Source organism: Archocentrus centrarchus, chromosome 3 (assembly GCF_007364275.1).
Source record: "Archocentrus centrarchus isolate MPI-CPG fArcCen1 chromosome 3, fArcCen1, whole genome shotgun sequence".
Taxonomy (NCBI): domain Eukaryota; kingdom Metazoa; phylum Chordata; class Actinopteri; order Cichliformes; family Cichlidae; genus Archocentrus; species Archocentrus centrarchus.
The window spans coordinates 22,795,806-22,932,055 of record NC_044348.1 but is presented as its reverse complement, the minus strand read 5'-3'; the positions used below and the strand labels follow the sequence as shown (position 1 = coordinate 22,932,055).

At 40.8% G+C, this 136,250-nt stretch overlaps 1 protein-coding gene across 1 annotated transcript; it reads right to left on the bottom strand.

Moving 5' to 3' along the window:
- Window positions 1–23,809: 23,809 nt before the first annotated feature.
- Window positions 23,810–77,335, bottom strand: spata17 (spermatogenesis associated 17). The gene is given in 10 exon segments (XM_030726325.1): window positions 23,810–24,096; window positions 52,075–52,223; window positions 59,227–59,327; window positions 59,330–59,465; window positions 63,267–63,390; window positions 70,938–71,041; window positions 73,426–73,476; window positions 74,878–74,959; window positions 76,132–76,221; window positions 77,239–77,335. Coding segments are annotated over 10 exon segments (984 nt in total). The 5' UTR covers window positions 77,307–77,335; the 3' UTR covers window positions 23,810–24,017.
- Between the last annotated feature and the right edge of the window lie 58,915 nt (window positions 77,336–136,250).

The following is a 136,250-nucleotide window of genomic DNA, read 5'->3' as shown; positions in this document are numbered from 1 at the left end:
CCAAATTGGCTCCAGATCATCTACACAAGTAGCCCATCAAATATTGGGAAATCTTTAAAAATATTAAACGGCCTTGTAACAAAGGCCATTAAATTTGGCCTTTGTTTTTCTCCCTCACCACCAAAATTGTTTGTGCACTTGTTCGCACATGCTTTGTCTGATCAGGCTGAAAATTTAATCACTCATGTACACACCCAGGCTGAATCCATAACTACAGATTCAAGACTGTAGGCGCAATAGCGCCCCCTACAGAAGCAAATGAAAATTTGTATGACCGTCCACAGAATTAGTTTTGCTCTGAAATACATGAAATATCTTTCACCATCCTTACAAAATCCTCATCTATTTGATAAGCCTCCTGCCCTGAACACATTGATATGCATAAGTCCATAAACGTTAGAGCGCCCCCTACTGGCAGCTTTAAATATCATAATATACCATGTTTTTAGCTAGCCCCTGAGTTACATTTTATCTACAGCTCTGAAATTTTGCACACTCATGTAACATCCTAAGACATACAAAAAAGTCTCTTGGAGCCATACTCCAACCCTACAGGAAGTCCAGCATCTTCAATTGAAGGTGTCAATTTTTGCGATTTTCAGGCCTGCTATTTGAATGAACTCCTCCTAGGGCATTTCACCCAGTGAGACCAATTGGCTCCACATCATCTAGACAAACAGCCCATCAAAAAAGTCAATCAGACCCATGCCCTATTTTGCATGCTGGAGCCGTGACCACACCCCCAAATATTCCATTGCGTCTATGCCGAGAGCAAAGATACCTTTTTCTTAAAGAATTCAACTTTCTAGAGACCCATCACGATCACAAAACCTCCGAGTGCGGCACGGGTCGACGAGGCGCCACAGGTCGACGCGCGCGGAGTGCGAGGGCCCGATATCACCGCTTGCGGTTTTAATTAGGGCCCGAGCACGACTGTGCGAAGGCCCTATTGTGTAATTGCTTCGTTATTATTATTATTTTTTTTTTTATTATTCAGGCAATGAATTGGCTTTTTGGGGGCTTTATCATATTCAAAAACTCATGAAACTTTACACATGCGTCACACCTGGTGAAAATTTAAGTATTTTAATGGGCTCGGGCAAGGGCGCAGGCCCAAATGGCTCGCTATCGCCCCTAAACTGGAGCCCCACCGCTGTGTTTCACGTACATGAATGAAACTTCATACACATGTATATCATGTCCAGGCCGCACAAAAAATCCTCTGGGGCCATGCCCTAAACCCAACAGGAAGTCCGCCATTTTGAATTAATTATGCAAATTTGGCGATTTGCAGCCCTCACACTTTTTCTAATAACTCAGAGGTTTTAGACGTTATCATCTTCATATTTGGTTGTCTAACCTACACCCCCAGGGGAATCTAAATCTCGAAAATGGTGAGTTTTTGCCAAGGGGGAGGGGTCCTTATGCCCCTTTGAACTTTGATCATTCGCCATGACATTTTGATTGCCTCTCATTCATACCTACATGATCCAATGTGCATCAAACTTCTCCAGTAGGATGAGGGTGCCCCCCTGAACACATACATATGACAACATTTAATATCAGTCGCAGCGCCACCTAGTGGGAACAGGAAATGTCATATTTTACACTTGGAGGTCCAGCTCCAAGGTGGTTTAGCAGAACCATCTCAAATTTCACCTGGACAGCCTTAAGAAGTTGGACTTACTGTGTTTTCAAAACTGTGACTTTTGACAAAAGGGCGTGACCCTTATGGGACGGCAAAGTTCGATGATTCGCCATGAACACAAAAATGGCTGTAACTCAAAGCCATCTTGCCCAATCTGGCTCAAACTTCAGTGGTGTGATAAGCACCCTGTCCTGAACACACTCATATGCATAAAGTCCATAAACGTTAGAGCGCCGCCTAGTGGCAGCTCGGAATATCTTAAAATAGCAAGTTTTTTGAGTAGCCCCGGAGCTACGTTTTATCTACATGTATGAAAATGTACATGCTCATGTAACATACTAACACGTACAAAAAAGTCTCTTGGACCCATACCCCAAACCCTACAGGAAGTCAGCCATCTTCAATTGAAGGTGTCAATTTTTGCGATTTCCATGCCTGCTATTTGAACGAACTTGTCCTAGGGCATTTCACCCACTGACACCAAATTGGCTCCAGATCATCTACACAAGTAGCCCATCAAAAGTTATTCATGGTATTGTAGAATATTGAACGGTGTTTCCATGGCAACCCTCTGAATTTGGACTTTTTTCAATTTCAAATTCACAGAGATTCTAAACATCAGCCCCTGGGCTGTGCTTTCTCTGTGTATCTGAAAATGTGCCTGCTGATGTAAGATGCTAACATCTACAAAAAAGTCTCTTGGACCGATAGCCGAAACCCAACAGGAAGTCAGCCACGTTCACTTTAAAGTGTCATTTTTGCAGCATTTTTCGCCTTTTTCAGGCCTTTTTGCCTCAACTCCTCCTAGGGCATTTGACCCAGTGAGACCAAATGGCTCCAGATCATCCACACAAGTAGCCCTCAAAAGGATATTCATTGTTTTGTAGAAAATTGGAACGGTGTTGCCGTAGCAACCCTCTGATTTGGACGTTTTTCCATTTCAGAGCCAGATAGGTTCTAAACATCAGCCCAGGCAGTGCTTGGTCTGTGTACCTGAAATCGTGCATGCTGAAGTAACATCCTAAGACGTACAAAAAGTCTCTTGGACCGATAGCCGAAATCCAACAGGAAGCCTGACATGTTCTAATTAAGGTGTCATTTTTGCAGCATTTTTCACATTTTTCAGGCCTGCTATTTGAATCATCTTCTACTACAGCTTTTCAATCCAGTCACACCAAAATGGCTCCAGATCATCACACAAGTAGCCATCAAAAGATATTCATGGTTTTGTAGAATATTGAACGGTGTTGCCGTAGCAACCCTCTAAATGTGGGGATTTACTCATATACCACAGTGCACCAAATTGTTACATCTCTGACATACATGTCCGATCTCCTCAAACTTCACAGGCTTAATGGGAGGGTAAGGGAGACCGGACACAACCCCTCTATCAGCTTTGTTTCACACTCATAACGCCACCTAGTGGCAACAGGAAATCAGTAGGACACTGATACTCATCATCCTATGGTCATTACAGTTTCATTGATGGCTGCAGGCATTACATAGAGCATTGTGACATATTAATTAGTGGGCACTCACCGACGCCACCTAGTGGAAGCGGGAGACGATCGACGCGAAGTACGGCTAGCCTGCTGAGCCGTCAGCAGCCGGGTGAGCCAGCTACTCTCTCGTCTGCGAGAACCTCCGAGCGCGGTTCGGCTGGAGCGTGCCACGGGTCGACGCGCGGCTTGGCTGGAGCGCGCCAGGGGTCGACGCGCGCCGGGTGCGAGGGCCCGCTCATCGCCGCTTGCGGCTTTAATTATTATTATTATTATTATTCAGGCAAATGAATTGGCTTTTTGGGGGCTTTATCATATTCAAAAACTCATGAAACTTTGCACATGCGTCACACCTGGTGAAAATTTAAGTATTTTAATGGGCTCGGGCAAGGGCGCGCCCAAATGGCTCGCTAGCGCCCCCTAAACTGGAGCCCCACCGCTGTGTTTCACGTACATGAATGAAACTTCATACACATGTATATCATGTCCAGGCGCACAAAAATCCTCTTGGAGCCATGCCCTAAACCCAACAGGAAGTCCGCCATTTTGAATTAATTATGCAAATTTGGCGATTTGCAGCCCTCACACTTTTTCTAATAACTCAGAGGTTTTAGACGTTATCATCTTCATATTGGTTTGTCTAACCTACACCCCAGGGGAATCTAAATCTCGAAAATGGTGAGTTTTTGCCAAGGGGGAGGGGTCCTTATGCCCCTTTGAACTTTGATCATTCGCCATGAAATTTTGATTGCCTCTCATTCATACCTACATGATCCAATGTGAATCAAACTTCTCCAGTAGGATGAGGGTGCCCCCCTGAACACATACATATGACAATATTTAATATCAGTCGCAGCGCCACCTAGTGGGAACAGGAAATGTCATATTTTACACTTGGAGGTCCAGCTCCAAGGTGGTTTAGCAGAACCATCTCAAATTTCACCTGGAAAGCCTTAAGAAGTTGGACTTACTGTGTTTTCAAAACTGTGAGTTTTTGACAAAAGGGCGTGACCCTTATGGGACGGCAAAGTTCGATGATTCGCCATGAACACAAAAATGGCTGTAACTCAAAGCCAACTTGCCCAATCTGGCTCAAACTTCAGTGGTGTGATAAGCATGCTGCCCTGAACACACTCATATGCATAAAGTCCATAAACGTTAGAGCGCCGCCTAGTGGCAGCTCGGAATATCTTAAAATAGCAAGTTTTTTGAGTAGCCCCGGAGCTACGTTTTATCTACATGTATGAAAATGTACATGCTCATGTAACATACTAAGACGTACAAAAAAGTCTCTTGGACCCATACCCCAAACCCTACAGGAAGTCGGCCATCTTCAATTGAAGGTGTCAATTTTTGCGATTTCCACGCCTGCTATTTGAACGAACTTGTCCTAGGGCATTTCACCCAGTGACACCAAATTGGCTCCAGATCATCTACACAAGTAGCCCATCAAAAGTTATTCAGGGTTTTGTAGAATATTGAACGGTGTTGCCATGGCAACCCTCTGAATTTGGACTTTTTTCAATTTCAAATTCACAGAGATTCTAAACATCAGCCCCTGGGCTGTGCTTTCTCTATGTACCTGAAAATGTGCCTGCTGATGTAAGATGCTAACATCTACAAAAAACTCTCTTGGACCGATAGCCAAACCCAACAGGAAGTCAGCCACGTTTACTTTAAAGTGTCATTTTTGCAGCATTTTTCGCCTTTTTCAGGCCTTTTTGCCTCAACTCCTCCTAGGGCATTTGACCCAGTGAGACCAAAATGGCTCCAGATCATCCACACAAGTAGCCCATCAAAAGATATTCATGGTTTTGTAGAATATTGAACGGTGTTGCCGTAGCAACCCTCTGAATTTGGACTTTTTTTCCATTTCAGGCCCAGATAGGTTCTAAACATCAGCCCCAGGGCAGTGCTTGGTCTGTGTACCTGAAATCGTGCATGCTGAAGTACATCCTAACACGTACAAAAAAGTCTCTTGGACCGATAGCCGAAATCCAACAGGAAGCCTGACATGTTCTAATTAAGGTGTCATTTTTGCAGCATTTTCACATTTTTCAGGCCTGCTATTTGAATCATCTTCTACTACAGCTTTTCATCCAGTCACACCAAAATGGCTCCAGATCATCTACACAAGTAGCCCATCAAAAGATATTCATGGTTTTGTAGAATATTGAACGGTGTTGCCGTAGCAACCCTCTAAATGTGGGATTTTACTCATATACCACAGTGCACCAAATTGTTACATCTCTGACATACATTGTCCGATCTGCCTCAAACTTCACAGGCTTAATGGGAGGGTAAGGGAGACCGGACACACCCCTCTATCAGCTTTGTTTCACACTCATAACGCCACCTAGTGGCAACAGGAAATCAGTAGGACACTGATACTCATCATCCTATGGTCATTACAGTTTCATTGATGGCTGCAGGCATTACATAGAGCATTGTGACATATTAATTAGTGGGCACTCACCGACGCCACCTAGTGGAAGCGGGAGACGATCGACGCGAAGTACGGCTAGCCTGCTGAGCTGTCAGCAGCCGGGTGAGCCAGCTACTCTCTCGTCTGCGAGAACCTCCGAGCGCGGTTCGGCTGGAGCGTGCCACGGGTCGACGCGCGGCTTGGCTGGAGCGCGCCAGGGGTCGACGCGCGCCGGGTGCGAGGGCCCGCTCATCGCCGCTTGCGGCTTTAATTATTTTATTATTATTCAGGCAAATGAATTGGCTTTTTGGGGGCTTTATCATATTCAAAAACTCATGAAACTTTGCACATGCGTCACACCTGGTGAAAATTTAAGTATTTTAATGGGCTCGGGCAAGGGCGCGCCCAAATGGCTCGCTAGCGCCCCCTAAACTGGAGCCCCACCGCTGTGTTTCACGTACATGAATGAAACTTCATACACATGTATATCATGTCCAGGCGCACAAAAAATCCTCTTGGAGCCATGCCCTAAACCCAACAGGAAGTCCGCCATTTTGAATTAATTATGCAAATTTGGCGATTTGCAGCCCTCACACTTTTTCTAATAACTCAGAGGTTTTAGACGTTATCATCTTCATATTTGGTTTGTCTAACCTACACCCCCAGGGGAATCTAAATCTCGAAAATGGTGAGTTTTTGCCAAGGGGGAGGGGTCCTTATGCCCCTTTGAACTTTGATCATTCGCCATGAAATTTTGATTGCCTCTCATTCATACCTACATGATCCAATGTGCATCAAACTTCTCCAGTAGGATGAGGGTGCCCCCCTGAACACATACATATGACAATATTTAATATCAGTCGCAGCGCCACCTAGTGGGAACAGGAAATGTCATATTTTACACTTGGAGGTCCAGCTCCAAGGTGGTTTAGCAGAACCATCTCAAATTTCACCTGGAAAGCCTTAAGAAGTTGGACTTACTGTGTTTTCAAAACTGTGAGTTTTTGACAAAAGGGCGTGACCCTTATGGGACGGCAAAGTTCGATGATTCGCCATGAACACAAAAATGGCTGTAACTCAAAGCCAACTTGCCCAATCTGGCTCAAACTTCAGTGGTGTGATAAGCATGCTGCCCTGAACACACTCATATGCATAAAGTCCATAAACGTTAGAGCGCCGCCTAGTGGCAGCTCGGAATATCTTAAAATAGCAAGTTTTTGAGTAGCCCCGGAGCTACGTTTTATCTACATGTATGAAAATGTACATGCTCATGTAACATACTAAGACGTACAAAAAAGTCTCTTGGACCCATACCCTAAACCCTACAGGAAGTCGGCCATCTTCAATTGAAGGTGTCAATTTTTGCGATTTCCACGCCTGCTATTTGAACGAACTTGTCCTAGGGCATTTCACCCACGTGACACCAAATTGGCTCCAGATCATCTACACAAGTAGCCATCAAAAGTTATTCAGGGTTTTGTAGAATATTGAACGGTGTTGCCATGGCAACCCTCTGAATTTGGACTTTTTTCAATTTCAAATTCACAGAGATTCTAAACATCAGCCCCTGGGCTGTGCTTTCTCTATGTACCTGAAAATGTGCCTGCTGATGTAAGATGCTAACATCTACAAAAAACTCTCTTGGACCGATAGCCGAAACCCAACAGGAAGTCAGCCACGTTCACTTTAAAGTGTCATTTTTGCAGCATTTTTCGCCTTTTTCAGGCCTTTTTGCCTCAACTCCTCCTAGGGCATTTGACCCAGTGAGACCAAAATGGCTCCAGATCATCCACACAAGTAGCCCATCAAAAGATATTCATGGTTTTGTAGAATATTGAACGGTGTTGCCGTAGCAACCCTCTGAATTTGGACTTTTTTTCCATTTCAGGCCCAGATAGGTTCTAAACATCAGCCCCAGGGCAGTGCTTGGTCTGTGTACCTGAAATCGTGCATGCTGAAGTAACATCCTAAGACGTACAAAAAAGTCTCTTGGACCGATAGCCGAAATCCAACAGGAAGCCTGACATGTTCTAATTAAGGTGTCATTTTTGCAGCATTTTTCACATTTTTCAGGCCTGCTATTTGAATCATCTTCTACTACAGCTTTTCATCCAGTCACACCAAAATGGCTCCAGATCATCTACACAAGTAGCCCATCAAAAGATATTCATGGTTTTGTAGAATATTGAACGGTGTTGCCGTAGCAACCCTCTAAATGTGGGATTTTACTCATATACCACAGTGCACCAAATTGTTACATCTCTGACATACATTGTCCGATGTGCCTCAAACTTCACAGGCTTAATGGGAGGGTAAGGGAGACCGGACACACCCCTCTATCAGCTTTGTTTCACACTCATAACGCCACCTAGTGGCAACAGGAAATCAGTAGGACACTGATACTCATCATCCTATGGTCATTACAGTTTCATTGATGGCTGCAGGCATTACATAGAGCATTGTGACATATTAATTAGTGGGCACTCACCGACGCCACCTAGTGGAAGCGGGAGACGATCGACGCGAAGTACGGCTAGCCTGCTGAGCCGTCAGCAGCCGGGTGAGCCAGCTACTCTCTCGTCTGCGAGAACCTCCGAGCGCGGTTCGGCTGGAGCGTGCCACGGGTCGACGCGCGGCTTGGCTGGAGCGCGCCAGGGGTCGACGCGCGCCGGGTGCGAGGGCCCGCTCATCGCCGCTTGCGGCTTTAATTATTATTATTATTATTCAGGCAAATGAATTGGCTTTTTGGGGGCTTTATCATATTCAAAAACTCATGAAACTTTGCACATGAGTCACACCTGGTGAAAATTTAAGTATTTTAATGGGCTCGGGCAAGGGCGCGCCCAAATGGCTCGCTAGCGCCCCCTAAACTGGAGCCCCACCGCTGTGTTTCACGTACATGAATGAAACTTCATACACATGTATATCATGTCCAGGCGCACAAAAAATCCTCTTGGAGCCATGCCCTAAACCCAACAGGAAGTCCGCCATTTTGAATTAATTATGCAAATTTGGCGATTTGCAGCCCTCACACTTTCTCTAATAACTCAGAGGTTTTAGACGTTATCATCTTCATATTTGGTTTGTCTAACCTACACACCCAGGGGAATCTAAATCTCGAAAATGGTGAGTTTTTGCCAAGGGGGAGGGGTCCTTATGCCCCTTTGACCTTTGATCATTCGCCATGAAAATTTGATTGCCTCTCATTCATACCTACATGATCCAATGTGCATCAAACTTCTCCAGTAGGATGAGGGTGCCCCCCTGAACACATACATATGACAATATTTAATATCAGTCGCAGCGCCACCTAGTGGGAACAGGAAATGTCATATTTTACACTTGGAGGTCCAGCTCCAAGGTCGGTTTCAGCAGAACCATCTCAAATTTCACCTGGAAAGCCTTAAGAAGTTGGACTTACTGTGTTTTCAAAACTGTGAGTTTTTGACAAAAGGCCGTGACCCTTATGGGACGGCAAAGTTTGATGATTCGCCATGAACACAAAAATGGCTGTAACTCAAAGCCAACTTGCCCAATCTGGCTCAAACTTCAGTGGTGTGATAAGCATGCTGCCCTGAACACACTCATATGCATAAAGTCCATAAACGGTTAGAGCGCCGCCTAGTGGCAGCTCGGAATATCTTAAAATAGCAAGTTTTTTGAGTAGCCCCGGAGCTACGTTTATCTACATGTATGAAAATGTACAGGCTCGTGTAGCATACTAACACGTACAAAAAAGTCTCTTGGACCCATACCCCAAACCCTACAGGAAGTCGGCCATCTTCAATTGAAGGTGTCAATTTTTGCCATTTCCACGCCTGCTATTTGAACGAACTTGTCCTAGGGCATTTCACCCACTGACACCAAATTGCCTCCAGATCATCTACACAAGTAGCCCATCAAAAGTTATTCAGGGTTTTGTAGAATATTGAACAGTGTTGCCATGGCAACCCTCTGAATTTGGACTTTTTTCAATTTCAATTCACAGACATTCTAAACATCAGCCCCTGGGCTGTGCTTTCTCTATGTACCTGAAAATGTGCCTGCTGATGTAAAATGCTAACATCTACAAAAAAGTCTCTTGGACCGATAGCCGAAAACCAACAGGAAGTCAGCCACGTTCACTTTAAAGTGTCATTTTTGCAGCATTTTTCGCCTTTTCCAGGCCTTTTGCCTCAACCTCCTCCTAGGGCATTTGACCCGTGAGACCAAAATGGCTCCAGATCATCCACACAAGTAGCCCATCAAAGATATTCATGGTTTTGTAGAATATTGAACGGTGTTGCCGTAGCAACCCTCTGAATTTGGACTTTTTTTCCATTTCAGGCCCAGATAGGTTCTAAACATCAGCCCCAGGGCAGTGCTTGGTCTGTGTACCTGAAATCGTGCATGCTGAAGTAACATCCTAAGACGTACAAAAAAGTCTCTTGGACCGATAGCCGAAATCCAACAGGAAGCCTGACATGTTCTAATTAAGGTGTCATTTTTGCAGCATTTTTCACATTTTTCAGGCCTGCTATTTGAATCATCTTCTACTACAGCTTTTCATCCAGTCCCACCAAAATGGCTCCAGATCATCTACACAAGTAGCCCATCAAAAGATATTCATGGTGTTGTAGAATATTGAACGCTGTTGCCGTAGCAACCCTCTAAATGTGGGATTTTACTCATATACCACAGTGCACCAAATTGTTACATCTCTGACATACATTGTCCGATCTGCCTCAAACTTCACAGGCTTAATGGAGGGTACGGGAGGACCGGACACACCCCTCTATCAGCTTTGTTTCACACTCATAACGCCCACCTAGTGGCAACAGGAAATCAGTAGGACACTGATACTCATCATCCTATGGTCATTACAGTTTCATTGATGGCTGCAGGCATTACATAGAGCATTGTGACATATTAATTAGTGGGCACTCACCGACGCCACTAGTGGAAGCGGGAGACGATCGACGCGAAGTACGGCAAAGCCTGCTGAGCCGTCAGCAGCCGGGTGAGCCAGCTACTCTCTCGTCTGCGAGAACCTCCGAGCGCGGTTCGGCTGGAGCGTGCCACGGGTCGACGCGCGGCTTGGCTGGAGCGCGCCAGGGGTCGACGCGCGCCGGGTGCGAGGGCCCGCTCATCGCCGCTTGCGGCTTTAATTTTTAATAAATTTATTAATCAACTCTGACTAACAAGTGACCCAGTCAGCCATTAACAATCACTAAGCCAGTCAGGCAGTAGATGACTTGGGCTGTCACCTCACCTGTCCCTGTACTCAACTGAGGAATCAGTTAAAACATTCAATTTTTTGCTGAGTTCTCCTCATCACCAAAAGGCCTCTGATTCAAGCTGGTAAACCAGTCAGCCAACTGTCTTGCCGCAACTCAGTCAATCGACCGCCAAACAGTCAACAAGTCAGTCACTCAGTGAAGCAGCCAACCAAGCATCCAGTCAGTCAAGCAGCCACCCAGCCAGTGAGCCCCCCACCTGTCCCTGCTAATTTGGTGAGGAATCAATTAAGGCTGTGTTTGCTGAGTTCTCCTTGCCTTCAGCTCATCTGCTCCTCTCTAATGCAATTGTCCTGTGTGCTGCGTGCAAGAGCGGCATAATAAAGTGATAAGGCTAATCAGGTTGGCTGCTCCTCTCCTCTCCCCATACGCACACTACACTTATTCTATTAGATGTGTAATGAGATTCTGCACTCCATCAACACGATGCCGCTATTGTGTGTGCATGTGAAAAAGCGTGTGTCTTTAGGAGTGCGTGTGTGTGTGTGTGTGTGTGGGAAAGTATGAAGGTGTGTGTGGTTGTGTGTCTGAGCGAGAGAGCTTCTGTTCTTGCAGAGGAAATTTGCTCCATTTACATTCTATCATTAGCTTGAAACAAATGTGCCCTTGAGCTTAGCGCCCCTGTCTCTCTCAGCTGCAAACACTTTACTTGGCTGTGATCAAAGCAACTACACATGCAGACACCACCAGCACACTCTCGAGTAAGAGACTCAGGTATGCATACACGCACAAACACACACTAAATGAAACTCCCAGCAAAAAAGTATTAGTGAAACGAGTGTGTAACACTGCATGTGTGGTTGAAATCATTAGCTTAGGACTCATCTAACTTTTCATTATGCATAATAACCCTATAAGCAAATACACACACACACACACACACACACACATACACACAACACACAGATTTCTACTTACAATCCTTCACTCATCCTTCATATATCCACCCATCCAGCATCACATCTTACTACTCATATACACACAAACCTTCAACCAACCACCAACTGACACACGCAAGCACAAATGTATTACACCCCCACCCAGACAAGAGAGTGATGGTCGAATAGATGTAGAGGACACGGGGCTCTATGATGTGTAGAACAGTTCTGGTCAATGGGCCAGATAATGAGTTGCCATAAACAGCAGCAGTCTTCCACTGTCCAGCTCAGCTCATTACCATAGCTAGCATATGTAATCAGTGTGTTGCTGGGGCGTGTCTTAATGTACTCTACTCTGCTGTTTCTCAAAGACAGGGCTGGGCCCACAGGGTGGGTCACGAGAAGGTAAGAATGGATCAGTGCATCATCCTCAGGAAACATTGGTGATTAGTATTCAAAGCCGTAAAGGCCACATTATGACACCGAAGTCTTCTCAGTTTCAATTTATGATAAATAAGCAATTACAGGGATGATCATGTGGTACAAAATATTGTTATCTATATATCAGTATACTTATCAAATGAAAATCAACACTATTTGAAGCATGGTGGCAATTTAATTTTAACACTATACAAAGCAGTGAATTTCCTCTTCTGTGATTGACTTCATTAACATAAATCAGTGGGAAAACAAAACAACAGAGGGTATACAGTATATGGATACTTTGGAGGCCAGAAAGCTGTCACTGAGACGTAATTAGAAAACACGCACACACTCTCACACACATACAAACACAATATCAAGCTGTGCACATCCTCATTAACTCCATGAGTATGATAAAACACGATTCTCTCTCATCCCACCCAAGATTCCATAAAGAGGAGATAGTAATTCAAGCTGCAGACACCAAATCTCTAATTATAACTTTATTTGAAGAAAACAAGGGAGCACTTAATAAGCAAATGAGAGTGATAATAACTTGGAATATGGATTGGACCTAACAGGCTAGATTATAGGGGTGAACCCCTGCCGAGAGAGAGGGGGAAAGAGAGCAAGAGAGAAAGAGAGAATTGTAAATAATGTGACAGAACGAGTAAATTATGAGGCTAAAGACTCAAAGCTGTAATTATGTCTTTCTTTGAATGGAGAGAGATGAGTGGGTGTGAGGATGATCGGATTGAAAGAAAGTTAACTGTGGTCCTGATTTTTCTCTCTTCTTCTCTCATTTGCTCACATGCACTAACAACACAGACACTCATTCTGCTTTTTACTCTTTGGGTCTTAGTTTTCCATTGTCAAGTGCATTGACTATTTGGATGGGAAATGTTTCTGGTTTATTTAAACCCATAAAAGGATACCTGTAATGATTTCACACATTTATTCAATTCACTAATCAAGATAAAGTGCTACTTGGACTATAGAAATGGTTGCACTATCTGCTTTGTGGCTTTGGAGGGGCTTTAAAGTCAGAAGAAACTAGCCCAAGTGACATCATCACGGGTGATTTTTGGTTGAAAGTTGAGAAGTTTCTCTTTTTTTTTCAGATTTCTGAAAACATGGACTTGATGCAAGACTAAGATATAATCCTATAAAATTGTGTAACAAAAAGTTGGATCCCTTGTTTTTAGAGCTTGATAGATATAAATGTCTAGAAAATCAATTTCAAGACAACTCACACAACTTGCAGATGTGTGCGTAAGTACACATAAAATCTCTGACCATTTTAGAAAGCCAAGACTCTCCACAGTAAAAAAAGACAATAGAGGGGAAGCATGTTTGCTTTCCATGGTGCCAGCAAAGACTATGAATCCATTACATGACACCACAAGTTAAAATATTTTAGTCTACAGGAGGTGTCTTAACTCACTGAGCTGTCTGCAAGAACAGTTCTACCAAATCTGCTGAACACATCATGCTCATTGTACTTATGAGTTACCGGTTATAATTTTTCAACCCCAATTTAACCCAATGATCCCAGCTCTCACCAAGGTCTTCTCTCCCTCTTTTCTTCACTTTCTCTCTGTAACCCATTTTATTCCCCTCCATCTTCTGTCTATTTCTACACCAATTTCAAATCTCTTTAGGTTTGTCTTGAGCTACAGGATATGAAATTGTCTTGTAAAGAGGAGACAAGTATTCACAGAGGATTTTGCTATTCAAGGTTGATTTCATTTTATTGCTATCAGGGCTGTCTGTCTGCTTGCATGTTAAGATACGAGCTGATCGTCGTGTGTATGTGCTACTCCACGATTTGTGTCTGCCATTCAGCAAGCTGTACATATGTCACGCAATCTCACTTTCTATACATGGTTATATTTGACATATGCTTAACAGGGGCCAGGGGGATCGCTTGCAGCACTGCACACTTAGGTAGACATGTGTGTGTGTCCCTGAGCAGCAGTCTGGGCTCCTGTACCAATCCAGTGAAGTTGTCTGAGAATGACAGCTTCATTATCTTGTATGAAAGTGGGACAAATTGAGGCTTGTCTCTCTATCACTCTGAGTGTAAGTATGAAAAGCTGAGAAAATAAAACATTAACACACATTCCCACATTGACACACACACACACACACACACACACACACACACGCTTGTTTCTCTTTTCTTTTTTTTTTTTTTATCACCAACTTGTCTGCAGCTCTACAATTCAATCTCTCTCTAACAGCCCATAATTCTAACACTTTTCTCCAGAGGAGTGTGTGTGTTGTGTGTGTATGTGTGTCTGGCAGCTGGGACCAGTAAGTGATGACCTGTATCTAAATGTTGATCACTGGGAAATGCTCTGTTGTTCTGAAATGAGGTGGTGGGGATATATGCATGCATGCATGTTTGGGAGTTTTCTGGCAGATGTCAAACAGTTGAGGCTTCACACAGACGTGCTGACAACTCTCTTAGTAAGTGGGCACCTTAGGGGCAAGACAGGTGTGTGTGTTTGTGAGTGTATGCACTTGTGTGAGAGAAAAAGGGAACAGACGTGACCTACCCCCCCTCTATTTCATCCCATCTGCATCCTGACATCTGACAGGGACATCACACCAGGCCAATCCACCACTGTGTGGCGTGTGTGTGTGTGTGTGTGTGTGTGTGTGTGTGTGTGTGTGTGTGTGTGTGTGTGTGTGTGTGTGTGTGTGTGTGTGTGTGTGATGCCTCATATCCAGTAGAAAGGTAATGGTATGTAAATGACCCCACATATGTCATCCATGAGAAGACGGGGATGGACACCCACCCACGCACAGGTACACACACACACACACACACACACACACACACACACACACACACACACACACACACACACACACACACACAGACTTTAATTCCCTCAAGGTTGCGGGTCTCGGCCTCTGTCTGATGTCTTTGGGTCAGTTTCTCACACTTCTGACAGGGTCACAGACCTCTCCTCTCATTATTAACCTGCAGTAAATGCCACATAGCCATAACACTCAGAGTGCATATATAGGTGTGTGTGAAAGATTAAGTCACAGGGAGAGTGTACGCGAAAGGAAAAGCTAGAAAGCTGTTTGTGTGTGGGAAGGAAATGAGAGACAGAGAGGTAAAGAAATTCAGGTGTATGTAGGAGTGTTTAGAGAGACTGATAGAAAGGGAGTCTCTTTCTTGTTTGTGTGTATGTCCTTGGGGTATTACCTATCATATTAACAATATGACAGACTGCCCAGCCTTCTTTCCCATTTCCTGTCAATCAAGCACATTCAGCCAACAATATCTTATATTAAACAGTGAAACCACACCGCTAGAGTTTATACATGCTGCCCCTGTTTGGAACAGTTTAATGTATATCTATGAACATTCATTTAGTAGTCTCTACCCTCATGGCTCCCATCTGCAGCCATTTCCCCACAGACATTTCCAGCTGCACATTGGTGGTGTTCACTTAAATTTGATTACATTATGCAAAACTGCCACAAGGGAGTAAAAAATTCATAAAAAGTTTATTTATTTTGGGGTTTTTTTTAATTTTGTTTTTTGAAAACTAATGGATGCAGTGAATATATGAGTTGTCAATTTGTGAGCTGAGCTGAAAAGATAAATATACTCCAACAGCAGAATAAAAGGTAAAAAAGTGAGATGTAAAAAATACACTGCACAAAAAGATAGAGAAGTGTGTGCGCTTACACACACACACATATTCTGGACCTTACTTTTGCTCCCATGATTCACAGTATGCTGGTAGAATTATAAAAATTAAATCCTCTCTAAATTCCATCACAGTTACTGACAGGATTATACTCTGTCAGTCTGTGTGTGTGTGTGTGTGTGTGTGGTGTGTGTGTGTGTGTGTGTGTGTGTGGTGTGTGTGTGGTGTGTGTGTGTGTGTGTGTGTGTGTGGACAGGTGATGAGAGTCACACACTGTGGTCACTGCTACACAATAGGATTAAGACCAACACATACCTGCGTGTATGTATGTGTGTTAGCAGAGCAATGACCATTGGGGAGAGTCTCCTGAATGATAAACAGTGAGTTCTTCTGCCTTGCCTTTGTTCCCTCTTTCTTTGTCTTTATCTACCTCTATATCTATCTCTCCAACCATCTGGACCCTCAGTCTACCCCCCACCCCCTACCCATTAGCCCCCAGCAACAATACATACTAATATACAAACACACATGTAGAGAACTTCACATGTGTACATGATGTATTATGAATACGTTGTGTGTAAGTAACACAGACTTCAAGCAAGCATTTTTTTAAAGCCTAAAAAGTCTGATATTGTAGAAATATTATATGGAAATGCCTGATTTGCAGAGCATGCATTTCTTATTTTCATTATGTGTAAATGATTTTGTACTATATTTAATCAGGCCTCCTCTTTGTATTTTTGATCTAAATAGCTGCTGCATGTCATGGACATGAGTAAGGACAGCTGCTCCTGGGTTGTTGGAGGTCTTTCTACTATTAACCCAACCATTTCTTTTTTTGTCATGTCTGTTAAACTTAGTGTTACTTTTGTTCCACACAGTAGCTTTTATTGTGGTGGACTACACTTCAATGGCACTCCAACCCGCAGGCTGGAAAAGCCAGGGAACAATTAAAGGACCACACAGTCAAAATCAGTCTTCTTTGGTGCTGTTTTCATTGACAAGTCTAATAATTTGTGATGCAAAGGGCTTTTTTTTTTTTTATGTGCAAGCAATTCTTTTCAGCAATTTTTTATCCATACAAAAGCAATGCATATGCACATTTCTGCCTTTGTGCATGCAGTTTTAGTTGCAAATATATATATATATATATATATATATATATATATATATATATATATATATATATATATATATATATATATATATATATATATATATATATTTTACATAACAGGGTTTTACTCTGACAGACTGTGTTGGGGAAGAAATTATAAAGCAGAAGCATGAGTGCACATAGCAAGTTGAAGAAAATACAGCTGTAAATTGTTCACATATAGACATCATCCCTTCTACTGCTACAATCTCCTTCATACTGTCTACTATATTATATTTTCGACTGTAAAATAAAGACAAATATGTCACAACCCCTCTAAAAGAACCCATGATGACTCTGTGGAACCGTGAATGCATGGCCTTCAAGACTAACAATTTGGCGCATTTCCAAGGCATACACATAAAATAAGTTCAATTGGGGCTTATATTTTTAAGAAAAGACAGCTGTATATAGGTGAAGTGTAGTGATGTGCATGTGAGTTTATAAGTGTGTGTGTGTCTGTGCTTCTCCCCTCCCTCCCGGCTCACTCCATCAAGCTCCCTTCACTAACAGATGTCTCCCCTCATTTACATGCTCTCTCCACCCACTAATGGAATTAGCCACAAGTTTCCTGAGGTGAGGCAACACACACAGACGCAAAGACATATAGACACAAGTGTGTGCACTGTATTTGTATCTGTATACAAGATGTTTTTGCTTGTTATATGTTTGAGTATGCTGGAGATGAACTGCAAAGGTCAAACAGAAGACACAAAAGACTCAGCTCAATTTTTCAGAACTTTCTTCCTCATCAAAGAGGAAGAAAGTTCCTCTATGGCCTTTCCTCATCAAAGACTAGCTACCAGAGAGTTAATCAGCAAACAGAAAGCCAGCAAATGAGCCAGAACTGCCTAAGTTACCACACCTGTTGTTTAATTTAGTAGCTCACACTCACATTACTGTCAATTTCATTACAATACATTTGGTGCCTGCTGCAGCTCAAATCTGAGGCAATGGTATTTAGGACCATTAGTATGTATTTCCTTCCTATCGTCAGCTTATACTCAAACATTGTGCTCTTCTTACACTGACCAAGTAGCTGCTCCATTAATCACAGGACCATCTCATTTTCATTCATTCTGTGTCTTTGCCCCATCATGGTGGAAAGAATTTGCCATTAAATTCACAACAACAATCACTTCTCATCCCATTATACAGCAAATTAAAAGAACTACTTGCCAGACGTTGTGGTTATTAGTAGTGCTACTGGTGCTTGGGTACTATGCACCTTATAACTGCAAGGAACACAGCTTAAAGTTACCAAAATGATCCTTCTGGAGGTTATTAACGGTTTACTAGCTGATTTTAAAAAAAATGTTTTACTTGAGCAGTTGTGTTTGTGTGATGGCTGAGTTAATTAATTTGCTGGTTGCAGCAAAAAGGATCTTGATCCCAATGAGAATTGACTGTTTCACTGTTGGACTGCTAAAGAAAATGATGTCTCATGATAGAGCTAAAGGTGAACTGAAGCAGACCCAGGCTTGAAACTTTCCCTCCTACCCTTACCATGACCTTCAGAAAGTTTCAAAGCTCTTGCAAACGTAGACCTTTTTCCCCTTTCTTTTAACTGTCTCCTCTGGCCCTCTCGCCAATGGAGCTCTGTTTCCTATTGTTTCGTCCTTCATCTCTCTGTCAGCAGATCCCGTCCATCAATAGAGAACTGTCACTCACTAGAGTGACAATTGGCAGCTGTCGATAGTGTAGAGGGTCGCCAGTATGTATACAGGCTTCAGCTCCTAAAATGCTATCAGCTGCCAATACAAACTCACACATGCACATGCACAGTTTGACATGCACAAGAGTGCAAAGACACGCACACATATACACACGCCTTTTTCTCTTTGCATCCTCATCTCACTTGATCATCGCTGACATAGGAAAATTTGGTTTGGTAGTAACGAGATCAGATCAGATGAGGAAACAAAGAGCCACCTTCTGACTATTCAGTGTTTAGCAGCACGCACACCGCACGCACACATACATACACACATTACTGCACTGATAAAGGTCTTTGACACAGACTAGAGTCACTGACACATGGCTCCCCCTTCTGGAGACCTATAAGACCCTTGGCAATGACATTCCAATCCCCGGTTACACTGTAGCACATTAACATTCATTAATTGATTCCATCATCCATCTATTCATTTAATCACTCCTCCCTCTCTCTGCCATCCCTTTCCCCTCACTTTATTATATTCTTCCTTCTTTCAGTTCCCCAGTACTTTTTCCACGTAGTTGCTAAGCTTGTATCCTTCCACCTCTCCTTTTCTATCTTTACTTTTCTGTTCCATGCTCCACCTTAGGTGCAAAGTGCATTTTTATTCTCCTTGTCAGGCATGTGAGTACTGCACTAAACACATTAAATTTTAATATACACCCTCAGAGTATAGTTCCAGATGATTACTGGTTGGTTCATTGGTTTGGCTTCATTTTGATCTATTATGATAATGTACTCATTCAATGCTGATATTTGGTGGGACAGTCAAAATATTACAACAAAGTTACATATGGCAGGAGGCACAAAAATTCAGATAATAAGACGTGTTGCAGTCTACAGTTATTTAGCCAGATTAATCCAAAACGTTCATGGAAGGTAAAGTGAGCACATCATGTAGTAACTCGTAGTAGTAGTATGTAGTACCACCTTGTAATAGAGCACTTCACTCTCAGGCTGCAGGCTTACTTGAGGTTCCTAGAGTTTCCAAAAGTAGAATGGGAGGCCGGCAGCACGGTGGCTGGGTGGTTAGCACTGCTGCCTCACAGCAAGAAGGTCCTAGGAGAAAATGGATGGATGGATGGATGATGGGAGGCCTTCAGCTATGAGGCCCCTCTATGGAATCAGATCCCAGTTTGGATTCTGGAGAAAGACAACTTCTCTACCTTTAAGACTAGACTCAAAACTTTCCTTTTTAATAAAGCTTACAGTTAGGACTCAATCAGGTTACCCTGAAACGTCCCCAAGTTATGCTGCTCTTAGCTCAGGCTGCTGGGGGAATTCCTGTGATACACTGGGCATTTTTTTTCTCCACTCACCTCTTTTCACTCCCCAGGTGTTTATATACCATTATTGCATGTAATAAAATTTTGTCTGTCCTGTAGTTTGTGTTCGTCTTCATCTCTCTATGCTCTCCTTTTTCTTTTATCCTTCTCCACACAACCAAACAGTGGCAGGAGGTCGTGGAGGCTTCTTCCTATTAAAAGAGAGTTTTTCCTTTACTTTCCTATGCTTGCTCACAGGTGACGCTCTGATTGTTGGGGGTTTCTCTCTAATGTTATAGGGTCTTTACCTTACAGTATAAAGTGCCTTGAGGCTACTCTTGTTGAGATTTGGTGCTACATAAATAAACCTGAATTGAAGTATGTGGGTAATAACCAGAGACTTGCTATAAAAAATGAAATCGCAACCATGATGTCACCCATTGCAAAGCAGGACAGTGTTTTCACCTTCGCCATTTTGGTGCTTTCAAACCGAACAGGATAAGCAAAGGGCAGACCAGACTGAAAAATGGAAGGACACCGTACGCTAATAGGTTAGAGACTCAATGACACAGTAAAGAAAACCCTTTTTAATCCTCCTTTTGGTGTTGAATGGGGATCATAATTTACAGCATGAGCTGTTATAGTCAATTAGATCTGAAATGAATGACTGAAACCAGAAACTCTTCAGGAAAGTGTTTACTGAGGTCACACCAGCAGAGTTGAAGGGCCATTTTCCCACAGACCTCTTGACAGTCTCAATTTTTTGCAACCACACTAGCTGCCCCCTTCTATCCATTAGAAAGAATGTGATTTTAGTCAATTCCACATTACTTTTCAGACTTGGAAGCTAAGTGCATCTTGTACAATTTATGGTATAACCTCTCACGAGGCTATGGCATATATCAACAAACTCACCTGTATTATGATTCCATTATCAACTTTTAGATTTCTTGGACTCTGCTTATTTCCCAACCGATGACAGACTAAATCTCACAGTAAAGAAAGTCAACTATACACAAGCAAAGTTTACAAAAAAAAAAAATTCACAATCAGGTCAAAGTTAAACCAGGTAAGCTGCACCATAAGCTGTGATAGATGTTTTTGACAGTTTGTAAAACAACAACATGAACTGATTGTTTTATCTTCTAAAACAAGCGGGCATCTGTTTAAAATCTGTATGCTGCTTGGATTTCCATTGCTTTCTGCTACCTCCTGCTTCTTTTAAAAAATGTTAAAGCTGTGTTTTTTTTTTTTAAACAAAGAACCAAAACAGATCAGATGAAAAGCACAGTGACAGTAACAGGGACGAGATGTGCCTGTCTGCTGTTCTTTACACACATGGCGTCCATCCGTATGAGAAATGTGATTACAAATGAGAGCGTGAGTGAGAAAGCGGAGTGCCACAGCTGGCACGGCATCTGGCTTGGCATATCGTTGCCCGGCCTCACCCACTGCCTGTGCGTTCTAATATGGCTGTCGACAAGCCCATTAAGAAGCTATTACTAAATGCTCTGTCTCTGCTCCTCTTCCACGCCTTACAGCACAGGCCCGGGGGAATGCCAGCAACATGAAGGAGAGGAAAAGAGAAAGAGAGACAGAAAGAAAGGGGAAAAAACAGGTGAAGGAAAACAACAGTGCCACACCAATAAGGACAATGGGAAGTTTCTGTTAAGAGGCTTAATAACTACATTTAATGATAAAATTGGTGTCAGATTGTCAAGCTATAACATGTCATTACAGAAAGTGAGGGCTCTGAACTAATGTTATTAGAATTTAGTCACAGAAAAGAGTGTTTTAAAGTCTGGTCTAAATTATTTAAACTCTGAATAAACTACAATCGATCGGAAAAAAATGACTCCAGCTTATCCAATGCTTTTTTTCCCCCATCTTCTGTAATATTAAACTAAATATATGTAGAAATGTGCCATCACAGGTTCAGTGAATAAGCCCTAAGTGTTTCAGTGTTTGGTATAATGTATATGAAATCAATGCTGGTCCTATCATTATCTGCTGACATGCATGCTGGTGGTGTCAGCATGTGTGTATGTGTCCAGATGGGCATTTTTTTTCACAAAAGGCATCTCCCCACTTAATGTAGGATTAAATTGAAACCGGTATGGTGGCTTGCTTGCAAACTTTCTAATATATGACAAAACAATCCAGCAAAATGTGTCAGTCTGTTTTGTTTCAAAGTTTTTCACAAGTTTCCAGTGGCATCAAATCATGCTGGTAACCCTGCATGGATCCTGTGGACAGGTACCATTAAATAGGTGACTAGATTAGACTTTTTTTTCCCAAACTTAGTGACTTAATTTACTGGAGAAAAATAAAAAAGTCACATGAGGTGAGCCCCAACTTGAACTTTCATACTCAAAGGAAGAAATGCACATAAAGCACACATGAAGACATCAAACACCATAATAACCACAGTGCAACTAATGCAATTAAAAATGTTTCTTTATTTGTACTTCTATTCATTTTCTCTGGGCAGGAGGAGGTGTAAACTAATGCTGCCGGCCTCAGAGTACAGACAAGGTAGGAAACAGGTAGGTAGGAAACAGAGAGGAAAAGCATGAAAGAAACAACAGGAAAAAACAGAGAAATTAATAAACATTTTTGCAAGTTATCAAAATTTAAAGGTCCCAGTCTGTTTTGTTTTTTTTTTAATTAACATATTTCAGTTTTGTTTGTTTTTTGCTGTGGCTTTGTATCGAATCGTGCCAGAAATCTAACAGGTTGATTTCAACTAGACCTGACAGCTGAAATGCGTAATGGTGATTTTAAACTTCATATAGTTTTGAAGGCACATCCTCACAAAAAATAAAACAAACCAAAAAAAAAAAACTAGTATCTTATTTATATGGCTGATGAATGTTAGGATGTTATTCCCATTTCCTGGCTGTTACAAATGTGGAAAGGGTGTATACACATTAATTAAGATTCCAACACACTCAGAAAGACTGTGTGCAATTTCCTGCTGCATGCCTCTGTGTGTGTGTGTGTGTGTGTGTGTGTGTGTGTGTGTGTGTGTGTGTGTGTGTGTGTGTGAAACAGAGAGCAAGTGTGTTTGGAGCGATGAATAGCTCTTTTCATGAGTGACTGTGACAGGTTTCTCATCAGGCCCTGAAGCCTCCTCGCAGTTAAGAGACCATGTACAGCTCAGTCCCCAAACAACAAACACACACATGAACACATGCTGAACTGGGTGATGGTGTAAAAGAGTTTTCATTAAAAAAACAGCACATCGTAGCAGTAGTTGGTACCACACGTGTGCGTGTTTGTGCATCTGAGCCGACTGCTGGAACTAAGCGGGGCTCTTAATCACGGCTGTAACGGGCAACATTACCAGCAGCGGCAGCAGGCTAATGATGAATGCCCGAGACTCTGTGCAAACCCTGACCTCCTTTTCTGCTGTGATGCACAAAAAGCTCTAGTTCCCTCATCAAAAAAAAATCACACATACACTCACATCCATGTGCACCCACACAGGTATTCGATTACACCAAAACATATATCTTAACAAAAAACACTGCCAAGGCAAACAAACATTGATTAAAAAAAATGCTAGTTTGCACACACAAACACAACTTACTGCCCCATAGGTAATGCTTAAGGATAGCCAGGTTGCTTGGGAAATGTGTGTTTGCAGGCATAAAATAATTTAACTTCCATTGCTAAGATAATCTAAAAGTTGCATTAAGTCCAGATATATTAAATCTGGAACTGGAACAGCAAGAGAACGATTGAGAGGTAAATGCGAGACAGACAGAGGAGACAAAAGAAAGATAGGTGGTGGTAACATGAAATGTAAATGAGAGAAAAGAGAAACAGAAATAAGAGAGGGGGAAAAAAAGATCAGCACATGAGAGAGACAGATGGTAAAAAAGATGTAAACAAGAAAGATTTTGCAACACAGAGAGTGAGTAGTTACAAACGAATGTAAAGTTTTGATGAAGGACAAACTAATGTCAGGGAGTTGGGCGGTTTGGGCTTCCTGCTCCCCGGCTAGCACATGTGATCCCGCCTGTCACTCACACTCCATCGCCATGACAATCATCATAATGCCAACGCCTGGAGGCGGGGACAAGCCTGTCCTTGTAACAAACAGAAGCCCTCCGCAATCTGACGCCGACAACTGTTGAGAACACACACACACACACATGAGCATGACAACTGTCATGCATTGATGCCACATAAACAGACAAAAATAAAGCAAACTCCACTGTAGATTTATAATGAAAGGTTTATTTTTCAGTAACTATGATGTGATTTGAAATGTTACTGTCACCCTTTCCAGGGAATGCTGCACACGTTGTCAAATTCATTAATTGCATAATATGCAGCATGTGGTCATCTGTGCATTTGGACAGGTGTACGTGTCGCATGTGTGCTTGTACATTTATTTAGCCTAAGCATTCAAACAACACATGTGAGTGTGTGATTAGTGTGTTCACATATGATATGTGTGTGTGACAGACAAGTGAGACAGAGACAGAGAGACAGTGCGTATGTGTGTGCGCGTTGGCCACAGGGTAGGGAACAGGGACTTGTCAAACTGAGGAAGAGATGGCAAACTGGATGGTGATGCCAGCTCAGTGTGACAGCTTCTTCACATACACACACACTTGCACATACACACGTACACACATGCTCTAGCCCCCCAAACCTGCCCTTGCCCATAATATGGAGCTGTGAAAGCTGGGACGCAGAAAGAAAACGAGACTGGTGGAACCTCCCTTTAACTGGAGGCTGATTAGTGCGTGCGTGTGTGTGTGTGTGTGTGTGTGTGTGTGCGTGTGTGTGTGTGTGTGTTTGTGGTGGGTTGGGGTTCAAAGTGTCACATCAATTTGTGGCTGTGCTGTTTCTGAAAGAGGCTAACCCCACTGCCACTTAAGCTTAGCACATCAATGAACAGCATACCGGCAGACAGGACACATACATGCGTCAGTTACATATACTTGGAATTATCCTAACCCTACACTTACAGACCTACTCAGAACTGCAAGCATACACAGTTATATGGGGCTATACAGGACCTGACAGTCAAATTCTAAATGTTTCTGAAGCTGTATCTGGAACCTGTCTTGAATTGCAGTTGCAAAACTATTCTTTTGAAAAATAATGTTCAAATGCTCATTTAATCAGCATCTCATGCAATAATACCAGATAAATCCACCATGTGAATAATGATAATAACAATTATAATATTATACTGATGAATTTGAAAACGTGCACCAGCATCTCCACACACCTGCACATTCACATAGATGTGTGGGCAGCAGTCTTTTGGTAGGACACTCCACTGTACCTCTAAAACCAGAGTGGAAACAGTCAACAGCAGAGGTAAAGTTGCTGGTTAGAAACCCCCAAGGGTGACCTGGCCAGGGCCCCAGACCACTTTAACCACTTGTCTCCATTAACAGGCTCGCAAATATTATTATGCTCCCAGGGGACCAGGCGTGCTCTAACCAGCCATTTACCCTCTCCCTCTCTCCTCTCTCATGTCTCCTTCTCTTTGCTGTGATGTTGCACTATGAAAGAAGACAGCAGAGAGAAAAATATGAGATTGATTTATTTGCTTCAGTGTTCTTTGGGATGGAGTCCTCTCCCACACTTTCTCTCCCATTTTGCTCTCTCTTTCTCTGGAAACTGAAACCAATTAGCGGGCAGAGCACTTGTAGCGGGGAATGTAGGGCAAGCGAGGAGTAATAAAAAAGTATTGACTTTTCTGTGACTGTATGCGGCGTGAAAGGGGTGCCGCGGCCTTGTCCGACATGAAAGGAGCTCCATTAATTTCACTTATTTCTCCCAGGCCCCTGTCAGGAGGCCCTAATGCGTCCCAGGCGCACTTCTCACATGCAGGCACTCAGACAGCACGACACAGCTTCAGCCTGGTTACTAAATGAGTTTACATTATATATCAGTGAGGGAGAGAGAGAGAAGTCCAAGAGAAAAGAGTCATTTCTAATTCTGTGGTTGAGACACAAAGCAAGGCCTTTCATACATGGTTTATTTGCCCCAGCTTCACCTCTCCACCCTTTTGCCATCTTGCTATTTTTCACTTGTTCTGCATCATGTAAACCCGACAGTCCCAGAAAAGAATGACCTAAAGTATCCAAACAGGACCACAGCAAATAGACATGACAATTTTGATTTATCTAATCATGTTGAAAGCATAGGGCAGCACAGTGTTAGCACAGCAAGAAGGTCCTGGATATGAATCCACCACTGGGACCTTTCTGTGTGGAGTTGTGTGTTTTCCCCACGTTTGCTTTGGTTTTCTTCGGGTATTCTGGTTTCATCCCACAGTCCAAAGACACGCACTTAGTGGGGTTAGGTTAATTGGTGATTCTAAATTGGCCATAGGTGTGAATGTGAGTGTGTCTTTCTGTGTTAGCCCTGCGACAGGCTTGACCTGTCCAGGTTGTACCCTGCCTCTTGCCCTATGGAAGCTGGGATAGGCTCCAGCCTCTGCGCGATCCTGAAAAGGATAAGCGTCAGAAAATGTTAAAAGTATGCGTCTCCTATGGGATATCCTAAGATACAACACAAAGGTCTTTGTATTGTGGATTTATACATTTGCAGGATTTCTTACACACTCGGGTCACAATATAAAGAGAAAAAAAGGATGTGCAATTTTACTGCATGCAAGCGCAAATTAAAAGAGTAGGTACTTCAAAACCCATTAGTTGGTAGCCACATGTATGGTGGTATAATAAAACTTTTGTGAAATTCAAGTCTACCTTAAACAGTTTAAAGAGGTGTTTGGTGCATTTTCTATGGCTTTATCACATTTATTGCAAAGATTATTCCAGCTCCTGATTAATACAAAAACAGCAAAGACAGGCTTAGAGAACTTTTCTCATCTTGCACTTAGTGATGGCCTAATGCCACCAGGTAAATTGCATTTTTCTGGAATTCCAGCAGCATTGAGTATGTGCATGTAACCTTGTGTCTGCATGCTTGCATACACTCTATGTGTATGCTTGAGGTGTACACAGCCCATCTGTATGCGTGTGTGTGTGTGTGTGTGTGTGTGTGTGTGTGCGTGTGCGTGTGCGTGTGTGTGTGTGTGTGTGTGTGAGAAAGAGCGAAGAGTGAGAGGCTATCTGCAGACAGAAACTAATCAGTGTGTGTGAGATAAGAAAGCAGCCTTTATGGTGTATGGTAATCAGCCCCCCTCGGCCTGCCACCGCCATGCATAATCACCACGACTTATTCACATGATTGATGAAATATGCGTCTGTGAAATCTGAGCCGCTTTTGTTATCATCCTGTTTTTCCCTGCTCTCCTCTCTCTTTCCTTTTCTCTCAATCTTTTTTTGTCTGATTCAACCTCTCTGTCCCTCTCTATATCTCTCCCTTGCTCTGCAGTAGCCAAAGATGTTTGGAACAATGTACAAACAAGAAATTACACCCACAGTATGGGGTCCCTCTTACAAACACAAACACACATACCCACACACACTCGACACACACTTTCTTCTCATACGGTAGTTACATGATGCATAGTAGATGCATACAAAAATACTGTATTAAGAGGAATATGGAGGAAAAAGGGGAAAGGAAATGAGCAAAGAATAAGACGGTGACTAAATGAGAAGACATATTAATAGTTCAGTCTTGCAAAGAGTGTGAACAAGTAGGCTGGATTAGAAGGGGATGAGAGTAGAGAGAGAGAGATGAAGTGATAGATGAAATTAGATACATGCTTCAGAGAACTCGTCATTGACATTCAATCACATTAATCTGGGAACAAATGCAGACCTCAAAACTAATGCATCAAGAAGAAACAAACAAAAAAAAACATTTAAACAAAGGCAGCAGCAACAACTCCTTATCAAAATGCAGCTACCAGAATGAGTGCCTATAGTTGTCAAGTGTCTGGCCATGGTGACAAAAATATTAATAACAATGAGGGTAATAATCCTATACAAAAAGGGTTACCATAAAAAATACAGCTATAATGGGAATTAATTAGCATAACTTAACATCTTTATTGACCTCACCTTTTCCATGCCACCATGGTTCAAATACGACAAGCTTCATGCAATCCATTATTCTCTATCATCATATTGCTACTGGTTATTTCATGATTCTAACAACACATAAATAGCAGTTATAAATCCTGTGTATGAGTATTACAAACGCACATTGATTTGGTATCTAGCAAGCCTCCCAACTCACTAATCAGCTTTGACTGGACTTGCTGGTTTACATTTCATTCCACACATTTAGGAGAAGGCTGAAGCAGACTCCTCAGATTTTCAAAGGGTAAAGAGGTCCAGCACTTGGAAGAAATCATAGCTTATGCTAGGCTGCTTTTCTTTTCTGAAGAAGGAAATAACTAAATATGTAGTCCTAGTTTTCTATTAGCTGTTGTAAATGCCCTATGGGGCAAAACAGCAGAATTCTGGTCATCTCCCAAAGACATTCACAGTGCAAAAGTTGATAAAAATAAAAAGTATCAGGTTTTTGCCAATTTTCCAGGTCAATTCTAATGTCAGAAGAGGGTTACAGACACTGTTTGACCATCTGACAAGTATACTAGCACCCTAAGGCTTAGAATAGGAAAGAACTAGGAGAGACAACGCCTAGGAGGAGGGCTGCAACTAGGACTTTGATTTGGGTTGAAAGTAGGCATTGGGGGAAGGTGGGGGCTGAGACTGAGGGTAAGATTAAGACTTGGGCTGGGGCTGGTGAATTAAGGGCCCCAGCCTCAGGGTGCTATTACACATCTATAATGAGAAACGGAGAAGAGGGAGGCTTGTCTTTGGACCTCGGCACACCTTAGATTAAATATGCACAATTCCCATGCAAAATGGGCCACGAACAGCCGGGACCAGCATTGCTGTCTAATCCCCTGTGCTGGAGTTGTTTCAACCAGGGTTAACAGGCTCATCAGTCAACACGGGCTGCTTTGCACAGGACATCAAGGCCATTTGCTGGTTTAAGTGTTTGTGATTGCTTCCCTTTCCAGGTCCCATCACCACCCTCAACCCCCAACACATATTCCCACACTGGCTAAGGAACATATGAGCCTTTAATAACACACACACATACGTGTGCAGGACACATAGGCACATACGGTAAACTTACTATTAATAAAAGGGTGGCTTTCAAACAGACATTAATCTGCTTAGAAAGATACAAAAGCAAATACACAAAAAAACAACATACCCTGAAAAAAATTGGACTCACACACAGGGCAAAATATACACACCTTGTAACTCAAATAGATACAAAATGGGCAACCTCCAGGCCCAGAAAAATTAAGCCAATGTGGAAGTGCCAAAAATGGTAGCGCACTTGAGGGAGGCTCTAGCCTTGTGACCTCTAATAATCCTAGTCACACAACTGGACCTCTTTACAGTGTATAAATAGTCTTGGTGCGTTTTGGAATATATGACAAATAATATTGCCTGCAGCGTGTTTAAGTGTAGATCGTCCATCCAAGTCCATCCAGTATATCTGTGCTCACTGTTTGCAAGTTTTGGTCAAATTCTTGTTCGTTTGTCTTTTCTGTTTTTTTGTTTTGTAGATTACTTACACTAATTAGCAGGTATTGTATGTGTGTGATGCACTGACAATGGATGGTGCTTGTTAAGCAACTTTGCTAGCGTGAGCTGATAACTCAGCATTCTACCCTTTCATTTAAATATGATCACTTCTGACTCCAAAAACTAAAATAGTGACACCAAAAATGATAATGCTTCACAGATCAATGGGTGACCTGTCACAGCAGATGGATACCCCTCCCTGAGTGTGGTTCTGCTGGAGGTTTCTTCCTATTAAAAGGGAGTTCTTCTTTCCCACTGTTGCAAAGTGCTTGTTCATAGGGCATCATTTGATCCTTGGGGTTTTCTCTCTAATCCTGTAGGGTCTTTACCTTACAGTATACAGTGCCTTGAGGTGACTGTTGTTGTGATTTGACATTATACAAATAAACCTGAACTGAACTAAATGATGCCATGGTGGATAAGTTCATCTGTATATGCAGTCTTTGACCTTTGATCTACATTGTAGCTCCATTACAAGTTTATATTTCACAACTGGGGTTGACTTCTCTCTCCAACACACTACTGTATAAGAGGGATGTTATGTTCCTTACGTATATGTACGGCACCAGTCAAAAGTTTGGTGTGTCCAAACTTTTGACTGGTACTGTATGTGTGTGTACTGTGCACTCAGATACCTTTTGCCAAAAGGGGGAAAGGGGTGTAGAAAAAAGTTGCTGGTAGGTAGGGCAGATGAAGAAGTCAGAAAAAGAGAACATATGCAAATAAAGGAGATAGCAAAGAAGGAGTGATGGAAGAAGAAAGACATCGACAGTGATTATACTACACTATATACAGCATGGTTCAGTGGAGCATATCCGTACAGGGACAGGCAGTCCATTAAAGTACAGACATCCCTATCCAGCTTGTCTGCCTCCTTCCTCTGACATCTATGTACACATGGAGAGGAAAACATCTACATAGACTTAAAAACTCTTCCATCTTGATTTCAGAATAAGTATGATGACATAGCATTTTATTTTCATGTTAATACTGCCATTCTGTTAGTGGTTGTGTTGTTTCGTTGGGTGCGTTAAGGCAACTACAGTGTTAAAAAAAAACAACTTTTTTTTTAAATAAATGATTTTGTAGGAATAGACTTTTAACCCGTTTATATGTGTAATTACAAGTTTGCATTTTGAACTAAAAACCATGCTAAGCTAAGCCTACTACTACAACTAAATCAAAAAAGGTTGGAAAAAAGATTTCCAGCCTTTCTCTTCGTTCTGTGCCAGAGAGTCGATTTAAAATTCAGTTATTAAACAATGACTGATTTCAATATCATGATTCTGATAGAAAAATCAAACTATTTTGGGAACATGCCAATATTATTTTTTGAACTATTGTTGTCATACTGGTCACAATTCAAATATATTGTTACCATTTCTAATATTAGCTGCTGCAACTGCTGCTATGAAAGATATTATTAAGAATTAAGAAACCACTACTGAACTAAAGAAAATTTGGGTAACCTTCTTTTCAGTTGTTTGTTTACTTGAAAGATGCACTGCCAGAACAAATCTGGCTCAGTCGTCGGCTGATCCAAAGCTATAACTAACACAATCTTTGGGCTTGTCTTCACTTTGTTATTACTTACTGTTACTAAAAGAAGTGTATTTGCTATTATTAGTCCTTTATATATACATTTATTTTTATTTCTTTTATGGATGAAATTAGCACATACCATTTGTTGTCTCAGTTGCTGTTCTGGTTGTTTGTTGTTGTATGATGTGTTGCTGTGTGTCCACAGCATGCATACATATATATATATATATGTATGCATGCTATATATATATATATATATATATATATATATATATATATATATATATATATATATATATATATATATATATATATATATATATATATATATATATATATATATATACTTGTTATTGTTTTCATTCATTTATGCCATTTCCTTTTCCATCTCTAAGGATTAACTTCTGTTCCAAAAGTAAAGTTTCCTTCCATGCCTGGAGATGATGTCTGGCATTATTTCAATAAACAATTTAGCCCCCAAAAAACAAGATCTGGACCTAGGGAAGAATGCTTGTGTTTTGGTTTGTATCAGTGTGTTTGTTCTGATCAGATGCTAGCTCCTGAAAGTTATGATGGTTGTCAGTCTAATGAAAAGAGATGGAAAGGCTTGGAGCACAGGCCGACACAGACGTGACCACTCACTGTAGTGTACTTTATTAGCACGTAGCCTCCTAATTAGCTATCTTCTATGGTTACAGGCAGAACCGCTGGTGACATGGCTAATAACAACCACAAAATTAGCATGAACAGAGAGGGCTTTCCCATATATGCATTTGAAATTAGTCTGGTGCAGAATATTTTATAGCATTTTATCTTATAGTACTTACAGGCAACTAAACAGTACCAAATTGAAACATATTTCTCTCTGACATGTTTTGCTCAACCATGACCTAAGTCGCTCTCTTTTTATCACTATTTCTCCATAAATAATTAGACAAACGCCAGATGAACTATAGTGTGGCAATGGCATTTCATCCTAAAAAGATAACCATCATTGTCATGTTGGTATGACAGGGATACCAGTAACATAGGCAGTGAGGGTAAGGACACATATGAGCAAGAAAAGGGGCAACCTTTACATGGCACCCTTTGGCCTGAGACAGGGCACGTAGCTCTTTGAGGTAGGGACTGGCATCTATGTGATTGTGTGTGGATGTGTGCGTGTGTGCTGACAGACTTTCATACTGTGACCCAGATGGCTAAGGTAAATAAAGGTCCAGGAGTCACAGGCTATTTCTAGGGCTTGGTTTGGACTGGGGATGCTTTGTACATACTGCCAAGAGCTGTGATGGTCATGCCAAAGAAAACAGGAAAAAAAATCTGGGGTATGTTAATGATGAGGCTTCAGGCTGCATGGAGAAGCTAAAGCAATGCTTAAGGTGATGATTACAAGCAAGGCTAGGTAATGTGGCAGAGACTGGGTGAGAGGGCTGTGGCTAGGGTTTGAAAATAATTAGGAGCATGGCTGGATAACACAGCTAAATAATATGGCTGGGGGGAGGCTGGCTAGGCACGGTATGAAGATGATGAGTACCAGGGTTGAGCTGTCCACTCCACTGGCCCTGTGAGATGTGACAAGAAGCTCCGCTGGCTGCTTCTGTAGCTCAGGGTGATGCCAATGATAGGACTAATGCACTAATTATCACAGAGTGAGAGGAGAGCGAGAGTAAACAGAGGTAGAGAGATACAAAGAGACGGAACCTCAGAGAGAAAGACGCAAGGTTTGATGAGCTCTGAGTGACAGCATTATGACAGGACTGGGCTGAGGACAGGGAGCTACTGTCTTTATCATCTTCCTCAACAACATCCTACATGGCAATGTTATATTATACTGAGAATAAGTTTAGCAAGCATGAGAAATATGAGAGACAATAAAATTGTAAAAATAGCTACTGTATTTGCCAGCAAACACACACACACTCATTTAATAAATGAGTGACCTTATTGAATGAACACTGCCTCATCCCACCCGATCACTTACCATCTATCATACTAATTCATACTACTTTAGACCTATACTTTCCTACATCTTTATTATGATAATCAGTGGGTATGCCTGCCACCACACAGATAAAACTGTCATGAAGCTCTGTTGTGAACCTGTATCAGTGGAACAGCATAATTGGCACATATGTCTCCTGTTTTGGCTATTGATAAGCTCTTTTCACCCAGAAAGGGGCAAGGGAAATAAGCAAAGTCAAAATATTACCACAAGTGCAGATCTACAACCTTCCTAAAAATGTATTTTACAAACATGATACAGTGAAAAATGGATCATACTCCCCCAACTTCTCTTGTCAGTTGGAGGAGACCCGGTTCACCCGCTCACTCTCTCCTCATACTTATTTATCTCCACTTCCTGGGGCCGTGTTAGTTCATTCCCCTGTCGCTGCTCTCTCCTTTTTCCCTTGCTCCTCTCTCTCTCTTGTTTCACTCCTTGTTTCCGGGCAATTGGGTCTGGTTGCTGGTGGGGAGTAAGGGGTTGGGGTGGAGCTGCTGGGAACTTTGTGTGTGTGTGTGTGTGTGTGTGTGTGTGTGTGTGTGTGTGTGTGTGTGTGTGTGTGTGTGTGTGTGTGTGTGTGTGTGTGTGTGCACATATGCGAGTGTGTGTGCTGGGAAGTGAGCTAATAAAGGACGGTGATCCATGAAAGGCCTTGAGCAAAGACACAGTCAATTACCTAATGCCTGGACCAGACCGCAGGGCCCACACTCACATTCTCTCACTAACATACTCTCACACACACACACACACACACACACACACATGCACACACCTCATTTACGTATACATGGAGAAGGGGCAGTGGAGGGCATAGCTGGGAATTGCGTGTATGTGTGTGGGTGGGTGTAGATATGCGTGTGATGGAGAGTGGCGATTTATTAAATTGCTGTCACTTTTGACAAATTTGTGCATCACAAGTTGAAAGGTTTAGGCTGTGCTGCTCTGTTTTTCATCTCTTTTTTTAGAGGAAGAATTATACCTTTAGGATCAAACTAAAGCAACCCCATAAACCCATTACCACAGCTTTTGGCCCATGCAGAGTAAATGGCCTGCATGGGATAATTAATTAAATAATTAAATAAGCAAATAAATAAATAATGTTTATATCTCTTTAGTTTTCATCCTACCTCCTCTCAAAGCCAGTGTATATTATATCATCTGAAGCTCTTGCTGGTATGGGCTGGATGAGCAAATGAATTGCTGCCATGGCTCAGATGGTGGAGCATACTTCCAGTCCCTCTGGTTTTCAAACAGCAAGAAACAGCAAAGTTCTCTGTCACACAGGTTTTTCAGTTAGTTTTATTAAAACAGCTGTTGGCTAGGCACGTCTTTTGCCTTCATAGGGCCAGACTGACTAAAGGCCTTCAATGGTGCTAAACCCTTTTTGGGCATAAAACTACTGTCAGGATTAACTCAGGGTCCAGGGTTAGTTGTGCAACTGATTTACTTGGGTTTGCATGAAGCAATTTACTGCAAATAGTGCCAGATTTAACTATGAAATAAAAGCATGTCTTATTTTGCACCAGAGTAGCTGTAATAGCTGCGGCTGGAAGCTTTGTTATATTTGAAATGCCAGGAAGCAACTTTATCAGAATTAGTGCATAACTGGCGCAGATGGACCACACAAAGCTGTGAGATTGGTGCCAAACTTTGTTTTTTGTCCTGTACGGCTTTGCTGAACCTTGACCCCAAATGTAGAGCTCCACATATTTCATATTTGATGAAACACAACAAAACTGAATTGAACTTAAGGTAGAGCATCAAAGAGGAGGAGAAAACCAATACAAGACAAAGGAGACAAAAGAAATTAAAGCCGCAAGCGGCGATGAGCGGGCCCTCGCACCCGGCGCGCGTCGACCCCTGGCGCGCTCCAGCCAAGCCGCGCGTCGACCCGTGGCACGCTCCAGCCGAACCGCGCTCGGAGGTTCTCGCAGACGAGAGAGTAGCTGGCTCACCCGGCTGCTGACGGCTCAGCAGGCTAGCCGTACTTCGCGTCGATCGTCTCCCACTTCCAGTAGGTGGCGTCGGTGAGTGCCCACTAATTAATATGTCACAATGCTCTATGTAATGCCTGCAGCCATCAATGAAACTGTAATGACCATAGGATGATGAGTATCAGTGTCCTACTGATTTCCTGTTGCCACTAGGTGGCGTTATGAGTGTGAAACAAAGCTGATAGAGGGGTGTGTCCAGTCTCCCTTACCCTCCCATTAAGCCTGTGAAGTTTGAGGCAGATCGGACAATGTATGTCAGAGATGTAACAATTTGGTGCACTGTGGTATATGAGTAAAATCCCACATTTAGAGGGTTGCTACGGCAACAGCGTTCAATATTCTACAAAACCATGAATATCTTTTGATGGGCTACTTGTGTAGATGATCTGGAGCCATTTTGGTGTGACTGGATGAAAAGCTGTAGTAGAAGATGATTCAAATAGCAGGCCTGAAAAATGTGAGAAATGCTGCAAAAATGACACCTTAATTAGAACATGTCAGGCTTCCTGTTGGATTTCGGCTATCGGTCCAAGAGACTTTTTTGTACGTCTTAGGATGTTACTTCAGCATGCACGATTTCAGGTACACAGACCAAGCACTGCCCTGGGGCTGATGTTTAGAACCTATCTGGGCCTGAAATGGAAAAAAAGTCCAAATTCAGAGGGTTGCTACGGCAACACCGTTCAATATTCTACAAAACCATGAATATCTTTTGATGGGCTACTTGTGTGGATGATCTGGAGCCATTTTGGTCTCACTGGGTCAAATGCCCTAGGAGGAGTTGAGGCAAAAAGGCCTGGAAAAGGCGAAAAATGCTGCAAAAATGACACTTTAAAGTGAACGTGGCTGACTTCCTGTTGTGTTTCGGCTATCGGTCCAAGAGACTTTTTTGTAGATGTTAGCATTTTACATCAGCAGGCACATTTTCAGGTACATAGAGAAAGCACAGCCCAGGGGCTGATGTTTAGAATCTCTGTGAATTTGAAATTGAAAAAAGTCCAAATTCAGAGGGTTGCCATGGCAACACCGTTCAATATTCTACAAAACCCTGAATAACTTTTGATGGGCTACTTGTGTAGATGATCTGGAGCCAATTTGGTGTCAGTGGGTGAAATGCCCTAGGACAAGTTCGTTCAAATAGCAGGCGTGGAAATCGCAAAAATTGACACCTTCAATTGAAGATGGCCGACTTCCTGTAGGGTTTAGGGTATGGGTCCAAGAGACTTTTTTGTACGTCTTAGTATGTTACATGAGCATGTACATTTTCATACATGTAGATAAAACGTAGCTCCGGGGCTACTCAAAAAACCTGCTATTTTAAGATATTCCGAGCTGCCACTAGGCGGCGCTCTAACGTTTATGGACTTTATGCATATGAATGTGTTCAGGGCAGCATGCTTATCACACCACTGAAGTTTGAGCCAGATTGGGCAAGTTGGCTTTGAGTTACAGCCATTTTTGTGTTCATGGCGAATCATCGAACTTTGCCGTCCCATAAGGGTCACGCCCTTTTGTCAAAAACTCACAGTTTTGAAAACACAGTAAGTCCAACTTCTTAAGGCTTTCCAGGTGAAATTTGAGATGGTTCTGCTAAACCACCTTGGAGCTGGACCTCCAAGTGTAAAATATGACATTTCCTGTTCCCACTAGGTGGCGCTGCGACTGATATTAAATATTGTCATATGTATGTGTTCAGGGGGGCACCCTCATCCTACTGGAGAAGTTTGATGCACATTGGATCATGTAGGTATGAATGAGAGGCAATCAAAATTTCATGGCGAATGATCAAAGTTCAAAGGGGCATAAGGACCCCTCCCCCTTGGCAAAAACTCACCATTTTCGAGATTTAGATTCCCCTGGGGGTGTAGGTTAGACAAACCAAATATGAAGATGATAACGTCTAAAACCTCTGAGTTATTAGAAAAAGTGTGAGGGCTGCAAATCGCCAAATTTGCATAATTAATTCAAAATGGCGGACTTCCTGTTGGGTTTAGGGCATGGCTCCAAGAGGATTTTTTGTGCGCCTGGACATGATATACATGTGTATGAAGTTTCATTCATGTACGTGAAACACAGCGGTGGGGCTCCAGTTTAGGGGGCGCTAGCGAGCCATTTGGGCGCGCCCTTGCCCGAGCCCATTAAAATACTTAAATTTTCACCAGGTGTGACGCATGTGCAAAGTTTCATGAGTTTTTGAATATGATAAAGCCCCCAAAAAGCCAATTCATTTGCCTGAATAATAAAAAAAAAAAAATAATAATTAAAGCCGCAAGCGGCGATGAGCGGGCCCTCGCACCCGGCGCGCGTCGACCCCTGGCGCGCTCCAGCCAAGCCGCGCGTCGACCCGTGGCACGCTCCAGCCGAACCGCGCTCGGAGGTTCTCGCAGACGAGAGAGTAGCTGGCTCACCCGGCTGCTGACGGCTCAGCAGGCTAGCCGTACTTCGCGTCGATCGTCTCCCGCTTCCACTAGGTGGCGTCGGTGAGTGCCCACTAATTAATATGTCACAATGCTCTATGTAATGCCTGCAGCCATCAATGAAACTGTAATGACCATAGGATGATGAGTATCAGTGTCCTACTGATTTCCTGTTGCCACTAGGTGGCGTTATGAGTGTGAAACAAAGCTGATAGAGGGGTGTGTCCGGTCTCCCTTACCCTCCCATTAAGCCTGTGAAGTTTGAGGCAGATCGGACAATGTATGTCAGAGATGTAACAATTTGGTGCACTGTGGTATATGAGTAAAATCCCACATTTAGAGGGTTGCTACGGCAACACCGTTCAATATTCTACAAAACCATGAATATCTTTTGATGGGCTACTTGTGTAGATGATCTGGAGCCATTTTGGTGTGACTGGATGAAAAGCTGTAGTAGAAGATGATTCAAATAGCAGGCCTGAAAAATGTGAAAAATGCTGCAAAAATGACACCTTAATTAGAACATGTCAGGCTTCCTGTTGGATTTCGGCTATCGGTCCAAGAGACTTTTTTGTACGTGTTAGGATGTTACTTCAGCATGCACGATTTCAGGTACACAGACCAAGCACTGCCCTGGGGCTGATGTTTAGAACCTATCTGGGCCTGAAATGGAAAAAAAGTCCAAATTCAGAGGGTTGCTACGGCAACACCGTTCAATATTCTACAAAACCATGAATATCTTTTGATGGGCTACTTGTGTGGATGATCTGGAGCCATTTTGGTCTCACTGGGTCAAATGCCCTAGGAGGAGTTGAGGCAAAAAGGCCTGAAAAAGGCGAAAAATGCTGCAAAAATGACACTTTAAAGTAAACGTGGCTGACTTCCTGTTGGGTTTGGGCTATCGGTCCAAGAGAGTTTTTTGTAGATGTTAGCATCTTACATCAGCAGGCACATTTTCAGGTACATAGAGAAAGCACAGCCCAGGGGCTGATGTTTAGAATCTCTGTGAATTTGAAATTGAAAAAAGTCCAAATTCAGAGGGTTGCCATGGCAACACCGTTCAATATTCTACAAAACCCTGAATAACTTTTGATGGGCTACTTGTGTAGATGATCTGGAGCCAATTTGGTGTCACTGGGTGAAATGCCCTAGGACAAGTTCGTTCAAATAGCAGGCGTGGAAATCGCAAAAATTGACACCTTCAATTGAAGATGGCCGACTTCCTGTAGGGTTTAGGGTATGGGTCCAAGAGACTTTTTTGTACGTCTTAGTATGTTACATGAGCATGTACATTTTCATACATGTAGATAAAACGTAGCTCCGGGGCTACTCAAAAAACTTGCTATTTTAAGATATTCCGAGCTGCCACTAGGCGGCGCTCTAACGTTTATGGACTTTATGCATATGAGTGTGTTCAGGACAGCATGCTTATCACACCACTGAAGTTTGAGCCAGATTGGGCAAGTTGGCTTTGAGTTACAGCCATTTTTGTGTTCATGGCGAATCATCGAACTTTGCCGTCCCATAAGGGTCACGCCCTTTTGTCAAAAACTCACAGTTTTGAAAACACAGTAAGTCCAACTTCTTAAGGCTTTCCAGGTGAAATTTGAGATGGTTCTGCTAAACCACCTTGGAGCTGGACCTCCAAGTGTAAAATATGACATTTCCTGTTCCCAGTAGGTGGCGCTGCGACTGATATTAAATATTGTCATATGTATGTGTTCAGGGGGGCACCCTCATCCTACTGGAGAAGTTTGATGCACATTGGATCATGTAGGTATGAATGAGAGGCAATCAAAATTTCATGGCGAATGATCAAAGTTCAAAGGGGCATAAGGACCCCTCCCCCTTGGCAAAAACTCACCATTTTCGAGATTTAGATTCCCCTGGGGGTGTAGGTTAGACAAACCAAATATGAAGATGATAACGTCTAAAACCTCTGAGTTATTAGAAAAAGTGTGAGGGCTGCAAATCGCCAAATTTGCATAATTAATTCAAAATGGCGGACTTCCTGTTGGGTTTAGGGCATGGCTCCCAGAGGATTTTTTGTGCGCCTGGACATGATATACATGTGTATGAAGTTTCATTCATGTACGTGAAACACAGCGGTGGGGCTCCAGTTTAGGGGGCGCTAGCGAGCCATTTGGGCGCGCCCTTGCCCGAGCCCATTAAAATACTTAAATTTTCACCAGGTGTGACGCATGTGCAAAGTTTCATGAGTTTTTGAATATGATAAAGCCCCCAAAAAGCCAATTCATTTGCCTGAATAATAAAAAAAAAAAAAAAAATAATAATAATTAAAGCCGCAAGCGGCGATGAGCGGGCCCTCGCACCCGGCGCGCGTCGACCCCTGGCGCGCTCCAGCCAAGTCGCGCGTCGACCCGTGGCACGCTCCAGCCGAACCGCGCTCGGAGGTTCTCGCAGACGAGAGAGTAGCTGGCTCACCCGGCTGCTGACGGCTCAGCAGGCTAGCCGTACTTCGCGTCGATCGTCTCCCGCTTCCACTAGGTGGCGTCGGTGAGTGCCCACTAATTAATATGTCACAATGCTCTATGTAATGCCTGCAGCCATCAATGAAACTGTAATGACCATAGGATGATGAGTATCAGTGTCCTACTGATTTCCTGTTGCCACTAGGTGGCGTTATGAGTGTGAAACAAAGCTGATAGAGGGGTGTGTCCGGTCTCCCTTACCCTCCCATTAAGCCTGTGAAGTTTGAGGCACATCGGACAATGTATGTCAGAGATGTAACAATTTGGTGCACTGTGGTATATGAGTAAAATCCCACATTTAGAGGGTTGCTACGGCAACACCGTTCAATATTCTACAAAACCATGAATATCTTTTGATGGGCTACTTGTGTAGATGATCTGGAGCCATTTTGGTGTGACTGGATGAAAAGCTGTAGTAGAAGATGATTCAAATAGCAGGCCTGAAAAATGTGAAAAATGCTGCAAAAATGACACCTTAATTAGAACATGTCAGGCTTCCTGTTGGATTTCGGCTATCGGTCCAAGAGACTTTTTTGTACGTCTTAGGATGTTACTTCAGCATGCACGATTTCAGGTACACAGACCAAGCACTGCCCTGGGGCTGATGTTTAGAACCTATCTGGGCCTGAAATGGAAAAAAAGTCCAAATTCAGAGGGTTGCTACGGCAACACCGTTCAATATTCTACAAAACCATGAATATCTTTTGATGGGCTACTTGTGTGGATGATCTGGAGCCATTTTGGTCTCACTGGGTCAAATGCCCTAGGAGGAGTTGAGGCAAAAAGGCCTGAAAAAGGCGAAAAATGCTGCAAAAATGACACTTTAAAGTGAACGTGGCTGACTTCCTGTTGGGTTTCGGCTATCGGTCCAAGAGACTTTTTTGTAGATGTTAGCATCTTACATCAGCAGGCACATTTTCAGGTACATAGAGAAAGCACAGCCCAGGGGCTGATGTTTAGAATCTCTGTGAATTTGAAATTGAAAAAAGTCCAAATTCAGAGGGTTGCCATGGCAACACCGTTCAATATTCTACAAAACCCTGAATAACTTTTGATGGGCTACTTGTGTAGATGATCTGGAGCCAATTTGGTGTCACTGGGTGAAATGCCCTAGGACAAGTTCGTTCAAATAGCAGGCGTGGAAATCGCAAAAATTGACACCTTCAATTGAAGATGGCCGACTTCCTGTAGGGTTTAGGGTATGGGTCCAAGAGACTTTTTTGTACGTCTTAGTATGTTACATGAGCATGTACATTTTCATACATGTAGATAAAACGTAGCTCCGGGGCTACTCAAAAAACTTGCTATTTTAAGATATTCCGAGCTGCCACTAGGCGGCGCTCTAACGTTTATGGACTTTATGCATATGAGTGTGTTCAGGGCAGCATGCTTATCACACCACTGAAGTTTGAGCCAGATTGGGCAAGTTGGCTTTGAGTTACAGCCATTTTTGTGTTCATGGCGAATCATCGAACTTTGCCGTCCCATAAGGGTCACGCCCTTTTGTCAAAAACTCACAGTTTTGAAAACACAGTAAGTCCAACTTCTTAAGGCTTTCCAGGTGAAATTTGAGATGGTTCTGCTAAACCACCTTGGAGCTGGACCTCCAAGTGTAAAATATGACATTTCCTGTTCCCACTAGGTGGCGCTGCGACTGATATTAAATATTGTCATATGTATGTGTTCAGGGGGGCACCCTCATCCTACTGGAGAAGTTTGATGCACATTGGATCATGTAGGTATGAATGAGAGGCAATCAAAATTTCATGGCGAATGATCAAAGTTCAAAGGGGCATAAGGACCCCTCCCCCTTGGCAAAAACTCACCATTTTCGAGATTTAGATTCCCCTGGGGGTGTAGGTTAGACAAACCAAATATGAAGATGATAACGTCTAAAACCTCTGAGTTATTAGAAAAAGTGTGAGGGCTGCAAATCGCCAAATTTGCATAATTAATTCAAAATGGCGGACTTCCTGTTGGGTTTAGGGCATGGCTCCAAGAGGATTTTTTGTGCGCCTGGACATGATATACATGTGTATGAAGTTTCATTCATGTACGTGAAACACAGCGGTGGGGCTCCAGTTTAGGGGGCGCTAGCGAGCCATTTGGGCGCGCCCTTGCCCGAGCCCATTAAAATACTTAAATTTTCACCAGGTGTGACGCATGTGCAAAGTTTCATGAGTTTTTGAATATGATAAAGCCCCCAAAAAGCCAATTCATTTGCCTGAATAATAATAATAATAATAATAATAAACGAAGCAATTACAATAGGGCCTTCGCACAGTTCGTGCTCGGGCCCTAATAATAAACGAAGCAATTACAATAGGGCCTTCGCACAGTTCGTGCTCGGGCCCTAATAATTAAAACCGCAAGCGGTGATATCGGGCCCTCGCACTCCGCGCGCGTCGACCTGTGGCGCTCGTCGACCCGTGCCGCACTCGGAGGTTTTGTGATCGTGATGGGTCTCTAGAAAGTTGAATTCTTTTATAGGAAAAGGTATCTTTTGCTCTCGGCATAGACGCAATGGAATATTTGGGGGTGTGGTCACGGCTCCAGCATGCAAAATAGGGCATGGGTCTGATTGACTTTTTTGATGGGCTGTTTGTCTAGATGATGTGGAGCCAATTTGGTCTCACTGGGTGAAATGCCCTAGGAGGAGTTCATTCAAATAGCAGGCCTGAAAATGGCAAAAATTGACACTTTCAATTGAAGATGCTGGACTTCCTGTAGGGTTTGGAGTATGGCTCCAAGAGACTTTTTTGTATGTCTTAGGATGTTACATGAGTGTGCAAAATTTCAGAGCTGTAGATAAAATGTAACTCAGGGGCTAGCTAAAAAACATGGTATATTATGATATTTAAAGCTGCCAGTAGGGGGCGCTCTAACGTTTATGGACTTTATGCATATCAATGTGTTCAGGGCAGGAGGCTTATCAAATAGATGAGGATTTTGTAAGGAATGGTGAAAGATATTTCATGTATTTCAGAGCAAAACTAATTCTGTGGACGGTCATACAAATTTTCATTTGCTTCTGTAGGGGGCGCTATTGCGCCTACAGTCTTGAATCTGTAGTTATGGATTCAGCCTGGGTGTGTACATGAGTGATTAAATTTTCAGCCTGATCAGACAAAGCATGTGCGAACAAGTGCACAAACAATTTTGGTGGTGAGGGAGAAAAACAAAGGCCAAATTTAATGGCCTGGTGTGACAAGGCCGTTTAATATTTTGTAAAGATTTCCACAATATTTGATGGGCTACTTGTGTAGATGATCTGGAGCCAATTTGGTGTCAGTGGGTGAAATGCCCTAGGACGAGTTCGTTCAAATAGCAGGCGTGGAAATCGCAAAAATTGACACCTTCAATTGAAGATGGCCGACTTCCTGTAGGGTTTGGGGTATGGGTCCAAGAGACTTTTTTGTACGTCTTAGGATGTTACATGAGCCTGTACATTTTCATACATGTAGATAAAACGTAGCTCCGGGGCTACTCAAAAAACATGCTATTTTAAGATATTCCGAGCTGCCACTAGGCGGCGCTCTAACGTTTATGGACTTTATGCATATGAATGTGTTCAGGGCAGCATGCTTATCACACCACTGAAGTTTGAGCCAGATTGGGCAAGTTGGCTTTGAGTTACAGCCATTTTTGTGTTCATGGCGAATCATCGAACTTTGCCGTCCCATAAGGGTCACGCCCTTTTGTCAAAAAGTCACAGTTTTGAAAACACAGTAAGTCCAACTTCTTAAGGCTTTCCAGGTGAAATTTGAGATGGTTCTGCTAAACCACCTTGGAGCTGGACCTCCAAGTGTAAAATATGACATTTCCTGTTCCCACTAGGTGGCGCTGCGACTGATATTAAATATTGTCATATGTATGTGTTCAGGGGGGCACCCTCATCCTACTGGAGAAGTTTGATGCACATTGGATCATGTAGGTATGAATGAGAGGCAATCAAAATTTCATGGCGAATGATCAAAGTTCAAAGGGGCATAAGGACCCCTCCCCCTTGGCAAAAACTCACCATTTTCGAGATTTAGATTCCCCTGGGGGTGTAGGTTAGACAAACCAAATATGAAGATGATAACGTCTAAAACCTCTGAGTTATTAGAAAAAGTGTGAGGGCTGCAAATCGCCAAATTTGCATAATTAATTCAAAATGGCGGACTTCCTGTTGGGTTTAGGGCATGGCTCCAAGAGGATTTTTTGTGCGCCTGGACATGATATACATGTGTATGAAGTTTCATTCATGTACGTGAAACACAGCGGTGGGGCTCCAGTTTAGGGGGCGCTAGCGAGCCATTTGGGCGCGCCCTTGCCCGAGCCCATTAAAATACTTAAATTTTCACCAGGTGTGACGCATGTGCAAAGGTTCATGAGTTTTTGAATATGATAAAGCCCCCAAAAAGCCAATTCATTTGCCTGAATAATAATAATAATAAAAAAAAAAAAAAAAAAAATAATAATAATAAACGAAGCAATTACAATAGGGCCTTCGCACAGTTCGTGCTCGGGCCCTAATTAAAACCGCAAGCGGTGATATCGGGCCCTCGCACTCCCTGCGCGTCGACCCGTGGCGCTCGTCGACCCGTGCCGCACTCGGAGGTCTTGTGATCGTGATGGTGTACAGAAGGTCTGTAGAAAGTTGAATTCTTTTATAGGAAAAGATATCTTTTGCTCTCGGCATAGACGCAATGGAATATTTGGGGGTGGGGTCACGGCTCCAGCATGCAAAATAGGGCATGGGTCTGATAGACTGTTTTGATCAGGATGATGTCAAGAATGTTGAAACACATTTTCATACATTTCCGAGAAACTAAGTTTGTGGATGCTATACAAAATTTCATTTGCTTCTGTAGGGGGCGCTCTTGCAGCTACGTATAGCCTTGAATCCATAGTTATGGGTTCAGAGTGGCTGTGTACATGAGTGATTACATTTTCAGGCAGATCGGGCAAAGCATGTACGAACACGTGCCCAAACAATTTTGGTCGCCATTGAGAAAAATGAAAGCCAACTTCAATGGCCTGGTGTGACAACACCATTTAATATTTTGTCAAGATTTCCACAATATTTGATGGGCTGTTTGTCTAGATGATCTGGAGCCAATTTGGTCTCACTGGCTGAAATGCCCTAGGAGGAGTTCATTCAAATAGCAGGCCTGAAAATGGCAAAAATTGACAAAAATTGACACTTTCAATTGAAGATGCTGGACTTCCTGTAGGGTTTGCAGTATGGCTCCAAGAGACTTTTTTGTACGTCTTAGGATGTTACATGAGTGTGCAGAATTTCAGAGCTGTAGATATAATGTAGCTCTGGGGCTAGCTAAAAAACATGCTATTTTATGATATTTCAAGCTGCCAGTAGGTGGCGCTGTAACATTTATGGACTTTATGCATATCAATGTGTTCAGGGCAGGAGGCTTATCAAATTGATGAGGATTTCGTAAGGAATGGTGAAAGATAGTTTCATGCATTTCAGAGCAAAACTAATTATGTGGACGTCATACAAATTTTCATTTGCTTCTGTAGGGGGCGCTATTGCGCCTACAGTCTTGAATCTGTAGTTATGGATTCAGCCTGGGTGTGTACATGAGTGATTAAATTTTCAGCCTGATCAGACAAAGCATGTGCGAACAAGTGCACAAACAATTTTGGTGGTGAGGGAGAAAAACGAAGGCCAACTTCAATGGCCTGGTGTGATAAGGCCATTTAATATTTTGTAAAGATTTCCACAATATTTGATGGGCTACTTGTGTAGATGATGTGGAGCAAATTTGGTCTCACTGGGTCAAATGCCCTAGGACAAGTTCGTTCAAATAGCAGGCGTGGAAATGGCAAAAATTGACACCTTCAATTGAAGATGGCCGACTTCCTGTAGGGTTTGGGGTATGGGTCCAAGAGACTTTTTTGTACGTCTTAGTATGTTACATGAGCCTGTACATTTTCATACATGTAGATAAAACGTAGCTCCGGGGCTACTCAAAAAACTTGCTATTTTAAGATATTCCGAGCTGCCACTAGGCGGCGCTCTAACGTTTATGGACTTTATGCATATGAGTGTGTTCAGGGCAGCATGCTTATCACACCACTGAAGTTTGAGCCAGATTGGGCAAGTTGGCTTTGAGTTACAGCCATTTTTGTGTTCATGGCGAATCATTGAACTTTGCCGTCCCATAAGGGTCACGCCCTTTTGTCAAAAAGTCACAGTTTTGAAAACACAGTAAGTCCAACTTCTTAAGGCTTTCCAGGTGAAATTTGAGATGGTTCTGCTAAACCACCTTGGAGCTGGACCTCCAAGTGTAAAATATGACATTTCCTGTTCCCACTAGGTGGCGCTGCGACTGATATTAAATATTGTCATATGTATGTGTTCAGGGGGGCACCCTCATCCTACTGGAGAAGTTTGATGCACATTGGATCATGTAGGTATGAATGAGAGGCAATCAAAATTTCATGGCGAATGATCAAAGTTCAAAGGGGCATAAGGACCCCTCCCCCTTGGCAAAAACTCACCATTTTCGAGATTTAGATTCCCCTGGGGGTGTAGGTTAGACAAACCAAATATGAAGATGATAACGTCTAAAACCTCTGAGTTATTAGAAAAAGTGTGAGGGCTGCAAATCGCCAAATTTGCATAATTAATTCAAAATGGCGGACTTCCTGTTGGGTTTAGGGCATGGCTCCAAGAGGATTTTTTGTGCGCCTGGACATGATATACATGTGTATGAAGTTTCATTCATGTACGTGAAACACAGCGGTGGGGCTCCAGTTTAGGGGGCGCTAGCTGAGCCATTTGGGCGCGCCCTTGCCCGAGCCCATTAAAATACTTAAATTTTCACCAGGTGTGACGCATGTGCAAAGTTTCATGAGTTTTTGAATATGATAAAGCTCCCAAAAAGCCAATTCATTTGCCTGAATAATAATAAAATAATAATAATTAAAACCGCAAGCGGTGATATCGGGCCCTCGCACTCCCTGCGCGTCGACCCGTGGCGCTCGTCGACCCGTGCCGGACTCGGAGGTCTTGTGATCGTGATGGTGTACAGAAGGTCTGTAGAAAGTTGAATTCTTTTATAGGAAAAGATATCTTTTGCTCTCGGCATAGACGCAATGGAATATTTGGGGGTGGGGTCACGGCTCCAGCATGCAAAATAGGGCATGGGTCTGATAGACTGTTTTGATCAGGATGATGTCAAGAATGTTGAAACACATTTTCATACATTTCCGAGAAACTAAGTTTGTGGATGCTATACAAAATTTCATTTGCTTCTGTAGGGGGCGCTCTTGCAGCTACGTATAGCCTTGAATCCATAGTTATGGGTTCAGAGTGGCTGTGTACATGAGTGATTACATTTTCAGGCAGATCGGGCAAAGCGTGTACGAACACGTGCCCAAACAATTTTGGTCGCCATTGAGAAAAATGAAAGCCAACTTCAATGGCCTGGTGTGACAACACCGTTTAATATTTTGTCAAGATTTCCACAATATTTGATGGGCTGTTTGTCTAGATGATGTGGAGCCAATTTGGTCTCACTGGCTGAAATGCCCTAGGAGGAGTTCATTCAAATAGCAGGCCTGAAAATGGCAAAAATTGACACTTTCAATTGAAGATGCTGGACTTCCTGTAGGGTTTCCAGTATGGCTCCAAGAGACTTTTTTGTATGTCTTAGGATGTTACATGAGTGTGCAAAATTTCAGAGCTGTAGATAAAATGTAACTCAGGGGCTAGCTAAAAAACATGGTATATTATGATATTTAAAGCTGCCAGTAGGGGGCGCTCTAACGTTTATGGACTTTATGCATATCAATGTGTTCAGGGCAGGAGGCTTATCAAATAGATGAGGATTTTGTAAGGAATGGTGAAAGATATTTCATGTATTTCAGAGCAAAACTAATTCTGTGGACGGTCATACAAATTTTCATTTGCTTCTGTAGGGGGCGCTATTGCGCCTACAGTCTTGAATCTGTAGTTATGGATTCAGCCTGGGTGTGTACATGAGTGATTAAATTTTCAGCCTGATCAGACAAAGCATGTGCGAACAAGTGCACAAACAATTTTGGTGGTGAGGGAGAAAAACAAAGGCCAAATTTAATGGCCTGGTGTGACAAGGCCGTTTAATATTTTTTAAAGATTTCCACAATATTTGATGGGCTACTTGTGTAGATGATCTGGAGCCAATTTGGTGTCAGTGGGTGAAATGCCCTAGGACGAGTTCGTTCAAATAGCAGGCGTGGAAATCGCAAAAATTGACACCTTCAATTGAAGATGGCCGACTTCCTGTAGGGTTTGGGGTATGGGTCCAAGAGACTTTTTTGTACGTCTTAGTATGTTACATGAGCCTGTACATTTTCATACATGTAGATAAAACGTAGCTCCGGGGCTACTCAAAAAACATGCTATTTTAAGATATTCCGAGCTGCCACTAGGCGGCGCTCTAACGTTTATGGACTTTATGCATATGAATGTGTTCAGGGCAGCATGCTTATCACACCACTGAAGTTTGAGCCAGATTGGGCAAGTTGGCTTTGAGTTACAGCCATTTTTGTGTTCATGGCGAATCATCGAACTTTGCCGTCCCATAAGGGTCACGCCCTTTTGTCAAAAAGTCACAGTTTTGAAAACACAGTAAGTCCAACTTCTTAAGGCTTTCCAGGTGAAATTTGAGATGGTTCTGCTAAACCACCTTGGAGCTGGACCTCCAAGTGTAAAATATGACATTTCCTGTTCCCACTAGGTGGCGCTGCGACTGATATTAAATATTGTCATATGTATGTGTTCAGGGGGGCACCCTCATCCTACTGGAGAAGTTTGATGCACATTGGATCATGTAGGTATGAATGAGAGGCAATCAAAATTTCATGGCGAATGATCAAAGTTCAAAGGGGCATAAGGACCCCTCCCCCTTGGCAAAAACTCACCATTTTCGAGATTTAGATTCCCCTGGGGGTGTAGGTTAGACAAACCAAATATGAAGATGATAACGTCTAAAACCTCTGAGTTATTAGAAAAAGCGTGAGGGCTGCAAATCGCCAAATTTGCATAATTAATTCAAAATGGCGGACTTCCTGTTGGGTTTAGGGCATGGCTCCAAGAGGATTTTTTGTGCGCCTGGACATGATATACATGTGTATGAAGTTTCATTCATGTACGTGAAACACAGCGGTGGGGCTCCAGTTTAGGGGGCGCTAGCGAGCCATTTGGGCGCGCCCTTGCCCGAGCCCATTAAAATACTTAAATTTTCACCAGGTGTGACGCATGTGCAAAGTTTCATGAGTTTTTGAATATGATAAAGCCCCCAAAAAGCCAATTCATTTGCCTGAATAATAATAATAATAATAAAAAAAAAAAAAAAAAAAAAAATAAAAAACAAACAAATTACAATAGGGCCTTCGCACAGTTCGTGCTCGGGCCCTAATTAAAACCGCAAGCGGTGATATCGGGCCCTCGCACTCCGCGCGCGTCGACCTGTGGCGCTCGTCGACCCGTGCCGCACTCGGAGGTTTTGTGATCGTGATGGGTCTCTAGAAAGTTGAATTCTTTTATAGGAAAAGGTATCTTTTGCTCTCGGCATAGACGCAATGGAATATTTGGGGGTGTGGTCACGGCTCCAGCATGCAAAATAGGGCATGGGTCTGATTGACTTTTTGATGGGCTGTTTGTCTAGATGATGTGGAGCCAATTTGGTCTCACTGGGTGAAATGCCCTAGGAGGAGTTCATTCAAATAGCAGGCCTGAAAATGGCAAAAATTGACACGTTCAATTGAAGATGCTGGACTTCCTGTAGGGTTTGGAGTATGGCTCCAAGAGACTTTTTTGTATGTCTTAGGATGTTACATGAGTGTGCAAAATTTCAGAGCTGTAGATAAAATGTAACTCAGGGGCTAGCTAAAAAACATGGTATATTATGATATTTAAAGCTGCCAGTAGGGGGCGCTCTAACGTTTATGGACTTTATGCATATCAATGTGTTCAGGGCAGGAGGCTTATCAAATAGATGAGGATTTTGTAAGGAATGGTGAAAGATATTTCATGTATTTCAGAGCAAAACTAATTCTGTGGACGGTCATACAAATTTTCATTTGCTTCTGTAGGGGGCGCTATTGCGCCTACAGTCTTGAATCTGTAGTTATGGATTCAGCCTGGGTGTGTACATGAGTGATTAAATTTTCAGCCTGATCAGACAAAGCATGTGCGAACAAGTGCACAAACAATTTTGGTGGTGAGGGAGAAAAACAAAGGCCAAATTTAATGGCCTGGTGTGACAAGGCCGTTTAATATTTTGTAAAGATTTCCACAATATTTGATGGGCTACTTGTGTAGATGATCTGGAGCCAATTTGGTGTCAGTGGGTCAAATGCCCTAGGACGAGTTCGTTCAAATAGCAGGCGTGGAAATCGCAAAAATTGACACCTTCAATTGAAGATGGCCGACTTCCTGTAGGGTTTGGGGTATGGGTCCAAGAGACTTTTTTGTACGTCTTAGTATGTTACATGAGCCTGTACATTTTCATACATGTAGATAAAACGTAGCTCCGGGGCTACTCAAAAAACATGCTATTTTAAGATATTCCGAGCTGCCACTAGGCGGCGCTCTAACGTTTATGGACTTTATGCATATGAATGTGTTCAGGGCAGCATGCTTATCACACCACTGAAGTTTGAGCCAGATTGGGCAAGTTGGCTTAGAGTTACAGCCATTTTTGTGTTCATGGCGAATCATCGAACTTTGCCGTCCCATAAGGGTCACGCCCTTTTGTCAAAAAGTCACAGTTTTGAAAACACAGTAAGTCCAACTTCTTAAGGCTTTCCAGGTGAAATTTGAGATGGTTCTGCTAAACCACCTTGGAGCGGGACCTCCAAGTGTAAAATATGACATTTCCTGTTCCCACTAGGTGGCGCTGCGACTGATATTAAATATTGTCATATGTATGTGTTCAGGGGGGCACCCTCATCCTACTGGAGAAGTTTGATGCACATTGGATCATGTAGGTATGAATGAGAGGCAATCAAATTTTCATGGCGAATGATCAAAGTTCAAAGGGGCATAAGGACCCCTCCCCCTTGGCAAAAACTCACCATTTTCGAGATTTAGATTCCCCTGGGGGTGTAGGTTAGACAAACCAAATATGAAGATGATAACGTCTAAAACCTCTGAGTTATTAGAAAAAGTGTGAGGGCTGCAAATCGCCAAATTTGCATAATTAATTCAAAATGGCGGACTTCCTGTTGGGTTTAGGGCATGGCTCCAAGAGGATTTTTTGTGCGCCTGGACATGATATACATGTGTATGAAGTTTCATTCATGTACGTGAAACACAGCGGTGGGGCTCCAGTTTAGGGGGCGCTAGCGAGCCATTTGGGCGCGCCCTTGCCCGAGCCCATTAAAATACTTAAATTTTCACCAGGTGTGACGCATGTGCAAAGTTTCATGAGTTTTTGAATATGATAAAGCCCCCAAAAAGCCAATTCATTTGCCTGAATAATAATAATAATAATAATAATAAAAAAAAAAAAAAATAATAATAATAATAATAATAAACGAAGCAATTACAATAGGGCCTTCGCACAGTTCGTGCTCGGGCCCTAATAAACGAAGCAATTACAATAGGGCCTTCGCACAGTTCGTGCTCGGGCCCTAATAAAAAGACTAGAGTAGCAAAAGAATGGGTCGTCAATACCAAGGATATTACTGTGTAAGACAGATATAACAGAGGTTTAATTAAAACATTTCACACTCTCAGTCAATCTGTGTTTTAGTAAAGACAAACTTACACATGCAATCATAATTAAAATTCACACAACCTTTGCAGTAGAACTGACTGTGACATTGCTTTCAATAAATTCAGCTTGAAACATTCTTAAAGGAATTTCTTGGCATATACCTAGTCAACAAGTCATAAAAGGGATATGCACATTTGCTACTTAATGCTGAGTTCATCTTTGCTACTTTGTTGCCTCAAATTTTTTTTTAATTTTTGTATCATATAGAGATATGAAAGAAAAAAAACAAAAAGAAAAACTTTTTAAGAAAACATTTGACTGTAAATTGTAGTAACTTTGTGTGTGGATGTTTATGTCTGTTTGTGTGTGTGACTGTGTATATTTCTTACGTTGTGACACTGGGGAATCTCACGAGCTTGTGTTGATGTAGCTGATTCTGGGCCTCTTCTAGGTGCATGTAAGAGGTCTGCAGACACGTCATCAGATCAGGACAATGCAAGCATTGCTCCCAAGCTTCTCCTGGTTTTCTGAAAAGACCCTGGAATAAACACAGGCAAAAAGAGAAAGAGACAGTGAATGAGTTAAATACTGATCACTAAATTGCTCTTTTCTTTTTCTGATCCTTCTTCTAAAACCAGAGGTCGGTCATCTGTATGTCGTCTTTTGTGACAGGAGTCGGGCTAAGAGATGAGAAAGAATAAAAAAAGACTGAAGACAAATATATCATATATCAGGTGAAAGGACAAGTAAAACCAAACATGCCAGTACAAATCTGAGTGTGGAATGGGGGGGACCACAAAGAGTAAACAAAAAGGGTATTAATTAAAAAGAAGACACTTTTGTGGCTACATAGACAGTCCCTGTAATGGGTCCTTTATGATGATTTGTTAACTAAAAACTGACAAATCTACATGAATATCATAACTGTCTTAATTTTTACTCTTAGAGAGCTTAACATATAGACAGCTGCCTGTCATTTTCTTCCATGTGCATCTTCTTGACATTGTGTCTCCTTCCCTAGAGTGATAGGTTTCTGATGCCAACTAATACAAAAAAATTTGCAAGGACAAGAAGAAAACAAAGAATGAAAAGCTGTTTTTAGCAACTAGTTTTTTTGTGCTTCTCACTGCCTGACCTCATGTCCCCTTTAAGATTTCAGCATATCTGTCACTATTTATTACTGAGGACACTGAATGCATGTGAAACATGGTCGACACAAAATATATTGTATTGACAAAAAATAACACTGAACTCACTAAAAACAATAAATCAATTTAATAATATTGTATTTTCAGATATTATGTAAGCTGACTTATTAAATAGTCAGCTTACATAATATTTGAAAATACTGAAGAAACAGTTCAAAAGTCTTGAACCATGTCTTGTTTCTTTATACTTCGATTCAATGGAGTCAGTCTTTCTCATATTTGTTTTACAAGTGGTCTTGAGCAATAGTTCTCCAGACTTTCTGGAGGACTTTTAAAGTTTGTTCTTTGGACATTGGCTGCTTTTTCACTCATTGTCAGTCCAGTCTGTGTACATGACCACTTTCAGAGATTGTTTTTTTCATTAAGCCACTTACCACTAATCTATGACTCATTCAAGCATAAAAAAAGGCTAACTTTGGTGATGAACCAGTGTTGTGTCTACATAGAGCAGACAACTTAGCAAAGAACCCATTTTAAACTGTATCTTTAGGCACTTTGCTACTAGCAGCCTGTTGCAAAACCACATAATTTGTTTCCATTTCTTTAGTTTAATCTATGACAAATGCTGAACACAACAAAGTTTGACAGACATAAAATTGTATTTTCTGCAACAACAAGGCGAATCATAAAAACTATTAGTCAAAAACTTGGCATATTGCAGTATGGTGTGCACTGTGTCCTTAAAATATTTGAGGGCTGTAAGTAGAGGACAAAAACAGAAGTGGCAAGCGTAAAAAACTATTTATCGAGAAATCGTTTCACTCATCAACAGCACCAGGATCTACAGCAATGACATCAGAAGTGTAGTCGGATGGCAACAAAGAAAGGGAAGGTAGTCAGAACTGAGGGGACTGCACTACTAAGAAAGCAACATTGCAGACACTGAAGACAGCTATAAGTACCTTGGAATCCCACAGGCAAATGGGAACCATGAAGAGGCCGCTAGGAAAACTGCAACTGCCAAATACCTGCAGAGTAAAGCAAGTCCTGAAGAGTCAGCTGAATGAGAAGAATGAGATCTGGGCGATCAACACCTATCCCTGCCAGTAAGCTTGCCAAAGAAGGAGACAGAAGCCACTGACATCAAGACAAGAAAGTTCCTTCACCATGCATAGAAGGTTTCACCCCAAATCCAGTACCCTGGGACTGTGAGCTAAGCAGAAGGAAGGAGGACGAGGGCTAGTGAGTGTCAGAACCACTATCCAGGATGAAACAACAAAGATCCATGAGTACATCAGGAAGATGGCCACAACTGATCATGTGCTTAGTGAATACCATAGCCAACAGAAACCCAAGAAAAAAGACGAGCAAGCACAGGAACCATCATGGAAGGACAAGCTCCTGCATAGCATGTACCACTGGCAGATAGAAGAAGTGGCTGATATTGAGAAATCCTACCAATGGCTGGACAAAGCTGGACTGAAAGACAGCACAGAGGCACTAATCATGGCAGCACAGGAACAAATTTCAAGCACAAGATCAGTAGAGGCTGTGGTCTACCACACAACGCAAGACCCCATGTGCAGGTTGTGCAGCGATGTCCCTGAGGCAATCCATGGCATACATGTAACGCCATAACCAAGTGGCTGGTATAGTTTATAGGAACATTGGTGCAGAATACGGCCTGGAAGTCCCAAAGTCAAATTGGGATACATCCCCAAGGTGGTTGAGAATGACCGAACTAAGGTCCTGTGGGACTTCCAGATACAGACAAACTGGTGATGGCTAACCAACTGGACATAGTAGTGGACAAGTAGAGGAAGAAGCCCGTAGTGATAGATATAGCAATACCAAGTGACAGCAACATCAGAAAGAAAAAACACAAGAAATTTTGCTGTGAGAGCGTCTCTTACACACTGTCCGAAAAAGAATAAGATTGAGAGCAACATGGATCTGGCAAACTAGGCCCTCAACACCACTGATCGAATTTTTTCCACTATGGGATTGGGGAAAGGGGAGCCTGCGTGTCCGAGTGGAACAGATCCAGTTGGATACGTCATCGATTCTTGGAGCTCGTGGAGACCTGTGTGCTTCTCAGCCCTCGAGGTTGAAGACGTGGAAGACGTCTACATATTCGGCTATTTGGTAGCGGTATCTTTTCTGTTTGGGCTCAGAGGATACCTGATTTACCGGGAAATCAAGAAAATCTGGGCGGCAGTTTGACATCTGCAGAGGCTGCCGACCCAGGTGGATGGGCTGTCCAGGGCCGTACAAACTTAGACTCAAAGCCTGTTGGACCTGAGCCGTAAAGCTGGTGAGTAGCCCAGCTGAGAACGTGCTTGCAGGCGAGAGGGGTTCGATCTGGAGATAAAGTTCGGTTCTGCACGGTGAGGACGGTAGCTAATGAATTTGGAATATTGGATTACTGAATGGGTTCCCCAGTGAGACTGAAGGCTGTTGGAAAAAACAAGCAGCCTGTTCCAAAAACAATATCTGCATTATCAGGAATTCAGCTCCCTAGCCGGCCTTGGGCTGGCAATCATATCTCTCCAGGGCTATGTGTGATGGTCGCTCTCCCCCTCAGCCCTCTCTGTGATTTGTGAAGCTGGATCTGGTGCACCTCGGCCGCTGATGAACTCCATCACTATCAGCGAACTGTTTTGGCTAGGAGCTGGCATCTGGCTCCACAATGCCCTGACCCTTTCGTCTCCGTCTGCATCCCTTCCTGCCCCCTCCCTTCCCCGACCATATTGCTATCCTAGCTTTAAATGTGCAAAAATGCTTTGCTAAGGTGTTTTTTTTTGGACCCTGGTATGGTGCTCATGTCGAGCACCGTACCAGATGACTCTTTTTTTAACCTAACTACCCCATGATGTGTGTTGTTTCCTTTTATGGGACTGATAAAGGTAGCGCCGGCAACGGCTGCACGACCTCAGACACCTGTCCCCCCTGTTTGCTTCTATTTTTTGTATTTCTCTTGGATGGGTGTTCTGGAACGCAAATTTCATTATATGTTTTCATTATATGTTTACATATATATGACAATAAAGTCTTCTTGATTCTTGAAGTTCGAGAAATACCAAGTGCTGAGATAAGAGCTAAAGAGGATATGGAAGATGAAGGCAACAGTGGTCCCCATGGTAATCGGAACACTCGTGGCAGTGTTCCGATTACCATGGCAACAGTGGTCCCCATGGTAATCGGAACACTCGTGGCAGTGACTCCCAAACTGGGAGAGTGGCTCCAGCAGATTCCAGGAAAACAATCCAAGATCTCTGTCTAGAAGAGCGCAGTCCTGGGAACTGCTAAGATACTGTGCAGGACCCTCAAGCTCCCAGGCCTGAGCTTGGACAAGTACAAAGACTACTCTGAGGGGTATTTTTGTTTGTCCTTAAATACACTATATTGCAGAAAGTATTCATTCACTTATCCAAATCATTGAATTCAGGTGTTCGATCAAGCATCTAGGAATGCTGACTGCTTCTATAAACATTGTTGAAAGAATGAGACGTTCTAAGGAGCTCAGTGAATTCCAGCGTAGTACCATGAAATTATGCCACCTGTGCAACAAGTCCAGTCATGAAATGTACTCACTAGTAAATATTCCTCAATCACCTGTTAGTGGTATAATAATAAAGTGGAAGCGATTGGGAAGGACAGCAACTCAGCTACAAAGTGGTAGGTCACTTTGGGGTCAGCAGATGCTGAGGCACATAGTGTACATCACCAAGCACAATGCAAAGCACCGGATGCAGTGGTGTAAAGCATTCCGCCACTGGACTCTAGAGCAGTGGATTAACTCTAGAGTGTGTTCTCTGGAGTGACAAATATTGCTCTGTCTGGCAATCCCATGGATGAATCTCAGTTTGGCAGTTGCCAGGAGAATGGTATTTGCCTGACTGCATTGTGCCAAGTGTAAAGTTTGGTGGAGGGAAGGATTATGGTGTGAGGTTGTTTTTCAGGAGCTTCGCTCGGCTCCTTAGTTCCAGTGAAAGGAACTCTTACTGTTTCAGCATACCAAGATATTTTGGACAATTTCATGCTCCTAACTTTGTGGGAACAGTTTGAGGATGGTCCCTTCCTGTTCCAACATGACTGCGCCCCAGTGCACAAAGTAAGGTCCATAAAGACACGGATAAGAGAGTTTGGTGTGGAAGAACTGGATTGGCCTGCACAGAGTCAACCTCAAACCAACAGAATACCTTTGGAATGAATTAGAGCACAGATTTCCCACCAGGTCTTCTCATCCAACATCAGTGTCTGACCTCACAAATGTGCTTCTGAAAGAATGGTCAAAAATTCAAACATACATGATCCTAATTCTTGTGGAAAGCCAACATCATATTAAACCCTATGGATTAAGAATGGGCAGCAAGGTGGCATGGTGGTTAGCACTGCTGCCTCACAGCTGACATCTAGAAGGTTTGGGTTTGAATCCACCCGGGCCTCTCTGTGTGGAGTTTGCATGTTCTCCCCGTGTCTGTGTGGGATTCCTCCGGGTACTCCGGTTTCCTCCCACAGTCCAAAGACATGCAATTACTGCGGTTAGGTTAATTGGTCACTCGAAATTGCCCATAGGTGTGAACCTGAGTGTGAATGGTTGTCTGTCTCTCTGTGTTGGCCCTGCGACAGGCTGGCGACCTGTATAAGGTGTACCCTGCCTCTTGCCCTACGTCAGCTGGGATAGGCTCCAGGCCCCCCCCCACGACACTGAACAGATAAGCGGAAGAGAATGGATGGATGGATTAAGAATGTGATGTCACTCAAGTTCATATGTGTGTAAAAGCACACAAGTGAATACTTTGGCAATATAGCACATATGTGTGTCCAGTGAGGAAAAAAATCTCAAACTTGATCCTCTAAGAGTGCAGCACTTCTCAACTTGTGAGAGTGATGGCTAAACTTTTGGGAATGTAGATTAAGTTAAATGTTTCTGCTTTGCTTAATGTGACCTTCAGTTGTTGTTTGGTGTTAAAAAAGGAGGGAGAATGAGGGGGAGCGGTAAAGGGAGGGACAGGAACCCTGTCCTTGCTCCTATCACCACGGGATCAGTGGCCTGGCCTGACCACTTCCACAGCCAGCACCTCAACCTTATCCATCACCACTAGATAGTTATCACACCACAGATGGAGGGGGTGCAGGATGTAGGGGTGAGTGCAAAGAAAGGGGGACTTCCTGCACTAATGACACAACTGAATACATACAAAAAAGACACTGTGAGGCATACATGTATAAAAATAAGAATTATTCTGCATATAACACTAGAGACTTTATTAGGACACCGGTAATGCATCTATTCCCACTCCAGCTAGCTGGAGACATGTCTGTATGTGTATGTATGTGTATGAACTGCAGCTAATAAAAGGGGACAATATACACCTCATTTTTGGTCACTTATGTTTTACATTACTAGAAACTAATACTAGGGGACGCACTAATGCTCCTAAATAGTCCACCACAGTGCTACACAAATTCTCAGTTAACAACAAAAGAAATATTTAATTAGTGCCAGCTCAGGTTTTATCTTTTTTGGTCTACGACTAATGCCACGGTGTATATTATTAATCACTACATGAATATAGTAGACATTCTGATGGTAACTGTCACAACTGTTACACATAATGAACAATGGTCCAAGACAAAACAGTGACACCATTGGTTAAAAACACATGAAACTGGAGTATCTAAATGGATTCAATGAAGGTCCTTCATGACCTTTTTCAAATCTGTTGCATTTTCTTACTATGGCATGTCTAAAAGTCTTTGATGAAAAAGGACTCTTATTAGTATTCATTTTGAACAAGTCTATGGAACATCCAGTTGGTATATAACATTCAAATATTCAGTATTCACTAAAAATAAGAAGGCTTCAGTAAGATACCAATGTTGCTATCTGCTGAATGTATACATGTTAATTGTTTAGCTGTTATAACTTATTTACTTAATGGAGCTATAAAACATGTTACTGTGGAATTTAATAAAATGACTCTTGTATATCTCTCGCTATCTTTGTGGTACACAAATATAGCAATAGCACATAACTCCAGTCACACAGAGTACTCAATGAAATACAGGCACTAAACGACTCTCTGCAGTAGCCCCCAGGAGAGCTGTCTGCCATGCTTTAATGATGTCATTCTTCTTTAAAAAGAGTTTTAAAGGATCTCTGCTTTCATCAAGAACCATCCCCCCTTGAGGCAAGAAGGGGGAGTTGGGGCTTTAATAATTAGTACGATACTTTGTTAAACTAACAGTCTGTTTCACCTCTTGTGCATGCTCAAATCTACTTTTTCTCCTCAACATCTGCATATCTTGCATATTGGCTTTTATACTGCTGTTTCTCTTTTTTCCACTTGTTTATGTTTTTCATAGGCCACATTTGGCCATCATCACCTGCTGTTTCTTGTTGGCAATGGGAGGAAGTATCGGCCTGGAGCCGCAGGTTCTAGAGGTTTTGATCAATGGGGATCCAAGAGTCCCAGGGAAACTGGGCTTGTTGAGCTTGGGATGCCCAAGAGACAAGCCTTGCCCCTTGAGGCCAGCCTGGTGGGGATCTGGTACTTGACCTGCCTCAGCAGCAGCTCCATCTCATGGGGGGCTGGCCTGAATGGAGAGTTGAAGACCCCTGGGCACTGAAGAAAAGGGGGGGGGGGGGGAGAGGAGAGAGAGAGAGAGGAGTTATATTACAGAGGAATTTAAATTTAAATAATTAGATGCACATGTATTTCTGATTAGCTACCAAGTTTTTGTTGATGGTTGTGGGGTTTTTTTTTGCTTTTTTTTTTTTTTTTTTTTTTTTTTTTTTAAATATTAATATACTAAAACTGAAAATATCATAGAAAAGATAGGGTTTATGGAATTACATGCATCAAGATTAGCAAACATATTCAAACTATAGAGATCATAATTCTGTGGCACAGAAGTGGATGGATGGAAATTCTAAACTTACACACGTACACATACTTAAATCTTTGCCTCTCTGGTTCTGTGCCGGTGGTACAGATTCGCCAAACAGCCTCAATGATAATTATTCAAATCACAGTTATTCTTTTGCCTATGTGCTAATTACTAGACCAAAGCTTTGAGTTGGAACATTTTGTCCCTGCTCTATATGCTAATAACACTGCTTGCCACTCTAAAAGACTGGGACAAGAGAGGGAGAGGAGAAACACAGAGCATAAGTGGGAAATAGTTTCAACTCTGTCTGCCCAAACCTCATTCCTTCTAACATTGACAAATTAGCAAAACAGTAAATGTTTCATTATTAGTTCATAAGTGCTTTTGATCTAAATATCAAGTGTTACATTAGGAGAAGAGAGCAATTAATTCAACTTCAGTGATTGTAATTTCTTTAACCCTCGGTTGTAGGTACTGCTTGATAATAGCACATTTCTAATTGGTAGCTATCTTAAAAGCAGCGGAGCTAACAGTGAAGCTAACGCTTATGTCTTCATTCAGCTAAACAGGTGGACCATCGCTCAAAGCAGTCCAGATAGCAGAGGTACACTACATACTTCTCCAACATAAAAAAACATAATATTTTTTAAGTGTATTAAGAAATTTACCTTTTTTAAGTAAATGCAAAATGCAAAGAAATCAAAATGCAAATTTTAAATTATATCAAACAAATGTTTTTGAAACATGGGAGTTTTTTGTGGAATACATAATATACACATTTGGCTAACAAGCAAAAGAGAGATCCCTAGTTCGATCCCAGGAGGCGACACAAATCCCTAGGAGGTTGTCAGAAAGGACATCTGGTGTAAAAATCTGCCAAATCAAAAACCCGCTGCAGCAACCCCTTGTGATAAAGGGAGCAGCAAAAGTAGCTTTTATATAACTTCAGTGGTTTCCGTAGGTTTAGATTCGTAGATGCGTATATGCATGCATGTATGTGTGCATGCATATATGCTTTCTTAATGAATTCTTACACAATAAAATTGCATTCATAAGGTTGTTTTCTACAAATATTTGACTTGCCAGATACACTGTGACAAAATAAATAATGAGGCAATATAATTACTTGCATCTCCGGTGAGTCTCATCCCAAGAAAGGACTCCAACTCCACCATCATGGATTTCGGTTGTTAAGAATAGTGCTTGTGCTACTCTGCTGCCTCAGTAAGCTCTATGTAGAGGTACATAAACCTGTTCTCTGCCTGCTGCAGGTTCTTATTAGAGTGGCAATCCAGATTGCAGAGGACCTTCAGAGCAGAACAAGTACTACTGTTGCCAGTTGCAGTCAACGACAGAGGAGTGACCAACAAAAGACAAGCAGCTGACTGATACACAAACTCAACTTGACCAATAAGCCAGCTAGTAGGACAATGAAAAAAAGAAGGGCCCAGGCTAGTTGTTAAGTAATGACTAACTTTTCAAAATGACAGCCAATTGTTCACTAATAATCAATATCAGTAATCGATCCTGCATAGGGTCACTCTCTTGAATAAAAAAAAAAATCTAAAGTCAGTTGGCAAATATACTTGGGCAACCAATAATATGTCTTCACTTATATTTATAAGGTTTTAACATATATTAAAAAAAAAAACATATGAGCAAATGTTATTCTTCACCACAAGAGTGTAATGAACCAATTAAAAGTATGGACTGAATAGTCATCAGAATAGTTTATATGATTAGCAGCAATGAGTTTCTTGAGAATTGCTTGAAACTACAGGAGAAACACACTGCTTTAGGGATGACAGAACACAACTAAGTCAAATAGGAAGTGACAGAAGGCCAACAAAATACACACCGCACACACACACCACACATAGACAAAAGTAAATCTCACCACCCCTAAAGAACACACACAAACACACACACACACAAGCCCAAAAAGTACCAACCTAGCTACGGGAAGAGCAATGATGTTGACCCCAGGAACACAGCATCTCTGTCTCTGTCAGAGGGACTTGGGGCCTTTTGGTAAGCTGGATGTGTGTGTGTGTGTGTGGTGTGTGTGTGTGTGTGTGTGTGTGTGTGTGTGTGTGTGTGTGTGTGTGTGTGTGTGTGTGTGTGTGGGCTGGGGTCTGAGAAGTGAGAAAGGATGAACTGTGTGGGAGAGCCATCTATTCACTGCTGACAAGGTCAGCGCTACGAAAGGAAAGAGTCCCCTGCCATATGCAGAGAAAGAGAGAGAGGTATATAGGAAGAGATGGACAGAGGGCGGAGAAGAGCGCATAAACTTTCTTGCTTTCATTCTTTCTTGCATGTACATAAAAAATAATAATAATTAAGTTACAGAAACATAACACAAATTATGCATACATGGGGATACGTACAAGTTGAAAGTATTTGGAGACTCAAGCCTGATGTGAAAAACTGCAAACTTAATTATACTCCAGCTTATACCAACTCCATGCAAATGTTTTCTATATGTATACAGCTTAGGTGAACATGGGATACCTGGGTAATGGCACAGGCATGAAGGAGAGAGAGAGAGAGAGAGAGAGAAAGAGACACAGAAAAGGGATAGAGAGAGCGAGAAGAGTGGTGGTGCTGAATCAACAGTGACTACTGTGCTTTATATTCGATACTACTCCAGTGGGGCGTCACAAAGAGCGTAGATGTCACACACATACACACACAGGGGTGGCTGTGGCTCAGAAGGAAGAGTGGGTCGCTTACTAATCGAAAGGTTGGTGGTTTGATCCCCTCATTCTCTAGTCTGTTGATGTATACTTTAGCAAAATATTGTACCCCAAGTTGAACCCAATGCCTCGATTGGAGTACAAGTGTGTGAGTGTTAGGTTAAAAATACTTAAGCATAGAAAAATGCATAATATGTGGGTGAATGAGGCTTGTAGTAAGAAAGTGCTTTGAGCACTCTAATAGAGTAGAAAAGCACTATATAAGTACCAGTCCATTTACCATTTACCCATATGCACACCTGTGCCAAGGGAAGCACTAAAGTACTACACTCAGCACATCAGAAGAGCCATGAGGACTCGCACGTTGGCACACACACAACTCAGCTCCACACAGCCCACTTCTGTAGGCTAAAAGAAAGAACAAGATTTTTATTATTTCTCTATGTAGCCAGTTTCTGGAGGAACCCCCCTCTCTGTAATGTTTATCATAAAACCCATGTGTATACCTGAGCGTGCACATATATGTGCATGGAAATAGTGCCACCTGATAACCACAAACTTAAACTGAGTCCACAGGGTTGCATTTGTCATGTGTCATCTTAAGTGACTTTACATCTGTCACTCACACCTTGGAATTACAAAGTGAACACGTGTTACTGTCAGTACTCCAACTGTTTATTAAATAGAATATTTTCTTTTTAACTGAACCATTTTCATGTAATGCTGGTTAACAAGAAATTGCAATGTAACATTTGCCTCTTTTCAACTATTAGTGTAATCATAGTAATAATGTTGTAAATGTACGCATTAGTGAATGCTTCTGTGTTCCCGTTGGCCTACCTGCTGTGTGCTGAGGAGGTGATGTAACCGATGAGCTTGATAGACTTTGGCTGTGTGCTCTTTCACCATCTCCAGACAGTCTCGCTCTCTTTTCTGGAGATCCTCCAGCTGATCCAGCTTCCTCCTGCAGAGCACAGAAACCACACACAAATATTTTGCAGCTGAAATTTTACACTTCAACTTCATTAGGTTTGACTATGGGTATACATTAGTTATACACCGTATCATAAATAAAAATAATTTCACACAATAACATTTAAGACATAATTCTTCTGCTTCCTAAGTTGTCAACCATCATAAATCATGCAGTAGCAATAGCTCATCATACTTTTCTACTCATGTACAGTATGCTTGCTGAATGACTTGGTTTAACAATTCTATGAGTGTAATGTTTTTATAATACTAAATCAACATGTTATGTTACACATTTTCTGAAGATTCAGCTGACCTTAACTAGTACTAACACCATATAAATCAAGAACTTGTAAACGGTATAAACCTCATACAAGTGCATCTGTGCATGTGTTATTATGTATTTGGGAAACAGTTGTCGGTCGTAAAGCTGACAATTCCCTGAAGTGTCCTTTAGATGAAGGAAAAAACTGCTTAATCACACTGAGGCATACATGGAAAGACAGAGAAGCTCTGGGACGAAAACAACAGAATGACACTGCATAGAAGAAAAAGGCAAAGTAAGAGTGTGAGAGGCTTGTAAGTGGGAGGATGATTGATATATTTCATCACGGCAGCCAGGACAGGTCTGTCTATGACATCTGTTAAGCGAAGCTGGCTAAATGGGATGCATTAAAACCCCATACACACAGCAATTTAATTCCACAATCACACAGCAATGTTGTTACAAAGTGGTGATAACTTAAAAGGGAATTGGAAACAATTACTAAATACGCATGCCATGATAATATGAAAGCCCACACACAAAGCTAGGAGTAAAACCAATCTAATTCCAAGAGTGCTATACCAATAAGGATTTAACCATAGCTCATCAAGAATCCTACATCTGTTTCCCCTCCTTTTTTCCCTTACTTCCTTCTCCACTGTTTCTTTCCCCATCCAACCTCTGTTTTCAATTACAATCCTCCACAGAAGAATCAGGATATTCAAAGTGTGTCAGTAATCTGAGGTTAACACATTCTGTGGCTACTGACATTTAAAAAGAAATCACAACACGTTCCCATTGCCTTTGCATTCGCATTCATTCTTCAGCACCAGATTCAATTACAAAATAAATGAAAATGCAGAGCACCGTGCTTGCAGGTGTGTAAAGAAGAAGATGCGAATCTAAATATGTGTGTTTCTATAATATTAAACACAGTAATTTAATACAGTGTACGTGTGTCGGAGTAAATATTGAGGTTGCTTGGCCTCTATTTGTCCACCTAGCTAACAGGGATATTACTTATTAATGGTTTATTGATGGATCACAAACCATATGTTTGTGTGTATATATATATATATACATATGCAGTTCCATTTCCTCATGTCTTAATAGCACCTTAAAAACCTACTATTAATGTTTTGGGGGATCAGGACCTTTGCGCAAATGTCTATATGTGTCTGGGCTGAAACAGCTTAAGTGGGAATGTACCAGTTTATGCATTTATCAGAAATATGTGTGTATCAGTTTTCATAGTACATGTACGTACACTTTGCTCACATGTGTATCTATATGTCCGTGTGTGTGTGTGTGTGTGTGTGTGTGGGTCAGACTCAATGAGTGACCTTTGCTTCCCTACCCCCAGCCCCAGTGTTATTAATTGCTCTGTAGTGGACAAAAGCCAAACAGATTTGTAACGGCTGAAGGCACCTCGATCTGTGTCGACCCAACCAGCCGCCACAACATACAACCCTCATTAGCCCTGTTCGGCAAGCGGCACATGCCCTCTTGTATGTGTGTGACTGTGTGTGTGTCTATAAATGTATGTGCAAGTGACTGAGTAAAAGTGAAAAGAAAGAAAGAAATACTTTAACTCTGTAACTTCTCTCTGTTATGGCTGATCTATCAACCTAAGCTTATGCCTTTTAAGGATTCGCCACAACTGACATAACATAAATAAGAAAAAGTTTTTTGTTTTTTAAATTTAAGAAGCATGTAGTATATACTGTGAGCCAATGGTTGAAACAGAAAAGATAGAAAAATGTAATTAATAATTTTACCAATAATTATACACCTAGAATACAGATTTATTGTATTAGGTTAAATATAAATAAATTCAAGGGTGACAGAATAAAGGAAAAGCCTGGATGTTTGACCAACACAGTTTAGAGGGACGGGTCACCACAAAGCCACAAAAGTTTGGTTGAACATTGATCATGCTGAGCCTTTAATAAAACATTACTCTCCTGTTAGGAGTGCTCTTTCCAGGGTGACAATGGCCCCATAATCTATATAAGAATAGAATTTCACCCCTTTAGTTGTGTTCCAGAGATTGGAAGAACTAATGTGAAGGTTGCACTGACACGATTCTGGCTGCAAATATTTAAAAAGCTACTTTTGGCTGTTCCCTTATTTGCAAGAGGTCGCCACAATACAGTAGGTAGCGCCGCATGTTTGACTTGGCAGACGTTTTACACCAGATGCTCTTAGTGACATAAGCCCAACAGGATTTCTGTCTCTTCCTAGGATTGAACTGGAATCTTTTGCAAAAGTATAAACCACTACAGTACAGTGCCACTAGAAGACACTTTTGACTGCTCTCTTATTCACATTTTGTCAAAATAAAGCTATCACCTGGTGGAAAATCTCACAATTAATGACTTCAATTAGTAGCATAACAGCTTATATTAAAAACAAAACAAAAAAATACACACACAGACAAAAACAGAGATGCAGCACAGCACTCAAACAGTGACAATTCTATAGAGTTGTTCAAAAACATGACATTGCACAGGGTTCAGGGACGTTCGGGGACACTTCCAAGCTGCTGTCACTGAACACTGTTCTTTGCAGCATCCACAAATACAAGCAAAAAAAAAATTACCTATGTAGAAAAAAAAAAAATCATATTTAAACTTTTTTTTAAAGTATGGAGGCTTTAAAGTGGAAAGGGACCCATCTTGCTCCTGCTCAGCATACAGTCAAAAGCCAGCATTACTGAATGCTGAAATCATGAACAGATTTTGAAGTAAAATCCCATCCAGATGTCTTTTTTTTAGCCAAGTCCTCGGTGGTTTCATAAAAATCATCTTAAATCAAAACGACCTGCCATTCCAGCCCTGATAACCACTGACATTTTATGAAATTAAAACAATATAAACAAAATAGGCCTCAAATGTTGATCAGCTGAAATACTATATGAAGCAAGAATGGGAAAACATTTCACTTTTAAAACCGCAGCAATCGGTCTCCTCGGGTCTTTAGAGTGTTGTTTTAAAAACGACACCAGCAAATTTTCAGGGCCCTAAACTGACCCCTAGCCAGGCCTAACCACCAGGCATTAGCTTATTATCCTACTGTTTATGTTAACAATACATTATGTTATGTTGTCTATGGTATATTTACACATATTAAATATTTTACACTAAAAAGAAAAAAAGCTAAAAATAAAACTAATAAGGAAACAAAAAGCAGGTAAGTGTTAAACCATTTTACCTTTACAGTGGATACCTAATTGCAGTAGGCTAAATTATTAACTGCTAAATGTGACCCTTGATTTGGTAGTCTCCCATAAAGCCAACATCTTTTCATGCTGGTATCTCTCCCTCTGTCTCTCCCCAGCTGTTTGCGCAGAGCTGCACCTACGCATTACTTCGGTCACACAATTACCAGATAGATATTGCTACGTTAATCCCGGTAACATTAAACTGTAGTGCACCCCTTGTTGGAGGCGCAACACGGGGGTAAACACAACCCTGTAATAACAATGAAATCCACTGATGGCGCCAAACTCAAATGAGCCTATACTTTAAAATAATAATATTAAAATGAAGTAACAATACTTCTTTCATTCATTCATTAATGCTGAAACATCTGATATGCTATCTTGATACTATTTTTTAATTAAATTCTATATATATATTAACTCGATATATTTAGAATTGAAAAATTATGATATTCTTTTACTTAGAGTTTAGACAGATTCCAACTTATTGGAAACATAATCATACCAGCTTTCGGTTTTGTGACAATAGAATAGTTATATGCTATATAATACAGGACTTTGCGCATTATACAATTATCTTATCATCGTGGACAAATTATGAAGATTAGGCATAAATTACATGCTTACCCTGTCAAGTTGTATTCCGCAAGCACTGTGGCTAGAGAATACTTTTGATAGCTGCTGAACTGCTGGACAGTTAATCAAGCATACCTGAGGTACTTTAAAATGACTGAAACCCTTACCGACATTTTCACCCTGGAATTTTAACTTATTTAAATGTCCAATATAATACAGCCACATTTCTCACTTCTTCCTCAATAATTTACTGCCTAGTTCAAAACAGGCATCAAGGAGTAATGGAACATCAGAGCGTGAGGTATTGTGGGACAGCATGCCACACCTTTGGTCGTCAAGGCCAGCACCAGAGCAGCTAAGTGGCCAGGTTCTAATATTTAATGGAAGGCTTGACCTGATTGGCTGTTTTAATTGCTCCAATTGAATGATTCAATAGCTGGCAATGATAGGGTAGTCAGAGAGTCAATTTAGACACTGGCCAGCTCAATGTATTGAGCCCTTCAACACCCTCGTAGCATAGCCTTTCCATTTAAGTGACTGACTGATTGAATACTATTCACTGAAGTAGTTAAAACCAGTGCTACCCAAAGGGTTGAAAGCAAACAATTAATTCCGCTTGATAAATCCCTAATCCACATTCACAATTTCAACACTGTTACAGATTTTTTTCTCCATTGTTCGCTCTCAAAAGTAATTTTTCTAAAGAGACAAGGCGCGGTGCACTCACATTAACTTCAACAGGACACCACACATACCGAACATATAAATCCAATCTGACTGAAAAGCGAACTTTTCTGCACCCAAACTGGATCAGAAGGGAAAAGAGCAGCAAAAGAAAGACTGACGCATAGTGATCGCAGGGCAGACCCACACTCTCTCCACGCAGCTCTCCTTCATGAATGTCCTTGAAAGGAACACAAGAGAGCGAGGCATGAAGAAGGCAGGAGTATAAGAGAGACAGGAAGAAGTAGACAGAGAAAGAGAGACAGCACAGCACCAAAAGAAAGAAGTGAAAAAACAAAAGTGCTGTTCAGTCTACTGACAGTCCATAAATTCTCTCTGAGCCTCCGTTTTAACAGTCTTTAGGATAACTTAAAAGATTTTGCCATGTTGTTGCAACATCACAGGGAGAATTATTTATCTGATTATGGCAGTAAGTAATAATTACCCAGCTGTTTATTGCAGATAGAGAATAATTCATGCAGTCAACAGGCCGTGTTAGTGGCAAGCAACGATGACACCAGCACATTTAGTAAATATGCAAAGGGGCTTGCTCCGCTTTCCTAATTGCCCCCATCGTCCCACAGCATGCCCTTATTAAAGCCCAGGAACTTTAAGTGTCTCCCTGACAAGTGATAAATTGTTGGGGTATCAAGGAAAACTGTGGCAGAGTGGGGACTGCACTGGGGTCCTGACTTCATTAGGCTATGCAGAAGGAGAGAAGGATGAATGAGGATGGACACTAAAGCATAGTGAACCTGTGGCAAGGAGAGCAGGAAAGAAAGATATCGAAACAAATAGATTGAGAAAGAGAAGGAGAAAGAGAGAGGCAAGAGGCAGAGATTAAGAAAGGGAGGCGGAGAGAGGGGTGGTGGCTAAAAGAGGATGTGTAAGTGGCGTGGATTAGTCATACCTAATGAAATGATACAGATGATTTTAAACTGGGGAGATCTGTCATGAGAAAGAAAGTGCAATGGAGACTCAGAGTGAAAAAGACAGAGATGTGGCAGTGTATGCAATACTCCTATATCATTACCATGCACAGCTTATCAGCCTTCAATAAATGGAGACCATTCATCTGACTTTTAATAATTTATGCAGTGGTTGGATAGACAGACAGACAGACTTATGGAGGGAGGGAGCATGCTGATGGATTAAAAAGCAGACCTTTGCAGGGTTAGTGATCAGGCAGTGTGCAATCTGGGGGCTTAGCAGCTACAGGGAAAGGATATTTTAAATAAATGCCAGTGCAAACGTTAATTGATCGTGACCCCAGCAAGTACTAAATAAACATGTGATTAAGTGAAGTGAAAGTGACCTCAACACCCCAAACCACTGTGGAGGAGGGGCTGTGTGTGTGTGTGTGTGTGTGTGTGTGTGTGTGTGTGTGTGTGTGGTGTGTGTGTGTGTGTGTGTGTGTGTGTGTGTGTGTGTGTGTTTTTGTATGTGTAAAAAAGACTCTGATTGTTACACAGTTGATAACAAAAGCATAAGACCACAAGCGTAAAATGAAATGGCATCCCATAGCTGTCACTTTATCCTCACAGTTCCTTGTTTCTAAATTTTTACTCTTATCATTTTGGTTAAGTGTTTTCAATATGCAAAAAGGTGCAAAGCGGCGGGAGCCAGTACAGGCACAATAATGCCAGTTACTGGTCAGAAGTGTCAGAATACTTGACATATTTAATGTGTTTGTGTGTCCATTTTTGTGTTTTATACTATAGCAGCAACTCTTTAATGATGGACTTTAACAGCCTAGTCCCTCGTATTTCTAAAAAGGGCAAAGTGCGTTGAGGAAAGGTAGTAGAACGCTGCTGGGGAAGTGAGGGGGAAGTCAGTGATCCAAGGAGCCCTTTAACAAATTTACATTTAATTTTAGCAGAAGCCTAAAGATATTTTCCTGTAAAATATATTAGCAACATTAAAATGTGACTATTAGCTAACGTGATGGTTTTTTTTGTCAAAAATAAAAGATGGTGTATCTCTAGCAGTAAGCCCTGAAGCGCAGGATGTTTATTAATGCACGAGCTGCGGTTCAAATCAGAGGCTAATTTTTAATTTCTTCACATCGTTCACTTCTCTCTCTTAGCCTCAAGCACTTTAGAGGACTTCTCTCTCTCTCTCTCTCTATATATCTCTATCTCTCTCTCTCTCTCTCTCTCTCTCTCTCTCTCTCTATCTCTCTCTATCTCTATCTCTCTCTCTCTCTAACTCTCTCTCTCTCTCTCTCCTCTCTCTCTGTCGTTCTCTTCTCTTTGTCTCTCAGTCTCTTTCAATCCCTCCACTTTTCCTTTCCTGTTACTCCGGTAATGTGTTTAGGTTACGGATACACAACACACCTTTCAGACAACTATCTTTACATTAATCAAATCAATTCATTTTGACTGATAGGGTGCCTAACTCCCTAGTCCTGCTATAGTCCATGGACAAAGATACACTATGTTGTAAGAGAAAATACAAAGGTTAAGTGGTACAGTCAGCAATTTTGCCTTTTAATTTGCACATTTTTATGGAATAAAAGAGGTACCGGCTGTTTGCTTCCTGTTACTGAGGAACGTATTGTACTGTGCCGAATGTCAGTTATAATATATCTAGATGATTGCTGTACTGGCCATATGAGAAACACAACAAAAACAACACAACACAAAGGGAGTTTCAGGAAAATGAAACCAAAAACAAACTGGTAAGTCAAAGTTAAAAGGAATTAATTTATGTTCTTTTAAGACCTCATAAAGAGAATAATTTTTTTTCTCACCTGACTAGTTCATTTTTCACTGCAAGTCCTTCCATATAGTTTTTTCGTGCATAGAAGTTATGGATAAATTTCCTCACAAAGAATCCTCTCCATCTCCGCTGGATCTGTAAGGGATTACAGAGGTTTTCAGAAGCTTTAAATGTAATATGGGGAAATGTTTGAGTAGGCCTATCTTCATGTTGACAAAACAAAACACGTCCAATGCAGAAATTATTGAAATGTTACTTTGTCCTTTTTCAAAGTCTATGCAAGTACAGCAGTAAGTTAAACAGCCCTAGGCCTTTTAAAATTCTTTTTTGCTGTTCAAAATATACATTATTTTTTAACTCATAAAAGATAACACAAGTGACAGCATTAACATAAATGACAGGAAACTTTTAGACCATGGATAATTCACTGACAGAATCCCTCCTTTTACAGTCAAAGAGGGACAACCTAGCATGCCACAGACAACTGTCACAGCCCCATGTATTTAACTGTATCAGCCCACACTGATTGACGAGGCTACAGATTAGTTAGTACACACCCACACACACAAGCTGACCATTTTAAAGCAAAGGGGCAGATGTCCTTCAGACTAATTAGGAGATTAAAACAATGGCAGGTAAAGAATAATCACACTATGAGAAGAGGGAAGAAGAGAAAAGAGAGGAGTGGAGGATGGGAAAAACAACAAAGAGCAAAATGAGAATTAGCATTGATCTGCCAGTCAATAGATAATTTTAAATAAGTAATTGCCGCCTCCCAAGTTCTTGCTGACCTTTGTTGACTAGTGAAATCGATGCTGTTGAATCTAATACAAATACGAGGTGCAGCATGTAAACACTGGTTTCTATTACGGCCTTAATACATTATCCTCTGTTAGCTACCACACCAAGATAAAGACAACAGGAGGGGAAAGAAAAAGAAATAAGAGTCAAAATTGATTCAAACAAAATGTCACAAGGGGAATCTGAGATGATTGCTTTTCCTTTGTGTATCTCTTTTCCTTCGTTTATACAATCTATAGCGTGCTTTGTCAAAAAGGTACAAATGTCTTTCACTCATACATTTTTTGTATCTCTTTTCAAGTTCATTTACCTGATCAAACATCATTCAAATGAAGAAAGTATGCATCAGAAGACATTAGACTGAGATCTTATATTGCAGGCCAAGTACTACATCTGTATGTCTGATATAGAAAGTAAAAAAACTTTCAACAGGTGCCATCATAAAAAGGGCAAGTCCAGATCCTAGGTGTATTTTCTCATTATCCTTTAATTTATTTTGAACTTTCTAAAGTCTTAAGTTACATGTAATCGATCTGTTTGGAGAATTTTTGTCTCTGCATTTGCCCCATGATGTCTCTTTAGGCGCTGTGGGCAGTTCACAGTCCAGCACCAAGGGACCAATTTCACTTCCGAGGCTAAAGCCTTGGTCAAGGACAGTGGGAGAAAACTGGAGCACCTAGAAAAATCCCAGACAGACACAGAGAATACACTGTACAGAAAAGCCTGATTTGGCCCTTGTGGGGTTTAAACCCAGTACTTTCTCACAACTGTTAACCACTAAGCCACCAGTCATTTTCATATAATTTCCCATTAAAATTCCTATTGTTTCCTATAGAAAACTGTGGTTATTTTAATAGGTAATAGAGGCCTCTTTTTCAGTAGCTTCTGCTTTGGTCTACATGGTGACATCACCTCTGAACTTTCACCCTGTGACCTAAACAGCTGGGTCAAGCATTACTCTTGGATCTATGTCTATCCGATAATGTGACATTTATTGAAAAGCAAGGTGGTCAGCTTTATTTGTTTGGGTTCCTATTATGTGTAAAACTTAAAGCCCTCAATTCCTGGGCTTTTCCACCAATATGAAAATATTATAAACATCTCTTTCCAGCTGGACAGCGACACACCCCTCTTCAACAAACACTTGTGAATTTTTTTGTTGGTCTATAAAATGCTTTAATGGTTTAGGCATGAAACCCTTCACCAAAAGAGAAGACTATATGGAACCGTTAAAATATAATATTTCTGGGCAATATCCTTGTGTAAAAGTGCCAAAGCATCACTCATAGGCACAGGGCTATGATTTATGAGTTGAACAGTAGTATGTGCGCAGGGAATAAAGACAGCATTTGAGGGCCATGAGCACTTAAGAAAAGTGAAAGAAATAAATGTTTCTAAACAGAGTTACAAGCTTTTAAGGTTGTATGTGTTATATATGAAAAGCTGACAGTGTTTTGACACATAAATATGATAAGTCATTTTGATATAGCAATCTGGCCATTTTTATAGGGTATTTTAATAATAATAAACTATACAGATTTACCCACGTGATGCCGCATTTTAAAAGTGAGAAACAATGGCCAACAAAGATTAAAGAAACTTAGACGTATGATGCTTATGGGCTGCTTTTCACAGGGCCTCACATATGCACAGAGCAACAGTGTCCCCCCCACCACGACACTCCATTTGCTAAAACAAGACAGTGTGGTGATATTTACCCTGACCGCCATCTCCTCGTAGAAATTCATCTTCATGATAAAATATGCCGCCTGTGAACACAAAGGAAACGATGGTGTTACATCTTGTCTCCCAGCCCTCTGATCTGTCCGCAGCAGGCGTCAAAGATAAAGAGCTCTTTATACATAATACATTGCACAGAGGCAGCATAGATAGGGCCACTGTAGAGTGGAGGGAGGAGGGAAGGGGACAGAAAAGGAGAGCGGGAAAGCAAGAGAGACAAGAGGAACGAGAAAAAGTCAGGGGGATGGAGAGAAAGCAGAAGACAGGGAGAGAGGAAGAGAGAAAAAAGGAGAGAGAGAGTGGTTAGTGGGACTTTCTATCAAGGGGAGGACGGTACTCTCTTAATACACCAACGCAGACAAGGGCCAAGAAAATCTATGGTAGTCAAGCAGCGCACTAATGGAGATGTATGACGGCCAAACGCTCTCCTCTGGATTTCATAATCAATGACAGCACTGCCACAGAACAGACTAACAAAAGGCCAGAGAATATTCAGCAACATACTCAACGAGCCGTCGCACTCCAAATGTGCCAGCCAACCACTGGGGGCACATTTCAGGAGCAAACTGAAGCGGGGGCCATAAAAGGGATTCGTATCTCAACATGTCTTTTTTAATAATGACAAGGAAGAGAGGAAAAAGAGGAAGTAGATGGAAGACAAAGACTTGAAAGGAGGTTGTAAATTCAGCTTGATGTTTTGAGAAGAGGCTTTGTGCACATCACATTACACATGATAAGGTCCGCAAGAGAGAAAAAGACAGACAGAGAGAGATAAAGGAGGTGAAGTGTAGAATCTCTCAGGGCTAATTTCAAAACAGTACACTTTGGCAATTTTGAGTGATTCAAATTAGCGCTTGTCTGTTTCCAAATGAGACCAAACAGCCTCTTTTTAGCCCATATGTGTGTTGTGACACATCCTTCATTGTTTATTTCAACGCCCCCCCCTCCACCCCCACCCGTCCATTTCTTGAACGCCTCCCAAACGGCGGCTGGCAGTTATGCTTTAGCAAACAGTCAATTTACAGGCATGATAAATAGCTTGTTGTGATACGTTTACAAAACTCAATCCAGGGGAAAATTATACGTGAGAGCGCTGGGTATTGGATCCGGTATCAACAATCTGTTCAATTAAGAAGCAGTTGGAGGCAATATGCTGAAAATGGGGCCTTGTTTTACTAAAGCACACACATATACACACATATACACACAACTCTTTCCTTCTTTCTATATGCATCCCAAGAATTGTGAAATAGATGGAATTCCTTATCATATTGCATCATTTTTCCAAAGTGCTAATTTTCTAATGTGTAATGGGTGAATTATATTTCTTAAGGTCAGACGCAGCGACTTAGGAATATAGCAATTGAATTCTAATGTGTGCTATCATAACATAATCAATATATCTATAGTCGTTCCAGGCACTGCCTTACCTTCACCATTTGTCTGACACGTGCCCTTGCTGTGAAGCCCCGCCATATCTTCTGTATAATTATTGCCTTCTTGTGCAGATGGCTGTAATAAAATCAAATTGGGGACAGGAATGGATGGATTTTTTTTTAGTAGTTGAAGGAAACCCTGGAAAAAGTTATTCAGAAACTCACAGAGAAGAACTAAACGGCAGATTTCTTTGGTTGATAGCGGGGTTGTTTATCAAAGAAATTAACCAATTCTGTAACCCCCCCCCCACACACACACACACACACAAAGAGCAAACCTAACAAAGGAAAAAAATGGAGCTTCTATAATTCTGAGTAATTATATATGAGTAATAAATAGCAACATACTAAAATTAAATAAATTAAATTCCTTAAAATCACTATTATTAAAATAAACTCAGTTTTTCGGGAAACAATAAAAGACAGCAATTTTCCACATACAAATTTGAGATTGTGAAAGGGCTGAAACTGAAAGGTCAGGGAAACATTATGCTTACAAATATAAGCTCTTGCAAAGACACACACACACACACACACACACACACACACACACACACACACACACACACACACACACACACACACACACACACACAGACTATCCATGCTCTTCCAGGCTTTTCGATCATGTCCGATGAGCCTTTCACCTGCTTTAGTCAGCGGCACACATTTGTATTCATCTTCAAACATACTCTAAATGCAAGTCCACTGCGATTCTGTGCCTCCAATGAGGCCATCAATTTCCAAAAGGCCATTTATATGCCCAGAAAATCAATGCTTATAGTGGGGATAGCACAACCCCGGAGTTGCACTTAGGCAGCTAAAACTGTTGCTAATTATCCACTTAACGCATTGATCAATTAACTAAAGTAATCTGAATTAACCTACTGTCTGGAAGTTTGTCTGCTGACCCTGCAGAATGGTGCTAGGGTCACAGTATGGGAATAAGCAGGGAGATAGAGACATTTATTTCTCTGTGTGAGAACGGAGCATAGAGTGCAAGTGACATTTATTCCTCAAGGCCATTTGCAAACCTCTGGAAGTGGGATAATTATGGGAGTGAGCTAATATCAGGGTTTCCCTTGATATTAACTCTTAGAGCCTGTCTGAATGATCTACAACACCAAAGGAACCACACCTTACATCGATAAATAAAATATGGATAGCTGTTTTGTTTTTGAAGGGATACCAAAAGTCTCTTTTTATGGTTTACAAATACAAAGCGGATAACACATACACACACCATACCTGAGGTAAACCCGCACCTTACAGCCTCTGAACCAGCTCTGGATCCGGATGGCGGCCTGATTCTCGTTCTGCCTGTTCTCCTCAGCTTGTCTTAAGTACATAAACACAAAAGAATATCAGTATACTGTACACTACCTCCGTTGTCTCATTGTAATACTACTATTCAAAAACTATGCCAGACAGATGGGGGTCTTCTCCGGGCTTAAAAATGGGCTGTTGGAGTTTACTATGCATGGCAGTAAGTATGATCATCTTTTACAGTAAAGGCAATGCATTGGTTGCCATATATGACAGAATTTATGCATGTTCTCTTTTGTTATGATGATTTAAAAAAAAATGTATATTATGCGTCAATAAATATAACACCAGTTATCAAAACTAGTTAAAATATTGTAACGTTGTAAACACACTTCCACAGTCGGCGATGTTCACAACAAAGGTCGTCTTTATTAGCAGAAAAACGGCTGCTGTAGGCCACAGCCACGCCAACCACAACTACAACAACGGAACAGCAACACACACACAGGCAAGCTCTCGGTCTTTTCTCTCTCTCCATGCTGCCTTCACGAACCTCCCGAACAGTCCGAAATCCCACAACATCAACACGCTCTCTAACTAAGAGAATCGCTACAATATATTTAAACATTTGGAGGCTAAAGGTGACTGTCCTTTGGGTTTAGCTAAAACTTCTTTGGAGGCGACAACACTTCCTTCATACCTACCCCCCCCCCCCCCCCCCCCCCCCCCCCCCCAAAAAAAACCAACAAACAAAAAAAACAAAAAAAAAACACTCTTTTGCCAGTTACACGCTACACTTTGCCTTAGTCCTATCTGTTGCCTACTGGAGAGCTTCTGAGTTTCAGTGCCATCTTTAGGTCATCTAAAACTTACATTATAAAGCTAAAACAGGACAAAAATAAATGAATACATAAAATGTAAAAAAATAACATTCAAAAGCTCAATAGCATGCTACTCGAGGTTACCCAGATAGTACTGGGTGACGTTAGCGAAATGTCGACAAGAACTCATACAGGAATTAAAAGTACCCATATATATATATATATATATATATATATATATATATATATATATATAATGAACACATACCTGTTTCTATAGTAGTATTCCCTTTGAAACTGTTCAAATTCACGTTTTATTTTTAACAGGTGCGCCATGTCTGCCTACTCAAGCCTAAGTTTACTTGTTGTCTTGACAACGGAGCTCTTTCCCTGGGTGCTGCAGGTGCGTTCAAAAGTCACAGGAAAAAGGAAAGTTCTTGCTAACACGAACACTTCCTTGCATGCAGGCTATCGTGAAACATATACCAGTAACCGACTTGGATTGGTATCATAGGCTGTACATAAACGATTTGCCATTTTGTATACAGTCTATGGTGGATTAATGCATAGAATATGTACAGTCAGTGAGACATAATGTTTATATGCGAGTGCCATGTAGCAGCTATCGTTAACTTCTTTGATGGACTACAAATAATTAACCGTAAATGCCAAAAGTAATACATGAAAAGTAACACACAATTAATGCAACAATGCTATTTTGTTTATGTCCCTCCAAACCACCACTTCCTTGCCACTTCCAAAGCAAAAATACGTGTAACATAAGAATAGGGGGTGGGCTGGGGGAGCGGGGAATCCCTAAAAGAGATTTTAAACATGCCTGCTCCGTGGATGCAGATTGTGGATCTGTGTATTGATCTGCCAGCTGCCTCACGTCTTCCATCCATCCCGTCATCTACTTCCCTCCTCTCCTGACGTTATCACCTTTCATCATACAGTTATCAGTTTATTTCTCCCCGCTTTTCCTTCCACATTTCCCCTCGTCTTCACTCCACTCCTCTTCACTCATATTTCCCTGTCAAAATGATCACCTAAGCATGGTGTATATGTGTGTTTGTGTGTGCATTTTGGTACCCGTGCAAGGAAAGATATCTGTCTGGCCAGTGGTCAGAGGAAAAGACTGTCTGTATTATAGATTACTCCCTGGAGACAGGGAAACCACAAATAGTGAAAGTGAATGAGTATGTGTCCATCTCAATGCTCTTTCATGTCTTTTTACGCCGGCATGCCTGCGTCTCTGTGAACTAGGCAGTGCGCTTGTTTGAGAATCCTTTTCAGTCTCTCTGTCTTTCTCTGAGGCCAATTTGCTGTCTGAGGGCCACCACAGTGGTGAAGAGCAGTAAGCAGACGTCCTAGGTAGAGTTATGGCTGGAGGGTTGAACCCATGGTGGCTCAGCTCATCCATCGAAGGGCGATAGGAGGGCGACCACCCTAGTAATTACTGGAGAAATGTTGTTGTGACAAGAGGGTATGAACAGCGCATGTGAGAAAAAGAGAGAGAGAGCGAAAGAGAGCAAGAAAAGAGTTTCTTTTTTTTTTTTCTTTTTTTTTAGGGAAGCGTTGTTTTTGACAAGACTGTAAAAATGCTGCAGGCTATTCGTCCTGCCACAGCACTGATTAGGTGTCACCAGGTGTGTATCTGTGAGACAACGACACAAAAAGTAGAGTGAGAGCACTTCATGAAAAGACATCCTGTTTACACTCTTTCTAATGACACGCTTCTAGACTCAGCCCAACATCATCTCCACATTCTTCTATGTGTACAGCATGCCCTTTCAACAACTCAGGTCCACTTTCATCCTTCCAGATATTTTTCTCGGCAGTTCTACCTTCTATCGCCAGTGTACCATTTTCCTTCTCCTTTCCTCATCCTCTGTCCGTTCTCAGTCAAAACATTTCCCTTGCTCAGTGAAGCAATAAGTTCTTGTCCAGGATTACCCATGTATATACTCTCTTCTTCTTTCTCTCTCTCCATCTCTCGCTCCATCTCTCCATATGGGGCATGTCATTTAACATGCCTCCAGTCACCTCTCACAGTGAGGAAGCTCTTCCAGTCAGTCATTCTCCATGCCCATTGTTCCTAAATGAGGGCCATATGCACTGTGGCCAGCACTGGTCATAAAGCTACACACACAGGCAAACACACACACACACACACACACACCCACACGCACACACACCAGTGGAGATGCCAGTGTCTATGGGTGTGTGACTATTGCACATTTCTTTGCACAGTGCATGTGTATGAATCATTATTGCATGTGTCAGTGTATGAGTGATTATACATGAGTGTCTGTGTGTGCAGGGCAGTCCGTGTGTCTTTGGATGCATGTGTGTTCCTTCCACCACAGTGGGGTGCAGTGGATGGAATGTGTGTTTCTCGGCAGGGCCAGTTCGGCCATTATTATTAAACATCTGTCCGTAGCACATTAATTCCCCCACTCTGACGCATCCCTCTCTGCCCAGGGATCACTTAATTGAAATCCATAATGACTCTTTCTTCTCTTCTATTCCACACTGAGCAAAGTGAAGCAGGGAAATATATTTTAAACATAAAGGATATTTGTATCAGCTATTATTTAATCATTAACCCACTGGCATTCTTTTTTTAACAGTAGTAGAATTTTAAGGTAGCTCCTGATCTCGTAATTTTGGGGAAACCTTAAGAAAAAATATGTTCTGGTAAAAAAACAACAAAAAAAAAGAAACAAAAAAGTTTTAATAAAATCCAGAAATAAAGCTGAGTAACAAGAAAGCGCAGTAGAGAATTATAACTAAAAACAGAGATGACAGAAGATTAATGACTAAAGTTCAGTGAGAACCAATCAGATTGGAGGTAGGCCAGTTCAGCACAAATATATGATGGGTAATTAGAATGTGTTTTGGTTTAGGCCAGCAAAGTAGGAAAAAAACAAGATCCCTGCTGTATTCTTTGTACAAAGCCTATAGCTTTTTTTTTTTTTTAGAACATCATTAAACACCACTGATTGTCCACTGATTTTCATTTTAATAAAATGTTACAATGTGCAATTTCATATTAATTCACATTTCATTGAATTTTTAGACCCGCATTAAATATTTAAAGGGTAAATTCAGCACATGGTTTAATAACATGGTTTTGCAACAGTATGTAAATGTTTTTCCAAGTGAACTTAGTAATCCCCAAATAAAATGTGCATAATGGCACAATTTCTTTTTCTCCAAAATGAGTTTTGTGGTGATTAAACCACTGATATCTTTTTCCTTATTTTTCCATTACTTTCCATAAAAAAAAAATGGAATCGCCCAACACACACAAAAGCACAAACTTCAGAAAATGGGCTCATCTTTTTCAGCTTGAGCTGATGTTCGAATGTTGGAAGTTGTTCCTGTTCTTCTTTGCAAAACTATGCAAATTGTTCCTTCATATTTCCCACCTGGGGCTGCTGTTACTTTTTATAGTGGCAATGCTTTTAAACCATTTTAAAGCCATCTATTTTTCCTTCTCCATCCCCTCCCTTCCACCTTTCCTCATTCCTAATATCCTACTAATGGATAAAACCTACAATTCTGCTGCTAAAGGAGAAATATCATACTGTTATTAGCTCACCTATACCCAGAGAGAGGGAGAGCAGAGAGAAGAGAGAGAGAGAGCGCGCAAAATAATGAATTGAGCATTGTGTAAAATAGTTTAATGCAGGGGTGGTTCATCATTATTTGTGGCGGATTGCGTGCAGACAGGGGTGATCCATTAGTGTGGTCGTTTCCATCTGTGTATGTGTGTATGTGTGTGTCTGCGTGTTCGTGTGTGTCCCACCCAGAAGGACATTCGCTGCTGCCGGCCCCACTGTCACAATGAGAGATTCATCACCACACACACACGCACACGCACACACACACGGACACACACACACACGCACACAGTCTACCATACACATGTGGCATTATTGTTCCATCATTACGCCTCTCATTCTTCTTTTCAACAATGTGTCATTTTGCTGTCTCTGTTGAAACCACATAGACACACACACACACTCTGTCACACACACATAGATTCATCTAGCAGCAGGTTTTCTGTGTAGACTGTCAAGGCCAGAGTTACAACATTAAATTGGATTTATAAAAAAAAATGTAGATGGGTTGTTGTCAAAATAGAAAAAAAAAATGAAATCACAGCATTTTAAAACTTCAATTATTTTTGACTTGCAACTAAATATCTGACTAAGAAAATGCTACATGATTTTTTTTTAAAAATACAGTAAAATCTTTAGTTTAAAATAATTTTAAATACCTGTGTCATTAAGATTCTCTCTGAACACCGTTTTTTCCAGGATTTTCCAACACTTCAAATGTACCCTCACAATTTGTGTGACCTTTAACCTGCAGCAAGTTTTAATATATTAGTTTTGTGCACAATCTTCCCTAAAATGTATATTAAGAAAAGTGCACTTCAGTGCTTTCAGAAATCAAATAAACTGTATCTATGTGCAAACTTGTGCATAACGGGCAACTCTTGGTTCAATATGCATTAGAAATAAAAGAAAGGAGAATGTATTGTTAGAGAATGGCAATCAAAGACTAGAAGAGGAGAATAAGATGAGTCGGATGAGTAAGACTTTTTCGTTGCATGATTGCCACATCTGATGACCATTCCTTTGCTTCCACACGTCCACGCCCACAATCACATTCTCCTTTCAAAATAAAACTCTCAGTAGTTTAATGGAATGTAGTTTTTTTTCATGAACTCAATATTGGAGAGGGAAAATAAATCACCCAGTCTACACTCTGATCATGGTAGGGTGTAGTCTTGCATCTCAGACATCTCCCTCTCTGAGACACTTCACCCCTTACACTTCACATGTTCTTTTCATCTGCCCCTACCCATCTGCTGTTACGTTCATCTCTTGTTCTCTTGTTCTAGCTTTCCTTTGCCTGCTCTATCAGATTGGCATTGCTTACTAGCTTTGCCTTTGTATGCATTGGCTTTTTCATTTGTTGAACATGACAGTCTTCCTCTGTTTCTCTCTTATCAAATTTTTCATTGACATTAACCTTTGCTCTGTGTCTTTGTTGCTTTCTGTGTTCTCTCCTCTTGCAGCTACTTATTAATCTTTTTCTAACCTTCAAGTACCAACATCCACGGATGTTAATTTCTGAGCTAAATCTGGCCAGTCAGTGTGTTTTATAGTCTAGGCCTCTGTTTCCTTTCCATAGCTTCATATCTTTGCTTATGCATATGATATGTAGGTCGGATTACAATTTGTGAAGGACCAGATTTAACCTGCAGGCCTTGATGCTGACTTGAGTTCTAGATGAATTTTAAACTACATGAACAGATAGCTTTTCACCTATCAATTTTGAACCCAACTATGTTGTCTACAGATGTGGCAAAGTCATCTCTTTGGTGTCAACACATAACAAATCATGTCAAGAATGAATGCAACAGCTTTTGAGCTTAGGCTTTTAAAAGGATCAAATATGAGTCTGAAATTCAGATTTTTTTTTAAGTCATGTGATTGCTGTAGACCTTAGAAATTCTTACCAAGAATCCCTCAGCTCCCCAAATACCCAGCCAATTAAATTTAAAATTTAAAATATAAAATTTCAGGCTACTAGAATCAACTAGGTATTTCAATACCTTGTTCAACCCCAACTTTGCACACATTTCCAAACAGTGGAGTTGCTTTTGGCTGCAGTTCTGAAATTGTAAACACACGGAGACTCTCTCCCTTCTTTCTGAAATATCACAAACCTTTTGCATGCCTGTGTATGTGTGCATGTCCAGTGACCACAGGAGCTAGTCTGTTTCTCTTTTCTGCACCTAACTGGCTGGACACATTCAGAGAGAGACAGGCTGGAGAGGTGGCCAGACCTGACAGTAAGTGTGTGAGCGTGTGTGTCAGATGTCCTCTGGCATGCCTCAGAGAGCTAATCATAACCACACTGCAGAGATTAATGAAGTCAAGAGCAATCAGCCCCTACGCACAAACAGGGACACACACGCACACGCATATATACACACACAGGAACATATAGTGGTTCTGGCTCAGATACACTGGACCTTATTTAGTTGAGGCAGTGACATGTGGAGTGACTTAATGATTAATTGGATCTCTTCTTGTATGAACATCTGTACCTACATATGTTGCTATTATCAAAGTTCTCTTTTTTGCCTGCTTGTTTAACTTGTGCTTAGCCTCTCTGGAGAAGTTCTTTTTTTTAACTGATGCATATTATGCTATAAAGGAAAATGTTTTGGTTACTGTGTCGACAGTAAAATGTAAAATGCTGAGTAGATGCACTGCTGGGGAATTTCTGGTGAGATTAAGAAGCAGGGCCTATTAGTGTTTGTGTTTTCCATAATTAAACCTTTCTTGTAATATATATTAAATGCCTTGAATGCATGATAGACAAGACACTTACTCAGAAGTAGGAGGAGATTAGTTATTAACATATCAGCCCTCTGTGCTGACCAGAATAATTCTCTCAGAATCAAGGATGCAAGTGGTTGATTTAACAAAACTTGTGGTGTCATAATGAGTCAAAGAGCAGCAATGGTGGCACCACCTCATATGTGAAAAGGTAAAAGAGAACTTCAACATCAATGCAGGTAGGGGTGATAATTACAATTAATGACGCTTTTCTCGCCAACGTCTGCCTTCCGCCCAGACTAGCCCAGAAAATCACTCTCACTTTCTATGACAATCTTCTTCATTTAGAAAATTAGGGAGCTTTTAAAAGGTGCCATGTGTATGCGTCATATGACCTGTACATGAAAGGCTACCATTCATTTGTCTCTAATATGTCCAGAGACAAATCAGAAAATAAATCTCTGCATTGGTTCATGAGCAGGACACTTTAACCTTTTTAGTGCCTGCTGGGCTCTCCCTTCCAGGTAAGATCAGTTAGGGGACTGGTCAACACAAAAAGGTTGAGAATATAGCTCAAACAACCAGAAGCCTGCTATCCACCCACGTGAACTACCTTACATCATTTTGAAGTCTGGGCCTCGGGCAGGCAGTAATGGCAGGAGACTAGCTAGAGGCACACCTGCCTTTGGGTCAGAAGCCTCCCTAGACACTGACTCTCCCCCTGCCCAATTACACACTTTTTAGGGGTTGGTCATGAGTCCTGCCTTGAGGGACTTCAGAACCACAGCCACCATCTGCAGATCGTACTCCTAGTTGTCATCCGTAATGATGACATCATCCATGTAAACACTTTTGCTAAATTATTCTACAAGCAGACATTTTCATTATTGTCCGGGTGTCAATTTAAGGGTGGATTCTATGTTGAACTTTGTTTTTTCCCCCCTTCCTTATATCAGGTTCCTGGGAGTGCCACTGCAACCTGGGTGACACCAAAACCACATCAACTCCCATTCCTTTTGATCAACAGAGCTTCTTTTCTCCTATTTTGTAATTGCTTGTCTATTGTTATCTAATTACAAAGATAAAGACATAAGAAAAGTCAAAAGTGCACTGCAACCTATTGTATTAAAATAGTGCATTTTCTGCACCTCATAAAGACCTTGACCTTTGGCCCATAAGGGCCTATGTGCATGTGTGCATGAGTCAAGGGCTATAGGAGCCTCTGATGTCATTTATGCTTTTTGTTGTTGTTTGTTTGTTTACATATGTGCGCATGCTTAACTACAGCCAGTTTCAGTTGTACATCGTGTATCACATGGCCCTGACCTAAAACTAAGTTTCACCTAGTGTACACAAAGCTTACAGTAACTAATGTTTAAAATTTTATATGAATAAAAACACTATAAAGGGAAGCACATGAAGGAAAAATAGATATTATTTGTGGAAAAGAATCAAATAAAAAAATGATTCAATCCTTTACTCTTGGATGTATCTTGTGACTGATGCAGTGTTAAGTCTGACTTGTTAGGTATGCCTCGCGAGTCTTTTCAGTGTATTTATCATATGAAGCAGTGCATAGTGGACTTCACGTTGCACTGCTTTTACACAGTATGCACTTTTGAATGTGTAGCTGTTCATGATAGCCAGTGACCACCCTATAACATGCATCAGCACACTTGCATTTGTGGTTAGTGAGTGTGTCAAGAAACTTTAACTGGCTTTGGCCTTTTGGCCATAATGCCCACTGATAGATTTGTTTTCCCATTCACTAGCTGATTGCCATGACTGGGCTAGAACTTTAAAACATGTTTTGTATGTTGTATAAACATAAAGGAAAGGAATGTACTATATTATTCCACTTTAAAAAATCCCAAACAAAAAACAAACAGACTCATTATTTACTATGCTCCATCTGGTTCATTTATATGCACTTTGCTGGTTTTGTTGCATGTTCTATCTTTAACTACTCAAGAGTCTAACAATGAATATAGTGTAATTAGATTACTGTTATATACTTCTACCACCTATTACACTCTTACCCTGCTGACTCACATGGAAAAGGCTTCATTCATCACAGAACCGATCTAACTTTTAAATCAACAGAAATCAGGCCTGGCCACAGGTGACTGGCCTGGACAAATAGCCTTTCATTATGTGTGTGTGTGTGTGTGCGTGTGTGTGCGTGTGTGTGATTAAGATTGAGAAAGACGCCCAACACTGAACTTTGCAAAGAGGCCTATGGGTTGTTTTTGTACATTTTATTTACCAGTATATCAATCCCAAATATTTATTGGTGGTATATATTAAAAGAAAGAAAGAAGTTGGCTTCAGAGTTCCATTTAAACCTGCCTTTCACAGTGAAAACCATGCACAACAAAAGTATGGTAATAGACAGAAATAGGAATATAGCTGACAGTATAGCCTAGATAATGATATAGCTGGTTAGACAGTAAGAAAAGCCAAATCTGAAACACTTCAGGAGACAAAGACAGCTAAAGCATGAACTAGACTGAGCAGACAAAAGCAGCTAGTACAAAGGCAAACAGTACATCATTTACCAACTGATAGTGGACTGAATGCATAAACCTGATGATGATGGGCTTGTCTCTTTGCATGTCAGAGGCAGCAGCAAAGGTCACTGAGCGCTAAAGAAGCTTTTAGGAAGGAGGAAAACACTAAATACTCCTAATCCCCAGTTTATTTGCCGCATGGATGGTTAAAAGCTACTCTCAGCCTCATAAAATTAAAACCAAGTGTGCACCGAACTGTGGAGAAGAGGCATGGATAGGGAAAGATAGCAAGAAAGAAAGGGGAGAGAAAAAGGCTTAGATGATGAGGTGGGAAAGATAGTTAGATGGAGAGCGAAAGGAAGAGGGAGGTGGGGAATAGTGTGGTGAAGAAAGGGGATTGAGAAGCGATGATGTGCAGCTCCAAAACATTCTTTTGCAGAATGAGCTGTCACCTGTACCTCTTTTGCTTGGCGATCTATGGTTCACACCGACTGCCTTTGATTAATACATCCCACCTAAATCATTGAAAGTTCCCCTTTCCTTCTTCCCCATAAAATGCAATACACAACACAAATCAGCCCCTTAAACAGCAAAGCCAGATAACAATCGGAAAATAATGCATCTTACCTGGGCCATCCCGATAAATTGTACTTTATAACACCCTCCCTTAAACCAAAATCAATTCATCCGCCTCCAATTTTTATTAAAATCTCCAGTAATAAATCTTCCCACAATGTTTGTTCATCTGTTTTTTGATACATTTATATCACTTTCAGTTCTGCTCCAGTGTTTCCCCTGCCTCTACAGCGTAAAATGGGAAAATCTATTTGGGGCCAATAGAATAGTTAAAGGGTTGTTATGGGCGCCTGTTCTTCTGGTGAAAATGGTTGTCAGTTTGTGTGTGTGTGTGTAAATGGAATCGATAAATGTGGCAGTTTGGTGAGTAGATAGCACCCTTCCAGTTGCTTTTCTGATTAACCCAAGCCACTGAAAACCTGACAGCCATATAACAATATTAGAGGTGTGTGTGTGTGTGAATGTGTCTGTAGGTTCAAACTGCCTTTGTCTTTTCATAAAATCTCCAAGATGTCTACACAGCCATGTTTATGGTTATAACTGTGGCTTCAGTTTGTGAGTGACTGGAGATTATCTTATTATGGATGCATTTATGATACCAGGATAAACCTCTTGAGATGTACCACGTTGTTTTCAAAGGGGTCCCAACAAACATTATTATGTCTCTGTGTTTGTTGGTCGCAATTTTAAGCAGCTGCACCCATCTTTATTATGCTTTCTTGTGATATTTAGAAGCTGTTCATTTCCCTCACTTGCCCTACAGTTAAATGAAGGGGAAAGATAATTTTTTAAGATTCCATTTCTAACAGATTATGACTGAACCCAGGGGTTAAGGGAGGAATAAAGAAACAATACTTTGTCTTAGTTTGCGTTATATGTAACCTTCAGTCACTGAAAATGTATCCAGTTGTTTCACAAATTAATGTATAGCCTCAAATACTGCTTTTCGCATGTATTTTGAGTATTCTTGGAGTGGCAGTAGTATTTTACCGAACATAGAAAAAATACTTAGTAGTAGTTTATCACCACACATCAGTATTTCAAGTTTTACAAAAAATTAAAAAATTGTTGGGTAATGAGCTAATGAGATGATCTGTCCACAAGTTGCCACCCTCAGGAATCCAGTTACTGCATTATTATTACAATAGTACTATTTCAGAAAATTACTGAACGACGAAGCTGCAGTGCTATTTCTTTAACTACTGGAGCACAGTTTGAGTGTTTTTGCTGCTCTCACTATGTGTACCCTTTTCTCTCTTTTCTATTAGATTCCTGTAGGATGGAGGTCTCCCCTCTGTCTCGGATTCCTTCTCTCTCCCTCACTTATTCTCTTGTGGGGTCGAATAACACTGAATTAGAAACCAGTTGTCAGAAAGCAAATGTCATAACCAGAGATGTTCATACGTACCATATTTATTCAAATAAAAGCAGTTTGAGTTTTACAAAACGCATTCATGAAAGTGTTTCAACATAAAAGCCAACAGGATAAAAGGAGGCACTTTCCGAGCACTGTGTGAGCCTGATTGTAGTGTGAGAATGCAATAAAAGAGGCTTTATGTCTTTGCATGTTGTGTAATCTGAATGTTCTACAATAATTCCTGAAAATGGCTTGACAGAAAAAAAAGGGTAAGTTGATTTTGCATATCATACAGTATGAGCTAGTAACTGTCAGAAATCAGTGGAATTAAAATCATGAGCATATCCAACTTTATCATAAGGCACAGCCCCTCTCATTGTTCTTGAGGTTAAAGTTGAATGTAAGCACACTGTCCACTGTAAATGTCTATGAATATTTGTTTAGGATTTTAATGTTCTTTAACTTTCTTTGAAGCGTGTGCATTTAAGTGGAATGAAAAGTGCTGATAATGCTCAAGTTTACTCACTTTCTTTGGATCTGTATGAATGTCAACTTTATTCATTGGACCAAGTTCTCACCACAACCTCCTTTACATGGAAAGGTAATGATGGACGATAAAAGAATTCAAACTGAGGAATACAATAGGAATACAATAAGCCTCATTGCCCAGCATTGTCTCATTTGTCGGGTGATCAATGAATGGTTTGCAGAGTGCTGAGGAACGGAGAGATGTTGCGTGATTTATTCTAGGTGTTAAAAAATAATTTGTTTGGATCGATTAGCATTAATTAATTATGCTAATTGAGCAGGATGAAAACAGATGTTGAAAGTGCCCTCCTACTCATCTCTTGATAAATTTGGCCTTTTAATTAGGCATCCTATTTTATCTAAAATTTATCTATAAATATCTCACAAGAGATGCAAATGTTTGCTGGACACACAAAGACAGAGAACAACCCTGACCAGTGTGTGTGTGTGAGACACTTGGACATTTGGTAAATTTAGAGCTGATTTGATCATTTATAGCATTGTACTTGTTTTGAAATAAACACAACACTAAATGTTAATCACAACTGTAGACCAGTCACTTTCAGCAACTTCACACGACTCTGGTGTAAGATTATCTGTATTGTTTGATGCTTTTGTTGTCTTTAAGTCTCTCCTGTTTGTTTTAATTGAAAATCTGACTAATGCTGAATAAACTGGCTGAAGCATGTATAGAAATTGGCTTAATTTTCCAAAAACAAAAACCTATAATAATTTTAAAGTTTATCTATATCACCTAGCAATGTTAGTCTCTTCTTTTTACCAAAAGAAACCCTATTAGATCACTTTTTGGTTTATTAGCAGTAGGAAAGCTTACACTGATAAACTTGGCCCTTTCATTGGAGATCAATACATGTATCTGTGCTTGAAATGTATGCAGAATTTTTCTTTTAGACAGCATAACTTGTATATGTTACAACCAGTTTTAAAGTTTAAAATGAGCTAAGGGGAGGAGTTGAAGAAATTGTTTAAATGTGACTTTCTTTAGCTAGCAAAAGCCATGTCTGCATAAAGATAACAATCCAAGTTTACCGTTTAAGTTTAAAGTTATAAAAGTAATAGTTATTCTACAAAAATGTTTCAAGGAAACAAATGCTTAGTGTGATTCATAATGTCCTCTGAAGTAATAGAAACACAGCTATGTGTGTTTGTAGTTTCATCAAGCAGGCTGAAGTTGCTATCTTTCTCAGCCAATGCTTTTGTGTGTGCATCCACATATGTGTGTCTGCGTGTGTGTTAGTTTCTGTGTGTTCCGATGGAGTAGGAGGCTGCACTGAGCTGCATGGATTTGCTGCTAAAGTTTGAACAGTTTTAAATTAAAATGTATTGCCCATTCTCAATGTATTGATCTTAGACCCAGCTGTGTCAATACGCCGCCCCGGCTATTTTTCCAATAACTTATAAAGATCTGCCAGCCAGGCATAAATTCATTACATAGCTCTGAGTTTATATTCTCTCTCTTTTTCTATCTTTCTCTCCCATCACGCCTCCTCATCCTCTTTACTCTTTCTTTTCACAGTGAATTTCTTTTTTTTTACATTTTAATTTCTTTCTTTTATTACACACCTTTATTCTTTTGTTTAACGGTTAACTCTGGAGGTTGTGCTGTTATGGTTCTTGTTTTGGATGTTTTCAAGTACCAATACTCCCTGATGGGATGCTTTTAAAAAACACACGATGAAGCCCTATGTGTGCTGTTTGAGTTCATTTAAGGCATTGTTGGAAAGGTTAGGCTAGTTTTAAAATTTCACTACAGAATACACCTGGGATGGCTGATTCATCACTGAACCCAAAAATCCCTGAATGCATTCTTATTGTATGTATTCTGATAACTAAGAAGCAGCGTGATATTTTATTTTGCAAAAAATAATTTTTTTTTTTTTTTAGTGACTTATTTTCCACAGCATCAAGCTGGAGAGAAAAGTGGAAACCCTCAGAAAAAAAAGAAGCTTATATACCTAAATATATTTTCTCCATATGAAAATGATGATTTAAATCACATTTTAAATTTATGATTATTCTTTTCTTTTGCAAGCCTGCTTAAACCAATGAGTAGGTTTCCTCTCGTTTCACTCCCTCCTCTCCTTTTCTTCACACTTTCCTCTTCTCTTCCACTTTCTCTTTTCCCCCAATTTCTCCTCTTTATATTCCTGTTCTTCTAGTCCTCTTCTATCATGTCTTTTCATGGTTTCGTCTCTTCCTTTCCCTTCTCCTGCTTTCCTCTTCCTTGACTTTTTCCATCTCTCTTGCTAATCTCCCTCCACCTCCTCTTATTGTCAATACCTATCTAATTCCACTTTAGCACCAGTAATTGGCTGATGGATAGAAGCTATGGATTGGCCTCTTCCTGATGACTGCATGACATTTTTCCCCCTCCCCTACATCTGGTAATACTAATAGAATTCCAAATCCGCAGCACTGGGATCCTGTCATGAGTAGGTCAACCGCTGTGTCAAGGTCCTATTGGAAAGCCAGCATCCAACATCTTAATTTAGACTTAGTTTTTTTCTCTCTTTCTCTCTGCTTTGCTCAATGACCAGTGTGTATTGCTGTCTCTTTCTGTAGCTGTCGTCTTATTGTACGCAGCTTGTGCTTTATCGTTCTATGTCTATTTGCCTTTCCATGCAAATATGCTTGTATATTGCTAAATTTTATAAATTTTTATAATTTATCCCCATCAGCCAGTGAGAAAAGCCCACAAATATGCTGCTTAGCTTGTATTTTCAAGTACAAACAAGCCAAAAAAGAATGCGCATCCAAAAAGAGGAACCTATGCTGCTTTTAGTCAGAAGTCAGAAGTGCTGCACTGAAAGTTTTGGATATTGATACTGATATTTTAACCTTTACCAGGGTTGAGTCTTTTGTATGCATAGAGTCTGCTTCTTCTCTGTGTTTCTAGAGTCACATACTGCACATACTACATTTATATAGCAGCCTGTGTGTGTGTGTGTGTGTATGTGTGTTATAGTGGTGAACTGGGAAAAAGAGGTTTGCTAAATTGGGTTGTCATGCTAATTCAGTCAGCTGACTGCATAATGCAATGCAGCAGGGAGATGGACTGAACTTGACCCTGTTAAACCTGACCTTGGCCTCCCTTTTTCTCTCTCTCCTTTTACTCACATATATAGGTACAGAGGTCAGAAATAAGCCAATAAATCTGTTTTGAGTGCTTGGTGCTTCTGTAGTAATATATAATAATATATTATAATATTTGCATTTTTTAAAATTCATTATTATTATTGGGTTTATTTCACAACACAGCATAATAAAGACACCATCACTTAATAAACTATAAAATACATTATTGAGCAGAGTGAAGTACAAAGTGTAGAAAAGCCAAAAAGTAATGTTCTTTTATATGGACACGGGGTCTGTGAAGCACTGTGTATTCTGACAGCTTTCTATCAGAACCAACCTTTTTGTCAATTTGAGCTACAGTAGCTCATCTGCTCATCAGCCTTCGCTCCCCATGTGCATCAGGTAGCCTTGGCTGCTCACGACCCTATTGCTTGTTGACCACTTTTGATAGATACTGACCACTGCAGACTGGGAACACCCCACAAGAGCTGCAGTTTGGGAGATGCTCTGACCCAGTCGTCTAGCAATTACAATTTGGCACTTATCAAACTCGCTCAAATCTTTACACTCGCCCATACTTCCTGCTTCTAACACATCAGCTCTGAAGACAAAATGTTCACTTTCTCCCTAACAAATCCCACCTACTAACAGGTGCCATGATGAAGAGATAATCAGTGTTATTCACCTGTCAGTGATCACTGTATAATGTCTCCTTTAAATTCTGTTGCTATTATTAAATTGCTACATATTTCATGGAAACAATTGGACTATCTACATTGTAAGTCTAAGTTTATTTTTAGAAATGCGAAAGTCCAGTTTGGTGAGTGATTTTATTGACTGCACTTTGTTTTGGAACTCTTGAGCATTCCCTTTGGCTTGCATGTTAAATGAAGCATGTCAGTCCACTGTCATTTAGTCATCAGCGCTGTTGATATGAGCAGCAACTAATTCTGTTAACCACAGGAAGTATAACAGTGAGAGCTTCTGAAGCCAAAAGAATCCTAACTGAAATCTATGGGAGAAGGAGATTTCTAGAGCTTTTGTTTCAGTGTTATAATTGAATGTAATTACTGTAGATTTTACTTATCCAAGCACTTAAGATTATACTTTTATCAAGACCCACTAAAGTACACATCTCTTTTTACCTATGACCTTCAGGTCAGCACTATAAATGTGATTAGAAAAACAGATCACCCTGCTGAATATGTTATTGACTCGGATAAAAAAAATAAAAAATCCATCACGTATGAAAAACCAATGAAATAGTACCAGCAACAGAAGGTTTGAATAGGCCATTTGCCTCAAGTCAAGAGTAACGTTTGTTTATTTTAGCCCAGTGTAAGTCTGTGGGCTTACAAGCCTGTGTGGAATGTCTCTTTAAATTATTCAAAGACCAATCAGGTGTCTTTTTCTCTCGTGATCTAAAGATGGCTATCAGAGGTCATGCATTCTTCCTTCCAGGGTCACCTTTCCCTCTTTTCCCTTTAGCACTGACATGCTCACAAACTTTCACTCCCTATCTCTTTCACCAATGTTATATAGGCTATTGTCATGGTCACATGCTGCTACATATGTTCATGCACGAGGATATAAGAAGCAAAGCAGCTGTGTGCATATCTATGTGCACATATGCACGTACATACACACACAGCCATAGTCTAGGCCATCCTTTCTCCCCCACAGTGAGCTCCATTGTGCGTGTGTCAGGACATTGTTCATTCTCTTCTGTGTTTCCATGAATACCTTCTGACCTTCTCATAGACTGCAAGGATGTGAAACATTATTGCTCTTCATGCAACTTGCTTTGGTGTGGTAACCACAAAGGGTAACAAAGGTACCTGACAGACTGTGGGGAGGCAGAAGGGTGACAGGAAGGAGGCAACAGTCACTGAGTTTCCAGCTTGCTCTTATTGTGAAATGTGTACTAATGTGTGCTAATTTTTGGTAAATGTTTTTACATTATTATGTAATGCTGTGTCACAAGATAGTGTGACACAGAAGTTTTCTTCTGCAAATGTAGCGCACATAACTTTCTGTATGGCTTTATTTTTGTATATACATTCATGATTGCGTGTTCATTCATTTGCACGCAAGTATAGACAGTTTCTTGCAGTTATGTGTGGATACTTTTTCATAACACAAGTGACTGCTCTTCGTGTGAGAGCTACACATAGCATGTGTGTCTGTGTATGCATCCTCAGTGCTGGGGGCTTGTTGTCAGAGCCACTCTCGACTGGCCAATTAATTATGATGGCCTACTTATGATGTGTAATGGGATGATTTATTAGTAAACACACAAACAGAGCAGGGACACAGACAGTCAGGTAGCAGTACTGCATTCTGTGGTCTGGGATCATATTCCGGGGCAAGATCACAAGCCACCTCTGGCAGTGTCCTACTGCATAAGAGCGCAGATTACTGTACACTGGACGAGGTGTGCATCTTCAAAGAGACTAGTCTGTGGGACAGAATAGATGTACAAACTGCCATCTTTGTATGGCATATACACCATTTTTCTTTATAGGAAACTCTAAAAGAATTGGGTGCTGTTAAAGAGCAATACCCTGTTTCCTGAGGGCAGTTTCACTCCCATTTTGTCACACGGCAAACTGTCACGCAAAATGTTTTCTGCTAATGTCATCACTCTAGCAAAACTGGTCATCTCTGTAACAAAGAACTTGAAGGAGAAGCTGGTTGGACATGTGAGAAGTTTGTCTTCTATATGTCTTCTGTCATTCTTTAAAAAAAAGAAGCAGTCTTGCATGGAACTTAAACTCTTGCCCTGTGGGTATAAGTTAAAAATAAAACGAAGTAGGTAAAACATAAAACCAAGGGGTAGGTGAGTAGCTGAGAGGGAGAATCTTCATCAGTCTCCATCATAGTCTCTTTTTCCATGTTGTTTCTTAGTGATCTGATTTAAAGCCATTACAATAAAAACATATCTGCATTGGTGTTCTCACATGTAGAATAAACCATCTTATTCTTTTATTTCTGCAGATTTTAAAAACTCTAAAATCATTACCCTGATATATGTATTTGCTGGAGTTAGTGTTTGCAAGTTGGAGTGAGTGCATACAGTACACTTGTTTCAGAGTGCATGCAGCATTGCGTGGCTGGTATAGGTCCAGCAGGTCTGTGCGGGTAGCGGGAAGAGCTATTTGTTTCCTAGGCTAGCTGTCTGACTATCTGGGTGGTTGTCCTATTTCTGGATGACACACACACATATCCACACTAAATCCTATGCTCCTCTACCATACTTTGTGGGACATAATTTATGATGGTTCTGTACATATGGACTTTTTATCACTCAGTATCAGCTCTCCACTCAGTATTAAAGCATATTGTCTATTTCTCTCCTTAATCTTACTTCTGTCCACATTGTCATCTGTCTTTTGAATTTTTCCATTTCTTTCCCTTTTTCCGTGATCTAGAACTCTATCAAAACTCTTCCTCCTTTTAAACGGAGGAAATGAATTTAATTACAACTGAAGATACATAGCTCCTATTAGCTTAATTTATACTATGTAATGAATTGTTTCTGCCTATGGCTATTTTATATATATACCTTGATCCTGACTTTTTGGCCTCCTTTCTTGTTAGTTGCCTTTTTTGTGATGATGCTTTAGGAGTCAAAGTAAAATTTATTATGATTTATGTGTTTGATATATAAATCTCTCCAAACATATATGTTTCTGTGCATGTGTTGTGGCATGTTGATACATACACCTTGTCACCACGGATATTATGATAAAACACTTGCTAAGTGCATAAAAGGCTGGAATCGTTATACTTTTACTATCAAGCATGTCATGAGGTGTGTGTTATATATTGTATGTCAGTCCGACTTCACACATGTAGTGCACATGTTCTCAGTTTAGATTTATCACACAGGCCTCTAGAAATTCTATAAAGTGCAAAGGTGGTGATTACAGTGTTGACCAGTGTTGATTTTTGCAGAATAAGTCTATTCATCACTGAATCAGCTGTGCTGCTGGTAAGCAACTAATCGTGTGTGTGTGTGTGTGTGTGTGTGTGAAGCTAGTCTTGCACTCCACACTGTAAGTGCACATAAATGTCACAGTCATCCAGTTGTGTGTAACTGAAGAACATGAGCTCCTCTCAAGGTTGTTAAAACCTCAAAATTCCTGTACACAATAACTTGTATGATCAACACGAGTGAACCTTGAGTGCCTAGCAAAGCAGAAACACAGGTAGCAGCGTTTTCATGAAACCTATGTGTGAAGCTGTTGATTAAACTCTGTGACTATAACTTTTAATGCTGCTCTCTCCTTTTATGTTACCTACAGAGGAAAAGAGCAAAGAAAAATTAAATAAACAGACAAAAGTCATAATTTAATCTGAGAATACATTTTGTTTTAGGTAACATGTTACGCATATGTGACCTGCTATTTTCCCCAACTATTCTACTTTGTTCTTAGCCAGTGTTCTGGCACTCTCTGTGTAACTATTGATGCTACTTTGTCCTAGTGATGAAGCAAGTGGGCTGTTGTTGGGTCGATGTGTGTCATTGTTATATTGATGTGAGGACGAACCCCTGAGGCCTGCAGCCTTCTACTCCCCTGAAAGCAATAAATCTATGGCCTACTGTTCCCTGTATACTGTGCCCAGCATTGCTTCTCTCTGTCTCTCTCTCTTGCACACACATACTGTACACATTGACTACAGTGTATATGTACAGGAGGAAATATATGCAAAACAATAACTTTATGGCCTTCTGTTCTGCAACACAAGTGAAATCATCTTTCATGCAATAAAGGTAATTACATTATATTTTATTCCTTTACATTTGTGCTTTTTTTCTGTGTGTTTGCATGGTGTTACTCACTGAGCACTTCTGTGAATCATGAATCATTTTAATTCCCTTCAGTCAGCCAGTAGAGGCCACTCACAGCATTCAGTACAGACGGACAGCACACATTCACACGTGAACTCACGCACTCACGACAGCTGTCCATTACTAAGCAAAGGGGGGTGGACGAGGTTGGGGGGGGCAAATGAGAGCACAGGAGGTGGATGTAGGCAGAGCAGAGGGGAGATGTGAGAGATGTGAGAAATTGGGCAAAATATAAGCAAGAACGTAGAAAAGGACCGAGAAGTACGAACAGAAAAGAGAGGGAATGATAGACGTAAAAAAAGAAAGGAAGAGACAACAGTGATGATGTCGTGTCTTATTTTGTTTGTTCCTGTTTATTCCCATCAACTCTGCTCTGCTCACAATCGCTGCTTTTGACTGAGGCAGAGAGAGACATTGGTGAGAAATTGAAATTGACACTCATTCAGTTTTCCCTGCGAGGAGTGAAGAGTGGAGTTTAGCTTCCTGCCGTCATTGTAATAATACACACAATACGCTGTTGTTGTGCAGTCACACTCCTGTAACATGTCTAGTTTGTTTCTTTTCATTTCTGTATTTCCGTTTTTTTGTTTCTTTGTTTTACCAGCTGCAGGTGAAGGGAAGAGGAAGAAAGATCACAGAGGAGGGAAAACAATGTGGAAAAAGACAGGAATGATCAAGAACAGTGGGAGGGGAAGAAAGCAAAAGAGGTGAGCTTGCAGGTCCATAAGATGAGAAATTAGTCATCTTTTTGAAATATAAGCTGCAGCTTGCCAAATGCTGAGCAATACGGAAATACATTCACAGCTATTGAGTGCATTCTGGGAGAAGCTACTGACCTAACAGGCTGTGTGCTTTTGGATATATTTTAACTGTGTTGTTGAGATTGTTTAATTAATAGTTTGGAGCCACTATAAGACAAAGTACTGTAAAAACTGTTGGTGTATGTTTGTATACACCCCCCCCCCCCCCTTTAAAAAAGTTAAACAAAAATTTACACTTTTGCGTGATTTCTTTGCATATTCTTTATTCTAACATCAGTGATAACAGCTGTTTACTTAGCATTGCTGAATCTACAGGAAGCCTAACTTAGGTCGAGCTTAATGAATTCTGAAAGACAATTATTTTTTTTGAGAGAGAGATTTTTCAACATGAAGAAGGAATCGCAATTTTTTTTTTTTTTTTTTTTTTTACACGCTCACATTTGTTTCACCTGTGATAATGTGACAGAATGTTTTTATGCATGGTACAGTTGTAATCAACATTTCAGGGCAGAATGAACTTTAAAATTCATTCGTGACACAGGTAGGCTGGCAGTGAAGACATGAAAAGAATGAAAACACAATGGGAAAAAGTGAAAGGCGCACTGGAATGTTTTAAACTGTAAGTTGACCTTCATGAGGCAGAAAGGACAGAGAAGTTTGGAGAATTACTGCTTCAATATTCTTTTGGTTATATTTCTTTCTAGGTGGGGGAGTGAGTGGCGATTTCTCGCTGTGACTAATGTGATGTTTGTCAAATCTAAACTTTCTCCTGCTGCCCCCCACCTGCTCGCAGCCTTCACATAGACAAGCTCTTTCTCTCTTTTTTAGGTTCTTTTTTTTTTCTTTTTACTCACTTTTTTTTATTGTTTGTTTTGTTTGGCTTTGTCTCTACAGAGAATGCTATATAAGTGAATGACCGGCCCACCTGCAGGTAAAAAGGCAGTTGCATTCTTGTGACCAGCCTCTTTGTGTCTGTATGTGTGTGTTTGCATGTCTCCAGTTCATCGCTCCTCCCGATCCAAATATAGTTTGTTACATTTGTGTGTTTGTGTGTTTATGTGTATGTGCCTGTGGAGGGGCTATCTATGCTTAGATAAGACTGTAAACCAGATTAATCTGGCGTGGAAGAGCTTGTCAGCAGGACCACTGTGTGTTTGGAAGTGTGTGAGTGTGTGTGTGTGTGTGTGTCTGTGTGTTTGTGTGTGTGTGTGTGTACAGCTCTTCTCTGTCGATCTCAGCCAGCCCATCGGTTAAGCCACTGATTCCTATATTGTCTGTGTGTGTGTGTGTGTGTGTGTGTATACATGTGTGTGTCAAGGAAATCTACAGAGAATGCTATATAAGTGAATGAGTATGTAGGGTCCAGCACTGGATAATGTGATCACGACTCCATGTAACGCAGCGTGACAACAGCTTGTGTATTTGAGTGTGTCTCTGTGTTTGTGTGTGTGTGAAACACGGCATGACAACAGTATCTCTCCATACCACTGTGGAGAGAATGGATTACTCTGCTCTCTGACTCGAAACGCCAACACACACACACACGTGCGCATGCACACACAACTTCGTATGCCTCCCATACATAAACTGTACATAAACTCATACTGAGAAAAGAATAAAGGTGGCTCTGGTAAAATCAAAAATTCAAACATTCTTAGACTTCAGATCTGAGTTGTGAATACAGCTTTGAATTTTGAGTACATGTTGATCTTTGATGCCTTGATTTTTTTTTTTTCACTTTCTTCACAAACTTTGGAAGCTCCAACATTCATCAAGGGTACAAAAAAAGTTCAAAATGATATCAGAAAAAAAAAAAAGAAGAGAAATATCAGCATTATCAGAAAAATTATTGCTTGTCCTGGTCCTCATCTGTCACCTGCAGAGAAATAGTTTCATTGTCATGTAACAAGACTGGTTTCGTGAAAAGTTTTGGAAAAATTGACAGTTTCGTTATCATGTTCGCTCCCTCCACCTGAATGTAAAGTCCAGCACAGAGGTGCCTGCATCAAGCCGAGGTTAGTTCACTAGATGTACTAACACTAAGTGTTCAAAATAGCAGTGGCATTTTCAACATGCAACCTCATCATTAGAGCTAATGAAAAATCTCTGACTATCGCGACTGTTGTCCTGAATCAGCAGCATCAGTTATTTCATCAAGCACATATAAGAATAATGACATAAAAACAGTGTTTGATTTCAATGTTTAGTTGAACTCTGCATCCACCGCATCTCTCGAAATAATTATTTCATCTTATTTCCTTTTTTGCGCATTCCATAGCAACGGCACTCACAAGAATTTATGTTGGCTTGATAAAAACTGTACTTCTAAGAACACTCATGAAATATAATCTGCAACTTTGACACCTGTGTCCTTCCAAAAGTTACTGTAGAGTGAGCTAAGACATGACGTTGTTTTGCAGCCCAGTCAGAGCATGCTTATGTGTGTCATTCTGGAGGGCATTTACAAACAAGCCTTTCATTTGGATCTGAAAAATTCTTGTCTGCTCACAATGCCTTTATAATTATGGTTGTATAGTCAGCTGGGTTACTTTCAGTAGATAGAAGATCTTTGCATTACTAATTTACTGTAAACCAGGTAACAAGGAAGATATCTTGCTAACACCCCCCCTATCACACACAGCTCTCTATACATTTGCATTTCATCAGGGATGCTAGAGGCCACCTGCAGTGTAGCATGGGATTCTGTGTCTTATTCAAGGGCATTGCTGGTGAGAACTTCAGAAGTAATACCAGTATCCTCCAGCTTCCAGCTCACAGCCAGAAAACACCCCTGTCTGTGGCGGGGATCAACCCAACAACCTTTAGGTTATTAGTCAGCCTCCACATCCAGGCCAACCTAGGGAGAGGTGCTGGGTGGGTGGAGTGGGATGGAAGCCAAATGTGTGTGTGGTGGAACTGGTGGGGGTGTTTCTTCCCCAGTGTAAGGAGCACACTGTATCTTCCCCGACTACTCTCTGACAGGCCTACATACATCACCACCCCCAACACCTCTGTTTCTCTCTTCTCTCCCTCTTCATCATCCCTATTCCCTCTCTCCCTCCCTCCATCCATCCAGCGCTCCTCCCAGCCTCCCAGCCTCCCTCTCACCTGCTCCCATCTCTCATGAGTGCTTGTGTCTCCACAACTCGCTCTTTTTCTCTGTTTCACCTGCTTACAGCCCCCCCACACACACTTCTTGCCAGGCCTCCCTGAGTATCATTTACATCGATGATGCCTCATCATTACCCCTGCCCTACTTTATCTATCACCCAGCAGCTCTGCCATAGGGCCTATTCCTGCACTAGAGGCCTTATTCCTGTAGTCTGGTACTGTAAAATGAGTTCAGATGTTTGTTTGTAATCCTTGATCCTCACTTAAATGCTGAGGTGCTCATTTGGAAAGAATCTAAGATCATCAAGAGCAAGTTAAACTGTTTTAAACTAATAAGATGTTCACCTGCAAGATCTATTACATTGTTTTTATTGTGTAACCCTTACAGGCTTGGCAACTGGAAGTTAAACCTGTAATGTTATTATACAAACAAGGTTTTGAATCAGAAGCCACCAACGTGACACCATTAAGAAATCCATGAACACATTTTTAAATGTAGTTGGTCAAATGATTTTAAAATACATTAGCCACCACAAGAGGAAATGCAAGCAGGGACTGCAAAACAGCAAAGCATAAAACAAAATGTGGTCCATCCTCTTTCACAGTTAAAGGTCCACAGCTCTGGAACACGCTGCAAAACAGACAGAAAGACTAACTGATCTAAAAATAAATAAATAAAATATGGCAAATTTATGTCCTAAAAAGGAACTGTTTTTCCTGAGCATACAGTGAGGTCTCTTATGAAGGAATGTGAAGTTTAATACAAAAATAAGTTCTGTAATGTTGTGTAATTACTATAGAACATTATTGTATTCTTTATGGTTTCATGAGAGCACATAATAATTGTAAATGATATAATAATTTTAACTGGTTCTTACTTTGCAAACTTTTTGGAGCATGATTTGACTGACTCAAGTGATAAACTGCTAAATTACTTTGATTAGAAACTGGTTAGATGATGAGCACATGGTACACAATGCTACATACTTTGACTATATAGCGGAGAGGTATCTGCTTGTGACAGCCAATAGCTTTGTAATAGCCTAAAGACTTACATGTGAAACGTTCTTCGTTATGACTGAATATTTTATTATTCCTCAGTGGTTTATGCTTTTTTGTGATTAGGGGAGCAGAGCATGTGACAGGCAGAGCCCGTCAGATGCTGGGACCTGAACTTTAGATGCTCCATAGCACATATTCTTGGAGTATCAATTGCTTTTAAAAGGCTTAAAAGAGCAGAGCAGACTTGAGGTCGTTTCAAGTTGGCAACAATTCCTCAGTGATGAGTAAATCCTTTAGATTTAATGAATGAATGGAAGACTGTGATAGGGAGAAAAATATGCTGTTCTTCCAATACACACTTGGAAGGAATCACTGAAGAATTTATTCCATGCAGTGGCAGGTTTACAATATTTATATAACAAAGTTCATTGACAATGACATTATTTACCGAGAGCATATAAAATAAAAACACTGTCTAGTGTTACGTAGTATTTGTATGGTAAGCTATGCTGCTATATGTAATATATAAGCATATATAAGCATGCACAATAAACGTACAAGTACCATATTAGGGTGTTTAAGTATACACTGTATGTGTATGTACATTAACATTAAAGTTGGACTCAATCACAACAAAAACTCTGCTTTCTGTAATATTTGAAATGTATTACAACCCTATACTTCAGACAGAATATTTTTCCTTTCTTATCTGAACTAACTTAATTAAGCAACAGGACTCTTGTGTAGAGTATATTACACAAATTTTACATGTCTTCCAATTCCTAATAATTTCGTACTAACATCTTAATACATTTCTGGGAAAAAAAAATATAATTTGGTGTAAGAATAATGTACCTGCAGTAGAAGACTTCTACTGCAAGCTCTCACTGACTTCTATTGACATACAAATTTCTCTTGGTAAGATTAGTAATATTACCTTGACCTTGGTATATTGATTTTTACAGCTTCTACTCTTATTAAAAGAAGAATGGTACCTCTGGCTTGTATTACTCAAAGGCAATGTGTGCATAGGGGAATGTTGTGGTGGCTGGGCACTTGTTACACATTATGCATCTGGCTTACGGCCTGTGCAAGAAGTCTTTTCTTCAAGTTTTCATTACATTGAAGTGCCTATGATTGCCTGTTATTAATTATAATTGTCTATAATCATGTGAAAACACAATTGGACACAAACAGCAAATTAAGTTGAAGTAATGACAGCCAACAGAAGAGGCTGACTTATGTAGTTAAAAGTTTTGGAAAAGTTATTATTATTATTATTATTTATTTTATTTTTTTAACAAACTCAATCAGCAAAATATTACTTCTCTTCATTCTTCTTCTCCTCTCTTTGCTTCTCTTCTCTTCCCTCCCTGATTCATTTTCTGCTCCTACCTTGGCCCTTATATCTGCTTAAGCCATGAGAGATATAAGATCAGCAGCGCTCTTAGGGTTAAGTCCCTCACTTGCTTTGCAGCACTAAACCAAAGGAATCATGCATGCAAGTGCAGTAGAGGAGGACTTAATAATATAAAAGAAAATTGATTTTCTGGAACGAGATTTCTCCTTTGATAAGGTATTAGCTGGGAGGGAAAAATGTTGTGAATCTTCATTAAGAGCCTCTGATATGCACTCGGATAATCGCAGGGAGTTTGAATGAAAAATGAACACAAAAGGAAAAAAGAAGAGTGTCATACATTAGGGACAGACAGAAAGAAAGAGTGAGAGAAAGAGCAGAGAAAGAATATGACCCCCACAACTCCCACCCCCACCTCTGTCTACCTGCACGTATGGACATACTCGAATCAGAGACTTAAGCAGGAGTAGACCTCCCTTAATAAGAGTAAAAATTGATTTCTTTCCATTTCGGTAATATGAGATTTAAAGATGATGAAGGTGAGGATTGGGCTGCAGTTCATTATGGAAAATTAGACTATGTTCAAGCTAAGGGAATATCCCTAATATATCTACCCTGACTTTATCCAACACTTCTTTACACACTGAACAAACAGAGAGAAGTTAAGTGGGGGAGCAGGCTGAAAAGGAGCAATGTGGGAAGGGAGTGGGCAGAAGATGTGGTGTATAGTTGAGTAAATATCAGATAATGAGACCAGAAGACAAAAGAGCGACAGGAACACAGAAGACATAGATTGTGGAAATTGAGCGAGGGAAGACAAACGCTCAGTGGAAGTAAAGAAGTGAGTAAAAGTAAGAAAGATGAGAACAGGAAACGAGAACAGTTTGCCAACAGGCTTTCACCCACAGCAGCGTGTATTAGGCAGAGCTGGGGTGAGGATGAGGACAGAGTTAGAGAGGATAACAGACAGATGGACTGACTGTGGTGAGGAGAATTGAACAGAGCCTAACCTCAGCTAATACCGCTGACAGAAATTTATGACAGACCAGCAGAAAACTATAGATCAACTGCAGAAAGGGATCCTTTTGTTGAGTCAGAAAAATTGCACCCAGAAGACTAAATGCAGTGCTGGATTGACAGAAGAGAAAGTAATAATTTGGAGCAAAAATTAAAGTTTTTATTTTTTAAACTTCAGTTCAAAACACCAAATACATGGAGCCACTGATCTATAAACTGAAAATAACCCTAATTAACTACAATAATTAAGCAGTTATTTGTAGTTTTTTTTATAACTAAATAATTGTTGCTGCATTTTCTTAGTGTACCTACCTAAAAGTGTTTGTGTGTCTGTGTGTGTACATGGCTGTCATCATTATGAAACCTGTTTCCCTCTGTGTGTGTGTGTGTGTGTGTGTGTGTGTGTGTGTGTGTGTGTGTGTGTGTGTGTGTGTGTGTGTGTGTGTGTGTGTCTCTCTTCCTCTCTGTTTCAGCCTGCGGGCTGTCTGTTAATGTGTGAAAGCAGAAAGTGGAAAAGATCAAACCCAACTGACCTGAGAATAGTACTGACACCTTCTCACTCTCTACCACACACCGTCCGCCTGCATGTGCGTGTGCTCACTCGTGTGTGTATGGATGAGTGAGAAAGTAAAACACGGAAAGTAACAGAAAATGGCACCTAAGAAATAGAAAGAATTTAAATGCAATGAAAAAAAAAAGAAGTACAAACTTTATCTAAAAGACGCAAGACAGAATGACAGAGAGCATGAGAGAGGAAGTCAGACAGAGAAATACTGTTTGTGAGAGTCAGAATAAGCGACTAAGAGAGAGATGGGGGAAGGTGAGCGGTAGAGAACATTTATTATGCTGGTGCTTCATCTACAGATACAAATCACAGGCCGTTATCGCACTGAAGCAAACCCTACTAAGACCCTACACTTGGATCCATCTCCATCTCAACCGACAGATAAACCAGCACACATATATGTGCAAGTGAGCAGCAAGAAACCAGAGATGTTTGTGTGCGTGTCTGCGTGTGTGCACTTAGTGATGGGATTATAAATAGATCCATGAACAGACTTTGTGAGAGGTGAAAACATCCAGCGAGCATTATCTGGAGCAGACCAGCAGGTTTTGGTGTGTTTTTGTGGATCAGAATTTGTTTCTCTCTGTTGCTTTTTTACGCATCTCTACGTGTATCCGAGTCTGTGTTATTGTTAAACAAGTTCTTATTGTTCTCACTTTAACATTAAAACACACCTACAGTACATCAGGTGCACTACTATTACAGTACGAGTATTTCTGAGTTACTATAACACATTTCCTGAATCCGCCACTCATTTTCTCAAAACCTTAATCACAAATCCAAAAACTCAAACTACGTTCACAAAAGTCCAAAGTCCTGTCAAAACCAAACTATCACCTCAAAACTCAGTTGCCCTGTGTGCAAAACCAAACAATGTGTGCAGATCACACATACAGCAAGTGAGAACATATTTGCCACAGAACATATGGTAGACACTACACCTAATAATCTAAGACACAGCATCCGGGGCATGTAGTCAACAGGAAATGTTTATTCCAAGAGTATACAGTGAAACACTTCCATAGCCGTGCTGAATGTAGACAAACAAAAAATAAAAACAAAAAGCAAATGAAAAGCACAGCACTGTAGGACACAGATTCAGTCTGCACCATCATGTCTCTGTGTGGGGTCCGGCCAGAGGACCTCATCCACATCACATGCAATGTGTTCCCTTGCCAGGCAATGGGAGAAAAGCCCCCTTGTGTGCCAAATCCAACCTTGACAGGACTTTACAGTAACATCATCATATGTGTGTTCCATTGCCTCCAATAGATTTTCCCTGGTGTAGGGCTGTCGGTAAACCACCTTCCATCTCCATGCAGAAAAAACTATTGGATCGAGGAAGGGGCTGTAAAGTGGAAGGAACACGTTCATGTAGTGCTGGTTGTTTGTGAACCACTTGTGTATCTGGATGGCACAGTGAAAGTTCACATTGTCCCAAACTATGACATGCACGAGGCACTGCTTGCTGATTCAGCTGTTCACACACAGCCATGTGAACCTGTAGACCACCCAGTAATGTGAGTAGATGTCCAGTGTTGTATGCCCCAGGTTAGCATGATGGTGGAGGACCCCCCAATTACCAATGGCTGCACAGAGGGTGACATTGCCACCCCGCTGGCCAGGGACTTTCACAATGGCACAGTGGCCTATTGTGTTCCGCCTCCTTTTCGCCAGATTGAACCCTCCCTCATCCACATAGATATATTCATGGGGCCCTTCCATGGCATCCAGTTCAAACACTCTGTGGAAAATAGTGATTTGGGATAAAAGGTAGTGTACTGTAAATTATACGGAAGGACAGACACCTGGAACTGTGTACATACAGCATGTGCATTCCTGATGTATGCGGGTTACAATATGGTTTACAGTACTGTAGAAGTTGACATTGACAGTGGGCCGATGAGCATAGGATCGTACTGGGTGTGTGTGTGTGTGTGTGTGTGTGTGTGTGTGTGTGTGTGTGTGTGTGTGTGTGTGTGTGTGTGTGTGTGTGTGTGTGTGTGTGTGTGTGTGTGTGTAGGCTACACTTATTTGCACATACTGGTATTGTAGATATATGACCCTTGCAGAGTTGCGCCCAAAGGGTACTCTGTACACCTGTTTCATGCTGAGTCTGTTGTGTTGGAGGACCCGGTCAATGGTTGACAGTGACACACTGGTGATTCCATCAAAGTTGTCATTGTCTGCTATCACTCTCTGCTGGATCTCACGGAGACGGATGGCATTGTTCCATAGGACCACATCAACTATGAGTGCTTCCTGTTGTTACGTGAAAAGGACACTCCTGCCACCCATATGTGGTCATCGTTCAATTTTGGGAAAGGGGGAGTGCACTTACGAATGTTTATTGCCAATGGACATTGCATTGTAATAAACATCAGAATACTTGAAGTGTGCCATACTGTGTGTCAAATGTACAGCATGGAACAGTTACCCGTTCTCTTCCCTGAATGTCCTGATGATGCTGGCCAAAGAGAATCTGCTCAGATTGGGTTGGACCCTTTGTCCTGCTTCCCTTATTGTCATCCCGCAGACGAGGACATGGTGTACAATGGTTGCCCGTATCTCATCAGTGATGACTGTTCTTGGTCGTCCTCGTCCCCTACCTCCTTGTCCACCACTCTTTCTCCTCTGCCTCTCTGTATGTGTCTGTACACTGTAGATCCACATGTGCCACCTGCACTCTGATTTCACTTTTATCCTGCCCATTTGGTCTGATCACATCACTGGACACATGAGTTTTCAATTGTGAGTTGCTGTGTGTAACAGATGACAGCTGTGTTGGAGTTGTGTTTGCATTCTGCTGCCAGTGTTTACAGTTTTGCAACACAAGTGCAGAGTGATTGAGACTGTGTTTGTGGTGCAGCAACACAGGTGTGAAATGTGTTTAGTGACTGAGAATATGTTTGTAGTTTAGCAAGACAGAGTGGTAGCATTATCCTGTATGTGTCTAAGTGACTGAACAGTGTTTGAGGTTTGGTTTATATATATATATATATATATATAAATATATATATATATATATATATATATATATATATATATATATATATATATATATATATATATATATATATTAGGGGTGGGACTCGATTAAAAAAATTAATCGAATTAATTACAAGCTTTGTAATTAATTAATCGAAATTAATCGCATTTTAATCGCATTTCAATATTTAACATGATAAATATTAATTTAAGTTTAGTTGATGAATGAATCAATATACAGAAGCTTAAACTTCAAAATTTTGTTTATTTTCCCACCAGTCTGCTACACAGACCAACGAAGGGTGGAAGTGCTCCTGTGATAAGCAAACTCCTTAAATTAAAGTTAAGCATCATAACTGGATGGTTTTATTCAACATTTATGTCTCACTTGTTATAGTTGGAAATTAATCATTAGCTCAGCTGTATTCCTTGATGCTGAAATGTGTTATGCTTGTTTTAACAGCTTATTTTGAATTAAAGACTTAAAATTAAACCACAAAAAGGAGAAAAAGTTCGTTCTCCGTTTAACAGCTGCTTTTACACAGCTGGGCTTCGCACTCACGGTTGCTAGGTGACATGAGCTACGCAGAGGTGATGCTGATATGAAGGCTAGCCGCTCACTTCCGGCCTTTGCAGTCTTCGTGGGCTACAAAAGACGTGGGCCAGGTCCTTCGCGGGATGCGGCCCCTAATTTGGACATCGTGTGTCGATATAATCTGTATGCCGGGAACTCGTGCACTGAGAAACGTTCCACGGTGCAAAGTGCGATTAAAATGCGTTAAAATTTTTAACGCGTTAATTTCCCCGTAATTAATTAATCGAAATTAACGCGTTAAAGTCCCAGCCCTAATATATATATATATATATATATATATATATGTGTGTGTGTGTGTGTGTGTGTGTGTGTGTGTGTGTGTGTGTGTGTGTGTGTGACTGCTGCATTTAAAGGTACAGTGTGTAAAATTTCATCACTAGATGTCAGTAGATTGAAAAATAGCAATCAACTGGATTCTGTTTTCTTAATACTATCTATGGTGGCTGCTGTAGGACAAACAACTCTGGCCACCATTCATCTATAGTGAGTGTAGGCTGTCCACTGTTTACCTCAGCTGTCAATATGTGTCTGCATCAATTTACTCTTGAGGAGACTGTAAGTCTTTATGAAAAGAGTCCGAAACGAGTCAATGAGTCAGTGAAGTTCTGTCCGATGACAGTGATACTGAGGTGAACTGTTGAGGATATCCTAACCTTTTCTGTCAGTAAGCACTGCTGTTTTTGCCACTGTTAGCTGCTGATAGCCAGTGTTAATGAAACTTTCTTTGAAGTGAATTTAGCATTGTTGCAATGGGACACTTAGCAAATAAACTTGGATGATGTGAGAATGTAATCAAACTCTTCATCAGAGGGAAAGTATGATTTTTAGGGCACTCAAGCCTATATTAGCTTGCATAATGTTAACTTAAAACATGTTGTAGACAGTTTGTTGTCAGCTCAGGCAAGGGTCGCATTTCTAATCTGCTGACAATAAGTAAGCGTGACAATCAGGCCCAGTTCTAGCCCACTGTAGTTGGGTGGGCAGACTGAAAATGTAGGTGGGCAAGTATAAACATAGACACAAAATATTAGGCTATATTTGTTTGTTTTTTGGGGGTTGAATACAGCCCTAGTAGACACAAAGATATACGTATACCCTCTCCATTTATCTGGGCTTGGGACATCACAGAAAGTACACAGATTTGTGACCTTCTGTGGCTGGAATATACTTTTTTTTTTTTATTATTTTTGTTTTTTTATTATACAACAGTACAACAGAAAGAGAACAGCAACTGCAAAAAAATGCAAAATGTGAAAAACTACAGAATCAGTCTTCTGTTTTTTTGGGCAAACTTTGTGACAAATTCATTCGGGAAGCAGAAACATGCGTCCCAAGCCACAGAGTATTCCAGCCGAGGTCTAGTGTGGTACCACACCGGGCTGAATGAGCGGAACGTATTGGCGAAGGCACGTTCGTGGATAGTGTGGGCACAGTGCTATTCAGGTACGCAATGGTAGGACCTGGCGTTTAAATGGCCAGAGGAAGGACCTGCTTTAGGTCTGGGGATGTGGCTAGAGTGGGACTAGCATCAGGCGTGCTTGTGCTATTACATGCTGAGAAACTAGTCAGCAGATTGTCTGCTGCTCGGACAGAGGAGGACACGGAGCAGGTAACCCGCTCAGGGGGAGATATTTCAGCACGGGCAGCAGCGGGAGCTGTTGGGGATACTCCAGGGCTAGACTTACTGATAGGAGCGATACATGCTCATGGTAAAAAGAAGTAAAAATATTAACATGGAAACTAGAGTGTGACCCAGATTAAGGAAAAGCACGAAACGAGAGGGTGCAGCCCTGAATCCGAGTGTGAGAAAGTCAAAGTGTGGAAAATAAAAACTATTGTAGGCGTAGCTTGATGGGAGGACCTTTCGCTGCCCGCAGGCGGTATGGGAGATTTTGATTGGGTGGGCAAGAATCAGATTTGGGTGTGCTGAGCCCACCCTTGTCCTATGCTACTGCTGGCCCCGGTGACAATATAGGGAATTAATAAGCATGTTTCCTTGTGTTAGAGTCCTGACTTGAGGGCGTGAGATGGAAATGAGTAAAGAAAGAGAGGAGTGGTGCTGAGGAGAAAAAAAGTGAGAAAGAGATGAGGAAAATATATGGCACAAATGTTAAATGGTTTACAAGAAGTATTTGTGATCCTTAAATTAAAAGTAACTTGTAAGTGTACTACATATGTGGCAGATCTCTAGCCACATACATAAAATGCATTTAGGTGGAATGCCAATGTCCATCTTAGTCACGATATTCAAGATGACTGGGCAATGTGGTAGTTTTCACAAACCAGCACAACTCCTATGTATTTTTAATTAATTCTAATGGATTATCTATTAAATTCTATTAAATTTTTTTATATTAAAAACCCAAAAATTAGTTACTGTAGCTTAATTCTAACTCTCAAACACTCTTGTATTTGAGCATAAAGCCTTGCTTTACAAACATAACATCAAGCTTATTTTGTTAATTACTTCTCACCTTCACAAACTCTTTCTGGTCTGGCATTTGTTTCAACCGAAAACCTTGTGTAATTCATCAACCATTTCAGCACCACGGACAGTGAACATTCACTGCACATGTTTCCAGACTAGACTGATAGCGTTTACTTACCGGGCTCTTAGGCAGTATTTTTGTCAGCATATATATTTAACTAGAGCTTGTAACAACCCTCTGTGGAAAACTTAAATTTGTTTTTTAAATTGACGCTGAAATTTCCCTACCAAAGTAATGTCTTAAAATGCATCAGTTATACAGATATTTTAAGCAGAGGATATAACATTCATTCTGTAAGTAAGAGAAGGAGCATTAAGCCAAAACAAAAAATTACAACTAAATAAGTTACTTTTTTGAAAATATATCATAAATAAATAATGAAACTGAAAAATTATCTTTTATTTTATTAATTAGACATGTAGAGAAACACCAAGGAAATAAAGAATTTTGATGAAAGACACTGTAGTGCATAGAAGAAGTGGTGTATTGTTTCCATAATTATAAAGGAAGGCCCAACATTATTATGGCAATATGCTCAATATATATGTGATTTTTGGTTCAACGGCATATTGCTCTTTGAAGAACATTATTCAGATTTTTGGTCTTAAGTGTTAATAAAATAGAATATCTGGACTGAAAGTTTCTTCAAAGATTATCAAGGATGTGATCATAGTTGCAAAAACCTTTAATTTCCACCAGTGAAATTTAAGCAATGATTAACAAAACACTTGTGTTTCTCTTGTTATTTGTTGTGTGACAATTTCTGTAATTTGCTGTAACACAGAGAGGTGCTTAACTGAAGGTCAATCCAGGACAACTGAGTTAACTGAGTTACAGTCAAGTGCATATACTGACTGTTTAAAATGACTTCTGCTAAACCACCCACACCCTCCAATTGCTAATGCCCTCATTTGTACAGCATATTGCATGTCCTGTGTTAAAATACTGTGACTTTGAAAATGCATTTAAAAGCTAAGGCACAGGCTCAAGGTGAATCATCTAATCACTTACCTTGTTCCTGGCTGGGTGTTACCACACACACACACACACATACACAAAGTCATATGATAACACTCACATATTACCTGAGGGATATGCACATACACCCAACTCCACCGATATACTCAAACACACATTTATTACAAGCTCAGGCTTTCTGCAGCGGCCGGTAGCACAATGGAACCTTTGCCTGCCTCTCATTTGTATTTTTTGTAAAAAAATACACCATAAGTTATGAAAACCAAGACTTGTTATCCTCTTCTCACCATGCACCTCATTACCTGCACTCCTTCTTAACTAACTACCTATAGTATTTGGCTCTCCTGTCACAACCAGCCCCATGGGGCCTTCCTCTCTTTATGAAAACATATGATTCTGTCTTATAAGGGTGGATATGCAAAACCTCACTTTGGGAAGAGCAGAAAAGGACAGACTATATGTGTGTGGAGGGGGACAGGACTACACCCTGTCTGGACCCCCCCCCCCCCCCCCCCCAACACACACCTCCATTTTATTCACATGCTTCCCTGCCTTTTTTTTTCTTTGGCTCTCTTGCTGCAGTTGCTAAAAGGCCATCCCACCACACTTTTCTGTTCTTGACCCCAGTCAGTTGTAAAGTTAAACACATCAAACAGGCTCTCTAAAGCAGAGCCGAAGGTGGTGAGAGATATTGTTTATCCGTGGTCCAGAGGATTTTAATATCAATTACATTTCACAATTCACACAAAACAAGAAAAGCAGAAAGAGTAAACAAAGAAAAGATTCAGACACAAAACTAAACCAATAGCTGTAGACTTTGTATAAACCGAAGCACTTGGACTACAATTAGACTACAAATGGGAACTAGGAAGTATTTACTTCTAAAAATCATTACATATTCATATTCAGAATCTGTTTATAAATATGTAAAAATACATTTTTACATATTGCAGCCCACTGACTTTGTTAACTTTTTGGACAGCCACTGCAAAGGCGGATGGGTCCTTACATCACCTCTGGTGTAAGTACATTAAAGTGGTTATAGAGGTATGATTTCACCTCCTGTTTGGCTCTTTCACCACAAATTTCAGCTGGCTACAACATACATTTAAAATCCATCTGAAAACTTATGTGAGACTTGGTCTGAAGAGTTTGGCTGAACAAAAATGGTTTGTGATTTTTTAAACTTTCAGCGAGATTCATGATAGAGAGATGGGAAATGTTGCAGCCTAAATAGCCCAGCAATTTGGGAAGGCCCGGGTGTGACTTAAGGAAAGAGAGGCATGCTCATGTGCATGACACAGTGCAGCTCAAGCAGGCTACCTGAACTCGATCTAGTGTGTGTGTGTGTGTGTGTGTGTGTGCTGTTTTGTTTTCTTTTGGGCATTTTTTTGTTTGTTTGTTTTGTTTTGTTTTTCCATCAGTGTGCAAAATCTGAGGCCCTGACCCTGTGACAGAATGAGAATGTGTAAGAAAAAAAATAGAAAAACTCTGGCCACTTAGGCAACTTCTCTGTGTGGTCCCCCAAGGCTGACAATTTTGGTAAGAAATATAGGATTTAAAAAGCTGACATTAAAGCAAACAATACAATATGATAACTACAAATATTTAAAAAGCTATTTTGGGCCTATTTCAAAAAGATGCACTGATACAATTTCATAGAGTGTGAATAACTGCTTTTGTTGATATTGCATTGCGGCAGAATAGGTCAGGAGTGCATTAGCTGAAATATATCTACTGTCAGAAAGAGAGAGAGAGAAGGACCGAGAGACCCTAGCTGGCAGCAGTGCTGTCTTTTCACCCCTAATTCTTTCCACCTTGTTAGGCACTCTGCCGTGGGCTGGGCAAATATAAACACCCTGGCAGGAGAGAAAGGGATGGAGGGAGAAAAAGATAGGCTGTTAAAAGTGTATATCACAATGGTAAAAGGATAGAAGAGGAGGGGAGACACAACAATGTTAATAAAGTTATGGAGGACAGGTCACGAAATAAAGAGAAGAGAGGCTACTCATTTATATATACTGTATCTTAAAGAAAGCAAAGATAAGTGGAGGAATGGAAGAAAAGGTGCACAGAAGGCCTAGAACAGGGCTATCACAGTCATTTCAGTTCATGGACCACATGCAATTTAATAAGATTAATTTAGACTAAGATTAAATTAATTCTGGGCAGGACCAGAAAAAGTATCACATAATAACCTCCAAGTTTTTCACTTTCTTGTAGTTTAAAGAAGTATCATCTAAAAACATTTAAATTCAATGAGCCATTCATTTACAAAAATAAACAATCTGAAATACCAGTAAATGCAATTTCAGTAGTTCCGCATTTAGTCAATCTGTCATTACAAAGAAATACATCTGCTTGGATGAGTTAGCCTGTGATGGGAGGCCACGGGAAATGACTTTGACAGTAAGAAGGCAGTAAAACTCACACTGAGTCAGACCTCTAGCTTTGATCAACTTAACTGCAGACAACCACTCTGATGATGACACAATGTTTTCTAGTGCAAAACAGTGAAAAATCCAGAAATCATGCTCTCCTTCTCTGCAGTTTTCAAACTTTGCAAAACCATCCAGGGGGCCCGATTTGGTAGGCTGGTTCTGTGCCATGGGCCATATGTTTGACACTCTTATCTTCAAAGCAAAAGAAATACAGGCACTGTAGATTTAAATCTATCACTGGTTTCATTTCCCCACCAATATCCATATCCATCAACAATTTGATTTTGATGCTGTAATTTTTCCCCAACAATTCACATTAATAACACATATTTTGATGGTATGTAGCATGCTCTAGAAAGTGACTATCATAAAACAGGGTTTCTTTGGCAGCATCTACACAAACCAAACAAGAGAGAACTATACCCGAACTCTTAACTTATTAATTTTTTTGTTTGTAATTGACTCTCTCTGTCTTTCTCTGACTCTCTCTCTTAGTCTCTTTCTGTGCCACCCGTTGTTGCCCCCTGGTCATGTGCTGGTTGTCGAGCAGACTTCGGCAGTATTGCTGTGGCGACAAAGACAGGAGCAGATGTGACTCTGGTTGCCGGGCGTTTGGCAGGAGCACTCATCGTCACAGTGATGGAAATGCAGCTGGACGGCACATCATCTGTAGCTTTGTGACAAGATGGGTATGTGTGTGTGTGTGTGTGTGTGTGTGTGTGTGTGTGTGTGTGTGTGTGTGTGTGTGTGTGGGTTGGGGGTGGGCTGGCACTGGGTGAACTCCCCTCACCCACCAGTGCGCACACGCGGGCACACACACACACACACACACACACACAGAGTGACCCCACACGCCCTAGAGGGACTGCAAGTGCACAGCCAGTAACCAGACAAGACGGGGGGTGGGGGGTGGGGGGTGTCTATGCTTTATCCAGACAGCAAAAAGTGCTGTCAAACACACAAGATGTTTATTTTTCCTTCCTATCTTCCTCGCTCTGCTCTTTATTTCTTGGGGTATTTTCTTCTATTTTGGTCTCTCTGGTAAGTTGGAGACAAATGGCTGTTTGGGGGCTAAATGTTTGAACTTGAGCAAGGAGACCCAAATTGACACACTTAAGGAAAACTGAGTCCCGGGGATAGCAGAGAGAGAGGGAGAGAGAGAGGGAAAAGAGAGATTACAGATGGCGGCATTACTCAAGACATCTGTAATATGTACACACCACCAAAGAAAACAAACATAAGAACTGGCCAGCGGACATAAACTGCTGCTGTGCTCATCCCTCCACATCATCTGTCCAATTACTCCAACAAACCTTCTTTTTTGCTCTTTCTCTGGCTGCATTTTCATTGCCATACTTTAGAATGTTTTACTATAGCTTGTAGGAAAGCAAATAAATATACAGAAATTAAAAGATGATACAAAAACAGACCTGGATCAGAACTATAAAAGTTTTAAATAAAAAAAAATAGAAGAAAAAAAATATGATTTCCAAAAACAAGATCACCATTTGGTTGCCCATGTATGCATGGTGAAGAGTGGTAAAGGGAGATTACGAATATTTATGTATGACATCAGTAGTTCACGTATTGTGTGTGTGGGTCTCTGTGTGTGTGTGCCTGTCAGTGATGTGCACAACAGTGGTTTGGCAGCGGTCTGACATTTCCTGCTCTGACATCTTGTCTCAGTTCATCTCCCCTGCTAGTGAATGGACGGAAGCCCTGGAGGGACACACTAGCACCAGAGATGCAAACTTGTCTTTTTGTCAGCATCAGTGAAGAGCTCTCCAGTATATTAGTCACAGACACACATACACATAAATGCACACATGCTTAATTTTTTTCTCCATAGTCCTTCTTTTTGATGTGAAATGACACAGTGACTGTGAAGTGCAGACTGTCAGCTTTCATTTGTTATGATTTCATGATAAATTTGATTGAACAACTAAAGAGCTAAGAATTTTCTTCCCATGCACTATATTTAATGAATATTTACAGATTGAAATATTATGTCCACTAACTACAGCCTCAGCAATGACAACAGAGAAAAATACCAGCTTTCTGTAGCTAAAAATGAATGATGCAAACTTCCCTAACATAAAAATGACAAACTTTTAATCTTCAGACATGTAATACACACCAGATCTGTTGTTGTGAATTGCATTGGACTGCATATTTGTACTTAGATTCTAGTTTATGAGGTACTGTCCTATGGAGGGGATTGATGTTTAAACACTGAGCTGAAAGTATTAATAAATTAATTTTTTTAAAATCTGTGATCTAGTAATTTATGATGGAGTATGACAACAACGGGTGGTATCTATTGCAGAGGAGTCTCAGCACATAGAAATCTGGGGTGGGGGAGGTGTGCTCTCTGCTGAGTACCCTTCTAGTTTCTTTAAGTAGTCTTCAGGAATAGTTCTCCGGGCTTCTTGAAGGACATTCCTAAGCTTTTCTTTGGATGTTGGCTGCCTTTTTTTATATTCTCTGACAAGATGATCCCACACTGCTTCAATAATGTAGGTCCAGGCTGTGGGGAGGCCAATCCGTGACTGCTAGTGTTCCATTATGTGTTTTTCTGTTCAGATACGCGTTTACTACATTGTTAGTGTGTCTGGCATCATTGTCAGTTAAAAATGAAGCCACTGAAAATCAAACACTTTCCAAATAGTATTGAATGGTAGATCAAAATCTGATGATAATTTTCTGCAAATTTTGACAAGATTACAACACCAATGGCTGAAATGCAGCCCCAAACCATAACAGAGCCTCCACTGTGTTTTACAGAGGGCTGTAGACATTCATCCTGAGCTCCTCCTTGCATATTAATGATAATTTGAAGTAAAACATTTAATTTGGATTCAGCTAAGCCTGTTGCTACTGATTTTCAGTCCAGTTCTTTTGTAATTAAGCATACCTTAGCATTTTCTCCCTGTTCCTTTTTTCTTAAGAATGGCTTCTTGACAGCCACCCTTCCATTCCATTAGATTAGGCTACAGTGAACAGTAGATGGATCAACTGAAGGGCCATCTGTCAAGTCCTGTGTCAGGTCTGTGCTGGATTTTTTTTTTCCTATTTCTTAAGGACATGACTTTCAGATACTGTTCATAAGCTGTAGATAGTTTTTTTAAGCCTGCCACTTCTTCTTTTGTCCTCTACTTCTTCAGTTGCCTTAATTTTTTTTAAGGACAGATTGCACACCATGCTGAGACATACCAAGTTTTTGGCTAATAGCCCTATAGGAATGACCTTGCTGGTGGCAAAAAATACGTGCCTGTCAATTTGTGTTATCTCTGGCATTTTTTCATAGATTCTGCTAAAAAAAAAAAAAAGGGGGGGGGGGGGGGGGGGGACCAGTTATGTGCTTTTGCAACAGGTTGCTAGTAACAAAATGAAAAATGATACAGTTTAAAACTGGTTCTTTATTAAGTTGTCTGTTATATGCAAACACAACACTGGTTCATCCCTTGAGTTAGGTGCCTTTTTTATGCTTGATTGATTCATAGAACAGTGTTAAGTAGCTTAATAAACCAAAAATCTTCTTTGGCACAAGAACTGAACTAAAAATAAGTAAAAAAGCAATGCACATCCAAAGAAAAACTTTGAAAGACCTCTAGAAAGCCTGGATACCATGTTTAAAAATTTATAATAACGTCTGGCTCCCTGAAAGCAAAATATAAAGAAATGAGAGGTGGCGGAAGACTTTTGCACAGTACTGAATTAGTCATAGAACGTTTCTAACCCTAGCCTGTTAAAGCAAAATAATAATAGTAATAATAATAATAATAATAATAATAATAATAATAATAATAAAAAATACTGAACAAAACTTGAACTCCAGTCTCCTGAGCAATAGTCACATGTCTGCACCAACTGTCACATGACTTGGATCTTTGAAGTGGAAAGACTCCTTCACGTTGTTACAAGAACACTTACATATGATGTTTTGTGCAATAGGAATCAGTAATGCTTGTATTGTGTTTACATGAGTCATTAAGTCTGAAAATATGTCATCAAAAGCAAAAGTTTGGAAAAAGTTACATTTAAACGGCATTAGATGAATAGTCATAGGGTCATGAAAGTTATTACAAGTCATGCTTAAATTTATTTAGAACATTACTGACACTTCTCTCAACCTTGTGGTGGTGAAAAGTAAAGGGGGGGGGGGGTCCCTAAAGTCATTACTGTATGTATATAACATCATCTAAGGATAATAAATGTGTGAGAAACTGACTGCTGCAGAATTCATTGTACATAGTGAGAAGAGTTGAGCCAGCAGATATAAGTTACCACATGGGATTAATTGCCAATGCATCCAGGAGCAAAATCTAAATCACATATTTAACACCCATGTTGGCAAAGTTGATTCAGCTGTCTGACTCATTGACTACACCAGGCCTACTATCTTCAGTTATCCCCTTTATCTCCCGGGCTCTGCCATCTCAACTTCTGTTTCCTCATCTCCCGAGTCTCCTACAACCTTTACGAGACTCAGGAGAGCTCTGACATTCTTAAATGAAAAGGCTCTCTTTCCAGCACTGCAACAGCTGACGATTTATGACAACAAGGCCTCGCTGGAATCTTAGCTGCTGTCAGCCAGCATAATGATGTTTTGATATAAAGATGATTGGTGGGGCTGCATGAGCCGTACTGTGCATCAGGCCCGTGTGTGTGTGTGTGTGTATGAGTGTGTGTGTGATTGGGTGATTTAAGGTTGGACACTCGAGTCGTTTACTTGTTGTTGTCTATTGTTTAGGTGTTTACTCCTTTGAATGTTTTTTCAAATTCGATTTTTATTTCAACTTGACATTTAGAGTCCCCCTTCATCCAGGCTCCCCTGGCTGTCTGTTTTCCCACATTTAGTTCTTTGCCTCTCTATCCTTTCAGCCTCTGCTTTTGCTCTGTGTTTTTCTGTCAGTGACTCTATAGCTCTGTTTGGGTTGCTTACTCCACATTCTCTTTCTCCCCCCCTCCACCCATCCACCAGAGGCAGACATAAAAAGGGGTTTCTCTTGTTCTCTTCTCTATTTGTCATTTCACAACAGGTACATTTTTAAACTTCCTCTCTGTTTTTTACTTTTTTTCTCGATCCACTTCTTTTAGCACGCATGCTCACCCACAGCTCCCCCACCTCAACCACTGGTGACAGGCATATAGTTTTCTACAGTTTCTATTAGAGAATCATTGCATGCTTGAGGGCCCCCACAGATTGGTTACATTTTGTTCGGTGGGGCATTAGTGGGCCCCGTCGAAGGGCCCCATCATCATCAGTGTGTCTGCAATCTTCCGGCAGTGATCTATGATTCGGCCATCAGACGTACATAAATCAGAGCGCTAAAAGGATTTCTACTCTACCCCACAACCCCCCTCCTGTTAAATTTATGCTGCCGTAAAAGAAAGGAAAATTAGTCATTGAGGCCCCACTACCCCATCCCCTAGTCTTTCTCTATCTCTTTGTCGCTCTCTCCATGTGATGTGTAGCAGTAAAAAAAAAAGAAAAAAAAAGAGGAAAGACAGAGTGAACAATTGCATGCGGCGCCCATCATCCTCTTCTCTCCTTCCTCCTCCCCCTCCTCTTCTCTCTAATATCATCATTATCAGAATCGTAAAGCGAAAAATAACATGCCAGAGGAAAAAAAAAAAAGAAGTGAGTAGAGAAGGTTTTGAGAGGGGTGAGTGTATTCCCTCCAACCTCTAATCCTTCTTCCCCCTTCCTCTACAATCATCTTCCCTCTCTCTGTGCCCCCCCCCCCCCCCACACACACACACACACACATATGCATACATGCATTTAGACTACTTGAATATGAGTGGGGTTAATAATTAGTCTACAACATTCAAGCTTGTGTCCTCATACATGATTGCATGTGTGTGCTTGCTTACAAACATTTTTTTTTTTCAATGTGCATGAGCTTTGGGACTAAGTTTGCTGGTGTATGTGTTTGTGTGTCTCCACTGTTGAATGCAAATCAGTGAGTCGCCCAAGCAGAACGCCTTTCAAATCCCATCGTCGCTCCGCTCTGCCCTTCCACTCCCAGAATGCAGTGCAGCAAGGCAGGCAGGTATGGAGTACGGGCAGTGCGTTGTTGTGGGTGACTGATTATGTTATTGGCCCACAATCTACTCATTAACTTCCTGCCTTCCTCTCTGTCTATCACTACTGTCTCTCAATGAGTGGATTCTCTGTCTGTCACTATGTACTGCTGTGTATGTAAATATGCCTACCTGTCCATGAGTTCATCTGTCATCAAGTCAGCCCTTCTTCTAGTTTTTTGTCTTTTTATATGACTGTATTTCTTCTCTTCCTAAGCTTATTTCTTCCTTGTTTTTTCTGTCTCCCTTAGTTTTTGAGCAGGGACATGTTCATGTACTTGGTATTTTAATTTGAACTCATTAGCTCAGTACTGTTTATGGGTATTCTGTCACAGAGTTGCTTGACTCACATCCAAGATGAAGAATTTACAGAAAATCATCTAGAAGGGAGGACAGTTTATATCACACAAAGAACCATTAAATAATCTCATCCTGGTGACACAAAATACCAAGTTGTTCTTAATAAAATCTATTTAAGATATAAATCCATGATGTTGACCACATATGTTGCATTTATACTAATACTACTACTTATACTACTACTGCATAGGAATGTTTGTAGGCACTTTTCTTCATAACCACAAGAAGTGTAAGTGTAAGGTAAAGACCCTACAAAAATTATAGAAAAATCCCAACAGTCAAAACGACCCCGTATAAGCAAGCACTTGGCAATAGTGGGAAGGAAAAACTCCCCTTTAACAGGAAGGAACCTTGGGCAGAAACAGGCTCTCACACAGCCCTGAGCGGGGGAGGATGCTGGACAGACCCGGCGCACCTAAATGTATAGGGACAGTATGCTGGGAACGCCTAGCAGAGGCCCCAGTCCGTGAGATCTTCAACTCCCACCTCCGGCAGAACTTCAGCAACATTCTAAGGGAGGCTGAGGACATTGAGTCCGAATGGATGATGTTCCACACCTCCATTTTTGAGGCTGCTGCTCAGAGCTGTGGCTGCAAGGTGGTTGGTGCCTGTCATGGTGGTAATCCCCAAACCAGATGGTGGTCACCGGAGGTGAAGCAGCCATCAAGCTGAAAAAAAAGTCCTATTGGGCTTGGTTCACCTGTGGGACTTTGGAGGCAGCTGACAGGTACCAGCAGACCAAGCGGAAAGCAGCTCGGGCAGTGGCCAATGCAAAAATTCGGGTGTGGGAGGGGTTTGGTGAGGGCATGGAAAAAGACTTTTAGATGGCCTCAAACCAATTCTGGCAAACCGTCAGGTGACTCAGGAGGGAAAAGCGGTGTTCTACTCACACAGTTTATAGGGTGGGGCGCTGCTGAGTTCAACTGAGGCTATAGTCAGGCAGTGGAAGGAATACTTCGAGGACCTCCTTAATCCCACTGACACGCCTTCTGTAATGGAAGCAGAGTCTGGGGATGAGGGGGGTAAGGTCACTGAGGCAGTTAACTCCTTGGTGGCAGGGCCCCTGGGGTGGACAAGATTCACCCTGAGTTCCTGAAGGCTCTGGATGTTGTAGGGTTGTCTTGGTTGACATGCCTCTGCAACATCGTGTGGAGATCTGGGGAGGTGCCACTGGATTTGCAGACTGGTGTGGTGGTCCCCATCTTTAACAAGGGGGATTGCAGGGTGTGTTCCAACTATTGGGGGATCACACTCCTCAGCCTTTCCGGTAAGGTCAATGCCAGGGTGCTGGAAAGGAGGGTCCGCCCGTTAGTCGAACCTCAGATTCAAGAGGAACAATGCAGTTTTCATCCTGGTCAACGCTGGACCAGCTCTTTATTATGTTGAGGATATTCGAGTGTGCGTGGGAGTTTGCTCATCCAGTGTACATTATTTTGTGGCTTTGGAGAAGACATTCGACCATGTCCCTTGGGGTATCCTGTGGGAGGTACTGTGGGAGTATGGGGTGTCTGGTCCATTGTTGCAGGCCATTCAGTCCCCGCACAATCGCAGCGAGAGCTTGGTCCATATTGCTGGCAATAAATCAGACTCATTTCCTGTGGGTGTTGGACTTCGGCAGGGCTTCCTTTGTCACCAATTCTGTTCATAAATTTTATGGATCGAATTTCTAGGCGTAGCCAAGTGGCGGAATGCTTCTGCCTTGGTGGCCTCAGAATCTCATCTCCTGTTGGCTTCATCAGGTGGTGGCCTCCAGCTCGCAGTGGAACAGTTTGCAGCTGAGTGTGAAGGATGAGAATTAGCACCTCTAAGTCTGAGGCCGTGGTCCTCAGCTGGAAAAGGGTGGAGTGCCCACTCTGGCTCAGGGACAAGTTGCTGCCCCAGGTAGAGGAGTTTAAGTATCTCGGGGTCTTGTTCACGAGTGACAGGAGAAAGGAGCAGGAGACTGATAGACGGATTGGGGCTGCATCTGTAGTGATGTGGACACTGCACAGGTCTGTCGTGGTAAAGAGGGAGATGAGCATAAAAGTGAAGCTGTCGATTTACTGGTCAATTTACATCTCTGCCCTCAACTGTGGTCATGAGCTTTTGGTAGTGACAAAAAGAATGAGATTGTGAGAACAAGCGGCAAAAATGAATTTCCTCCAAAGGGTGGCTGGCCTCTAGGGCTGCAACAAGTCATCGACGTAATCGATGATGTTGACTACAAAATTAGTCGATGTGGAATTTTAACATTGAAGCATCATATTTTTAACCCATCCATCCATTTTCTTCTGCTTATCATGTGATTTTGTAACTGCAATACACTACGGGAGTATATGGGGGGGGGGGGGTTATTGCCTCCATTGTCTGCCAGTAACAACAATAGTAACGAAGAAGAACATAACATGAACAGTGGAACAGAGAGGAGGGTGGAGAAAATGAAAGAAAATGGAGACAGACTGTCAAAGGTGTGGGAGCACTTCACAGAAACAAAAATAAAGTTGAATGCAGACTAGGCAAAGCAGACCTTTCCTTCCATGGCAGCATCACTGCGGTGCTGAATGTTTAAAACGCCGGCACCCTGGAGCTGTGACATCAGCTCTTGATGGGCACGTTTTAGTGCATCATCCTGTTAATGTTTGTGCAGTAATGTTTCTGTTAGTTTACCTGTTGGAAACAAGGTCTCATGGATGATGTTTGCTAAGCGGCACCATTTCAGTTATGTTAGCTAGCGAGTGAAGGACAACAGGAGCAGGTACAGTGTCTCCTATTTTTTTTCTCGCATTAATATTAGCGTTCATTCTGAATAGTAAACCTCTTCATGAATTGAATATCTGTAAACTTTTCAGTTGTTTTGCACAGAAAAATCTTTTTGATTTAATTTGAAGCCTTATTTTAATGTTCGGACAGAGGCCATTTTTATTTATTTGCAAATTATATTTTCATTTAAAAATAAAAACGTCATTCACTTTGATGGTTACATTAATGTTAAAAATACATCTGATTAGTTTCAAACTCATATTTTTATGGGTCATTATTTTAATTGTGAGAAGAGACAACAAGGTGATATTAACAGGTGGGGAGGCTTGAACAGGTGAAGTAAGACTGAAATAATCGTTGACTAATCGACTAATCAATAAAATAATTGACAGATTATTCGACTACCAAAATAATCTTTGGTTGCAGCCCTACTGGCCTCTCCCTTAGTGATAGGGTGAGGAGTGCAGCCATACGGGAGGGGCTCAAAGTAGAGTCACTGCTCCTCCACATCAAAAGGAACCAGATGAGGTGGTCTGGATATCTGACTAGGATGTCTCCTGGGCGTCTCTTGGGTGAGGTGCTCTGGGCATGTCCTACTGGGAGGAGGCCCTGGGGCAGACCCAGGACACGCTGGAGAGATTACATCACTTGGCTGGCCTGAGAACACCTTGGGGTCCCCCCGGACAAGCTGGAGGATGTGGCTGGGGAGAGGGAGGTCTGGGCTTCTCTGCTTAGGCTGCTGTCCCTGCAACTCGGATGGATGGATGGATGGATGGATGGATGGAAGGATGGAAACAGAGTTTTTCAGCTTTTCATGTATTTTGAAACTAGGGCTGCAACGATTCCTCGAGTAACTCAAATAATTCAGTTATAAAAAATCCTCAAAGAAAAGCAGTGGACGCTGACGTTTTCCCACGCCTCCACCGCATTTCAGAGGCCACTCTTTCACAGAAAATAACCATTATGAGTGCCACCTATTCCTGAGATATTATCACATAAAAAACATTTTTTTTAAAATGTATACAACTAAAATGCAATAATGTTGTTAAAAAAAAGTTAACCTGATGATTTAGTGCAAAGAGCAGTAAAATAAACATTTTTATTCTACTTAATTATTTTATTAGTGAGTGCACTCAGTGCTGCTGAACATTACAGCTCTGAAACTTTAAACTGCATCCATTCAAACATTTGAGTTTACTGTCCCACAGCCTGATAAAGGAGACAAAGGAATCGCTTCAGTTTCTCGGCAGATCAAAGTGAAATTAATTTGATTAACAGGTATTCTTAATGTATGTGCTCTGTGTTTCCAGGAGTGTCAAAGAGACTCAGTAACAGATTAGAATCAAGTAGAACAACATTTTTATAAATTTCCTAAATCACCAAATTAATACACACATTCCTATGACAAGGCAACACGCAGTTTGTGCTTCATTCATTTACAAGCTGCATATATAAAGGCATTCCTCCAGCAGAGAATTTATACTGCTAGACATGCTTTAAAAAAACGAAATAAATAAAAAAAACTGTGAAATCGTGCTTCCAGCCGATTTGAAATTGAAACTCTGAACATAACCTGCTCCTTACAGTTTCAGTTTTTATTCTCTTAGCTGCAGACTCGATCGAGAGTAAAGATTAAATATAAAAACAATTCAATCATACACTTAGTCTACTACAAATTTGATGACTGTCAACACAAAGGGCGCTTATATTCAAAAATTTTGCATAATACATGTTTGAGGTATATGTTTCACTTTCAGTAAAATAATTTAACACAGTTTATTGAATATACTGTATTATTTGACTGTCTGAATATAGTCTATAGGAAATCAGTCTGCTGAAGTAACAGCTAAGATGACCAGTTACACTTTAAGTAATGCTGAAGAACCGACATGAGTGATGACTGAAACATTGCTTTCACCACTATATGAGCTATCTGGTTAGTAGAGAATTTTCCTCCAACAGCATCACTGCTTGCAGTGTTTTCGTTTCCAGCTGTGGTACAACGTTTAGCTTTCTCACTCACTGTAGCCGACCTGACTCTGCTCGGCTGAGTCACGTCACCACAGACAACTAATTACAGCAGTGCAGGGAGGAGGGGCGGAACAAAGAGTGTCTGCATGAGAGGAGCGGTGTTTGCACAGATTTGTCTGCTTTCTGATGAATGGGAACCACGCACTGAACTTACAGGAGACAAACTAAAGCATTGATTCGATCATGCTAGAATCGATCCAATACCGGTACCAGCGTTGTATTGATACTATCGATATTTGGATCGATCTGCCCACCACTAGTACTGGGGGCTACTGTTTAGAAGGGACTTAAACTGTCTTGGTAAAAACTTGTTTCATCTAGATGTGGCCTACTTTGTTGTGATTCTGTGTATGTGAGAGACACATAGACAGACAGAGAAAGTCAGACTTTCTTGTATGTGAAGAGTCGTTCTGATTTTTTGAATGAAAAAGAAACCTGCAATTCTCTTTAAAGCAACTGGCTTTACTGCTCTCTATAGCCTGCCAAGTTAAATAAACTGAATACAATACTGCAAATCAATGGATAATATGTGAATAATGGGCAATGATACATGTTCTGCAGTGACACTTTTATGCAGTCAATAATTTCCTCTGTATCATTTTGGGTAATCAATGATAATTTAGAGTGGCAAGGTGTCTTTTTGTGTTCACAGAGCACCAAATGGCAGTTTGTCCTCTTTTATCCTCGCTGTATAAAATGAACTCAGAATGCTATCTACTAAAAATGCCATTAAATAATCAATACTCTTTTAAATAATTCATTTTGTAATCTATGTAAGATCATAATGCTTCCAGATTACAGAAAATGATTTAAACACCTGGGAAAAGCAGTGATTTATTGTCAACTAAGTTTACATATTGGTGTTTCACTTAATAAATAATAATTATTTTTATTATATAATTATCCTGTATGTCTAGTAATCATTCAATATAAGAATAGGTGCGTAATGTGCAACCCTGGCTGATGCAGGATGGAAAAAGGAGACTGAAAAAAAATTATCAGTACAAAAAAAATTTTTGTTATACTGCTATTGTCATCATTATCATGTCTGCTTGAATAGAAAGGTGCATGCTGTCAACTTCTGTCACTACAGTTGTACCTTTTTCATAAGAGTGAGTATGAGAGCAGTGTTAACTCCTGTCAAGGCTCTTTGAAATCAAGACAAGGAGAACGAGGCAGGGAGAGGGAAAAGGCTGCTTCTCGACTACTTGTAGTAATCCTGTCTTTGTATGACGCTAATCATATGTAAATCCGCGTTGTAAAGTGATTTGGTTTTCCTCGTGTTTGAAATAATTATACAGGCTGTGCTTATGGAGGAAAACCTCTTCAGTTTCAATTGGTACATGGCTTTTCTGTTGTCACTGCAGAGGAGCATACTGGCTGGTGTCTTAATCCACCAGACCTGCTTGTTTACCAACATCAAGTGAATAATATCATTGTCATTGTCAGATACACTTATTGTTCATTTGACTCAATCAGGTTTGGGAAGGTTACTTTGAAGATGTAGTTCATTGCAGAATACTGATTACCTACTTAATACCAGCTTATTTTAACTCCACTTTCTGATTGCTTTTCCACTTTCTTTGGAACTGCTCTTTCATCTAAATGGATATTTATCTTTGAGTATACCAGTGTATAAGATTTAATGAATCAAACTGTGAATGAATGCTAATACAGTTTACATAATATATATTTCGTGACCCAAAGCTCTGAAATAAAAACTGGTCAATTACAGTTAAACTTCAGTCTGCGGTCCAATGGTCCTGCTAAGAGCAAATAATATGAAGCTGAAGAATATTATGGTTGTCATGCTGATGAGTTTTCTTAAATTTTTAACTTGAACTCTTAGAAGCATTAATGTGGATTCTTATCTGAAGTCCTGTTAATCTGCAGTGCCTGAGGCTGGTAACCCTAACGATCTTATCCGGAGCAGCAGAGGTAACGCTTCTTTAATTTCCTGAGGCAGTCCTCACAAGAGCCAGTTTCACTGTGTCTGATGGATTTTGAGAACTTGTATAAATTTTCAGAGCTCTTGAAATTTTGCTGACTGACCTAAATGCCTTAAAGTGAAGGAGAAGTGAAGCATATTTGTTACTGTGGTTATTTTTCTTTCTGGATGATTATATTTGTGGTCTTTTAGAATTTTATCTTAATTTATTTCAACAATATATATATATACACACTCTTTTTGTAATGCAAATATATATATATATATATATATATATATATATATACATGCAAAAAGAGTTATTTGAATAATTTGTGTACAAGTGTTTCTGTGTGCTCTAGTCTTCCTAACAGTGGTGCACTGTATGTTCAGTGTTTTTCCAGACTGTGAATTGGTTCTGTGCAGGGACTGTATCATAACTAACACCTGTGGCTCAAAGCCAACATGATCCTTTTACACCTTACAATTGGAGAACCAACTCGTACACGGAGTGTGTTTGTCTACATATGAGTTTCTGAAATGTGTGAGGGTAAATTCATAGAAGTTTAAGATAAAACAAGAAATCAGTTCAGTATTCCATGGAGAGATAAAGGAGAGGCATAGAGAAAAATAGGCAAATAAGGAGTGAGGGTGAGTAACCAGAATGTCATTGATGTAGTAGCTTATCCGTCAATCCATCACAGTTCACAGGTTATTGTAATGTAAGAAGTACAGAAAGAAAATCTAGGTTTTAATGTCATTTCTTCAGAGTATTGCACAAACCAAACAGAACTCAAATCCACTAAGAACATCAAACATGATCTTAGTGGGAGGCAGCCTCGAGCACAGTTTGGGTAAAGATCCATTCAGATCATCATTGTGTGCAAGTTTCACTGACCAATATTCTAGCAGGAGTTGCAATACTTGTGAAAATGGAAAAGTGCCCATAAAACAACCTTGACCTTGATTAACAACAATGCAGGTGAAGACCCATTAGATGATCATTCTTTGTAAATTTGATTAAATTCTGACCACGACAGAAGGAGTAGTTGTGATTCGTGTGAATCACGAACACACAGACAGATGTCAGGTGAACAAGAGAAGCCTCACCATGGCATGAGCTCATTGGTCCTTGGGTTGGATAAGCTAAAAATCACTGAAAAAAGGAAGATGTGGAGAAGTCAAAACTGGAGGCAAAACAAACTAAACAAAGGCTGACAGAGAAAGAACCAAATTGATAAAGATGCTAAATTACAGTTCGTAAATGAAGGGAAACATTAAAAAAGAAAAAAGGACAAATGACACATTATGAAGTCCATCAGAAGCAGAATGAACTAAGGATGAAGAAGTTGATTCTGTAGCATGTGAGCAGGAAGAATATCATATTCTCATTGTACATCCTGTATCATGACAATAAAGGCATTCTATTCTATTCTATATTTTATTAGAATGACAAAAAATGGGCAAAAGAAAAGTAGAAAGTTACTAAAATGTGTCCAGTTTATCCAGACAAGGACACATTTTGATAGCCCCCATTATGCTTTTCCTTTTCCATGGACACAAAATGTACAACCATACATCACACACACACACACACACACACACTAAAAAGAGGACAGTATAAAACAAGGGATAGAGGGTGCATGAATCGAAGGAGGGTAAGTGGGGTTTGTGCCTGGGGTTGTGTCAGCGGTGTAGAGCTGGTAGCCAGGGGAAGCAGGTTTGTACACATTAACACACACACACACACACACACACACACACACACACACACACACACACACACACACACACACACACACACACAGGGTGTGGCTTTTATTTACCTGTGAGAAAAAAGGCTTATCTCACCCACAGCTGTGAGGCTAAAGAGAGGTCTGACCTCACCTCCTCTCTGCTCCTCTCCACTCCTCTTCCTCTCCTTCTCCTTTCTTCTCACCTCTTCCCCTGTGGCTTGAGCGAGCCTATTTGCTAAGTAACGCACCGAGGGCTCTAACCTGCGACCTGGAGCACATGGCACGTGGAAATGATTCACAATCTTCTCTGTGTGGCGCTGTTGAAAGGTTTTGTCTTTTATAACTTTGTTCAAGGATAAAAGATTTTTCTCAACTGTTTCCAGTGAGCAACAGAAACATTGTGACTGACTAAGGTTGCAAAATGAATGGATTATTTCTCTCTCCTACAGTACATTCAGATACATTTATTATTATTATTTTAACTTTTCGATCAAACCACTGGATATTTGAATACTTGAATACTGACACCTATAGTACTGTGCAAAAGTATTGAACCACCCCTCATTTCTTTATATTTTGCTAGGAAAATGGGAAATAGGTACAATGATTTATTGAAAAATGTGCAAACATACATGGAAATGCATTATGAAAGGGAAAAACTGAGTTTGTACAATTCTAATGAGCTTAAAAGTCAATATTTGGTATATCGCCTTTATTCTTCAACACAATGTAAACTCTCAAGCTTTCTTGTAATTCTTTGATAGTTCTCCAGGCTTCCTGAAGGACAATTCAAAGTTCTTATTGGGATATTGGCTGCCTTTTTTTTTTTTTTTGTCAAGTGCATGAGAACCCAAGTGCACACTCTCCGCAGGCAGAATTAACAAAAGGTGATATGTTTATTTTGGGCGATGGCAAAAGTACAAAAGGCAAAACATAAAGTACAAAAAGGAAGCTGAAAACTATAAATTTACTAAAACCTAAAACTTGGAAAACACACTAGTGCTGGGAAACACTGGGAGAAGGTGAACACACACTCTGACAAAGGACAAGGGGAGACGATGACTCCACACTGAGAAGGCATAATGGGGAAGTGGAGACAGCCAGAAAGAACAAGACATGGGTGAACTAAATCACAGAAGACAAGACACAGGAAGCAACACTAAAAGCAAAGCATAAGGAACATTAACTCAAAATAAAGCAGGAAGTGCAAAACCTAAACAGAAAAATACAGACACTCAAATAAACATAACACAAGAGACTTGACACAGAAGGAAGCAACACTGGGATGAATTAAGCTCTAAAGCAACTCAGAAATAAGAACAGGGCTAAATACATGAAACAATATAAACAGTAAACAACCCTGGAATCACATAGAAATTTTAAATAATGATAAAAAAAGACTAGAAAGTCCAAAAAAAAACCTTGAACGCTGTGTGAGCTGACCCAGAACCATAACATTTGTTCCATTCTTTGTCAAGATGATCCCACATTGCTTCAATAATGTTGAGGTCCGGGCTCTGGGGAGGCCAATCCATGACTGAGAGTCTTCCATTGTGTGTTTTTCTACCCAAGTATGCTTTGATTGCATTGACAGTGTGTTTGGGATCATTGTGAGTGAACAATGAAGCCACAAAATGCCAATATGATCACAAGATAATGTTTATCATGTTCACTGTCTTAATAAGAATGCCCTCCCACAGACAAAAACACCATGTTGATGCAAGTTATTGTTATACCTCAAATTTATGTTTTAAAGTCAAGATGAACACCTTAAGATATGGATTAATTCATTACCATGTTAACAGGAAATGGGAAATAGGTGAAATGTGTAGACATGCACGGCAAAGCTAAAATAAACAAAAAATTCCAACAAAGTCAATATTTGGTATGACCACCTTTATTTATTTTTTTTGGCCACAGCTTTTATCAGCAGTGGAAAGAGACAGGAAATGGGGGAAAGATACATGGGCAAATTGGCGACAGGCCGGGACTCGAAGCCACGCAGCAAGACGGCATATGCATGCGGTCGCCTGCTCCACCACTGAGCCACCTGGGTGCCCAACCATATTTGCTTTTCATCACAGCCTGGACTTTCTCTTGTAATTTCTTTAAGTTGTCTTCAGGAATAGTTCTTCAGGCTTCTTAAAGGACATTCCGAAGCTCTTCTTTGGATATTGGCCACCTTTTGTTCCATTCCATTCCAGTTAAGGTGATCACACACTGCTTCAATAATGTTGAGGTCTGGGCTCTGGGGAAGCCAATCCATGATCAAAATCTGATGAAAGTCCATCAAATTTTGAGACACCACTGGCTAAAAAGTAGGCCCAAACTATGACAGAGCCTCCACCATGTTTTACAGATGGCTGAAGACATTCACTGTTGTACCTCTTTCCTCACCTCCTCCCCTTCACTAGTTTCCTTAAATTATTAAGGACAGACTGCATACCATGCTGAGATATGCCAAGCTAATAGCTCTTTGGGAATTTCCTTGTTGGTTCAAAAATACTATTTTATGCATGTCAATCTGTGTTATCATTAGCATTTTTTTCACAGATTTAACAAGAAATTGGAACAAATTATATTCTATATTGAACAAAGTGCCTAAAGATACAATTTAAAATTGTTTTTTTGCTAAGTTGTTATGTGTAGACACAATACTGATTCATCACTTGAGTTAGGTGCATTTTTTTATTTGAAAGCTTCATAGGTCAGTGAAGTGCCTTTACAGACAAAAAATATTCCTCAGAAAATGGTCAGGTACAAGGACTGGACTCAAAATGTGTGAAAAAGCACCAAATGCCCAAAGAAAACTTTGAAAAACCTTCAGAAAACCTGGAGAACAATAGCTCAAGGCCATTTTAAAAGAAAAACAAAGAAAAAGAAAGGAAGTCTGGCTCTTTGGAAGCAAAATATAAAGAAATGAGAGGTGGCTCAAGCCTTTTGCAACCAAATGTAAATACACACATACAAACCAAGACAGGCTGCCAGGTAGTTAAAGGAGCAGGACAACATCAGACAGTCAAAATATTTGGAAAAGGGGAAAGATGCAAATGACCCTAAGACAAAGTAGACTAAAGAGGTGACTCTGGAGAGCAGCCAGCAAGTCAGACAGCCTGGAGAAGCTACTATAGAGGATGGGTGGAAAGATTAGGAGGGTTTACTTCCTCTGAGCTTGGCCAAGAGGTAAGGAAGGAAAGAAGGAAGGATCAGTGGAGAAGGTAAGGCCAGTGCCAGAGGTAGTCCTAGAGGATGGGTTGGTGGTCCGTGGACAAAGATCTTCAAGGAGCAAATCACAGGATACATCAGGCAGCACTGGCTCTTGAGCTGGAAGCCTCGAGGCAGCAGGTGCCTCTTGTGCAGGAACATGAGCAACAGTAGCCAGCTCTGGTGCAGAAAATCAAGAGGCAATAGCTGTCTCTAGCAAAGAAACCTAAAGTTCCCATTCACCACTTGAGTTTGGTATACATTGCAGTTTAGTATCACATGTCGCTGGAGCAGATGTAGCAATAGAAAGTGAGTTGGCTAATCCAGTAGTAGTCTCAGGAACAGGCAGTGTGGCATTTGACTCTGCATGAACTTGGAAAAACTTCAGAATTGGAAAAGTGTCACCAGGGCACCGGAGAGAGGCACCTCCATGACACACACACACACACACACACACACACACACACACACACACACACACACACACACAGACTTTTATATTAGGTGTTTGTGTTTGTCACAAAGATCACCTCTAGCTGGAGCATTGTGCATGTCTTTCAACTTAATTTGCTGCATAACCACCAGGTGTCACATACACCTGATGTCCTTGGGGAAAATTAGAGCATCTTCTGTTATTCACTAAAACTCTAAACTAAAATATATCTCTATGAATTCTACACTTCCTCTGTTTTTTTTTTTTCTTTCTAAATGCCTTTCATTTCATATTATTAAACCCGCAAAATTTACTAGCGGCCCAAATGAGAATTTTGACCTGAACCAGGCAGCTGGCATGTGAGCACCTTCTTTAAGAACCCATTATGTTTTTAACTCCTTCACAGTGAAATTATTAGGTCTCTGTGAGTGTTGGGGTGTAGTTATAGATTACCTTGACTGTTAGCACAGATGTTAACAAAAAAAAAAAAAACATTGTCATATTTGAGCTCTGTCCACTCTGTTACTCTTCTCCATTGCCTTTATTCTTTTTTTTCTTTTCATGTTTCTCTGTCTGTATGACTGTAGGACCAATTGTGTGGCTGGCAGTGACAGATGTGCTGTATCGTTGCTTCTCTTCATGAAAGAAAAAAAAAATCATGTCTTGTCCTCCACATGTCTGCGCTCTTTTTAGAGCTACTGAGGTCCTGGCCCCATTACACTGATTTACACACACCCTTTCTGTCTCTTTCTCTCTCACTGTGTCTGTCCAAGTTAATAGCAGAATGCAGATGAGCACTTTTACACAAGGAGCCGGCTGACTGCGTAAGGCGTGTGTGTGTGTGTGTGTGTGTGTGTGTGTGTGTGTGTGTGTGTGTGTGCGTGCACGAATGAGTTCTTCTGGCCGAGGGGATGAGAGGGTAGTGACAGGGGTCTTGACATGCTAAAGAGGCAGAGTAAATGGGTTTTTCTAAAGCAGTGGAGGAAATATCACCATTTTATACCAGGCCAATTTATGTCCCCTTATCTCTTCCTCAAACATGTCACTTTAGCTGCTGCTGAATGGTAATTACCACTCTCTCAAGACTCAGTCACTCTCTAACACACACATACACTTACAGAACCATATTTAAGAACACATTCAAGTGCAGACACGTAGTCCAGATGAATAAGTATACTTATGCACATTGAGGGTGAAAGATTTTCTACACACACTCAAATGCACAGTTTTTGGTATTACGAATACACATGCGTGCTTGCACGCATACGCACTCTTTTCAATATTGATAAAAACTGATTTTTAAAAAAAAACTGATTCTAATGTTTAAAGGTTTTATCAACTGAATGCCTGGATGTGCGTACATTGTGCCTGTTTCAAACACACTGTGAGGTCCGCTTCGTGCGTTTCCGATGGCCTCACCAATCCGTTAATCCACCTAAATAGCCATTCAGGACAGAAACACACACATATACACACACATATACACACACTCGGGATAAATAGCCATTTATGTTCATCTCATTCTAATTCTGATGGCCCTCCCTACCCCATAAACTGTCTCAGGAATTGGATCGCCCTAGGCAGATTATGATTATGGATATCAAAAAACCACATCACAGATTGCCTCAGTGCTATCTTTTCCCTTCTTTGTTTTTTCTCTCTTACTCACTGTGTGTGTGTTTTATATAGAAACCTTTGGTGTCCAAAACGTTATCAGCTGACTCCAGGAAAATCCAAGATCATATTTCACCATCAAATTTCTTTGATAAGCATTAAGTGGGATGTCAAGTAGCCATTACAGGAACATCAACATAGATCTTGAGTTTTCTGAACAAGATCATTCTCCACAGGACGACAGGACAACATCCTTTCAGTGTTTTTCTTACTTTTCCCACAACAGATGAGTTAGTCACTTCATTAGCACTGGGCCAAGCCAAGTTAATAGATAACACAGATGATGCTGCCTGCATAAATAATGTCTTAATGAGGCTCAGCAAGACGATTAGCCAGTAGCCATGCAGCACTTAACTGCCATTGACACACTACAGCAGTCATGGTGGCCATGTGTTTAGCATGCTTACTTTTTTCTGCTTGAATGCACCATGGAATCCTTGAATGAATGAAACAACCATTCATATGCAATCCATAATTTTGAGCAGCAATTATGCTGTGCTTCAGCTACATAAATGTCAGCTGCTCCATAGATTATTCATAATGCTGTTTCACTGAATCTTTTACTATGTAAAAATGGCAGTCATGTGACCTTAGTGTACGTGTGTGAAAGTCATCCTTAAATAAAAAGAGTTCTGATTTATATTACCTGTCTAAAGTGAACACACTGCTAACATTCTATAGTTTGCACTCACAAAGTACAGTAGCTAGGGTCAACAAAGAGCTTTAAAGTGCATTTCAATTTTATTTTCAAAACCGCTAAAGAAAAAAGTATTTCTGGGCCTGTAACAACCTGTATCCTCTAAGTTGGACAAATAAAAAAAAAAAAATGTCACATATGTTAGCATGTTTCTGTGCAGGGCACTGTGCAAAATTTTAAGGTGCTTTAGAATAAACCATAACTTTATTGATAAGAAGAATGAGTAGACATTTAACAAATAGTTGGCCCTGAACTCAGCAGACAGAACTGAGAAACAATAACTGAGAAAAAGCTGTGGCATATTCTCTAGAAAAAACATATCTACAACTACTCTCAAAAAAACAGAGACATGTAGAGGAGAACTGTTAAAAAAAATTATTTATTCAACTTACATTTGAACAAATCCTCACCTTACTGTTATTGCCTAAAACTTTTGCACATGCAGCCTGTGTTTGACTGGGTTTGCCAGTGTGTTTGACTCTGTTGATACATAAGAATGCCTGAGTGTGTGCTGAATAGAGTTTATGACTATCAGTGAGTCTGTAGTCATGGCCCTTGGTAGTGAGTGCCCCTCCTGACCTTGAGCACAGAGCGCTACGTTGTCAGTCTGAGAGCTATAGCTAATGCTAATGCAGAGAGAATAGCCCCATAAAGTGCAGCTCTCTTATCCACTGGAGTTTGAAGTCTTTCACTTACTGGGAGAAGGCTGTCCGATGTCTCTTATTGTTTCATTCAATATCTCACTTTTTATTCTCTGTCTTCCTGTAACTTTGTTGAATTTTTTCCCCTGTCTTATTCTTTCCATCTTCTTCAGTTTCAATCCATGTCTCTGTGTAATCTCCCTCTTGTCTTTCTGTCAGTTTCTGTCTCTTGTTTCCTCCCTCTGTCCTTCCTTGACCCGGATGAGTCTCTTTTCTCTTTTCTTACTTTTATTGCCAAATTTCCGTGAAATATCATATTTCCTTGTATTCAACCATAGATATTTGAAATCCAAATTTAATTCCCTATTCACTTCTCTTTTCAGACATGTGAATTGAGAGCAACTCTCTTCAACTATGGACTGTGTGAGTCAGTAATGTATGTAAGGTTGTGGTCAGTGATTGGCTAGTGACTAACCCTGGGACTGCACTTATATACCTATAAGATAAGATGGGAGCGAGACAGGGAACTGAGACATATTTGGACCAAAAATGTGACTGGATTAGTGATTAAATTTGTGAACATGAGACTCAGATGACTTGATCATGACTGAAATTCAACATCTACTGGTGTAGTGTTGCCACTAAATTAGTTGGTGTATGTAAGAATTGGTGTTTTAGGTGAACTGTATATAGTATGGATATGTGTTTTCTGGATGAAGTATATCTAAAGAAGTATACTTGACCCTGGTGCCAAATATTCTAATATTCAGTGTACTCTAGCTTGGTCATGTCTGTGTCCTCATATGCTTCAAAGGCACAGATTTTACTCTGACCTCCTCTCATTCCATTTCTTTTTTTGCTATTTCAAACAGTCTCCCTTAATTCTCTCCCTCTATTAAAGAGCCTCTCTGTCTGCATTCCCTTCTCTAAGTGTGTTTTATTACATGCTTCTTAACAACCCTTCTCATTTTCTTGTTCCAAAAGTTAACACTTAATGAACGCTGGCCCACTGAAAAAATCTTTCCACCCTAGCCTGCTTGAATAAGTATTTCAATTCACTAATTTTTGTCTTGTTCCTACATTCTTTGTGGTTCTTCTTGGCTTTCTTCTTTCTTTGTTTATCTCAGTCTCTGTGTGTCTTGACACTAAAGCTG